The sequence below is a fragment of the Scardinius erythrophthalmus genome (genome assembly GCF_964197995.2).
Source record: "Scardinius erythrophthalmus genome assembly, chromosome: 11".
NCBI classification, from domain to species: Eukaryota; Metazoa; Chordata; class Actinopteri; order Cypriniformes; family Leuciscidae; genus Scardinius; species Scardinius erythrophthalmus.
In genome coordinates this window covers 32,470,157-32,614,335 of record NC_138231.1, presented here as the reverse complement: position 1 = coordinate 32,614,335, position 144,179 = coordinate 32,470,157, and the positions used below count along the sequence as shown (strand labels likewise).

The 144,179-nt window shown below is 39.0% G+C and overlaps 7 protein-coding genes across 10 annotated transcripts in view; 3 read left to right on the top strand and 4 right to left on the bottom strand.

Annotated features, from left to right (window-relative positions):
• The window catches only part of vipas39 (VPS33B interacting protein, apical-basolateral polarity regulator, spe-39 homolog), a 12,789-nt gene extending 4,053 nt beyond the window's left edge, over positions 1-8,736 (top strand). For both annotated transcript variants that reach the window (XM_081378543.1, XM_081378544.1), the window contains exons 11-19: positions 95-122; positions 2,118-2,191; positions 2,298-2,373; positions 5,334-5,456; positions 6,896-6,937; positions 7,186-7,362; positions 7,448-7,537; positions 7,615-7,719; positions 7,901-8,736. In XM_081378543.1, the coding sequence (XP_081234669.1) occupies positions 95-122; positions 2,118-2,191; positions 2,298-2,373; positions 5,334-5,456; positions 6,896-6,937; positions 7,186-7,362; positions 7,448-7,537; positions 7,615-7,719; positions 7,901-7,921 (736 nt within the window). In that variant the 3' untranslated portion in view covers positions 7,922-8,736. The remainder of the gene's footprint in view (positions 1-94; positions 123-2,117; positions 2,192-2,297; positions 2,374-5,333; positions 5,457-6,895; positions 6,938-7,185; positions 7,363-7,447; positions 7,538-7,614; positions 7,720-7,900) is intronic.
• Positions 8,737-11,362: 2,626 nt separating this feature from the next.
• On the top strand, positions 11,363-17,869 carry gpr132b (G protein-coupled receptor 132b). The gene is made up of 2 exons (XM_081377721.1): positions 11,363-11,493; positions 14,500-17,869. The coding sequence occupies exon 2, from the start codon at positions 14,502-14,504 to the stop codon at positions 15,585-15,587; it is 1,086 nt and encodes a 361-aa protein (XP_081233847.1). The 5' UTR covers positions 11,363-11,493; positions 14,500-14,501; the 3' UTR covers positions 15,588-17,869.
• Positions 17,870-23,789: 5,920 nt separating this feature from the next.
• LOC308698473 (zinc finger protein 521) lies at positions 23,790-29,926 on the bottom strand. Its single transcript, XM_081378570.1, has 3 exons — positions 29,668-29,926; positions 28,385-28,582; positions 23,790-27,305 (listed from the first exon to the last, which is right to left on the bottom strand). The coding sequence occupies exons 1-3, from the start codon at positions 29,705-29,707 to the stop codon at positions 24,682-24,684; spliced, it is 2,862 nt and encodes a 953-aa protein (XP_081234696.1). The 5' UTR covers positions 29,708-29,926; the 3' UTR covers positions 23,790-24,681.
• Positions 29,927-35,252: 5,326 nt separating this feature from the next.
• Positions 35,253-39,981, top strand: psma8 (proteasome 20S subunit alpha 8). Its single transcript, XM_081378231.1, has 7 exons — positions 35,253-35,496; positions 36,256-36,382; positions 36,649-36,773; positions 38,882-39,004; positions 39,091-39,210; positions 39,322-39,384; positions 39,543-39,981. Exons 1-7 carry the CDS (start codon positions 35,395-35,397, stop codon positions 39,636-39,638), a joined length of 756 nt encoding a protein of 251 aa, XP_081234357.1. The 5' UTR covers positions 35,253-35,394; the 3' UTR covers positions 39,639-39,981.
• A 5,398-nt stretch (positions 39,982-45,379) lies between these two features.
• Positions 45,380-61,125, bottom strand: taf4b (TAF4B RNA polymerase II, TATA box binding protein (TBP)-associated factor). 2 transcript variants are annotated; one of them, XM_081377909.1, is made up of 15 exons: positions 60,326-61,125; positions 60,046-60,185; positions 59,031-59,366; positions 58,721-58,828; positions 57,554-57,676; positions 57,378-57,467; positions 56,978-57,148; positions 55,955-56,078; positions 54,019-54,127; positions 53,651-53,820; positions 51,023-51,153; positions 50,214-50,339; positions 50,078-50,134; positions 49,390-49,506; positions 45,380-45,708 (listed from the first exon to the last, which is right to left on the bottom strand). In XM_081377909.1, exons 1-15 carry the CDS (start codon positions 60,927-60,929, stop codon positions 45,577-45,579), a joined length of 2,538 nt encoding a protein of 845 aa, XP_081234035.1. In that variant the 5' UTR covers positions 60,930-61,125; the 3' UTR covers positions 45,380-45,576. The 2 variants fall into 2 exon arrangements, with proteins under 2 accessions (XP_081234035.1, XP_081234036.1); XM_081377910.1 differs by having other exon boundaries at positions 55,955-56,069; positions 60,326-61,047.
• A 3,734-nt stretch (positions 61,126-64,859) lies between these two features.
• Positions 64,860-89,083, bottom strand: kctd1 (potassium channel tetramerization domain containing 1). Its single transcript, XM_081378585.1, has 5 exons — positions 88,589-89,083; positions 72,677-72,867; positions 69,996-70,140; positions 69,412-69,717; positions 64,860-65,846 (listed from the first exon to the last, which is right to left on the bottom strand). The coding sequence occupies exons 1-5, from the start codon at positions 88,595-88,597 to the stop codon at positions 65,682-65,684; spliced, it is 816 nt and encodes a 271-aa protein (XP_081234711.1). The 5' UTR covers positions 88,598-89,083; the 3' UTR covers positions 64,860-65,681.
• A 9,080-nt stretch (positions 89,084-98,163) lies between these two features.
• aqp4 (aquaporin 4) lies at positions 98,164-116,554 on the bottom strand. Of its 2 annotated transcripts, XM_081378602.1 has the most exons (6): positions 116,450-116,554; positions 115,256-115,369; positions 106,208-106,628; positions 105,576-105,740; positions 103,537-103,617; positions 98,164-99,784 (listed from the first exon to the last, which is right to left on the bottom strand). In XM_081378602.1, exons 2-6 carry the CDS (start codon positions 115,309-115,311, stop codon positions 99,512-99,514), a joined length of 996 nt encoding a protein of 331 aa, XP_081234728.1. In that variant the 5' UTR covers positions 115,312-115,369; positions 116,450-116,554; the 3' UTR covers positions 98,164-99,511. The 2 variants fall into 2 exon arrangements, with proteins under 2 accessions (XP_081234728.1, XP_081234729.1); XM_081378603.1 differs by lacking the exon at positions 115,256-115,369 and having other exon boundaries at positions 116,450-116,541.
• Between the last annotated feature and the right edge of the window lie 27,625 nt (positions 116,555-144,179).

The following is a 144,179-nucleotide window of genomic DNA, read 5'->3' as shown; positions in this document are numbered from 1 at the left end:
TTGCATTGGTAATTTGATTTGAAGGGTTGTTTTGTTGTGTGCATTTTATTTGAGTTACTGCCTTCATGACATTGCTCATCTGACTGTGTTTTAGGGCTCTTGGCAGGACAGAAGATATGGCGGTAGGTACAGCACTTAAAGGTGGTATCAGTGATTTCAGGCCCAAAAATATTTTTATCACATTCATCTAATCTTTCCTAACGATCCGCTAGCTGCCCGCCCCATAAGCATGCAGTCAAAAAAACGCGTCTCTGTAGGCAGCCTAGGCTCTGAGATCTGCACACAAAAACAAATGGTTTAGCCAAACACTCAAAACCAAAACAAATAGTGTTCCAACCAATCACCGACAGGGGGAGGGTGTTGTGAGGTTTTGAGCCAGCTTTTTCTTCAGCTCTGACTTCGCGTGCAGCCGTGCACAAGCACAAAACCTCACAACACCCTCCCCCTGTCGGTGATTGGTTGGAACACTATTTGTTTTGGTTTTGAGTGTTTGGCTAAACCATTTGTTTTTGTGTGCAGATCTCAGAGCCTAGGCTGCCTACAGAGACGCGTTTTTTTGACGGCATGCTTATGGGGCGGGCAGCTAGCGGATCGTTAGGAAAGATTAGATGAATGTGATAAAAATATTTTTGGGCCTGAAATCACTGATACCACCTTTAAATTCTCATTGAACACCTGTCATTATACTCATAGCTTGTACACATGTCAGTTTACACATGACCAATGCTTTATTTAAACCTTCTATTGTACAGTGTCGCCTCCAGGAGGTATGGCTTGCTCCAAAAAAATGCAAATCCCAATTTCTGAGTAATTTCTTCATCAGAAGGGGAGAGCCCAGTATTAAGTAATGGAAATGCAAATACTTCCTCTTTCATGTGGAAGTACCATATTTTCCCTTGTGTTACATATACAGTACAGGTCAAAAGTTTAGAAACATTACTATTTTTAATGTTTTTGAAAGAAGTTTCTTCTGCTCATCAAGCCTGCATTTGTTTTATCAAAAATACAGAAAAAAAAATGTAATATTGTGATATATTATTACAATTTAAAATAATTGGTTTTCAATTTATTATTTGATTACGATCACTTTAAATGATCATTTATTTCTGTGATGCAAAGCTGAATTTTCAGGATCATTACTCCAGTCTATCACATGATCCTTTAGAAATCATTCTAATATGATGATTCATTATCAAAGTTGGAAACCGTTCTGCTGCTTAATATTTTTTCATAACCTGTGATACTTTTTTAGGATACTTTGATGAATAAAAAGTAAAAAAAAAAGCAATTTTTTTAAAAATAGAAATTTTTTGTAACAACAATATACACTACTGGTCAGTAATTTTTTTCTTTCTTTTTTTTATTATAAATCAATACTTTCATTCAGCAAGGATGTGTTAAATTGATAAAAAGTGATAGTAAAGAAGATTTATATTATTACAAAATATTTTTTTTATTTTGAATAAATGCAGTTCTTTTTAACCTTTTATTCATCAAATATATTAGGCAGCAGAACTGTTTCCAACACTCATAATAAATCAGAATATGAGAATGATTTCTAAAGGATCATGTGATAGACTGGATGTCACGTGACAATGAAGACTGGAGTAATGATTCTGAAAATTCAGCTTTGCATGTATATTCAAATAGAAAACTATTATTTTAAGTTGTAATAATATTTCACAATATTACTGTTTTTTTCTGTATTTTTGATCAAATAAACGCAGCCTTGATAAGCATTAGAGACTTCTTTCAAAAATATAAAAAAAAGTAATGTTTCCAAACTTTTGACCTGTACTGTATATAATTCTAATTATATTAAATATTAAAATATTTAATTAAATGTTGATTATATTTGTGTTTCGCTTAGAAAAAAACAAGTAGAAAAGAAACTGTAAAATCTTGTACCCTATGTTATTAAGGGTTAATGACAGCTGAAATTAGTTTATGACTTTATAGAAGCGAAAAGAGGAAGAATTCCGCTTTGTCTCATCACTCCTCTTTGTTTTAATATAAAGTGAAAGGAGAGGAAGTTGGACTTTCTAATGAAATTTTTTGCAGTGACGTTTCTGTTCGATCACACATTCATTAAAAAGTCCTCTTTGTATTTCAAACAGTTGATCCAATACAAGGAACACTTGAATATTAAGGATGAAGGGCGAAGAAGAGACTTCCTCAAAAGTTGCCTCAGGTAGCGATCTTTCAGAGTGATTCAGTCGAGAGTTCAGAATCATCATCCACTCTTCTTTGATGATAAACTGATCCATGTGATCTTGCTGTTTTTTTTTTTCCCTCAGCCTTCCTTTTTCTCATGACGACGCCACTCTCGTTCAAGACCACTATACACTCCTCGAGAGGCAAATAATCATAGAGGTGAGGGAACGAGTCCAACCACTCATACACAACTTGTCAAAAGTTAGGACACACCTACCTATTTATTACATTGCTTATACACGTTTTAAAATAATATTAAAGTCTGCGTGAACCGGAAGTTGCAAACGACTTTTCTCCAGTGTTGTGACGTACTTCCAAGTGAAACGGAATATTGAACAGAGGGCAGGGTTTTACTCTAGCGCTCCTCCTCTCCATCTCTCGCTCATAGCAGACTAACGGTTTGAGGGGAGTGGTTAAGCGTTTCCCAACCCAAGCCGTCAAACCTACATCATCAGAGAAGGAACGCCATTCCAGACCGGAAGTAACTTTTCAGACTTTGATTAAAGATTACCACGGCAAACAATTGAAAAAAATTTTTTTTTTTTGTGTATTAACTTGCACGGATTAATTTTTCACCACAAGACTAGTAATATGCGCTAACAAAGTAAATAGGGTCAATTTGGATTTCAGTTGGACTTTAAAGTCATTAAAACTGGAACTATGGAAATGATGTAGCGACCAATAAATAATTTAAACTCATCCATTTAAAACAAATTATACAATTTAGTTTGTTTTTTTAAAGAATTTCAGATCAGAATCAGTCAAATGTGTCCAAATCTTTGACTGCAAATGTAAGTATAAATTACTGAACCAATGTACTGGTTATTTTAATTATGTAATATAATATAATTAGTGCTGTCAAATCGCATTACATAATATGTGTGTCAGTGTGTGTGTATATATATATATATATATTATTATATTTATACATATTATTTACAGTGAGGAAAATAAGTATTTGAACACCCTGCTATTTTGCAAGTTCTCCCACTTAGAAATCATGGAGTGGTCTGAAATTGTCATCGTAGGTGCATGTCCACTGTGAGAGACATAATCTAAAAAACAAATCCAGAAATCACAATGTATGATTTTTTTAACTATTTATTTGTATGATACAGCTGCAAATAAGTATTTGAACACCTGAGAAAATCAATGTTAATATTTGGTACAGTAGCTTTTGTTTGCAATTACAGAGGTCAAACGTTTCCTGTAGTTTTTCACCAGGTTTGCACACACTGCAGGAGGGATTTTGGCCCACTCCTCCACATAGATCTTCTCTAGATCAGTCAGGTTTCTTGGCTGTCGCTGAGAAACACGGAGTTTGAGCTCCCTCCATAGATTCTCTATTGGGTTTAGGTCTGGAGACTGGCTAGGACACGCCAGAACCTTGATATGCTTCTTACAGAGCCACTCCTTGGTTATCCTGGCTGTGTGCTTCGGGTCATTAAGACCCAGCCTCGACCCATCTTCAATGCTCTAACTGAGGGAAGGAGGTTGTTCCCCAAAATCTCGCAATACATGGCCCCGGTCATCCTCTCCTTAATACAGTGCAGTCGCCCTGTCCCATGTGTAGAAAAACACCCCCAAAGCATGATGCTACCACCCCCATGCTTCACAGTAGGGATGGTGTTCTTGGGATGGTACTCATCATTCTTCTTCCTCCAAACACGTTTAGTGGAATTATGACCAAAAAGTTCTATTTTGGTCTCATCTGACCACATGACTTTCTCTCATGACTCCTCTGGATCATCCAAATGGTCATTGGCATACTTAAGACGGGCCTTGACATGTGCTGGTTTAAGCAGGGGAACCTTCCGTGCCATGCATGATTTCAAACCATGACCATGACGTCTTAGTGTATTACTAATGATTATGCTAATGATTGCTCCAACAGTGGACCTTTTTTCACCAAGCTGCTTGGCAATTTCCCCGTAGCCCTTTCCAGCCTTGTGGAGGTGTACAATTTTGTCTCTAGTGTCTTTGGACAGCTCTTTGGTCTTGGCCATGTTAGTAGTTGGATTCTTACTGATTGTATGGGGTGGACAGGTGTCTTTTTTGCAGCTAACGACCTCAAACAGGTGCATCTAATTTAGGATAATAAATGGAGTGGAGGTGGACATTTTAAAGGCAGACTAACAGGTCTTTGAGGGTCAGAATTCTAGCTGATAGACAGGTGTTCAAATACTTATTTGCAGCTGTATCATACAAATAAATAGTTAAAAAATCATATATTGTGATTTCTGGATTTTTTTTTTTTAGATTATGTCTCTCACAGTGGACATGCACCTACGATGACAATTTCAGACCCCTCCATGATTTCCAAGTGGGAGAGCTTGTAAAATAGCAGGGTGTTCAAATACTTATTTTCCTCACTGTATATGTATGTGTGAGTGTGTGCAAGTCAATGTGTGACTTGTGCGAGTGTGTGCAAGTCATATACATACACACGTGTCAATAAAATGACACAGGTTTTCTGCTTTTCTATTTCTGCCTCACCTTACTGTGCTGTTAAAGAAATATTTCCTATTCACCTCCTCACTCTTCCTCTTTACTGAGGGTGGTGTGATAGGTGACGGATCGCTCTGTACAGAGGGAAGTGTAAGGGATGGGCTTCTCTCAAATTGGGTTACACGGCAGATGTTTCCTTAGATTGCATAATAGCACCTATGAACAAGTGTGATTCGGTTTGCTTCAAACTGAAACATTGTGCATTTTCTGTTTCACACATCCTGTGTCTGCTACTCACTATGGCTATGCATGAGGACCATGATATTTTCTGCATAACTGCATTGATTTTAGAAATTGCATTTGTAACATGCATCAAGCCCTAGACATTTTCTAACAATGGGGGAGAAGTTATTGTTATAGGTTTCTTCATATACATATGTTCACCGTGTTTTATGCTACGTTCATAATGTAACATTTTGCTAAGATAATAAGCTCTTTCTAAGCTGAGCTTCTGGGTCAAAGTGCAGCACTGATCACACTTTCGGTGTGAGTTTCATAATCTCTTAATATGACACTTAAGTGAATTTATGCTACTGCCACATGATTTGTGAAGCAGGGTCTATCACAGCATGTTTCATAGAAATTCATTTAATTCTTGTTTGTCTTTTCAGGCTAGTGACAAGAAGGCAGATGCAGATATCTTTAAAAAGTTCCCTAGAAAAGCATCTATCCTTAATATGCCAATCATCACCACACTGTACTACTCCTGCTTTTACCATTACGGAGAGTCAGAGGTACGAGCTCCTGCTTTATATTGTATTATATTATGTAGACAAACTGAATATACAGTATTTCAATATATATAAATAATGTAATATACATTATATATAATATAGTCTTACAATACACACTATCTTATGTTTCTAATGTTTCTCTAAGGCAAGGGTAAAAATTGCAGTAAAACATTAAGTAATATTGTAAAACGTTATTGCAATTTAAAATAATTGTTTAATATTGTAATATATTTAAAAATGTAATTATTCATGTGATGGTAAAGCTGAATTTTCAGCATCATTACTCCAGTCTTCAGTGTCACATGATCCTTCAGAAATCATTCTAATATGATGATTTACTGCTCAAGTAATATTTCTTATTATTATCAATTATTATCAATTATTTAAATTATTTAAAACAGTTGTGCTGCTTAACATTTCTGGAAACCTTGATATTGTTTTTTTAGGATTCTTGGATTAATAGAAATTTCAAAAGAACATAAAGTAGAAATCTTTCGTAACATAATAAATGTCTTTTCTGTTACTTTTGATCAATTTATTGTGTCCATGGTGAATAAAAGTATTAATTTCCTTCAGAAAACATTTGAACAGTAGTGTATACATTGTATTCCATTCAGTTTGTCTTATTCGTTGACTAATTCAAGCAAGCAGGCTAGCTTTTAAATATGAATTTTCCATGACTTTTTGTTTTTAGTCAAATAATTAAAAAATAAATAAATAAATAAAATTATATATATATATATATATATATATATATATATATATATATATATATATATATATATATATATATATATGAAGAGTTCAGATGCAAAAGCCTCTAAGTGCCATCTGAAATTTTCTTCTAGAATGATCATTTTTATCAAGCTCGTATATTAAAGTTCAGTAATTTCACTTAAATGGCAATGAAAATTACTTATTACTTGTCATTTAAGTGAAATTACTGAACTTAAATATACAAGCTTGATAAAAATGATCATTCTAGAAGAAATTTTCAGATGTCACTTAGAGGCTTTTGCATCTGAACTCTTCATATATATATATATATATATATATATATATATATATATATATATATATATATATAATGATTTAGTGTTATTGGTTTGTCTCAAGATGCACATCAGTTTTTTCTAAGGCACGTTACTTTTTTTTTTTTGCTTTTTTTTTAACTACTTAAATGTCCTAATTTAACTAAGGCCTAATCTTGGCTTAATCTTAACCATGTCTGTGGAAAACAGGCTTACGTCTATTATTTTAAAATCTGAAACCTAACAAGCCTCAATTTCTGATGTGATTTTTCCAAGAAAAGTGCTTTATTTTTTTAATACTGTACATGATACCTTGTTTGATATTGAAACATTGTAGTGTTGTTTAAATCCAGGTACTTTTGGGGCCCACTGTAGACTGTATTTAAAAAAAAATGTCTTCTTCTACAGGGAACTTTCAGCAGCCCATCAAACATAAGAAAAACCTTTCGGGTAAGATAAACAGTCATGTGTTCATATATTTTAGATTCTTCAAAGTCACGCCGAGTATAGTTTTTTCAGTGTAGTTTTTATATTTGTCTACAAACACCTAAACCTTAAGATAAATGTTTCCACAGTCATTAGAAATACAAAAAATGTGTCTAAACTTTTGACTAGTAATGTATAAATAAGCATATGTGTAAGTTTTGAGTTTCCTTCCCTTTTTTTATTAACCTGTTCTGTCACGTTTGCCGTGGCAGATTTCAGAAAAGCAGTACATTCTCACAGCTCTTGGCGCAAGAGCGAAGTTGAAATCATGGTTTGATGTGGATAGTCTGTTCAACACCAAGAACTGGCTGGGGTACACCAAGAAAAGGTCTCCCATTGGCTTTCACAGGGTGGTGGACATCCTGCAGAAGAACAGCGCCCCTGTACAGGTACATCAGTCTCCATGTTGTGATAAAACTGCTCAGTTGCCTCTCTGCCAGCATGCACTTCAACGCAGCTTCCCATGATCTGCAGGTGCTGCAGGAGTATGTGAGTCTCATCGACGACCCAGAGCTCAAGCTCAGTGTGGCTCTGAAATATAAGTGCCATGACATCATCATCAACGTGAGTCGATTCTTGAGTCGGTATGGCTGTTTGTGGCTTTCTCAGTGTGACTCACTGCGTTTGCTGTGTCCATTCAGACATACAGAGACCTGAAGGACCGACAGCAGCTTACTGTTTACGGAGAGAAGCTGGAACGAGGCTCGGTCGAGCACAGGAAGATTCAGGAACTCCTCAGTAGCGGGGTAAGAGGAAGTGAGCAGCCATTGCTGAATCATTTTCTGATTCACCATTTCAAAACAGATGAGGAGTAACATTTTACAGTAATTTGTCAGTGTCCACCACAGGTCACTTCACACGTTTCAGTGCAGTGTTGTGCTCCTATGAACTGAAATGTCTGATTTTTGTTCCTTTTTGTTCCTCAAGCAAATCCGATGGAAAAACTGACACATGGATCCTCACACAAGGCAGAGACAATATTGCACACTATGATGCTGCTTAAAATGGAGCCTTTTTGAGGTTAAACCTGGACAAACAGGACTGAAATCCTCACATATATCGAACGTTTCAAAGAACCAGTCATTCTGGAGTGATTCTTTTGCAAATGCATCTGTTTAAGTGTCAAGTTTAAACTGCCAAGTGTCCTTCTGCCAACTCTACAGGTGAACATTTATAAAGAAATAAGGGAGGTTGCTGACGTGAACAGCATTTTCTTAAAGCCCTCACACCTATTTGTTTGCCTGTGTATGGATTTCTGAACATTCCTCATTATTCGCTGCTTTTTATATTAAAGAGAACATGACACTGACACAAATGCTTTCTGGTAAATACCCGACTGAAAATGTGAGTCTTGGTAAGATAAAAGCTGTTAATGAGGTTTTTGACTGTCGTGACAGGAAAGATCTGTCACAGTTTCTTCAGTGTTTGTTCACAGTCAATTTATGACAGTAAGAGTGAGGAAGTTCCCCCACTGTTTCATTTTGGGGACTTGTAACCATACAGTGGTTGTGTCATATAAGCTTTTTCATAAGATTCCCATAAGTCTCAGTTCTTTCAACTCTGGAAGATATATATATACACAGTTGTGGTCAGAATTAATGGCATCCCTTGTAAATATGATCAAAAATGGCTGTAAAAAATAAATCTGCATTGTTTATCCTTTTGATCTTTCATTCAAAGAAATCGCAAAAATCGAACCCTTCATTGAAGTAAAAGAATTGAAAGTGAGGGGAAATCACATTATGAAATAAATGTTTTTCTCCAAAACAAGTTGGCCACAATTATTAGCACCTCTAGAATTTTTTATGAGTAAAATATCATACAAGTATGTTCCCATTAATATTTACCTTTTTTTTAGCACACCATGTTGACTAGGAACATGAAATTGTCCAGCAATGACTTCTTGTTTCACATGAGTTAAAATTTGAGGAAACACAAAGGCCAAATTCCCTTAATCATCCATAACAATGAGTAAAACCAAAGAATATAGTTCTGATGTGCATCAAAAGATTGTTGAGCTTCACAAAATAGAAAGTGGCTGTAAGAAAATAGCTAAAGAATTGAAAATCCTCATTTTGACCATTAGGGCAATAATTAAGAAGTTTCAATCAACTAAAGATGTTATGAATCTGCCAGGAAGAGAACGAGTGTCTATATTGTCTTAATGGACGGTGAGGAGGAGAGTCTGAGTGGCCAAAGACTCTCCAAGGATCACAGCTGGACAATTGCAGAGATTACTTGAGTCTTGGGTTCAAAAAAAATCAAACAACCCCTATATCACCGTTTGGGAGAACTCCAGCATATTCAGTTGTCAGACATGACTGGAATTTCAAACGACACAGGGTTCTGAGGTCAGATGGAACTAAAAAAAAAATAGCTTTTTGGCAGCAAACACGCTAGATGGGTTTGGTGCACACAAGGATAAAAAGTACCCCATGTGTACAATTTAATATACTGCTGGATCTTTAATGTTGTGGGCATATTTTTCTGCTGGAGGTCCTGGACATCTTGTTCAGATACATGGCATCGTGGATTCTATCAAATATCAATAGATGAAAAAACAAAACCTGACGGCTTCTGCTAGAAATCTTATAATGGGCCGTGGTTGGATCTTCCATCAGGACAATGATCCAAAACAAACATCAAAATCATCATAAAAATGTGTTACAGAGCACAAACTGAAGCTTCTGCCATGACCGTCCCAGTTCCCTGACCTGATGAGTGGAGTGAACTGAAGAGAAGAAGCACCAACATGGATCTGGGAATCTGAAGGATCTGGAGAGATTCTGTATGGAGGAATGGTCTCTGATCTCTGGTCAGGTGTTCTCCAAACTCATCAGGCATTATAGGAGAAAACTCAGATGGATTTGACGCTCCTTGCAGCTGAGAGAAGCCAGCTTCCATTGAAAATGAATGACTTCCGGTAACTTTGGAAGCTCAAGTCGGCGGCGGTGTGAACGTACAGTTAGGACCCGTATAAGGAAATTCCGCCGTATCTGACGTCACACAGGCCCATACTCGAAAAAAACTTTCCGAAACTTGTGACAAACCGGAAGGAGGATTTTTGGTACAGAAATACTCCATCAAACGTACAATTTAATATTTGATACTTTGTCCATCTTTAGCATGGGAATCCAACTCTTTAACAGTGTTAAGAACTCAGTATGCATGAAATAGCATTTCACCCCCCCTTTAATAAAGGGTGCCAATAATTGTGTAATATTTTTTTTTTAAAGAAATTAATCCTTTTATTAAAACAAGGATAATTACAAGGATGCATTAAATTGACATTTATAATATTACAAAAGATTTCACCATATTTTCAATGTTTCCAATTTTTCAGATACAAATTATATTCTGTATAATTGTAAAAATAACCATCAAACCCAAAACTATCACTGATGATAAGAATGTAATCTGTAAGAATGTAATCATTTTTGATAATGAAAGCTTTTTACATGTTTAAAGATACTACAAGTTTCCTGTATGGTGAGGTCATAATTTGGGCTCATAAAATACCAAATGGTTGAAGTAATTATTACCTTTAGTTCACTGGAAATTGTTACACAACTAGACTAATGTTTTGAGACCCATGCCAATGCAATACTTTGATTTTGATATCACTCATCTTATAGACCACATAAAAGTTTCATAGAAGACCTTTCTTCCATATTTCCATTTTAGGACATTACATTAGTTGTTTTGTCTTTGCCAATGAGTAATATCACACCGTGTATTGTTACCGTCTATATAAAATATTTGCTGTTACTTCGCTTTTTCTTTCAGTCTTTGTCAGTTGATTCGTCAGACTGGTATTGGGCATTCCCGTTACCTTTCGAGCGATGTAGGTTAATAATAAAAAAGGGGTTTAGTTTCAGAAAGGTTTAATTTCAGAAATATGCTGCTGTCATAAGCTCTGGGACTTAGACTTGATTAAAAAATAAATAATTATGTTATATGTTAACAATAAGATCAAGTTTATTTCGATTTTTTAACCATCTTGAGATTAATTTTTTTTTCCGCCGACACTGTTTTTTGGGGGGCTTTTTTGTAGGCCTGTTTAAAATAATCAAGTGTAGGTTCCCTTTATTGGTAATGTGATAAAAGAAAATCCCCGGCGACATCAAAACCTGTAGGCTGTTTCAAAACCTGTAGGCTAATGAGCTACTCTGATCTAACATCACTTTTAGAGCATCATGCGCGGGCCGACTGAGTCACACAAAACGCGCCACTGATGCCAAAAATTGTTTTAGAAATGCAGTTCTCGCCGTGTTTTGAGGCATAGTTTTTTTTTATATCTTCTCTTATTCATTCTAAGTGTCTTATTTGAGCCCGCTGTCGAAGAAAGCAGAAGTGCGACGATCACGTGGTCGTAGTCGGCTGTGGTGTAGAGATGTGCCCGTGCCTCACCATTACACGCGCTGCTCTGAGGGGCCTGTCAAGAGCTCTGCTGCGCTGGTCCTTCTTATAGATAGATGCTTATAGATGAAGAGAGGACACATCCTTAACTGCATTTGGAGGTAAGAGCCACGCAATTTTATACGTTACATTTATAGAAAATGTCATATTTGCTTTTATATATAGGCTATTGAGAATTAAAGGATTTTTTTTTGTGCGGCACGCCACAATCTGAAAACAGGATGTGTGCAGTGTTTTCACGTGTAATTTGCGACCTGGTCGGCTGTTTTTAACCTTTTCAATTCATACTTTCACTCAACCCAGTTAACCCTCTGTATAAAAAAGCTAGGTTTTCCCTGAAACACTTTTATTATCTTTCATTAATAACTTCATTAATGCACATAACTACACTGGGAAAAAAGAGTTACTTATAGAAACAATTTTCCCTGAGAAATTACTTGTAAATTTACTACATAATTACAAAGAAACAGAATATAACATTGAATTAAATTACTGAAATAGAAATTTCTTATAAAACTATACTCCATTAGGCTACTCTTTGTTTTATTTACAACAGCATTACTAAAGTAGAGAATCCTTAGCAGATCATTAGTTATAAAGTTATATAATAGTGGAAATTACATGACATTTTCAGTTGGTTTATTCTCTGTGGCCCCCCTGGAAAATCTTTAGGGACCCTTAGGTTTAAAAAAAGATCTAAAGTGTTAAATGTCATAATTTCAAGCAGACAAAAAAAAAAAAAATCATCAAATTAACTTGAGAGATATGGGTCGATTTTGTTGTCAGCATTAAACAAAGGAATCATGAATATTTAATGAAGACGCCAGCTTAATTTAGACTTGCATTAATGATACATAAAATACATTTCAGATAATACATGTTGTCTGGTATCTTCATATTGTATAGTAGAGAGCATCTTCTCTAAGGTTGAGCTCGTTTCCAAGAATCTGCCTGCAGCGTCTAAAAATGGTCACATACACTAGACTGAGCATCGCCAGTGTTTTGACATAATGATATGAGACAAGGGAATAAAAGGTTTCATCTGATCCAAAAGTCACAGTGTCTGTCTTAACACCCGTACAGTGATTTAATGACTATAAGTAGGTCACAGAACACAATGAAGACTAATGCAGAACTTAATGTATGCGTTCTTCTCTCTCCACTGACTTTGATTCCGTGTTTTTCTTGACACTGACTGACCATCAATGGCTTTATTGCCAATCCAGCAATAGGCCAAGTGAAATACTTGCACTGTTTACTTTCCCAATCCTCAGTAGAGTTCTTGTGCAAGGTCGTGTTTTTTTCCCAACGTGAAAAGCGAGAAATGAGTACAAAGAAAAGGAGGGACTCTTAGTCAGCGTGTATTTCACATGAACCTATACGTGGGTGGTTTAACTATAGTCATTTCTGTTTGAACTTTAAAAACGTCTTGCTCAATAACTTCCTATTGCTTTTTAGTCTCATTTACCATTCATTATAACAACCTCAAATGTCTAAGGTAAGAACGATACATGACGATTCATATACCATTCATGTACAGAACCATTCACGTACCACAATGTACCAACACACACGTGGTTTCCGTTCTGATGCACTTCTACCCCTTGTGGATGATGGGGTCGTGATAAATATTTCAGTGGCTGTCTTGTCTAGCTGGGGCAAAACTAGGGAGTGGTGCGTTGTGCTTTGCTGGAGATGAAGGGGAAAGGGGGTGTTTTACTCTGGATGAGACATGACAACACTGAAACACTGGAATGGTCAATGGTCACGTCGAAGCAAAACCGATTTGATATGTGCCAAAGTGCCACCTTAGTGGTGTAATTCAATGTATGTTGTGTGCCTCAAAATGTACTTTTGAATCAAAGTAAGAGAGAAATATTGATTGTAGGTTCAAAACTCAATTATTGCAGAATTATTGCTTCACTAATGTAAAAACAAGTCTAAAAAAGATTTGTGTCAACACATTATTTTTTTATTCGATTTTTTCACGTTCACCACAATGGAAGCCACGACTGAAACATAAAAAAATCCTCATATTTTACCTACGCTAGTTTAAACATACAGGATGTGATCTAGCAGTGAAGATTTTTGAAAAGAACACACACTGTACTGTAACAATGAACAATGATACAAGAATGTAGAAAAAAGGTAAGATGATAAGGTGAAGTCCCATCAAGGAAAAAAAAAAACCCTTGAAATGGGTAAATCTGAATCAAGCTTTGAAAGGTACCACATTTTTGGCAAATACCATATGTGAAATACTATTTTATAGGTTCAATGTAGTATAAAAAACCCCTATCTGTTCTGTTTAATATATTTAGTTAAGACAGACATTTACCTTTTTGTCTCTGTTGTTATTTTTTAAACTTCTTTGCCATTTTAATTTTGTAAAACTTTTCATTATTTTATTCGTTTTTAAATGTATTTTATTTTAAAATGAGTTAAATATATACTTTTTTTTACAGTTTTTGTTAAATTTTTTTTTAACAATTTGTTAATAATAATTGTTAATTTTTATTTATTTTTTTCAATTCTGCGGAAAATTAAAAAAAAATATTGTGTACACATATTAAGAATTGGTTCCCATGACTTAACAATTGAACTTAATTCCAATCATTAATTAGTGCAATGTGGCAACAATTAAAATAAACAACAACAAGGGAATTAATTAGTACAACAAAGTAGTACAATGATTTAATAAAACGTGGCTATCAATTAATAAATTGTGTGATTGGATTCTTTACCCTTACAAAAAAGAAGTAACTTCAAGTTCATTTTAAGTATACATAAGTAAAGTAAAGTAAAGTGCAATATTTCACTACTACTTTGGCCCTCTTTTTAGTGTATACTTTTAAGTGTAACAGTAGTACATTTTGAGTACACAACTAGTTTGCAACAACATTTTTCGTTTGTACTGCAACTATACTACAAGTGAACTTATAGGTACTGATAGTTCCCTTTCGAGAGGTCTCTCGTATTGTAAAATGAGTGAATTTTTGAGATAGAATGAATTTTTTTCTTCCAAGTCATGTTCGGCAGTACTCCTACAGCTGTTTAACCGCTTACTCTCATTTCTCCCCTTCTCTCCCCCCCCCCCCCCACCTCAGATATGATGCATGAATCCACTGTGGCACAGAGCATCATGACGACCATGAACCAAACTGAGAAGATGTCCTGTCAGATATCATATGAGCAGGACCGCATTCCTCTGATGGTGTTCTACATTGTGGTTTTTATCATCGGCCTGCCGGCCAACTTGGTCACGGTCTACCTCACCTTCCAACAGGTGCGTCATAAGAACGTCCTCGGCATCTACCTGTTCAGCCTGTCCTTGTGCGATCTCACTTACCTCTTCACGCTGCCTTTGTGGACAGTGTACGTCAGTAGAAACCACGAGTGGCCCTGGAGCTCGATGGCCTGCAAAGTGACTGGCTTTGTGTTCTTCAACAACATGTACATCAGCATCTTCCTGCTCTGCTGCGTGTCCATCGACCGCTATGTGGCGGTGGTCTATGCAATTGAATCTCGCGGCCTTCGCCAGAAACGGATTGCAGCTCTCATAGCGTTTTCGATCTTTGTGGTAGTGGGCTTGGTTCACGCGCCCGTCTTCATCATGCGCGAAGGGGATGCTGCCCAAGGGAGTCACCGCTGTTTCGAGCCAGGCCAGACCTCAAAGATGGTTACGGCATTCAACTACGCTCGGTTTTGCATAGGCTTTTGTATCCCCCTGGCCATCCTGATCTTCACCAACAGGGCCATTCTTGCAAACGTGCAGGCCAGCACGGGCCTCCAGCCCCATCAGAAAGAAAAGGTGCGCTACCTGGCTGTGGCGGTGGTGGCGTTGTTTTTGATCTGTTTCGCTCCGTACCACCTTATTTTACTCATGCGCGCCGTCACCTTCCACTTCCCCAAGCTGCAGGATTGTCACTTTGAAAATCACATCTACACGCCCTACAAAATCTCTTTGGGACTGTCGACTTTCAACAGTGCCATCAACCCCATTCTTTACGTGCTCTCCAGCAACAATATCCGTCAAGAGATCAGAAGAGGCATGGCGTCGCTTTGTAGCAAAGTCATCTGGAGTCAGCGCTCGACACACAGTAGCCAGCACAACATGCACAGCACCAAAAGCAATTCAGACCCCGTCTCAGAAAAGGGCAATGCAACGAGAACGACCAGTCCCACATCATGCTGAAATTGCAGAAGCATTGGACATTTGTATTTTTTTTTGCTTGACGTGCCATAACTTGAACCTGAAAGGGACGGAAAAATCAAGGACACCTGAAGGTGTGTTACATCTTGCAAAAAATCAAAAGTGAATTTCCTGTTGTTTTGTTGGGCTACAGACTGAAAGGATCTCAAGATAAGATCATCTCTGTGTGTTTCACACCTTCTAATCTGCTTCCTTCTCAAAGCATTTGAAGCATCTGAATAGCTTGCATTGAACTCATCTTAAGCATATTCTACAGATTGTTGAGAAGCTCAAAATAGTTTTGCAGATAGACAGGAAAGGGCCTATCTCACATTTAAAGTGACTCACTTTACTTTATATGAAATCAGCGATACTACAATAGTAACTGTTACTTTACATAAACCATTGTTCACAAAACAAAATTGCAGGAAATGTGTATAAAATTGGGAGAATTTATGCACATCCAAAAGGTATAAATACCAATGAATTTACAGACATAATCTGGGATATATATTTAATTTATTTGCAACAAAGTGCCTCAAATCTCTGAATATCTTTCAAAGATTTGATGGCACAAACGGAGCAAACGGGCAAATCCAGTTCAATGCGGCAGCTCAGTACCTTGACTAAACATGACTTCTGATTCTAAGTGAGTTGTATCAAGCCAGCCAATCAGATTATTGTTTTTACTTTTTTGTGTGCAATAAAGCATCAAATGGTCGGTGGATGGTCTATAGGCTAATGTCCGAGACAGACTGTTTCAAACAACATACAGTATCAGTGTTTTCATTCTGAAATAATTACTGTAACACTGTAAATGTTAATGTGTCAACGTTAAAGTGCATGCCTTTTAGCGATAACAGTGTTGTTTGTCCAGTTTAACTTTAACATGTATATTTCTTAAATTATTGTTTTTTTATACAAGATTTTATAATAGATGTGTTTTGCGTTATGATGAAGTTTTCATGTTATTTTAAAGAATATCAATTTCAGGACTCTATCGTTTTTCAAGCTTTGTTAGGTGCAGCACTCATTTTGCTTGATTTTCTCACTTGTCTTATTTTCCCAAGTCTTGTTTATAATTAAGACTTTAACAATTTGCAGTCAAGCTTTTCTCAAACAGTCACCAGTAAATTATGATGGACAATTTGCACATAATGCAAACTTTTAAGAAGCTGTAAATAAACTAAAGATTACAAGAGAGTAACATAATTCCTCATATATCAACTCGGCATAAACTAGCTATACTGAAAAGGCTGTTATTAAAGATTCTCAGGACTCAATGAAAAGTAATTTAAATGAGTTAACATGATAATTTGTCAATTCAGGATTACATATTGAGAACGGGCTGGTTTCGGTCTGATGATTAAAAGTTGTGTCGCTGAAAAAAGTCTCTGATGTGTTGAGCTATTTGTGTGCTTACTGATTTTTTTAAAATGTGACAGGTGTGCATACATCAGCAAACAAGAAAAAATGCTGACCACACTGTAAATCCGCCGATTAAATGTTAAGCCAGTGCAGTCGCGCTGCATTCCTTCCTCGGTCACACTTTTGAGTGTTAAAAATACATGTGGTATTCTTGGTGTCTTTTTTTATGCAAAAGCTAGAAGCAAACCACACAAACATCATCTGGAATGTCTGCCCTCTCCTTCCTCCGTAAACTTCCTGAATAATTAACTCCGTGACCAAGATAAGTTCCTAATTGGCCCTTCCCTCAATGAATAATTAAGTAGCCAGCAGCTGTCCTCAGCCAATAGCAAACAATAAGGCCAGTGGTACCCGCCCCTGTTGTGAAGCCCTAGGCTTCTGGCGGAGACAGACTGACTGACTGACTAACTGTATTGGTAAATAGCTATAGGCTGGCTGTCCTCCTGCCTCAGTCTGCGGTCATGTGTTCATAGATTCCACGTAACTCATTACTCATACTTTACAAGACTTTTCACGCCAAATGTGTGAAACAAAAGTCGTCTATAAACGTGAATGTGGTTGACAACGGAAATTCAGAAAGTAAGGTTTAGTGTTTATCCAAGACTGTAGTAGACTATGTAGGCTATAGTATTTGTAATACCATTGTTTGGCCTAAAACAGAGGCGTTACATTGATTTAGGCCTAGTTCTTTTCAAATCTGACAGATCCCCAGCTTGAGTGTTTTTCTTTAAAGCCATTTCTTTTTTTTCTGTTGGCTCTAGTTCTCTGTCTCTTTCTTTCTTTGAGTATCCCTCTTGATATGTTTCATGAAATGTGTAAATTATTAATGCATTAAAGGAACACTCCACCGTTTTTTGAAAAAGGGCTTATTCACCTTCTTTCCTACATTTAGATAGGTGGGCAAATGCATTTTTATCTCAGTACATGCATTGTTTTAATTTGACAGGGTCGGCGCTAGCTTAGCTTAGCATAATGAATGGAATCCTTTGTTGCAAGCTAGCATGTCCTGAGTAAAAGTGATATAAAAAAACCCCACCTAATTACTTTTTGTAGCCTGCGTATTCACAACGAGTACAAATAGCGATGCAGATTAACACTAGGCGATTTCCTAGGCAGATATTGACTTATATATTAAGGACTATATTAGGGGGAAGCACAGGCGAAGCACTGCTACTTCGGCGTGATATCTCTGCGCCCAAGTAGCAGTGCTTCGCCTGTGCTTCCCCCTAATATAGTCCCAAGTCAATATCTGCCTAGGGGCTTCATGCCCTCCAAAACCGTCATTAGCCTATGTAATATCTATATATGCGTGCAATTAATGTCTTATTATATTTTATTACTTTAATACAGGGTTTAACTTTGAATGCAGTCAATGTAGGCTATGTAACATTTTTTTACCTTAAAATAATGTTTCCAAAATAGTTTCAGTGGTTCATCAAGCCGTAACAGTAGGCACTTATGCCTCCCCAGATAGCTTTGCGGTCCTTTACCTGCTACAACCACAGATTAAGTAAGTCACCACAGTAAGATTACCAGATCGGGTCGCGTTTCTGTAGTTCTAATGAGACATAAGAAAACTACAAATTTGACTTGTTTACAGCGTTACAATAGTCATTATTTAGTTTTTCTTCGTTTCTGATGTCGCAATACATACTTTCATGAAATCGTGCAACATATCTTGTCTGTGGACATCGTTAATTCCAAAGCCGGTGCTAGATAAACAGCGAGCGTGCGTGCGACAGTAGGCTGCGGGAGGCGAAATTATATAGGCTAATAAAAAATAACAATTGGGCAACATTTTATATTTATATTTATATATTCATTCATTTTATTTAAATCAGCACTGGTTAAAATTTATAAAGCAGGAACAAGATATGTAACAATATTTAATAATAGGCTATACAGTTAAAATATTACAATTTATTTTCATTTGCGTGCTGGCTAATTACGACGTTTAACCTGTTATCTTATTGGTGCGTTCAAGTCATCTCGTATAGATCGTATTTACGAGTTGAACGCACTTGAACGCCACCACAATGTCGTAAATACCAGTGGGGAGCTCGGGATTTTCTCTAAGCTCCGATCTTTACGAGTTGGGGGCGTGTCAGTGATTAACATGGCGGAATACACAATACGTAGGGTGAAGTCAGGTAAAGTGGGACACTTTTTGGTAAATTGCATTTTAAACAACCTAAATCAGTTAGAATGTATTAAAACTGTATGTGTTTTGTTTAAATAGATTGTAATGAAGGCCACTATGGTGAAATTTTTCCAATTTATGTATTTATTAACAAACTGTTCATCTTTAAACACCATCTGACACCCTCTTCAGCAAACTGGAAGCAATCAGGTTGAGTGGGACACTTTGTTAGGGAAAGTGGGACACTATTTTATGGTTAAAATGAACATGAGAAATACAACCCCAATTCCAATGAAGTTGGGACGTTGTGTAAAACGTAAATAAAACCAGAATACATAAATGTGTGGTGCATTATGAAGCGCAAAATACAACAACGGAGACCTTCAAATGAATTAATACTTGGAAGGATTTTTTAAAAATGCATTTGTGGAACTAATGCAAAAATTGTAACATTGTAAACTTCACTATACATTCAATGAATGGAACTGTCATTAAGCCTACATCTTCTTACCACCTTTTAACAACTTCAGTGAACATATCCGAGAAAGATGAAGTCATCTGGAGGTGAGGGTGGCGCAGTTGTGAGTGTGGAGGCATGGGGGGGCTGAATTCAGGATAATAAGGTTGAAAATTCTGTCACTTATGATGTAACAATAAAACTTTTGCTTTTACATACATTTATACTGTCTGTGTATTAGAGATTAATAACAATGAGCATCTAACTGTTTAAAATATTTGTGAAAATTAGATTCACAGCACTGTCCCACTCAACCTGAAATGCACTGTCCCACTCAACCTAACACTGTCAGGTTGAGTGGGACAGTGCTGTGAATCTAATTTTCACAAATATTTTAAACAGTTAGATGCTCATTGTTATTAATCTCTAATACACAGACAGTGTAAATGTATGTAAAAGCAAAAGTTTTATTGTTACATAATAAGTGACAGAATTATCAACCTTATTATTCTAAATAGATTTACACTTGCCGGGTGGCTTACCATGAGGTACCAGGAGTCAAGCAATTTGAAAAATAACAACTGGACCACATCTGTGATGTCACACCAATCACAACCTTTATTTCATATCCAATAGACATTCAGCTACAACCCAATAACAATTGTTGTGATTGGCTTACAAAATTAACCCAGTACAGTACCCAAAAGCTTAAGTGTCCCACTCAACCTGATGTCCCACTCTACCTGAATTCACCCTAAAGGTATTTAGCTGTGATATTTTCAGGCTTTTCTATTAACAGCTCAGTTAGCTATTCGCCAACACAGAATATGATAGTATTATAATATAACAATGCAACATGTAACGATGTGTTGGCAGTGGCTTCATAAATTAATTAAAAACATAAAAATACAAAGTACACCTGATGCACATTTTTTGTTCTTCATTTTCTAGAACAAGAGTTTAAGAACCTTACTTTATTTTTGTGTAATTAATTAAGAGAAAGTAGCCTACTCCGCCATTTTGCTCCGACGAAAGTGACTTGAACGCACATGCCGTTATAAGCACGACTTCCTTCCCACCTCGTAGCCTACGAACTTCCCAGGAGGACTTGAACGCACCATAAACACTGTGTGACCTAATAGAACTCTTATCGGGGTATAGGCTACAGTTGATACATGTGGGTCTCATCTATCCCCCGGCCCGCTGGCCACCTCGCACAAAATAGATTTTGCAATTACCTTGCATGACACAATACCTTGAAATATGCCAGTTTTTAGGGCACAGAATAACGTTTGTGGTGATACCAGTTACGTTTAACAGTCACATATGTATAATAAGCTATTCATCGTGGAGAGTGCATGGTGAAGTGAACGTCATGTCTATATAAAAAAAACTTTTCCCGATATCTTCGGATCGGAGATGCGTCCGTTGTTCAAATTTCCCACGATCAAAGAGTAGCCTACACCAATGCGCATGTGCACAGCAAAACTTGTGCTTGCTGCGAACGCAAGTTATTTAAGGTGTCTCGACTGTACACATGTCTCAACTGTAGGCTACACAGTCTAGACTCTAGCCTATGTAAAATAATACGTGTATACTAAAAGACACACATTCGGTATTTACACACAATCTCGCACCTCCACCTGCTGGTCATGATGTGAACATGCGAAACTATAGCCTTGCTTTTTCATTTGATTTGAATGCGTTGCTTCTCTTTCCACTAAACCTGTAGATGTTCTTTGATAATGCTGCAACATTTCATATGACCCAATTGCAAATCAAATGAAAATATATTATAATGTATTGTGACATCATAGTGTAAACAACATTACACCATATAATCAAAATTAGGATGTACAACAGTGCCAATAGCATACAGTTTATGCATTATTATAATATTTATAACGAATGGCCATCACTACTGTTACAGTATTTGACTAAACAGTTTAAGATCTTAATATTTTAAGAGGAAAAAATTAAACTCCAATTAAAAACAAGCTATTTGTGAGATGGTTGCTGTACTGTCACACATTCAGCCATTAGGGGGGAGTGCTGTCCTACATTCACCTTGCAGTCATGCATTTAAATGTGGAAACGTTTTCTGCCAATTTTAAATAAATCAATTAAATGATAAAAATGAAAACTAAAACCATATTAACCATTATAGAAAACTCAACGCAAAATATGTGATTTTTGAAGAATGTTGGTAACCAGACAGCTGACGTCAGCATAGTCAATGGGTTCTGTCAACTGTTTGGTGACGGACATTCTGCAAAATATCTTCTTTTGTGTTCAGTAGAAGAAATAAACTCATACAGGTTTGGAACAATTTGAGGGTAAGTAATAACACAATTTTCATTTTGGTGTCTGTGAACTATCCCTTAAATGTCTTTTGAAAAACAGAATTTTGGCTGACAAGTATTCAATTTACCAACAGAAAATGGTGTCGCTTGCAGAAGAACACTCAGATGAGGCGGGATATGGGATTGTTGGATATGTGAGACGTGAAGAGAAGGGAGAGCACAGAGGAATGATTGGTGACGCGATGTGAAAAAAATGTGATGATGTTGGACATCGGTAGGAAGAGTAACCTTTCACCCCAGTTTCCATCCCGGGAGGATGTTGACATGACACAGACCTAACATTTCTTGGGAGTGCACCTGGACGGCAAGGCCTGACTGAGCATAAAGGATCTTAGTCAGCTCTATTTTTTGAAATGGCAGTTCATTTCTAGATTTACCATGCCTCGATTTAGGCCTGTATTCACTCTTATCCCTGTAAGAAAAAAACTAATGTGTAGGCTATTTGCACTACTGTCACTTCACTGTGTCACTGTGTTGTACTTAATACACCTTTAAACTGAGAATCGTTTTATTAAATTTGTTTCCAATTCTGTTTTATGGAATTAAAAATGTTAAATACAATCAAACTCAACATTTGCCAGCTCTGTGCCAGTAACACTCCATAACCCTGCAACCTTAAAAACTCTTTACAGCACTGTCTTTTTTGCCATTTCTCCTCTCACTCGACCCACTCGAGAGACGCTTATTGACAGATGGTCCGGGCATTACCCGGCATCATGTTTTCACAGCCGACTTTATCTTGGCCTAAAGCCTGGACACACAAAAGGAAAACCAAGTTCATGATGTTTTAATTCCAACTCATATTTATTTTCTGGTATGATCATCTGTCTCTATAGCATGAAAACAAATAATATATAATATAAAATAATAACGTAACAGCATTTGTATTATGATTATAAAAAAATCTGACTGGAGAAGACAGTTCATTAACCCTGTCAAGTTTCTAAAACAGACTTTTTATAGTATTTACAGTATTGTTTTTTTAAACACCCTGCACTCATAGTTACATTTATGACTGGGTGTAATTATAATATTGTAATATTTATGACAAATGCATTTTTACAGCACAGCCGTGCCCAAAATTTTGTCGCTTTTCCTTCCCGTGTCTATGGTCAAAGCCCAGCTGCTGTCATGGTGATTGAGGGGTATTTCCAAATGAGGTAGCAGTTTGTCCTGGTGGCTTCCAGCTTCAGGGCACTAATACCCAATTTCCATTCTCAAAAACATGCACAAACATAACTCTGTGCTGCACTGCAGATATTTAGTTGAATTTTTAAAGATAAAATCATTTGTTGATTAAATGGAAAGTTGTACTGCTTATAAATAGATACGCACATGCACAAACACTGTAGTATGAATGAAGTAAAATCCTGACATTCAGTTTCACTTCCAGTAAAGCCCAGAAGTCATTATTCTCTACCCAGATGTATTATTGTCAAGTATGATATCAAGGTTCAGAATCAAGTGAAACATTGCCAATCTAAAAAAAAAAAAAAATTATATATATATATATATATATATATATATATATAGGCTATATATATTTATTTATATATTAAGGAGCTAAAAAATGTTAAAACCTTTTTTTTTTTCAACCAGAACAACTTATTTCAGTTTATTAATATCATAATCACTATATTATTCTTATTTCTGATTTATGATTTTTTAGATGTTCTACCGAAGACTAAATACACAATCTTAAACTGCATTGGTCCAGAAATATGATAGAGTTTTTTGTTGCTGTTGTTGCTGTTTTTAACTTTATCAACAATGGAGAACTGAAAATGTAAACACACCACTTACACACGTACACATTTACCCATAAACACAATTTATTTTTATTTTTTATTTTTTTTGCAATAGAACATCATGTACAGATATACAACTAACAAGACACATAAGTGAAATTGTGAGTCAAAATTATAAAAAAATGTAGAGATTAAGGTATTTTACTAAAAAGACATAGTAAAAAATACATATCATTATAGTTTTGTGATTATCAGATGTCATAGTCCAAAAGCCCTACATCTAATCCATAAAGTTTACCAAGAGGCCAGCTCAGATTTCAATTAGATTAAACACTGCTAATGACTCTCTCCCTCAGAACATCAAGTCCCACTGCCCGCATCTCATCCTCTTTTGTGCCCCTCTGCGCATCTGCAGTTTCAGTCATCAGCAACTCATTACTGTCTAGATCCACAAAGATCCAGTTCCATTTCTTAACACAAGGCTTTATCTTAAAATGCAACAAAGAGAGAGGAAATGCTCCAAATATAGCAGTAAATCTGAGTTCAGAGCCTCAGAAGTGTCCAATGAAGATAAGCCTTGCACTTGGGAGAATTAGTCATTTGCTAAGCATCTCAAACAAGGAAACTGATTTTAAGGGAGAAAACAGCCTCTCCAAAACATGTCTTCACACATTTAGGGCCTAAATACATAATACAATGTACAAGTGAAAACATACTCCAGTACACAAGCAATCAGAAGAGTACATATAACGTCAGAGCCGGCGTCAGGGCACTAAAAAGGTTGCATTTGAAGAGGAAAGCATTTGTAATCGCTTTCAAATGCATGCTCGCTCTGCACTTTCGCTCGCATTCTGCGGGAAGGGGAGGGAGGGACGGGGGGCACAGTAACTCTTAACCCCCATCCTGGGCGCCGACCCTGTATATTGTCCTTTACAAATGACGTCCTTTATTCAGGGTTAACTCAAACTGTTGTGGTCTGTGTGAGAGTGTTCTTATTGCTTCTCTCCTCTGGTATGAGTGCCGTAGCCGAACAACAATTGACTACGGAAATGCTAGTCTTATTGTCTCGGAGTCTATGCTCAAATGTACTGACATTCATAGTGACCGTTTCCTGCTGAGCAACACTTGAGGAGATTTTAAGGTCAGGATTAAGGATGGAGGGATCCACGCAGCTGTTGATCAGATCATCACCCTGGACCTTCTGCATGTGGAAAGTTCCATGAATTTTCAGCTCAAGAGTGGAGGTGACAGTCTGCATGCACACAACACAGCGGAAGCCTGTCAGTGAGTTGTGCAGGTCGGGGTGCCTCTGACAGTGTTCCAGGAAGTCCTCCTCACTGTGAAGAGGAAGCTTGCAGATGCGGCAGTTGCCTGTGTCCAAGCTCCTGCTGTGGGTGACCTTGTGTTCAGTCAGAGTTAGCAGTGAAGGGAAGCGCTCTCCACAGATGGGGCATTGGCAGTGCTTGGTGGGGCCTAGATGAGTCTGGACGTGCTCCCACAGTGCCATCTCAGTGAAGAAGGTCTTGGAACAGTCTTTGCATTTGTGGCTCCCTTGGATTGCCTCCACTTTGCGCTTGAGAGTGCCACTCTCCCCGGGCTGGATGTGGTGATCTCGCAGCTGGTGGTTGGCGAGCAAAGACTGCATGGTGTAAGAAGCACCACAGATTTCACAGGCAAACATAGAATCGTTCAGATTTGCCTTCCCTTTACTTTCAGTGGTAGGGCTAAACAGCGATTCCACCTTACCGACTCTTATTTCACTATTCACTGGCAGCATTCCAGCGCTGTCTTTGGCAACTGGTTTGGAGACAGGTGGAGGGGTCACGTTGTTACCTTCAGCACTCTTGGCACAGAGTTTCTCGTGTAAGGGCACCTCGAGGGGAGATCTGGTATTGGTGCAGACGCAGGGACTGCATTTGTCGCTATGTGTTGTGATATGACACTGCAACTCAATGTCTGTGGTAAAGGACTCTGCACAGAAAATGCAACAGTACATCTTGCATTGTTTGTCAAGATGTTTCTGTTTGACATGTAGGTGCAAATCATGCTCTTGCTTGAAGTCCCATTCGCACGACGTACAGTGGAATGTGGTTTTCTTGTTACTGTGCTCGGAGGCCAGGTGAACCTGAATAGACACCTTGGAGTCGAACACCTGCTGGCAGAGGGAGCATCGGTAAAACACGACAGTGTGCATCTCAAGTAGGTGCCCATGTAAGTCTTTGACACTGGTAAAGGACTTACTGCAGCTCTCACAGATGTAGAGCGTAGATGAATTGCTAAAATGAGACACTGTGTGTTCCTTAAAAGATTCCTGGTTTGGGAAATCCATGAAACACTCTGGACACGTAAGTTTTGGAAGCATACTCTTCAGGTGGGAACTCAAGTGAGTTTGAAACAGATCCAGATTGGTGTATTTAGCCCCACAGTGGTCACACATGAAGTCGGTTGAAGGTAATGCACCATAGCTAGTTTTTTTGGCCACACTCTTGATTGATTGGGGTGATGTTGAACCCATTGTCCTCCTTCCCTGTTTAAGGTTCATCAAATTAATATTTTTGTGTGTCTTTTTGATATGCTGCATCAGTTTTATCTTACTGCTAAATGTAGGCAAATGGGTGCAGTATGGACAGAATTGCAAAGACTTTCTTTCTGCAGTTTCTTCTGCATCTGGTTCAAGTTTCAGACTCTGGTTTTTACAGTGTGTCTGCCGCACGTGATTATCTAGCGTGTCCTTTGTCAGGAATCCTCGGAAGCACTGTGAGCAGAAAAAGACGTTGCTCTCGATTAAAGCGGAGTTGTGTGATTGGCGAACATGCTCTTGAAGGGCTTTCAGGTCTTTTAATGATGTGGGACAGAAGCTACACTGAAGAACTGTCTGAACGGCCGCTGTAATTGCAGCTTCAAGCAACACGGAGTGGTCGGGCATCACATTAGCCTCTTTCTGGTGCTCCTTTAGTTCAGATGGAAAAGTCAGGATCTCAGAACTTGAGTGGATTTCATTGTCCTTGAGTTGGGTCTGTGGACAAGCTCTATGGTCCATGTAGTTGTGACAATGAACAAAATCATTTAAAACCTTGAGCTTTTTGGAGATTCCTAAACAATTTTTGGAGACAAACTGAGACTTTCTCTTTTCTGCACAAGGAGACACTGCAGCATTTGGAGTTGCTGGACTGGAGATGTGTGGGGTGGCACAAGTGCATTCTGCCATTGAGAAACACGACTGATCTTGTGCAGCAAAATCTGGAGGTTGTCTTTTCTCAGATTCCCCCATGTTATTCTGTGGATTATTTACAAGAGAGAGAAGTCGGGAGGACATAGCACTTCCCTGTTCATATTGATTACTCAAGCCCTGTTTGCTTCTTGTGGAGCTCTCACTGCTGATATCCGTTTGAAATAATTCGAGAGGTACTGAACTGTTGCCAGGCAAAGGGCTGTTTTCCCTCCTGCACTGATTAAGTCTCTGATGATCTCTATATGTGTCTCTGTTGAATCCAAGGTCACATCCATCTTCATGGTCAGTGGAGGAGTGAGCAGAGGAATGAGAAGCTAAACAACATATTTCATCTTCCTCAACATTATGATTTGCTATGGACAGAGAAGAAAGGAAAATGTATTTACAACTTTCATAAAAAAGTTTTTGCCAAAAACACACCACTACTGTAAATACGCCATTAGTGTTGGGGAGTAACTAACTAAAAGTAATTAAGCAATGTTACTAAATTAAGTACATTGTCAGTAATGTGACGGTAACTCAAAATTTTGTCAAAGTAGCGTAGCTTTTACAGTAACAAGATACTTTCTCCAACAAGGAAAACGGAAATGTGACACTGCTGTTTTTTTGCTGTCACCCTAATTCATACCCTAACTGTTTTTTTGCAAGACAAATACTGTTTTTAGGGGAATTATATTGCTACGTTTTGTTAAATTGTGGTGTAGCTAACTACTTTTTTAAAACAATAGCTGCAGTTGAACTACTTTAAATTATATGGGATTTGTATCTTCCTCAACACTACTCTCTTTGACCACAACTATAAGAATTCAACTCTTCTATTTCAAGAGGTCTGTCCTGCTGAAGTCTGGCAGGTTAAAATAGAACTCAGGCTCATAACAGCAGACTAAACAGCAAAAATATGAATTGGATGCTCTTTTTCACACTTTTTTAGATGTAATTAGCTCGGTATGTGGCCACATAATGAGCAGTCCCACTGTGACTAAAATTGCTGTCAGTGTGAGAGGACCAGATTCACAGTTTGAGAAAATGGAGTGCTGCTACTTTAAAGTACTAAACATGTACAAGAGAAAAAAACAGAACCCAAATTATGCTACCAAATTGTACACTAAATCAAAGGATTAGTGTATCTGCTTAAAAGGATAAAACATATTAAAAACATAAAAACTTGTCTTCACATGATTAGCAATTCCAATATCATAAATCCAAAATCATTTGTGAAGGCATGATTCATTCTGTTATTGTGCAAATAGGGAATTGCAAATATACCTAATTCAAAGGTCACACAAACATGCAGAAACACTAAACCCTGAATATAAAACCCCAGAGGTCTCTCTTCTTTTTAATCTGCCTGTGTAAGGGATGCAGAAAGAGATGGATAAAATATTCACCGTAAAGGATACTAAGGATAGTGCAGGAATGTATTTGCGTGTACCTGAACCATGGCAGTACATCTGTTGGGTGAATGATTCTGATTGCTTTAGGCTTGCACTCTTGTGTTCTTTAGCAACTTCATCCTTCTCTTCCCCACATTGTTCCCTCTCCTCATCCCTCTCTTTTCTTCTTTCCCAGGAGCAACGTTTCTTCCCCACAACCACACCATCTTCCTTTGTATTTAACCTGTCAGCTTGACCTGTTGAGAAAAGATTGATAGCAAGAAAAGGTCATGGCCATAGCAGCCAAATACAATATCACAATTCAAAGAAATCAAGCACTTTTTCCCATCTCTGGTGGACCATTCGGTACACTATGGCACCCCTGTGTCATGAAAAAAAGCAAAGAGTAAACAAATATCAACTTTTTTTAGTCTGTTTTTCATCCAGCATTGTGTGCATGTTTGATCTTTAAACAGTCCATATAACAAATTTTGTATTCTGTGATTTCAAGGTGACATAACAGAGCCACACGGCATTATGACAAGACATAAAAAACGAATAGATTTCATTTACAAACATAGAAACCTCAGGGAACTTTCAAACACGCATACTGTACACACACATTTGTTTTCTGTCATTTTTGGGACTCTATTGTTTTTATACTGAGCTAATATTTTATGTTCCCTACAAAATCTAATCCTCACATAAACATTACGGATCCTTACAGCTTACTGTTGTTTTCATGTTTTATTGGGACTTTCCATAGACATAATGATTTTTATACTGTACAAGCTGTATATTCTATCCCCTTACACTAACCCTACCCTAAACCTTAACGTTCTGCATTTTTACAATAATAATAAAAAAAAACATCACGTAGTATGATTTAAAAAGCTGTTTTCCTCATGGAGACAATACGTCCCCACAAGGACAACGATTTCAAATATTTTGTCCTCATAATGTAGGGTTTACCAGGACACACACACACTCACACACATTCAGTTTTGAGTACAGCTGAGCTTAGATAACTTTGTTGTCCAAGAAAAGCCAATAAAACTATAATATTACATTGATTATCATAATACATCTGAATATTGTGCATCACGTCCAAGAGTGATGACAAACCCCTCTCAATGAAATTAGATTACTCGAAAATGCAATGAAAGTTAAATTAAAGTTCTGGTCCAAAACAATTCCAGTTTTCTGTTTTGATCTTTGCGCAACATTAATCTGAAGCCTAATGATCTGTAACTAATTGTGGTCATTCATTCGATTTGTCCCGCGGTCGTGTTTCACTCAAGACAAGAAGGAAGCAAGTGATTAAATAAAAAACCTTTCGTACCTTTCAAAGATCTGGGCTTCGACTGTTTTCGACGAGTCATTGTAAAGGACTTCAGCAGCTGTCAACACAAACGCGTTAAGTTCCTGTCCACTGTTTGCATACGAAGGACAACACAAGGGGCAAGCAATAGCCAATACTTGCGTGCTGTTTCATAGACTGGAATAGCGGGAAAGCACATTAATATCACGGGCAAAGGGGCTCGCCCCCGCCTACAGCAGCGGGATGACTCCATACACGTTCTGCGCCACCGGGGACGCGCGCGCGCGAGAGAGATGCGTAATCACTCAACTCACGGACACACACACACACACACACCGGCACTCCAAAAGACAGTTTTATTGCTCAGAGATTGCTGGTTTATAGCTCAAGAGTTCTCAGTTATGTTTCGCACGTCAATATTAACTTTGTCTTTTTTTGTTTCCACTAGAATTCCGTAAAATAATTGCAAGTAAACACTGAGAACATTGTTTACACACAGACTACAGTAGACTAACGTTAAGTGTATTTTTGCTGTAGCCTATATGTGGTTTAGAAAAGCTAAAAAAAATTGATTTAGGAAGAATTTGATGTTAGATGTTTGAGTTTGTATTATCTTGATAAATCTGAGCACAATTTGAGACGTTGAAATCTCGCCTTAAAGAGACAGCTGTAGCCTACAGAGGTGATTTCCTCAGGAGCCAAAGACTTTAATGAGTCTATTTGATCTACATTTAAACTCATTGATATGTAAAATCTTTTTGCCTTATTGTTTTTTTTTTTTTTTTACTTTTAAAACTGATAAAAAAAAAAAAAAAAAAAAAAAAAACAGTGAACCTGGTCCACATGGCATTTGACACATTTTTCCTTTTGTTTCTTTAAAGCTGCAGTCCGTAACTTTTTTGGGTTAAAAATTATCCAAAATATATTTTTGAGCAAGTACATAACCAGCCAGTGTTCAAAACTATCTGATTGCCTTAGCTCGATTTTAAAACGGTAAGCCTGTAATAATGTTTTTAACTTCAGTGGTACTGGTGGATTTCCTCCGGACGTAAACGTCATTAGCCTACGTTATACATAAAGAAGGTGTCCCGGCTAGTTGGCTATATTGCGTGTGAGATGTTGGGGATGGAGATTGATAGCCTTTTCTCACAGCACTATAATTATACTTATCAATTTGATGGCGATCCAGAAAGGTTCAAACGACAATCACCAGTGACAACTGGAGATTCACCCGTTGTAAAATGCAAAAGACTTCGGACTTTGGAGTGGCTACAGAAAAAAAAGAGACTGCAACCGGGCCCATGCGAAAACAAGGATAAATATCGGAAGGGCTTTTGACAGGTGGCGTGAAATCCGTGTTTTGAAGGGGTTCAAAACAGATGCAGAGAAGGCTTTTTTCTGCTGGTAAGTGATCGTTAGATTTAATCCGCGCGATTTACTGCAATGCTATTTTCCCCTTATTGGTCAGAACAAAAGTGGATGTTGCACATTCTCCTCAAAACACTGGATTCATCCGCGCTGTGCCGTGCCGAGGCACAACCCACTTAAAGTTGATAATTCCGCTAATAACTGCAACTGCAGATTTCGAACAGAGATGGCGACAAAGAGGAAAAACTACGGACTGCAGCTTTAAAATCAGAAGAAATTACACAACTTATCAAAGAAAAAAATGCTCCTATAACATTATCAATATCTATAATATACCATCAAACATATGGTACTGTGGTAATGAAATCATCAGAGGAGCATCTCCTTTCATAATGACGCCTCGGTTTAATTTCTCTGTGGAAACGTTAGTTATGAGCCGGCCCGTTGGATGGGCTTTGCAGTATAGGGAACGTTGATTAGAAAGCTCCATCCCTTTGGGAGTCCGCTCTGCAATTGCTTGTTTCTAATGAGTTTTGAATTAGCTGCTGAGACACTTGTCTGTGACTGTTTTGTGAATAAAGGACAGAATGTTGCAATGAAGACACAACAACATAACACGTCTGTGAGGTTCAGCATGAACACTTTGGGTTGTTTCGAGTTGACTTTACCATCAAGGATCCAACTAATGATTTCTTGGGTATGAATCTGCGGTAGGCTACACTCTACCTAAATAAATTGTATAAAGAGCTAGGCTATTTGTGAATATGTGTATAGCCCTATAGTGTTGCTGTAAATAGACAGTATTGACATGCAAAGGCAACCTTTGCGCAGTGGAGATCCTGAAGGAAATAATGTATCAGCCAATCAGAGCATCTCAAGGGATGAGAGCTTTTATAGTTCTGATTCAAGCATCCAGCTGGTTTTATTATACTGTTCTAAAACAAATAGTTTGCCATGAATCTGCTATGATAAAAAAAGCCAATTGCCCTAGATTGCTCTTTTGATTTAATAACTTTTGAAAAACCCTGAGCAGAGAGCTTGAGCTTTTGAGAAACCCTGAGCTTGTGTCGTGGTTTTTCTGTGACCAACAATTAAAAATACTTTTTCATCCTAATAATTCTTCCACAGAACTACAGAAACAAATTCAGTCAGTTTTCCAGTATATCATAAAATCCCATAATCAAATATGTATAAAACACAAAGAGGATTAGGCTACTATTGCTCTTAAACGGATTAAGTCAAAATGAATGTTCTGTCATCATTTACTCAATCTGATGTCATTCCAAACGTACATGACTTTATTTCTTCTGTTGAACTCAAATAAGGAGCTGTTTTGAGGAATGTTCACAATGCCTCTCTTCAATAGTATAAAAATGTAGCCTAATATTAGGAAAAGCAGCTTGGACAATCTGCAATATTTTGTTCCTTCTGTGACAAATAAATGCATATGGGTGAGTAAATTACAATTTTTATGTTTTAAAGATGAACTTTCCCTTTAAATATAGTTTTCTCAAGAGAAAATGTAATGCATTCCAACAGAGGCTGCTCATGATGAGGGGCAGCATGATTATCTGCAGTGTATGAAATTCCCATGAGCCAATTATCTTTATGAACATTTTACTGCTGCCAATTCATGGAAATGAAAAAAGAGTTGGGGCATTTTTAAACCAGGACATCAAGATTAATTATTGTGTGATATTAATGAACTTTGAAGGTTAATTTTTATTAATCAGCTAATTACAGAGCCAGAGATGAAGATGATTGCTAATGATGATGATCCCAGCTCAGTCGGTGAACAAAACTGACTGATCTAGAGTGGATCGGAAATGAAAAAAAAAAAGACTTCTCTTCAGTGTTTCTGTAACTGAGGCCAAGGTCAAGCAGTTGTAAGTGGGTCTTGTGGTAGCAAGGTACTTTCTACCTGCGAAACTCAAGACGGTTTCCTTTACAACTGACCTCCTGGAATTTTGGTATACAGAGAAAATGTTGTTGTTGTTTTTTTACCTTGAAAAATGAAGGAAACAATCTGCATTAAAAAAATAATGAATATAATTTAAATTACAGACTGAACAACGTGTAAACACAGTAGCAGATTTATAACATAATACCCAGAAAACATCAGAAAAATGATTCTGAACAGACACGGGCCGGTGCACTTTTCCATATGTTTATAGCCCCCACAATCTGGTTTACTTCAGAACAGTGCTAATATGAGATTAGCTGGGTCACACTCGCTCAGAGACCTCTTGTGTCCCACACAGGTGACTCCCGTAAGAAAAGCTGAGGTTGTGAGTGTTCGCGAGCACTACAGAAGGTCCTCATTAGCTTGGTTTGAGGGAATACACGGCTAAGGAATACTGGTGGGTGGGCATTTCAGTCTCTTTGAACACTGCTCCATGGTCTCGGAACACAAACCCTGTGCACTATTCCCAGATGCATCATATTTAGTTTAATGTATTCTTATTTGTTGAATTTAATTAAAAGGACATTTTTAATAAGGTACGGGAGACTTGTGGCCTGTTCTCTGCAGGTTTACCGTGCTCTTGATGAAGCATTGATGAGAGGTTTGGTGGCACCAAAATGGCCTTTGAAGTAGAAGCATGAAAGTGTTGGTAGGTACTTGTAGAGGTGCTTGTCAAAGACGTCATGCTGTCTTCCATTTCTTCAAAACTGCTGAGGACTTTTATGATAGTGACTGAATAGCTCTGGACTGGAGTGGACATGACAGCTTCTTTTGGCAAACATTTACTGTAAATAAAAAACTAGACTTCTAAAATGTCTTTACAATTTGTTTAAGCTGCACTGCTCAAATATAGACTATTTAAAAGACCATACAATATTAATAATTTTTACATAATGAATATTGTTACAAACTTTTTTATTTGAATTAAATTAAGTAAACGCTTCATTACCTGCAGAATAGTAATTTTTATTAAGTAAAAATAAATAAATTACAAGGTAGCATTTAATTAATGGATTGTCTAATTAATAATTGTGTAATTCAATTATAAGCACTTATAATTGGATATACAGTACCAGTCAAAAGTTTGGAAACGTTACTATTTTTAATGTTTTTGAAAGAAGTCTCTTATGCTCATCAAGCCTGCAGTTAAAAAAAATATATATATAAAAAATATATATACTTTAACATATAATATATACTTTAATATACTTTAAAATGTAATTTATTTTTGTAATGCAAAGCTGAATTTTCATCAGCAAGTACTCCAGTCTTTGGTGTCTTATGATCCTTCAGAAATCATGATGATTTATGATCAATGTTGGAAACAGTTGTGCTGCTTAATATTTTTTTTATAACCTGAGATACTTTTTTCAGGATTATTTGATGAATAAAAAGTTAAAAAGAACTGTATTTATTTAGAAGAGAAATCTTTTGTAACAATATACACTACCGTTCAAAAGTTTGGGAACAATAACTATATATTTTTTTAAAGAAATTAGTACTTTAATTCAACAAGGATACGTTAAATTGATAAAAGGTGATGGTAACGATTTATATTGTTAGAAATGTTTTTATTTTGAATAAATGCTGTTTTTATGAATTAATGCTGTTAACGTTTTACTCATCAATGAATCCTGAAAAAAGTATTCCAAAAAAATATATTAAACAGCACAACTGTTTCCATCACTGATAATAACTGAGTATCAAATCATCATATTAGAATGATTTCTGAAGGATCATAAGACACCAAAGACTGGAGTACTTGCTGATGAAAATTCAGCTTTGCATCACAAAAATAAATTACATTTTAAAATATATTAAAAAAAGAGAACCATTATTTTAAATTGTAATAATATTTCATAATATTTTTTTTTTTTACTGCAGGCTTGATGAGCATAAGAGACTTCTTTCAAAAACATTAAAAATAGTAACTTTTGACTGGTACTGTACATCATGGATATATTTATATATCATTTAAACATTCAACAATAATATTACAATAATAAAATTAACAGATATTTAATCTGTTAACTTGCATCCTAATATAGAAAAATGGCTTATTTCAGCCACCACACCCTCTAAAAAAATTATATTAGAGAAAATAGAGAAATTACAGTTCATTGCTACAGTAGCCTCTAAATATGAATACATGTGTGTGGTTTTACAGAACACATAATGAGTAAATAAATAAATAAATAAACGTAAATAGAAATGTAATGAAGACGAAACGGAGAAAAACGTGATGCTATTAAAGAAAATCACATGAGTCACTTGCATTGAGGATTACAAGTCCCATCATTCAACGCGCGCTGTTGTTGCGCATGCGCAAATCAATTTCGAAACCTCCTGTGCTGCTAGTCGAAAGTCAGAGGCAACTATTTCACCCAAATTCGTGCTTTTGTGTCTAGTGTGCAGAAATGGCAGCTAGATATGACAGAGCTATAACAGTTTTCTCTCCTGACGGTCACCTGTTTCAGGTGGAATATGCTCAGGAAGCAGTAAAGAAGGGCTCCACAGCTGTGAGTGTGTTTATATGGTTATATTTGAGCCGCAGCTTTAGCTCAGTGGCTAACTGCTACACAAATATACTCTCAAAATGTGTTGATATATGATTATTGTGAACAAGTGCTTGATATAGGAATAAACAATGTGATTGATTAAGACTGTTTTGAAGCAGCTGGGGTGTTCGCTTATTTGGTAGCAGTTGTATTGACACGTTAGCTAAGCGTGACTTGCATGTTGCGGCTAATATTAGCATGGGCTATCCTGATTTTAAACTAGATATATTATTTGATTCGCTTTATTTTGATCCTATATGTATATAAATGCATTTCAAATGCTGCACTAGTACACTACTACTGAAAGATAAACAATTAACTTAAGTAATATGGATTTTAAACATTTTTGCTAATTAAATGATCAATGATGTTACAGCTCCAGCAACTGGCTTTAATAGATGCATTTCAAACGTCACGACTGTTGAAATATCCTTAAATAATTTAATGCCATTTTAATAGTTTATGTTTGGTATTACGTTTTATTGCGCTTCTGCTGTAACTGTATGATTCATGTAGTTTCATTTTTAAGACCGTGTTGGGTAATGACCAACATTTCCGGTAGAGGGCGATGTGCCCATAGTTAAGGTTTAGATATAGTGAAAATAAAAGTTGTGCATTTATACTGAATTAGTTTCTTGTCTGTAAAAGTTACCAGTATTCAGATATTACATTTTTTTTTTTTTTTTTTTACTAACTGTGAACTATTTTTGCACATCTAAGGTTGGAATCAGGGGGAAGGATATTGTTGTCCTGGGTGTTGAGAAGAAGTCAGTGGCAAAGCTTCAGGAGGAGAGGACAGTCAGGAAGATATGTGCTCTGGATGAGCATGTGTGCATGGCCTTTGCAGGTAAGATTCATTCTTCTGTGTGTATAATCAATGCAATGAAGGGATAGTTCTGTCATTATAATGTTTATCAGTAACCATTCACTTTAATTGTATGGAAAAAGATGCCCTGAAATATTTAACTTTTTGTGATTTAACCCTTTCAACTGGTGCCACTAGATAACCACTGACTTGACAGAATAGGTGGTGTTTAAATGTTTATAATATGGACTCTACAATGCATATAGGTGATCTTAGCATGATTTTACATTTGAATGTGTGCTGTCCAGGTCTGACTGCAGATGCCAGGATTGTCATCAACAGAGCTAGAGTAGAGTGCCAGAGCCACAGACTCACAGTGGAGGACCCAGTTACTGTGGAGTACATCACCCGCTATATCGCCACACTCAAACAGGTAGCCTAACATCCCCTCACTCCAGTTGACACACAGGCCATTTAAAGGGATGGTTCTCTCACAGTCTAGACCTGTATGACTAAAGGTGATGATACACAGGGCAACTTTTTGAGCAATGTTGCTGGGCAATCTTGCTGAGCGATTGTTGCTTGGGCACTTTCCCATTGAAAATGAGCAATACATATATATCTGGATAATTTAGATCGGTCGTGGGCCCTGTGTCTCATCTGGTTGCCCATTGACGGCAACATTGCTCAAAAAGTTGCCCTGTGTATCATCACCTTTACTCTCTTCTGTGGAACACAATAAAAGATTGAAAAATGCCTTGGTGTTTTTATCTGTACAGTGAAAGTCAGTGGGGTCCAATTTTGTTTGGACACCAGTTTTCTTAAGAATACTTTATTTTGTGTTCAGAAGTAAATCATACAGGTTTTAGAATGACATGATGAGGGAGAGTTATGGCTACATTACTCTCACGTAGCCAAGGACTGCCCAAGAGGACCGAAATGCAAAGCAGCCAATCACAGTTAATTTAGTTCCATGTTTAGTTTAGGGGGCGTGAAAATATAAAGTCAATGTCCCTACGCTAACAGACCGGCATGCGTCTAATAAATTATTAATTCAAGATCAATTGTTTCCCATTTTGTGTGCCTTAGCCTCAGACGTCATGCCCTCAGATCGTTGGCTGAATGTCTGATGCATGATTTAGGAAGTCTAATTGTAATTTTTTTCCTGATAAAAATTGTCTTTGAGATATAGAGTTAAAATATTGAACAAAATAGTAAATATTACTATTGTAATATTTGACTGTAAAATAAAAAGTATTAAAATATATATATATATATATATATATATATATATATATATATATATATATATATATATATATTTATTTTATTTTACAGTACACCTGTAAAATCACAATACTAACATTCATGAATGTCTTAATTTATTAATTTTCATACGTTAAACCATCAAGCTTTTGTTCTGGCGCAAAACAGTAGGATGTCCTTAAAGCTTTTCTTTTGTTGACAACAGCTGGTTTGAGGTGTTTGTGTGGAAAAGAACACAGTGCCACGCTTCTCTCTGAAGCACGCCGCGCATATATTTAAAGGGATAGTTCACTTTGAAATAAAATTTTGGTATGTTTTAGCTTACCTCAAGGGCATCCAAGATGTAGGTGTCTTTTTTTTCTGCAGTAGTTTCAATTTTGATATTTTTAGGTCAAACCGTTCTTGTCTGTCAGTCATTTCATGCAGGTCTATGGTCACTGTCTCAAAGAGCATGCACAGAGTCCAAATTAAAACAATTCCACATCGTCCAAATTAAACAATTCCCCATCGTAAGTACACATTGATGGCCTAAGACACGAAACGAGCGGTTTGTGTGAGAAAACGAACAGTATTTATATTGTTTTGACCTCTTATACACAGCCACGTCCAAGTGATCTGAGGGCGCGCACGCATCCTGGTATGTGACGTGTGCGCAGACTGGTGCATAGATATATACACTAGATGTCGCCTTGTCTACAGCAGTTCATTGGAACAAATGTCTTTAAGGTGACATCTAGTGTATATATATCTATACTGCGCCCTCAGATCAGATCACTTGGACGTGGCTGTGTATAAGAGGTAAAAACGATATAAATACTGTTTGTTTTCTCACGCAAACCGCTCGTTTCGTGTCTTAGGCCATCAGTGTGTACTTACGATGGGGAATTGTTTAATTTGGACGATGGGGAATTGTTTTAATTTGGACTCTGTGCATGCTCTTTGAGACAGTGACCATAGACCTGCATTATATGACTGACAGACAAGAACGGTTTGACCTAAAAATATCAAAATTGAAACTACTGCGGAAAAAAAGACACCTACATCTTGGATGCCCTTGAGGTAAGCTAAAACATACCAAAATTTAATTTCAAAGTGAACTATCCCTTTAAATCGCAGCCTTTTGTATTCAATCACAGTAAGCCATATCACGATTTCAGTTTTATTTCGATTAATCATGCAGCCCTAGGGTAAGAAAAGAATGGATTTACAGAGTTTAATGACACTGTTACAATATTTTGCCATCTGTATTCATTGTGCTTTCTTATTGTGCAACAGCGCTACACTCAAAGCAATGGACGCCGTCCCTTTGGTATCTCGGCTCTAATCGTTGGCTTCGACTATGATGGGACTCCACGTCTATATCAGACAGACCCCTCTGGAACATACCATGCATGGAAGGTAAAGTGGGAGTAGTTTGTTTCCACAATGTTCAGATGTTACCCATTTTGCCACCGCATTGACCCTCTTCTCACCTGTGCTATCAGGCAAACGCTATTGGGCGCAGTGCGAAGACAGTGAGGGAGTTTTTGGAGAAAAACTACACAGACGAAGCCATTGCAAGTGATAACGATGCTATCAAATTAGCCATCAAAGCCTTACTAGAGGTAAACACCATGTCGCCACAGTTACATGCATGGCAAACACTCTCATATCATAAAAGTTGACAGGATGTAACATGTTTGCTGAGGCAATTTTAAATGATCTGTGCTGCACAGGTTGTGCAATCCGGAGGCAAGAACATCGAGCTGGCTGTGATCCGGAGAAACCAGCCCCTAAAGGTAATACATTTGATTTATGATTTTTATTTTTTTTGTATATTCATTCATTTACAATCGTCTTGATGCAACGTTCTTGTCATCCATTTAACGTTGGAACTGTCTCAGTAATCCGCCACATGACACATTTGTACAAATTCCACCCCTCTCTCCTTTCACAGATTCTGGAGTCCAAAGAGATTGAGACGCTGGTCGCCGAAATAGAGAAGGAGAAAGAGGAGGAGGCAGAGAAGAAAAAGCAGAAGAAGTCATCATAAATCACTCATGTGAATGTGTAGTTTTGTTTATACGGGCAGAAGCACTTGGCTCAGGCCCTTCACTGTACCCTCTCCCTTCCTGTATCTCATCCGTTAAGAGCACAGTCTCTCAGTCTTCTGCTGAACCCACAGCATGCATGAATATGCTTTTGTTCCAGGAAATATTTTTTCAAAATCTAAGTAATAAAAGCATGTTTAGGGTTGGGAGTTACAAACTGGCCACAGTATGTCCTGGTCAGTTTTCACTCTTCTGTAAAGCTGCTCTCTAACACCACTGAGAATTCTGGGGGAATGTGCTCTGACTGATGCTTCCTAATAAACTCTTTTGGTTTGTACCAATGGACTGTTGTCTTTCTATTGTCATATCACAAAAACATTAAAATAAGACTTGTGAGACAGCATTAGGTCTGTGATTAGACACTATGGATGGAGGTCATTTTTATTTGACAGTAGTACGTGAACTACCAACCTTTACTAAAGAACCTAGCCAGTTGCCATAAGGTCTAAATCCATGATGAAAGACGTATGTATATATGTGTCTGTAGGGTTAAAAATTTAGGGCCAGTAAGTTATTATATATATTTTTTTAATACATTTTTATATAAAGTTGATCAAAAGTGACAGTAAATACTTTTTCATTATTACACACACACAAAAAGCTTTTTCAAACAGTCCATTTTAACTTTCTTCAAAGAATCCTGAAAAAGTATCACGGTTTAGACAAAAATCTAAAGCAAAACAACAGTTATTTCAAGATTGATAAATGTTTCTTGAGCAGCATATTGATGAAGACTGAAAATTCAGCTTTTCCATTAAAGGAATAAATTGCATTTTAAAATATATTACAATAGAGAGAACATTTTTAATCTATTAATATTGTACTGTTAAACATACACAATATACTGTATGTATATGTGTGTGTGTGTGTGTGTGAGAGTAGTGTTTTAAACATTTAAAAGAAAGAAAACGACTCCACACAGATTGTAAATAAACCATTTGGGAAATATTCATATGCAAAATATGCTTATTTTGTGAACACCATAAGATTTTCTTTTGACAGAAAATCAGTTTGAAACCATCCTGTAATTTAGATTTATTCTCTGAGGTGAGTGCTAGATTTGTCAATATTTACAATCAGTAATTGAAATATCTGACTATTGAACCAAACTGAGTAACAGTAACAATATTTTGTCAGCAAATGAAAGGATATGCATGTAAACACCTCTGAACATACCAATCCAAATTCCTTGATTGAACTCCAGAATCATTGATGATTGAAAATTAAAATAAATGATCAGAATCACACATTGAATTGCAATATCAGAGGATTCTGAATTAACACGCACATTTTTTCATGTTGTGTGAGAATAACGGACTTGTTTAATTCGGGCAGTTCGTCTATGACCCACAGTTTTACCTCAACTAACCTCTTCAGGGACCAGTCTCGTCCGAACTGGGCTTTAGCACTCGAGTTCCAAAGCTGTTTACAATGTTCAGCTGTTCTGCCTGAGAGGAGTTCTGGAGCGGTTTGGGATGGAAAAATGATTGTGTGCCCAAGTGTATGAATGGAGACTAGGCCTGTACTATGGCAAGCCATTTTGACTTTTAATCTTTCCCAGGATATGAATTCTTGATATCAACAATTTAATTTTCACTAGTTAAAATGCTAATTCTTGATATCAGGAATTAGATTTCTACTAGTAACAATGGCAATTTTTGATATCAGGAATTACATTTCCACTAGTAAAAATGTTAATTTTTGATATCTGTAATTGTGTTTTCACTAGTTAAATGTCACCATACGTAGACAAGAATTGATTTCTTATTAGTTGAAATTCCAATTTCAGATTTCAGAAATACAAGTAAAAAAAACATTTTTTTAATATCAATAATTATGTGGTTACTAGTGCAAATGTCTGTTCTTGATATCAACAATTGAATTGCTACTAGTAAAAATGTTCATTTTTTATATAATTCATTTGATTGTCACTATAGTGACAATGTTAGTTTCTGACATCATGAATGTGATTGTAGTAAGATAGATATCTGAAATTGCTCTCCTAATTTTTGATATCAATACATTTTCAGATATCAGTTATAACAAATGTAACATGTTGAAATAAATGTACAGATATCAAGAATTAACATTTCAACTAGTGAAAACTGAATCCTTGATATCAGGAATTTATATAGTAAAGTAATTATTGATATAAAAAATGTATGGCTTTTCTAGTAAGAATTGTATTTCTGAAATGTGAACTTGGAATTTCAACTAGTAAGAAATCAATTATTGATTATCAACAATTGAATTTAAACGACAGTCTATGGTGACATTTAACTAGTGAAAAAACAAATGCAGATATCAAGAATTATATTTTTTTAGGGCTGTCAAACGATTAATCGCGATTAATCGCATCCAAAATAAAAGTTTGTGTTTACATAATTTATGTCTGTGTACAGAGTATAATTATTTTCTATATATAAATACACACACATGCATATATATATTTAAGAAAATGTGTTATTTATATATAAAATATTTATATATTATATAAATTATAATAATATAAATATATAATATAAATATAAATATATATACACAGTATATACATGCAAATATTTCTTAAATATATACATGCATGTGTGTGTATTTATATGTAGAAAATAATTATACACCGTATACACACATGTATTATGTAAAAACAAACTTTTATTTTGGATGCGATTAATCACGATTAATCGTTTGACAGCCCTATATTTTTTACTAGTTGAAGTTCAATTCTTGATATCAAGAATTCGTATTTCTGCGAGTGATGACGTCATTGTCGATAACAATAATTACATTTTTTACTAATGGAAATCTAATTCCTGATATAAAAAAAAATGGCCATTGTTACTATAGTAGAAATAGAAGTAGCATTTTAACTAGTTAAAATCGAATTGTTGATATCAAGAATAAAAGTCAAAATGGCTTGCCATACTAGACAACATTAAAAACATCTTTGTTTTCATGAGCGCACTCATGCATAATAATGACGGGTAAATTACCTCTGTCTTCCTCCATTTGATGTGCTGTCAGAGGGACGGAAACCTAGAACGCACACATACTCTGTGTGCCTTTGATCTGAGGCAGTTAGCAGCGCATGCAGATGATGATACAATCAATAATTAATTGAATTGAAGAGCTGCAGTCTAGAACAATTTCACTGGCTATTCAATAAGTCCATCGAGCACACAGTTTTCTATGCATTTAGTCAGCATACAGGACCGTGAAATACCGATGTAAACCATCCTTGACTGACGAACCTCATTCTGAGTCACTGCAAAGTATGTTTACATGCACTTTAAAAGTGTTGCACTCACAGTAAAGCAATAATTCCTAAGGTAGGCATATGTCTAAAAGTGCACCAAGTACTGCCAGATTAGGACTAGGCGACATTTGAAGACCAAACTTTTCGACCATTAAATAGCCTTAGCAAGCATAGTAGCCAAAAGTAATGTCCAGAGTGGATATTTGTTTTTAGTGACCCTACAAGGTCGATTAAACCATCAAAATGGCAAAAAGGTTACAGGTTATTTCACTATGGAAAACAAAACAGAGAAAAACAAAAAGCTCACAGGAAAAAGCATACATGGAATGAATGAAATTAATAATTGTAATCAAAATTACAATTATGATTGTGTTATCACAAATAAAACAACTGACTCAAAGCATAACTATGTCAAATGCTTACAAGATCTTACAAAAACAAAGATTTTGTTAATCTGAATAAGGGTGAAGATATCAATTTTCAACCAGGTTGTTAATCCACGGTATTTGCTTCTGTTGAAGACGTCAGCCTGCATTATTTCAGCTTTTTTTATTTATTTAAATAATCGTGTTTAACAGCGGAATACCTGGTGAAAAACTACATCACCCATTATGCTGTACAGAAAATTCTACCAATCAGAGAGTTGTACACACCAATAGATCTCGTTAGCTCCACCCACTCCCATGAAGCACTGTGAATGACGTAATCGAGTCGATTCCCTATACGCTCTCAAAATACTGAAATGTTTGTATGGATATTTTGCAATAAACAAAATATATTGTTTTATACATATAATCAACAATTGTAAATGAGTAGTTTTATATTTCTTCATTTTTTTATTTGATTGTGCTGTTCGCAATGATTCATGGGATTGTAGTTATTTTCCTTACTAAAGTCGTTAAGTAGCCTACACATACTCAGCAGTCACGGTTTGCTTTATGTATGAAAAACATACCTTGCAATAATGAGAATAATTTTCAACATTTTGAATTCAGATGTAGTTATTGGGTTTATTGGTCACAATATAGGCTAATTCATATGTTTTTAGGCTATTTCCATTTTCAACTCGGATGCGTGACGTCATAATACCGAGCGCCTGACTTGAAGGGACAAGTTTCTCAGGCAGCAAGTGTCATGTATACTTGGACAGATGAATATTGTAGCTTGATCATAACTGTGCATGTAAAAACACTTTATATTAAATTAAGCGTCCAATTTAGAACACTGGAGTCTTTTGAGATCCCTAATTGAGTCAAGACTTGATTGAGTCAATTAGACTTGACTCACAATAAGTTTAATGTTGCCGAACTACAGTAGCTAATTACTCATTCCTAACACTCAAAAAGAAAATCACTTGTCCAATGTCTTGTCACCTACAGGTGTTACGATGTAAACCGAACGATTGACTGAATTAATCTGAGCAAACATTTTTGGTTTCAGATTCAAGTCATGTAAAAAAAAAAAAAAAAAACCTGCCTTTTTATTTGAAAAAAGGCACATTCTGTGCTTAAAACGCACTCTTTGTTCCATTCACTGACATTCCTTAAGCCTGTATTGGCATGCGAGGCTGTGTACCTCTGAATAGCATGCGCTCACACTCTCTGAGGGGACTGTGAATGCTGCAGGCATATCAATATTTAGCTCCCAGCTTCTCATTCATGATTATTCAGAGGTAATGGAATATTTTAGAATCCTGTACCTCAGGCAAGCACACAGAGTATTTAAGTTTCTGAGGCTGAGGCGAAGCATACATTAAATCGACACCTTTTGAGAACTTCCATTCAACTTACTAATGCAAAGACATTCATGACAGTTGAGGAAGAATGGCAATGCTAATGAAGAGAGCTAAACCCTGGTCAATTATGTCATTGTTAGTTACCCTTTAGTTAACCTCGGTTTAAATCATTTAAGAGAGATGATCGGTCAGCAGTGGATCATGAGAGACATCCTGCCCCTGATCTGTTGATTTTGGCTCTTGTTATCTTGATCTTGTTGCAGAAAAATCCTTCAGGGTATGTATTGTCCTGTTTCTTTCAGCTTTAAACCCTCTGGGCTGTTTGTACTTCCTATTGGTCTGCTCTAGTTCTTTTGTTATGTTCTGATTGGTTGGTCAGTCTCAAGCTGATTTGGGCTCTGATGCAATATCCTGCTTTGATTGGTCAGTATTGTTGTCTCGGTCTCTCTCTCGCTATGATTGGTGGATGTTGTTGCCTAAGGCAGCATTTGTGTGATTGGTTAGTCGTGCTTTGTTCAGGGCATCCACTGCCCTGGAGCATATACACAGACCTCTGTACAATCCCCAATCGAAATGCAACAATAGTTCAGCATGATTGTAACAGCAAAATAAATAAATAAATAAATTCGGAGTAAAAATTGAAATATTGGGATTGGGAAGTTACACAAACAAATTAAAGATCCACACAAACGGTTGCTGCTAATAGTGTTTAATTAATTATTTTGTGCTTTCTTTCCAGCCAATATGTCTGTACAGTTGATTCAATATGCAAAACAAGAACAGGAACATAGAATTATAAAAAAAAAAAAAAAAAAAAAAAAAGAGAAAGTATTAAATAATTTCAAGAACTTGCTCAAACACAGAACATACCTCAAAGGCTGTGTGTGGTTATCTAGACTAGAAACGATTTATACAGCATGAGAGTGTGTCTGAATGTGGGGTCCTGCTCCATGCAGAAGGTCAGATCTCTCATAGTGACTCGAATTGGTGCTCGAGTAGCAAACTGCCCGTAAGAACCTAACAACTGAGCAGACAGACAAAAGCAATGAGTTTCTTGAGCCACATTGGCCTACATGTTTTTTCTCATGAAATCAAGTCTAGAAATGGGTAATAACAAAGTATTACCGAAAACCAGTCAGTATCTGGTGTGACCACTATTTGCCTCACGCAGTGCAACACATCTCCTTCGCATAGAGTTGATCAGGTTGTTGATTGTGGCCTGTGGAATGTTGGTCCACTCCTCTTCAATGGCTGTGCGAAGTTGCTGGATATTGGCAGGACCTGGAACACGCTGGCGTATACGCCGATCCAGAGCATCCCAAACATGCTCAATGGGTGACATGTCCGGTGAGTATGCTGGCCATGCAAGAACTGGGATGTTTTCAGCTTCCAGGAATTGTGTACAGATCCTTGCAACATGGGGCCGTGCATTATCATGCTGCAACATGAGGTGATGGTTGTGAATGAATGGCACAACAATGGGCCTCAGGATCTCGTCACGGTATCTCTGTGCATTCAAAATGCCATCGATAAAATGCACCTGTGTTTGTTGTCCATAACATACGCCTGCCAATACCATAACGAACTGCAGTCAGGTCGAGACCCCGATAAGGACAATGAGCATGCAGATGAGCTTCCCTGAGATGGTTTCTGACAGTTTGTGCAGAAATTCTTTGGTTATGCAAACCGATTGTTAGAGCAGCTGTCCGGGTGGCTGGTCTCAGACGATCTTGGAGGTGAAGATGCTGGATGTGGAGGTCCTGGGCTGGTGTGGTTACCCGTGGTCTGCGGTTGTGAGGCCGGTTGGATGTACTGCTAAATTCTCTGAAACTCCTTTGGAGACTGCTTACGGTAGAGAAATGAACATTCAATTCACAGGCAACCGCTCTGGTGGACATTCCTGCATTCAGCATGAATTAATGTGTTTGGGATGCTCTGGATCGGCGTATACGACAGCGTGTTCCAGGTCCTGCCAATATCCAGCATCTTCGCACAGCCATTGAAGAGGAGTGGACCAACATTCCACAGGCCACATTCAACAACCTTTTTTTTTTCGGGAGGATCCCCCCAATACAGTAAAACTGCACATTTTAGAGTGGCCTTTTATTGTGGCCAGCCTAAGGCACACCTGTGCAATAATCATGCTGTCTAATCAGCATCTTGATAAGCCACACCTGTGAGGTGGATGGATTATCTCGGCAAAGGAGAAGTGCTCACCAACACAGATTTAGACAGATTTGTGAACAATATTTGAGAGAAATAGTTCTCATATAAAAAGTCTTAGATCTTTGAGTTCAGCTCATGAAAAATGGGGGCAAAAACAAAAGTGTTGCGTTTATAATTTTGTTCAGTATAACTTTTGAAACACTGTTGGAGTCTTTTAACCTCCCTGTTTTCTTGCTCTTGCACTTGCTCTTTATAGAGATGCTTATTCTACTACAGAGATGAAACCTCAAAGAGGCAAATACTAAACTTCCCTAGGCACAGGGGGCTTTTGTTCTAAAAGGCCTGTGTAATTTAAACACACAAAAACTCAAAACCATCTTTTCACTTATTAGCATTCCCCCCTCTGCCTAAAGGAAAAGGAATTCACAAATGTAAAAACTAATTAAACTAAACTAACATACAATCCTCTGGTCTTTTGTTAAGTCTTTCCTTGTCCTTTTTTTCATAAATCTCATAAATCACGAACAATAACACATGGTATATTACAGATTGAATTAAGTTCTTCCCCTTTAGTCATATACAATACCATTCAAAAGTTTGGGGTGAGCAAGATTTTTTTTTATTGAAATAAGTCTCTTATGCACACCAAAGCTGCATTTATTTGATAAAAAATACAGTGAAAATAGTAATATTATGAAATGTTATTGAAATCAAATATTTTATTAAAATAAATAAAATATTCTCTATTGAAATATATTTTAAAATGTAATTTATTCCTGTGATGGAGCTGAATTTTCAGTATCATTTCTCCAGTCTTCAGTGTCACATAATCATGATTCATGCTGATTTGCTCTTATTATTATTATCAATATTGAAAACAGTTGTGCTGCTTAAAATATTATTTTTTTGACAATTGTGATTATTTTTTCCATGATTTCTTTTGATGAATAGAAAGTAAAAAAAAAAAAAAAAAAAAGGTAATTTATCACTTTTGTAACACTGTAAAAGCATTTACTTCACTTTTGATAAATTTAATGCATGTGGAGAATTAATTGCCCAGTCAGAGGTCATGTGCAGGTTCAAAGTTCAAACTCAAACATGGAGCATTTAAGAAGACACATAATACACCAATTCCCTTCCTAAAGGAGTTTTCTAATATTTAAGAGACAAAAGCAAATGTGCAATTTCATATGGACACACAGGAAGACTTACATGTGTATCAGAGTTTCCGCTAGAAAAAAATGGTGCCCGTCAAAGTGACCGGCAGAGGTTTCGTTTTCCGGACATTTTGATGATATGCCGGTCAAATATCGCCTCTTAATTAGTCAAGTTGAGGAAAACTGGAGGCAGGCTATGTAACTTAAAAAATGACATAATCAGGCCATATAGAATGCAACATGTTTATTAGCCTAACTTTCAAATAGACGGAAAAAAACATGAACGTCCGATTGGCGTCAATCAACGGCAATTATTTTTACTACAGAATCGCTGTGGCAATAAATGCCATCAGTGGTGACAAAATCTGGAGCCTCGAGAGCTTGCAGTAGCTCAGTCTGTGCTACAAAATGGTTAGATGGGAGATCATGTTTTGCCATGTGGAATACAATTTTGAGCTGAGAGCATAGTTTTTTCTTAGAAGTTTCCGTGGCCTTGTCACAGTGGCCTTTCATCGCAACCTGCTGTGGCGTTAAATTGAGCGCCGCAACATGGTCATTGCTCTGACTATGTTCAATGAGAGCAGACATTCTCAAATTATTCGAACCTCTTGTGAATCCGTTGCGTCGTCCTGCCTTTTCGCAGTGCGAACAGAAATTTTTTTCGTTACCATCAACTACCTCACATCTTCGCCATGGGAACTTGTCACTCCATTCCGACCGATACGCCCTACACTTCGGCTTTTTCTCCTGTGGTGGTGGAGCTGTCGGGACATCTGAGGCTTCAGGCGTTCCTGATTCACCATCGTCCGTCGCGTCTGGCCTCTGAAAAAAGCTTTTAAGGCTAGTCTGCCTGGGCCTGACCATATTTGAAACGTCTCACTCATTCGTTCGTTGTTTAGGTCTATATTACAGCCGTTTTAGGCGTGCGCCTAATTTGAAATGCAGCATGCGATGTTGTTTAATAACTTTCAAACGGTAGAGCCTGTTCCTTTATAACATAGCCAAAGGTCGGTGTATTTTTGCTTGATACATTTTAGGCTTATTCTCAAATTCAGATTGTGTTAGGGGGGCGGGATTATTAGGCAATTTTAATCTGACAATTTGACTGGAGAGATTTAATTTTGTCGGACATTTAATTTTTTTTTCTGGCCAATGTCCAGCAATTACCAGACAACGGAAACCCTGATGTGTACTTGATAAATGCCACAGCTTGTCTCAATCCAGACAGAAATTCAAAAATGACTAGACTGTTTATGCATGCGAGTGATGCATGCGAGTGATTTTGAACACGTATGTAAACATTTCCTCCACATCTGCACAGAGTGAAGTATGAAGAAAAGTCACAAACACAGAGGGGTGGTTGTATGGACACGTGCAGGTACCTGGTTGGCCCCTGAGCCAGGAGCCTCCAGAGGTTTCCTCTTACGGGGCCCTAGGGCTGCCAGCGCTGCCAAATTTGCATCTCTGTGCTCCATCTGTGCCAACTCCAACTGCTGCATCTAAAAAAAGAGAAAAAAAAAGAGAGAATGTGCGTTTGACAGGCACTCAAAAATAAAATCAATATTTCCATTGGCTCACCCAAATCCACATGGAACGTAAAAAAAACAAAAGCGGAAAGCTGTTATTGGTGATGAATCTTTCATTTTAGCACTATTGATTTTACCGATAGCCTATGACAAAGAACCCAAGTGAAAGGCCTGAGCCTGAGAAAACACACAAATATGTTACGTGCTCTCTAACACATGAGTAGATGAGCGTTACCTTGTAAACAGACACACAACTCATCCAGAGGGCTTTCATTACATTCTGTTCCCTGTTTAGCCCCAAGCTTCAATTCCAGACCCAATATTAGACTCAATTAAAATGAGCCCCCAATTAGAGAGCCTTGTCTCCAGGGTATGTGTATGTATGTGTGTGTGTGGATTTGTCTATGTGGGGCACAAATGGGACTTTATGAAGAGTATTGATCGTCCTCATTGCTATACAAGGGAGCAGAAGGAATGAAAAACAGGTTGTGGAGGAGGGACATATCTATTTTTATTAAAAACAAACACACAGAAATCCATCTACCTCTTTGGCTCGCTGTTTGAGACGCTGTTGCTCTGGGTCTTCGCTGTTTGAGCGACTCTACACACAAAAAAACAGTACATTTCAAATGGAGACAGATTACTGGTGTTTTTCCTCTTTTGTTGAGTTTGCTAGTTACTCTGGCAATGCGGAGCAGTGCTTCTCGCTCCTCTTCCTCCCTCCTCTGTTTCTCCAGTCTTTCCAGTTGCTCCAGGAACTTCAGCTGAGAGCGCGCGTCATTGGTCTGACTGTAGCGCCAATCATCCTCAACATAGACAACACACACCACAATATCACATTAGCATCCAATCAGACACAATTCGAGACTATGGTACACATCAGTTTAGTCAACATGAAATAGCATTAACAACCTATTTTACTTCCATACTGCGATGCAATTCAGGGAAAAAACAGGATGCACAATAGTTGCCTAAAACAATGGCTGAATCCGAAATCGTGTATTTTTTGAATAGGTACTTCTTTTGAATAATTACTTGACAATGTTAAAAAAGTATGTTCTATATAGTATGAATGTGTGTAGTGAATGTAATCTGAACGTACTGCATCTGTCATGGTCATGACGTGACCTACGGCGTCAGTTGCATCGCTTCACTGCCATTCAAAAAATCTCTCCTGTGGCCTCATGGGAAAGTAAAGTGTTCATGGTATGCACACTTCAGAATCTTGCCGGAAGCAGTAAGTCATATGGGTACTTGTCGCCTACAGTTTTATGAATACTACGAATTCTGACATAGTATTTTCATACACTTTTTTCCATAAAAATGTTCCCGTGGGACAGAGCACCAATCAATGTTGAACAAAAAGGATCAGTTTTGATTTCATTTTGACATCTCTGAACCAAAATCTTTATTATGAAACAAGCTTTACTTTAAATTCTGAAAGTGTTTATTTTATTTTGTCTACTGTGTCTTATAGGCATGTTTATACCTTATAAGAGATCTGTCGATGTTGTGCCACAACGGTTAGCTTCTCCAGCAGGTCTCGAAGTCTCTCTTGTGTTGCCAGAGAGAGCAATTCAAGTACATCAGGAGAGACCTCTGTGATACTCAAAGAACTACCTATGCACAAACACAATCACACACATTTTAGCATGGGAGAAGCACTCACCCTATTAACTTACTTTATCTGAATGTTTTCAACCTAGATTTGTTTCATCAAGATGAAGCAGTATTTTCACCCACCCAATTTGAGTCAGTTATACATTTCAGGACTGCATCTAAACATTCCTAAAACTCATTAAAAAATTTCAGTCAATAAATCTTACTCCAGTAATTACCAGGCCCAGACGGAATCTGCCAAAAAAAAGGAAAAAAAAAGTGCTGTGGAATGATTTAAAACAAGTTGTGGGCATGATTAACCACAGTTCCTCAAGGAATCAGTTCTGTTAAAATGCTGAATTGAAGTAAGATTCCTATTTACTGCCTGACAGAAATGGAAATTGTGTAGAATTCGTCGCCTTGTCTTCATCGAGCTGGAATCCAGTGATTTTGTTGTTTTCCTCTGCTGTTTATATTGTATTCACATTTCCATAATGTCAGACATGCTTTGTTCCTGTTGTTCTGTTAGACTTGCCGAGTAGACAGACATCTGCAAACACTCCAATTCCATCTAATTTTTGCCCTTTCTGCTGATGCGGACTGAGTTCCTGCGAGGCCAAGCCTGTCTCTTTCATTTCCACATTCTCTCTTTTCGTCTCCTCCTCCTCCGCACGACTCCCCCTACCTCCTGGCTATCTCCCTCTCTCCCTCCCTCCGCCTCTGTCGTCCTTTCTCTCCCTTGTTCCGATGCTTTTTTGATCAGTGCAGCAGAGTGGATTCCTGCCACTCTGGCAACTTTGCGCGGCTCGGCAGTCATTAGCATACTGATTAAGCAGAACAGGCTCGTCAGAGATACCACTGATCAAAGACAGAGACTGCACTCGTGTGTCACAACACAGCACAACATATGCCCAAAAAAAACACAGACAGGATGCATGCCGTAGAGGCAGAGCTGAGGGAGGTGAACAGACTTTGACAAACAGAGATGGGGGGAAATGCAATATCACTTTGAGTAAAGATACACTCATGTACAATAAAAACAGTGATCGCTAATAGCTGAGTGAGGTCAGTGGAACATGGAGGAGTTCAGGAATGTTACTTTTAAGACATATTGCAATATTTGCAAAATTACTCATTTGAAAAGTAACTAAGTATGCTATATGAAAAGTAATGTGTTAAGAATCTTTCGTGTTTCTTTTTTCTCACTGTTCGACTCTCTTTTCTCCAGACTGGAAGTGCTCTGCCTAGCTTGCAGGGTTGGTTTTACATTCAGAGTCCTAAAAACACCTTAAACTAGCTGGTTTATAGTCTTAGCAGGTTTAAGCTGGTCAAAGCTGATTTAAGATGGTCTTCAGCTACTCTTCCAGTTTTGAAATTGGTTTAACTGGTCTGCAAGTTTTACCCCCAGCCTGAACAGCTGAAAAGTGCTGAAAAGTGACACCGCCCCCGCCCCCGCCCCCGATATATTATATATTATGAGTAGGACCGGTTACATTTGGTGTGATAGAGGTTTAGGGGGGTGAGTGTAACTGTCGTAGGCAAGTAAGAGCTGTGCGTGTAAACATCACTCCCTTGATCTCAAGAGGGGTGCAAGAGGATGCGGTCCTACTCGCTAGAGAATGTCGAGCAGGACCGGTAACATTTGGTGCCGTGACCCAGAAAGGGGTAGGATGAGGCGTATGAGGTGAGTGTAAGGAACGTAGGCCCGTAAGAGCTGTGCATGTAAACATCACTCCCCTGGCCTAAAGAGGCACGCTAGCGACTGATGCTAGTAGCTGCAGTCTTTAGAGCCCTTGTTAGCGCGCCCGCCTCCCAGTTAGAATCCTGCCTGGAGTGGGTCGAGTAGGACTGATTAAACCAACGCATTCTCATCCTTGGGCGTCGTAATACTGACGCTTTTGACATTTCGTATACATCGAACGCACATGGCACCCTTTAGCGTCAATATGAGACGCGCAGAGCTTTGTTCGGTTATGGGTAGGTTTAGGTCTAGTGTAGGGTTACGGTTAGACCGCTAGGAGGCGCCTTCTGGCCCATTTCTATCTGCGTCTCATATTGACGCTAAAGGGTGCCATGTGCGTTCGATGTAGACGAAATGTCAAGAGCGTCAATATATGACGCCCTAGGATGAGAACGGGCTGGTTAAACTCAACTGAAAGCTAATTTACATCGCACCAACAGACACTTCGTCTAGTTTTGCCGGATCAGTGTTACCCCTGTCGGAGTCTGTTGGCTTCTGTCGGAGCTTTGTTTTCGAATTAGAATGTCTAATAAGTGACGTGCTTTAATCTGGTGATTGTCGCCGTTGGTCTGTGTCTGTCAGTGCAGTGTGAATTGGCCTTAACAGACAACAAGACTCTAGTTGTCACGACAACAGCTAACCGCAAATGAATTTGGTTATTCTGTCTTCTATAAGTATAGTAAAACTTACAGTTAAACTGTACAAGGGCATACATTAAGTATTTTATATAAAAAATGTGTGTGTGCGGGTGTAATTGAATGGGTTTAGTGAAGTTACCAATGTGCAGCACTCTTGTCTGGAGGGCTGATGGGAATAAAAAGGGCTCCTCTTGACAGGAGCGGATCACTGATCCCACGAGCTCAGAGCCAGAGGCCAAAATACGAGCGCTCTCCTCACTCAGGTTCACTCCGGCCATGGAGGCCACATCATTTATGTCATCGTCATCTCTGAATGAAGGTCACACAATAAATGAAAGAATAGGACTTCACTGTTTGTCTTAAAATGAATATGCTAACAGTGTAGCTCATCTGGAAATCTTAATCTGCAGCGAAGTGACTGCCTTCTTTCACATTTATCCTATAAAGAACCAATATGCACATTCACCCACTGTGCAGCAGGGAATGGCCGCAAGTCAGAGCTATTACCGGAAAGAGCCCGAGGTGCTGTCCTTGAAGCCGTGTGCCTGTGCTGGAAGGGGCGGCTGGGAAAAGTGAGTTTTAGACGCCTGAAGGATGGACTGCCGCACAACAGCACCTGTGGGGACAGAATAAAAATACAGATATTTTTATCAGCTCAAAATGAATTGGGACACTTGGAGGTGAAAGAAGCATAAAAGTAATAAAAGCTCGCCTAGTCTTTCAGGGTATTTTAATCAATAAAACTTTAATGTAAGCCCTTATACTGTATACAGTACTGTGCAAAAGTCTTAGGCATGTTAATATCCCCCTGTTAATATTGCTGTAGTGTGTCAGTAGGAAATATCAGTTTACATTTCCAAACATTTTTTTTTGCCATTAATTGTAATAATTCAGTGAGATTTCTGTACGCACAAGGAGTCTGACAACAGCCGGTATAATCTGATCTCCCCATCATCGAGTCCGTCTGTGATTACATGAAGAAACAGAAAAAACTGAGACAAACTAAATCCAGAAGAACGGCGGGAACGTCTCCGAGATGCTTGAAGAAACCTTCCTGCAAAGCTACCTGAAAAACTATTGCCAAGTGTACCTAGACAAAAGCCGTTTTAAACGCAAAGGGTCGCTACACCAAATATTGATTTGAATTCGTTAATAGAAGTTAAATCGTAAATAAATTCAATTTATGATTTTATTTTTGAAAGCATTCTCACTTTACAGCATTTTAACACAAGTGTAGTCAACAAACCTGGTTGACTACAGCAGCAGAAGACATACCGGGTGCCTCTCTGTCAGCTAAGAACATGAAAGGCTTCAATTTGCAAGGGCTCATCAAAATTGGACAACAGAAGATTGAAAAAACGTTGCCTGGTCTGATAAGTCTCAATTTCTGCAGCAACATTCAGATGGTAGGGTCAGAATTTGGTGTAAACAACATGAAAGCATGGATCCATCCCTCCTTGTATCAACAGTTCAGGCTGCTGCTGGTGTAATGGGGAGGGATATTTTCTTGGCACACTTTGGGCCCCTTAATACCAATTACCAATCGTTTAAATGTCACAGGCACAGCCTTCCTGAGTATTGTTGCTGAACATGTCCATCCCTTTATGACCACAGAGTACCCATCTTCTGATGGCTAATTGTAGCAGGATAATGCACCATGTCACAAAACTCAAATTATCTATTTCTGGTTTCTAGAACATGACAATGAGTTCACTTTACTCAAATGGCCTCCACAGTCACCAGATCTCAGTCCAATAGAGCACCTTTGGGATGTGGTGGAACAGGAGATTCACGTCATGGATGTGCAGCCGACAAATCTGCAGCAACTACGACGCAATGCTATCATGTTATGGACCAAAATCTCTGAGGAATGTTTCCAGCACCTCTATACCATGAAGAATTAATTCAGTTTTTTCCAGTACTAGCAAGGTGTAGGTATATAAATACACACACCACCGTTCGAAATATTTAAATAATTACTTTGATTCATAATGATGCATTAATTTCATCAAATGTGACTGTAAAGACTTTTACATTATTACAATTTCTATTTCAAATAAATTATTTTCTTTTGAACATTCTATTCAAAGAATTCTGAAATAAAAGTATCACAGTTTCCAGAAAAATATTAAGCAGCACAACCGTTTTCAACATTGATAATAAAAAGAAATGTTTCTTGAGCAGCAAATCAGCATATTAGAATGATTAGAGGGATCATGTGACACTGAAGTCTGGAGTAATGATGTTGAAAATTCAGCTTTGATCAAAGGAATAAATGACACTTAAATATATTAATACAGAAAACCGTTATTTTGACGCAATATGACACAATATTACTGTTTTACTGTATTTTTGATCAAATACATGCAGCCTTGGCGAGCATAAGAGATGTCTTTCAAAAACATTAAAAGAAAAAATAAATCAGTAAAAGCATAGTTTCTACCTGTTGGATAAGTTTTGGTTTGAAGGACCATCTGTTTGGGTTGAGTTTGCTTCTGTGCAGGTAAGCCCACCTGAGCTGATGTCAAAGAATGTTTGACGATTAGTCCTTTAGGCTGCTGGATCACCTCACAAAGTAAAAACAAAGGCATTAGGAAGTCAGCATGCAAATAATATTCCAAAATAAATACAGCAAAGATGCAAAAATGATGCATATGAAAATATTCAAAGAAGGTATGCTGGGTTTGGTCCAGCTTGAGGACGTTGCGCAAGCCATTTTTAGACAGGAAGCACTTCCTGCAAACCCTCAGAGCACTTTCTGATTGTGAAGTAATCAAAACCTCTAAAGTCTATTCAGGTATATGGGAAATGAGCTTCTGTATTTCAGTGGAAATCCATCAAGACGTCCAATAAAATGCTGATATTAGATTACAGGAAAACAAATCATGACATTATTTGAATATGATAACATGACATTCCTGGTACGAAATGGGGTAAGACTCATGCATCTTTGTCTCTGGTGTAAAACTAATTTGCCTCTGCTTGGGCTTGTGGGGTACTGGTGGTTTTAAGTGAATTAGCCTGTACACCGTGGGCGGTGGTGAGTTAACCAGGAAATGAAGACAAAGTGAAGAGAGGCTGTCATAAAAATGAACCAGTGCGCTGGGAAGGAGGCAGTGTGAAATTAGAGTGTTTCTCTCTCACACAAACACACACACACATACACACAGTCTACTGAGTCTACTATTACATAAAACATCAAAACGGTGTATTCAGGATCCCCAAACACACATACCTGAATTCCAGACACCATATGGTACTCTAACTATTGATAGAGAAATCATATCTGCATATTAACATTACAATTATGCACATCCAGGTTTGTTTCCGTGGTGAAAACACCAACGGTGAATGATCATTTGTTTTCTTTATTATCGAATTACTCTTCCGTTGTTTCATATAGGCAAATCCCTGAAATCATCATGATAAATGACATTGCTGGGACTAAAAATGGGCTGGGGTTTACCAGATGAGCAGTTCTGGTTGGCTGGTTGGGTTTGAGGGTGGAGCTGATGGACGCAGTGGGCTTCTGGTTTGTGGCCTTGGTCGATGCTGAATCAGAGGGCTTGAGTTGTGCGCACTGCTGAATGAAGAGCTGCGAGTTTGGGGTGAGCTGACGGACAGCTGGCAGGCTCCTCTGAAAAAATGAACGCATCAGCATTTCTAGTTATACTAAGTGCCTCTAATTTAGCTTAAACCAAAGAGGTTGTGCCTCATTCATACATGAGCTGTGAAGGTCTGATAATAGACTTCATCTTAAAATCAGGTCAAAAATGAGGTCAGCACCCTCATATGTACCCATCTGATTTTGTTGAAGTTGCTGATGACATCTAAATGGGTTTTATAAGTGAAGAAGTGGCAATCACCTTCAGGAAAGGCACTAGATATGGCTGAGGGGACGATTTGAGCTCCATGTAGAGTTTTTCAGTGAACTCCTCTGCCTCTAGTTTCCCATCCTACATGCAGAGAAGAAAACAAAAGCCTTTTTAAACAAATACTGTATTGAGATATATTTGTGATATACCAGCGATAAGTGACATACCAGCAGGCCTTTGACAAGAGCTCGGACGTTTTGGGCCATGTCGGCCGAGCGAGTGCCGCTTGATGCTAGCTTCATAAGAGTGACCAGGAAGTTCTTACACTTCTTCACATTCTCCAAGGTCTCCTGATGATAGAGATTCAAATTAAATATTCAATTCAATATTCAAGGGGTATATTCATATGTAATATAAGACAATATTCATATCGATACCATATACTGTGTGTGTGTGTGTGTGTGTGTATATATATATATATATATATATATATATATATAATTACTATGTTTTTTAAATAAATACAATATTTTAAAATAGTTAATAATTATAATTAAAAAATAATAATTTGTGCACGCTCATTTCCTCTAATTTTATTTTCTAATTTCTAATATAACTAATAATAATTAAAATAATTTCAGAACATTATAATGCTGTGATATAAAGATATACTTGTAACTTGCAGTTTTATTTTTAGATTATTAATAAAAAAAATTGGTAGCACTTTATAATAAGGTCCCATTAGTTAATGCATTAACTAAAATTAACTAACAATGAGCAATATATTCGTTACAGTATTTATTAATCTTTGTTAACCTTAGTTAATATTAACAGATACAACTTTTTCAATAACATATATATATAACGTTGGGGTCCTGATCAGCCTGTCGGGGTTGTGTTCGCTATAACAACCGCCTCGCTCTACATTATCCCGCTTATTACATGGCTACGTACCAAATAAATCAATAATTTGACACAAAATATTGATTTAAAAAGGAGTTTATTGATTTAAAAACGATTGTATTGCTTCCGCTAAAGAAAATAGTCTGTTCCGTCTCTACGGTTAGAATCATCCTGCATCCATAGCAACGTTTTTCATGGCAACGGTGTGTTATACTTAGCAGCGGTTTGTTATCAAGAAATAACAGACCGCATTCTACATTAGAATTCAACCAAGCCATGTAATAAATATATATAATATTTATATAATAAATGTTGAAATTAATATGAACTAAGATTAATAAATGCTTTAGAATAATTTTCATTGTTAGTTTGTAAAGTGTTACCAAAATTATAATTTCAGCCATTTATTGAACATTACATGAAAATAATTATCGGCTTTTCTGTATCGGGCAAATTTAAATATCAATGCATCCCTACACACATGAACTTACAGCTGTAACAGTGACTGGGGTTGACGATGTGTTGGATCTGGTTGGTACATTAGGAGACACCATACGTGGGGCATTACCCTGGGTTGAGAGAGCACCTTTACCCACAGACTGCAGAAAAATGAAGCAGAGACATGATTAGGTAGATGAATGCGACACAGAATGACCTACATTTCTATTTAAATCACTGAGGGAAAGCTAACAATGCATTTCAGTCAACATCTTGCCCTGAAGTAAGAGTATTAATCATTTTTTTTTGTTTTTTTGTTTTGTTGTTTGGATCAATAATTGATGTAGCCAACGTGAGTAATACCTTTACAGCAGTGGTATTAATTATGGTAGTTGCAGTGACAGAATTAGTCCTCTGGTTAAAGCTCCCTGATGTGCTGCTGTTTGGAGTCATTTGACCGGCTTTGATAACAGGCCCCATGGTAGAACTGGGCTTTCTGACGGCTGTCCCAATAACACTGGCTGGTTTAATGATGGTAGTTCCTGTTGTACATGATGGTGTGAAAATAGCAGTCCCTGTAGCAGTGGGTGGTTTCTGAACGGCAGTCCCGGGAGTGGGGTTAGGTTTAATATTGGTAGTAGCTGATGCACTTGCAGGTGGGAGAGAAACTCTGATGACTGGTGTAGTGGTTACAGTTGCCTGTGAAAAGAGATATATTAAATAAATGGGTGCATTTCTGTAATTTCGTAAAAAAAGAAAATAAAAAAAAGATTCACAATTCAAAACATATGCTTTATGGTGGCTTTTCACTATTTTAATGCCAGAGATGGCCAAATATGATTAACCCTCTTGCAAGGGACCCTATTTCTAATATATAAAGTCTGCTTCGGGTTTTCCTATATGCAGACCCATGTGTACTGTGCTGTGAAAAATAGTGAGCATGAGTGAGCTTTTATTTGTAATTTAATTAGAGCTAAAATACATTATTTAAAAATATTTAATTTGTATCAAATGTTTATATTATTATACACAATTTAAGATATATTCTAATATTAAACATATTAATACATTATAAATTAATATATAACATTTTAATAAATACTAATTTATTAGTATTATGCTTTTCATAAATAAAATAAGCATACATCAAATCAGAAAATTTTAAGTTTTCAGATTTATTTTTACACAACTGCATACAAGATTTTTTTTTTTTTTTTTTAATTGCTGTTAAAACATATTTTACCTTATTTATTTTTTTGATTGTCTATGGACCCCCTTACCTAATGATCTGTAGACCCCAGTTGGAAAACCACATCCTAAATCATCTCACTTTTGTTTCTATACCCAGCAGTCAAAAAGAGAGACCAAAATAACACACCTGTGAGGATGGGGGTCTAACCATAGCAGAGGCATTAGCACTGGCTGGTTTTGGCAGCATTCCCTGAGCCTGTGCCTGGGCCAGAGCCTGCTGAGATACCAACATCAACTGCCCACTGTCACTGCGGATTAACACCATTCCTTCACGGGCAGAGAGAGAGAGAGAGAGAAAGACATTGCCAAGAAGACTGATAAGGCTTGATGGTTAAGTATAGTATTACAGCTAGAGTGCACCAGATAGACCAAGACATGAAATAACATTAGATCCTGAAACAACACACCTTGTGGGACCTGGAAGTTGGCAGGCAGCTGCAGTGGCACAGTCTGAGGGGTGCGACTCATTGGTACACTTTGTGATGGGGTGGAAATCCTTGGCAATGTCACGACCGCCCCTTTGGCAGTAGTCAGTGTGGTGATGACCCTGGGCTGGCTTATGGTCACAGAGCTCACAGACACCCTTCCAGGCTGAGGAACCAGTGCCAAACTGGTGGCCCCTGGTCCCTGAACGCTGGATGTCACCCTGGCCCCTACGACCACTGGCGTGGTGGATCTGATGTGTGTAGGGCCTGCTATGATCTTTGGAGCAGGTACAGCACTGGCATTCACAGCAACTGTTACAGGACATTGAGATGCAGAGTTTGATGAATCTGTCTTTGTTTTTAGCTGATCTCCTTCCTCATTTAGGGAAGCTGAATCTGGGTTGTTGTTTTCAGAGGAGTTAACATTAGCATTTGAGTCTAAGTCTTTGAGTCTTTTATTGTCTAATGCGGTTTCTAAAGACTCTTCAGTGTTGCTCGTTTGACCGTCGCTGTTGTTTTCTCTTTTCTCTGTTGGCGCACGAGACTGATCATTGTTTAATTTATCTGAGCCCGATGTTTCCGACATTATTAAGCCTACGTTTACGATATATTAAACACAAATTGAATAAATTGGTAGAAAAGATCAACCTGAAACGATTTTTCCATCTACGTGCTCGGAAAATCGATTTTAAATGTACATACGCGCTGAAGACTCGATGGATTTTCAGCTTTGGCCATCTCAAAAGTTCGTGACGGAATTGTGATTCATCCCAAGGATTCGAATCTTTTGAATTCATCAAAACTATTCATGGTTCAGTGACTCTTTCTGCACGTTAGGCCTACACAGTGTGGCAACGCCAACAAGTGATATGTTTTTGATTGTGAGTGATTCATTGATTGTGTGAGTCGTTAATGAAGTAAAACTTTTGCGCACTTATTCAACCATAAATTACAAAACTGTCACAGCAACAAAATAAAATAAACAAACAAATAAAAAATGTGTTTAATTGTGTAGCATTCTTCTGCCGCCCTTTTCTTTTTGTGAACAACTCACTGAACGAACATCATCAGATTCACATTTATGAATGAGATGCTTAATTTGTTAATTGCCGTTTAGATTCAAAAGCCATTCATAACTTAAGACTTGTTCGGCTCGAACCGGCGCTGCACCTGCACAGACCGACATCAAAGTACCGCGAGAGCGATTCAAAAGCATAAGGAGCCGTTTGCTTTCTCGTCGCTCTCGCGGTACTTTGATGTCATTCACCGATTGGTCTGTGAGGCGCCGGTTCAAGTCGAACAAGCCTCGTCGTCACTAGCCATGTTTCCATCAACTTGTCAATCGAATTATCTGAAGTTCGGTAAAAAATATCATGCGAATAAAGCTGCTGAAAGTGTGTTTCCATCAAACGGCTTTAAAGCGAATAAAAACCTGTGCGTAATGACGTCACATGCTGTTTTGCGATCAAATTGGTATATCGAATTGATTTGAGACATTTTAAGGTGTTTCCATTCATTTTCGCACTGAATCGCACAACATTCAAGCAAACATTTGCGAACAAAGTTTTGCTAGACAAAATGGATCGCGCCATCTACCAACAAATGATCAATTGCACAAGTTGTAGTGCATGGTGCAGAGTCCTGCACGGGTCCATTTTTTGAGACCGCCCCCGCCCGTACCCGCAAAGTTCAGCAGATCTGACCCGTGCCGCGATAAATCGCACACAAGCTAAAATCATTCAATTTAAAGTGCTTTATTTTTTATCTCGCACCTCTCTCAACATCACCATATCCTCATGAATGGGCTAATGAGCGCTAAAGTGCGCTTTGTTTTGGGCCATTCAAGTAGCCTAGGCTATACCTCCAGTTCACGCGCGGGCGTTTCTCCTTGTCCTGATTATATTGCCTGAGATTTAGCTCTTATATATTAAATCCAGGAAAATGGTTGATTAAACATTGATTAAAATTAAGATACAATTAATACGAAACGAAATTCACTTTAAAGAAAGTCTTTCTACAAAAACAAACTTAATAAAGTGGTCAAATCATGTCTGCCCACTCCATTTGTCTCCCGATATTCGGGATCATCTTATCTTATTCATGCTTTTTTCACTTTTCATATAATTAACATAAAAAAAATACATAAAAACTAAATCGTTTTTTAATGACAGGGCTACAACACAGGCTTATTAGCCTGCCCTACAATCATTGAATATTATTTTGCTTGATTGACGGGTTTTTATTTAAAAGAAAGAGCGTAGCCTACGTTTGTAGGCCTATAATAGGCTATGGGCAATTTACTTAGGTCTACTAAAATATAATTAATATTATTTTATTGCATTTGTATTAGTTGTTTGAAGAGTAAAAAAAAAAAAAAAAAAAAAATCGGTCGATCTTAACGCAAGTTTACAACCGGCCATTCGGTCGGACTAAAAGGGGGGAAAAAATTATTGGGTCGGTCCTAAATTGACAGGATCGGTCAGGTAACGGCAAATAATATTTTTAAGGATGCCCAAAACACAATATTTGCGAGTGTGTAATGGCAATTTAGACAAACAAATATTACACATATTTTTCATCCGCTACCCGCCCGCAAGGAGTTCATTTTCCGCCCGCATCCCCGCCTGTGAATTTTAGGAATCATGTCACAATCCATCCGTTTTAGCCACTTTTATGCGGGTACCCAACCCATTGCAGGACTCTAGGTGCTTATGTGACAGCTGATAGTGACATTATTTGACTGTTATGGCATTTCTTAGATTTTTGCTATAATAGCCGTTTTATTTTTCTGTTAAATTCAATTCAAAAAGTATCTCGTCTCCTCGTTTGTCCACGTTGTTGACACCGGCCATGTGTGCAAACCAGACAGTATAATGGGTGCAAACTGGGCGGAAATTAACTAAAACTTTTTCTTTTGTGGTGGGTTGTACCCAAAATTACCTAAAACTTAATCGCAATCTATTATTTATTCGGCAAATAACGTTTCCATCAGCGTTTATCGCATAAACCGTATATCGATCAAGATAAAATCCGATCAGACCGACCGTATTTCATTTTAGTCGATATTCAAGAAATTCAATCGAATTTTACTGTTTCCATAAGGCATTATTACGGTGGCCCAGTAGTGCACAACACAACGACATTTAAAAAGCAAACATAAGTTCACAACACAACGAAATAAAGCCACAACACAACGGAAATAAGCCACAACACAACGGAAATAAGCCACAACACAACGGAAAATCTACAACACAACGAAATAAAGCCACAACACAACGGAAATAAGCCACAAAACAACGGAAAATCTACAACACAACGAAATAAAGCCACAACAAAACGGAAATGCTCCCGACCACTAGACGGCTCTCGGAGCGCGATAAAGTTAGTTTGACGCGCTACCACAGCGCTTGATCCCAGAGGAAACGTCTGCCAATTCCTCCAAGTTGTTAAAACGTATAATTTGTATTAATTAAAATTACTTTTAACATTCAAAAACAGACATGTTCAAAATCCAAAGCTTGATTGTATTTGATAGTAGACTGACTTAATACAGGTGACTTTTTTCCAATACCCTTCATGTATTTACAGTAAACATTTTTTTTAGGAAATTTCTGTAAAAGTTTTTTTTTTCTTTTATCATGTCACAAAGCTTGTGGTTCTAGTGACCAGACTGACTTATTATAGGTGGAATTGTGCCAATACCTTCCTATTTCAACAAATGTTTTTTATTTTTATTTATCAAATTATATTATAATAAATTATACGTTTTAACCACTTGATGGAATTGCCAGACGTTCCCTTATGGATCATGCGCTGTGGTAGCGCGTCCAAGCGTTCTCGAGTATAAATCAAATACGCAGCTATAATTCATGTAGGTTATTTTGAAGTAATATTTTATGTCTTTATACACTGTTAAAACTAATCGTGGTATTGATATATTAAGACTGCTGACTCTATAGAACAATGGCTAGGAAAACTAACTTTACCGGGCTCCGAGAGCCCTCTAGTGGTCGGGAGCATTTCCGTTGTGTTGTGGCTTTATTTCGTTGTGTTGTAGATTTTCCGTTGTGTTGTGGCTTTATTTCGTTGTGTTGTGGCTTATTTCCGTTGTGTTGTGGCTTTATTTCGTTGTGTTGTGGCTTGTTTCCGTTGTGTTGTGAACTTATGTTTGCTTTTTACATTTCGATGTGTTGTGCACTACTGGGCCACCGTACATTTTTCATTCGATATCACATAATTCGGATAAAAACGTGGTGATGGAAACATGGCTACTCATTCCGTAGGCTATTCGTTAAGATCTATCATCTAACCAATGAAACGCTGACTCGAACGCCATTGGAATGATTCACGAACGAACCATCAATCAAGACGAAATCATGCCAGTAGCCTACTAGGCTAATTATACCTGTGCATTTACCTCTGCATTTACATGTAACTGAAAAGACATACCTTTGAATCTTGTAGGCCTACTTTATGTTTTAGACATATTTTCCAGATGTTAATAAACAAGTCTTGGTGATTTTTAAAAACTTTTATTAACAATATCACATTACATTCTTCTCAAACTTTAATCTCATGGATTATCAACCAGTTTTAAGTGTAGCCAGACACTGTAAATTTATGGACAAACTAAAAAAGAAAATCTTTGTGTGTGTGTGTGTGTGTGTGTGTGTGTGTGTGTGTAAGATTAAAAGATAAATTCTTCTGACTGGCTTACAGTTTTTCTATTTTAACCTGTCTGCTAAAATGTTAAGAATGAAGAACAGTGGTGGAAAGAAATATACTTTTTAATGAAATCTTTCAGATCATTCAGTTTCATTACTGTTTTTGACAAAATGAGAATTTGTCTAGTCATTTGATCCTCCAGAAATCCACAGCTGTGTTAACCTTTATGTGTGCTCTGGTGTGATATGCTATTTATGAGAGAAACACTTGAAGATCAGCAACATAAACCATTGATAATAAAAAAAACGTATTACATAAGTATGGCAGATGAAAATTCTTTACAAGATGTCGTATATAGAGTCTAACATTAGTTAAGCCTCTTCCACTCATCTGTCATGGTGAAGACAAATCCAGCAAAAGTGCAATCTGGCAGTCTTGAAGTTTTAAAACAAACCCTCATAAAGAGAATCAAATATATCACTCAGTATGGCCAGAGAAGTTCAGAAACCATTCTTATGTGATTTTTAAGCAATATTTTTTCCTTATTTGAAAGTGTTTATTTAGGGATAGTACCAATGAAAAAATGTCTCTTAGGATTACAACATAAATCAAAACATCCCTTATATTCAGTTAAAAATACCATATCCAGTTTATTGTTTGTCAGAGCGGGCAGCTAATCCAGCGGTTCCTGTTTGATTCGAATGACGGAGGTCGTGACCCCACGGTGACTTCGTTTGAGCTCTCTCCTCAGAACGTACTCACTGAACTGGGTTGAGTCCACACCACCTCCACAAGAAGCAACAATCTCAAAGCCTCGTTGCTGCAGTCGCTCCAGAACCTGATGAGCACAAAAATGACCAAACACACACCAAATTGTTATCTTTTCATAGTCAATATATCATATACCAATCATATATCAACAGTCCAAAGAATTAATATACACTACCGTTCAAAAGTTTGGGGCGGTACAATTTATAATGGTTTTGAAAGTCTCTTAAACTCACTAAGGCTGCATTTATTTGATCAAAATGAACCAGTTTTTACTGTAGTTATGTAGTTCAAAACTGAATTTTCAGCTGCATTACTCACATGATCTTCCAGAAATCATTCCAATATGCTGATGTGCTGCTCAAAATTATTATCAGTGTTGAAGACAGTCGGTTGTGCTAATATGTTTGTAAAAAATGTTATTCATGATTAATTTACGAATATAAAATTCAAAAGAACAGCATTTATTTGATATAGAAATATTTTGTACCATTATAATTGTCTTTACTATCACTTCACACGATCAATTTAATGTGCCCTAAAACTGGATGAGATTAAGCCTTGTTTTCAGAGAATATCTTGAATTAATCTCTAAATAATATTCAAATAAATGAACCCCTGTATGAGCTACTTAGATGTTTTTAATCCTTTTGAAGCTTTAAAATGATCATTGTATGAAAAAAAAAAAAAAAAAAAAATAAATAAAACTGTGAAGATTCTGCTTTTGTGTTCCACAGAGAGAAAAACAACAGCATAGAGGTTTGGAACGACATGAGTAAATAGTGACAGCGTTTTCATGTTTGTGTGAACTATCCCTTTAATTGAACACCCCTGGCACAGAATCACTGCCGTCTTCAGTTAGAAACACAACACAGCAAAAGTGTTATAAACCATCTGTCCAGCAGCTCTCTCAACTGAATCAAATGAGATACTTAAACCACTTTCTTATTCCGTCTTTCTTTCTGTCTGTCTGTTTCTCCCTCTCGCGCCGTTTCTTCCAGTCCTGCAGATCTTCGCTCCACAGAACTGTGAGATCACATTCCATTAGTGTGCCCTCAGGATGTGCCTTCCTCTTTTGCTCTCCAGCACTGCGTCACTAAATTTTCCTTCACTCTCTCCCTCCATCTACAGTTTTCCACCATCCTTCTCTTTCTTGGTCTCTCCCCCCCCACAACCTCTCATTTACAGGTCAAAGTTACTGTCTGTCTGTTCTCAGTGACTTTCCATCATGCTTTTGTCCTTCAACTCTCTTTTTCTCTCATTTTTCTTTCCTGTCTTCAGCCTCTGCTTTTCTCAATCTCCTGCTTCCATTAGTGTGACGGCAAGTGCCAGGGGCCAAAAGATTTAATAAGCAAACAGGATTAGACAGCCTCTAGACACACACACACACACACACACACACACACACACACACACACACACACACACACACACACACACACACACACACACACACACACACACACACACACACACACACACACACACACACAGTATGAAATGGTTACAGAGAACAGTATAGGAAAAATTTAGTTCATATTATACATTCATACCTGACATGAATTACTGGCCAGTGTTTGTAGTTTCTAATGCTATCAGCTAAAGCTCCTGGATGGAGCCGTTTGCAGATTGCAGATTTAATTTAAAAGTGGTTACATGTGGTGTAAACAAGTAAAAAATAAAATTTTCTGTACTGTAGATAAATGTGAGTATACACATCTTAATCATTATATAAAAGAAAAAAGTATACTGAAAGTATGAATGTATGTGTATATGTGGCATTCATGATATATATATATATATATAAATTACATACACATACATATATATATATATATATAAATAAACAAATAAAATAAATATATATATATATATTTTTTTTTTATAAATAATTATTATTAAATATCAATTACATATCAAATTAATATAATTATTTTTAAAATATTTTGGGCAGTCATACCACATGACAACCTGAACTAACTTTGCCTAGCCATAAAAAGTGTAAATGATCAGATATTTTAAGAGACTTATTTGCAGTCTTATAAGGGTCCTCCCTTGATATGTAATTTGTATATTATGTATATATAATAGTTTTATATTTTTTTTCCTGCATGTTAGTTGCACTACACAGGGGCGCAGATAGAATTTTTTAACTGGGGGGGACCAAGCTGTCAGCAAATGATTTAAACTCAATTCGTTATTTTCGTAATTTGGGCTTTAACTAGTGCTCAAGTAGTAACTTTGCATAATTTGGGCTAATGATTTGCATTAAAAAGCCATTGGGGGATTGTTATTTGAAATCATGGATAAACAACAATGACCAAAGGTAAACAAAAGCCTACCTGATCACCACTAGCAATGCATGATCAGACTGTTATTTGACTAGTATGCCAATCACCCACCAAAACTTCATGTTTTTAGCAAAGTATGTTTTTTTTTAACATTTGCTTATCTCAGCATACAAAGTCTATCATTATGAACAAAAAAGAAAAGAACCTATGTGCAAATAATAATAATACTAATTGTTTGGTTTTTGAAAAAACGAGGTGATTGTTTTTTGTCACTTCATCGCCTTTATATGACATTTATACAGTCAATTTTTTTCAGTTCAGAAAATCACCGGTTCAGATCAGAAATAGGGGCTGTTTACACCTGGCCAGTGGCCACTTCATGCGTTTTCTGTGATGGGATAGCTATCCGATCGTGAAAAGACCAGGTGTAAATGCCCTCCGAAACGCATTCGAGACAGATTTGAATCCGATCGCTCAAACCACTTCAGGAGGAGGTCTGGTCCGCATCCCAGACGAAACTGAACAAGTGTAAATGCATCTGGTTGTTGAAACCATATATGTAAATTTTACTCCTCCCAAAAATGCTAAAAAATAAACGTGTGAGAGCGTGTTATAGGCTATATGTAATGTTATAGCCAGATATGGCGACGCTACTGGAACAGCATCGCCGCAGACGAGAAGCTGAACATATTCATTAAGCAAACTATCGCAAATCAAAGTGAAAGTAAGTCACAGACGCGGGACCAAGCGCGGGAATTGAAGATCGGATTTAAATCCGTTTTGCAAAAACACGTTTATGTAGGCTATAGTGTATACACATAATGTATAGCGAAAACAGTGATTAATCCCCTGTTTTACCGATTTTTGTCGCGTTTCGTAGGGATAGTGAGGGCGGGGGACGGATCGGGTCACTATGAATCTGGGGGGGTCATGTCCCCCCCCGTCCCCAGTGCAATCTGCGCGCCTGCCACTACATGACTTTGATTGGCGGACAAAAGTTTAACATTTATTATTAAGCAGTGAAGCATGTTAGTTCTTTTTTAAAGAAATAATAAAAGATTATGCCAAACAACTTAAAGTTTATAAAGGGTTAATTCACCCCAAAATTAAAATTGATAGGGCAGAAAGCTCTCAGATTTCAACAAAAATATCTTCATTTGTGTTCCGAAAATGAACGAAAGTCTTACGGGTTTGGAACGACATGAGGGTGAGTAATTAATGACAGAATTTTCATTTTTGAGTGAACTATCTCCTAAAAGTAAAAAAAAAACAATAAATAAATAAATGTACGAACAAACAAATAAATAAATGCTGTTGCCAGGCGTGTATAAGGTTGTTCCGCACCTGTACGGAGTTGAGGTGGCAGTATCCGTTTAGAGGGAAGCGTATGACGTGATTGGAATCGTGGTTCCAGCCTGCGTTGACAGAGTTGCACATGACGTCTCCTATCTCTGGGAAGATGTCCTCGATGAGGGCTTTATCGCCGCTGAGCGTTATCCTCTCTCCCAGCTCGGGGGCCACACGCACTACCACACACTCACACATGCGTGATGTGTACCTAGAGTCCTTCTCAGAACGCCAGCGCTCCAGCTCGGCCTGCAGAGGCTGCAGCTGGAAGTATCGGGCCTCCTCGTACAGCAGAGAGTAGTCCTACACACACAGATGCACAGAGACACTGATATTTAAGGAACGGTTCACCTAAACATGAAAATTCAATCTGTATTTATGGCTGTTACGATACTTTTATTGTGTAGTGATTCTATTGTGTAGTGAAAAAGTCTATCTTTTTCCTACCGTTTCATGAGCAAAACAGCATATTGGTTCAGAACACGATGGTGATTATTAACTTTTGGATGAGCTATTCCTTTATTCTTTAAAAACCTCTATATAGCAATAATATTGATGCATCATCAGATTTAAAGTCCTACCTTAAATTCATCTGGGATGAGCAATTTTGAGGTCCTGAGGAAGTTTAATATGTAGCGGAACATGTGTCCATCCCGATCTATAAAATAATGCTGCTTCAGGCTGTCCAAAACGATCGGCTCTGTGCCATCAAACAAACGGCCAATCCTGAGAGAGGAACAGATATTGGAATATTTAGATGTAACCAAAACAACAACTTGCTTTCCTAGGTTTTTCTCTTGTGAAAACGCCCATAAACCACTACTTTTCAAAAGATTGGAAATCTCTTATACTCACCAAGGCTGCATTTATGTTATCAAAATATTGTAAAAACGGTTATAATGTGAAATATTATTACAATTTAAAATAAATGTGATGGCAAAGCTGAATTTTCAGCATCATTACTTCAGTCTTCAGAATCACATGATCCTTCAGAAATCATTGTAATATGCTGAATTGCTGCTCAAGAAACATTTCTTATTATAGTTGAAAACAGCTGCTAAATATTTTTGTGGAAAATGTGAATTCGAATTTTTCTTCAGGATTCTTTGATTAATAGAAGAATCAAAAGAACAGCATTTATTTTAAATCTAAATCTTTTATAACATTGTAAATGTATTTACGGTCACTTTTGATCAACTTAATGCATCTTTGCTGAATAAATGTACACTGTTAAAAAAGTTGCTTACTTACATTTTTAAGTGCAATCAACTTGGAGGTTTTAAGTCATTTCAACTTAAATTACCTTAAATTTAACTTCAAAAATGAGTTGAATCTTGTATAACTTTTAAAAGTTACATTTGTTTGAAATGCACTACAAATGTTGTCATGTGAAATTAATATATAATGTTTTTTATAAAGACCAGTCAATGGACTGATTTCTCATACCTACAGTAATATTGGAATCATTAATATAGTGCATTTTTCATGCATCTAAAGAGATGTCAACTTTGCAGAATACCTGACAGAAACAATCTGAGGGAACATTGTTGTGACTAGCTGGTACTTGGAAGATTGAGAAGTACTTTGCTAAAGTGTTCATTAAAAACCATCTAACATCATCCGCGTGTGCGCTCGTGTAAATACACGACAGTGGATTGACAGCTCTTTCGGTCAGCACAGTCTGGTTAAACCGTAGCCTGCATCAGCATCATGGAGGGGCATGGCTGGAGGCGGCGGCCATCATTGCTCCTGACGACGCAAATGTCATCATCCAGCGCCCTGTTCCTTTCTCTTTGATGAGTGCGTTGTCATATTGATGTTGCTTGTGATGAAGTAGCCAAGGGGCGAATGGATCTGTCACTTATGCCAATGCCTTTCTCTGAAACATCTATATGACAATTACAAAGGCTTTTCAAAGCCTATAGATTATACCAGACTGTGTGGACCCTATATGAGACAATGTGTGTGAGACATATTTCTGTGCCACTGTAAAGGACAGTGGGAGGCGGAAACCGTGTGAGACATGTGAGCAGTTATGAGATTGGATGCTAGTCTGGCTCAAAGCGCTTCAGGCTCCTTTTGGCCTGTGCTCTGATGTTTGACTCAGTCAGCAGCTACAAGACAATAATGCTCTTTGGCATTGCAGAAATATACCGATCAGTGAGCTAATGAGCACAGACAAGACACATACACACAAAACACGCATATGGAGCAAACACACATCATGAAGGACTTGTGTGTGAACAGACGTGTTCAGAGGATGATGTGATTTTAGAAATTTTAGGCTGACTGCCATTAGATGACAGTGGAATACATGTTATTCAAATGGGTAAAAAAATAAATAAATAAATAAAAATCACACCTTTTAATTTGACCACCTCCCTGCATCTATTACACTGTCCATCTCTCTTTGTTTGTCGGATTTTTTAACTACTTTAAAATGGATTTTTTTGGTCACTTATAAACCTGAATATTTATAGAAAATGACAGACATCAAGACAATATAAATATAAGTTCACTCACCTAGCCCTAGCCTATCACTTGAAGCAAAAAATCCATCCTTCTGTCCTTTTAAATGTCCGCGTTAAAAGAGCATGTACGTTCATTTAGTGAAGCTGATTGCTGTAGCCTATATCTAAATAGGCATGGGGTCTTCCTTCAATTTTAATTTGTAGCAGTTGTTTAAATGGTAGTTTAGTAAATTTGTTTGCGATCAAATATTCAATATCTCTACTCTCCATCAGCTGTAGCAGTTCAAACTAATATCAAGTAATTTACGCTCGATGGTGTTTTTAGCCCCCAATGGCTTCTTCCAGGCAGCTAATCCTAACCTCAACCTTAAACCTACCCATCCCCTTGCAGCCTGAAAGGTGCCGTTGGGGGATAAAAACACCAAACACCGTAATTTACGTCTTATCGGTGATTGGTTGATATACCAAGCGAAGCTAGCCTCTTCTGCCATGTTACTTTTCTCAATACTCCTAATCGCTGAAAGTGAAATACACAATGGTGATTGGCAAATTTTTTTTACCAACGGAGGCACAAGTCTCTGGCTATGGATTTGCCTCCCCCTCCCTTTCTCCATCCCCTCAGACTCGCGTTTCGCAGATTCGGCACATTCGGGGAAGACGCGCGCGCAGTGGTTTCACTTACAGTTGTGAAATTACAAACAAGAAATACACATTCTGAGGCATACAATTTTGGGTAGGCTGTGCCTCCCTTGCCTCCCCTGACAAGCTGCCACTGTGTGTGTGTAATTTACCTGGACTCTGGGTATTTGGTTAATGTGGCCAGGCTGCTGGTATACATGTGACCCCCCACGTCAATGTGCACCGGCGCGTTGGCCTTTGTGAGCTGTGCAGGTGTGGGGATGCCAGCTGTGCCCAGCGGGGAGACCGGCGAATGTGCCAAGATAGGCCGGGTCGACATGCCCACACTGTTGCTGCGATTTTCCTGAGAATAAAAAAAAAGATAGGTAAGATTGCAGCAATTTCACGATTAATATACATAGAGTAGCAGAAGGTTACTTCTTTTCTTTAAAAAAAGAAAACAAAAAGGATTTATGCATTCGGGATCATGAAAAGTGGACATTAACATACCAGAAGTAGGAGAGTATAACTATGGAGCTATATTTTCTTAGGAAATTGTATGAACTTTCTATGATACTTTCATAGAGACTGAATTTATCCATCAAGATTTGATTGGATCATGAAAAGTGCCCGTTGAATGGACCAAGATGGAGGTGGTTGAAAGGGAGGGGTTGCAAAAGTAACAGGGATTGTAACGTCAATTGAAAAGGAAAGACATTTAAGAGGCAACACAAGTTGTTACTGCCTGTTTAAAGCAGATATGCCAAAATAAGGGCTCACGGGCCAAAGTTGGCTTGTGCAGATCTTTTATTTGGCCCGCTGTGTCATATCACAAGAGGGCAAAAAAAGGAAATTAAAACATCAAATAATGAAACATTAAATAATATTTTTGTTTGAAAGGGATCGTTCAGCTAAAAATGAAAATTCTGTCATTAATTGCTCACCCTCATGTCGCTCCACACCCAACATTCAGAACACAAATTAATACCGTTTTAATGAAATCTGACAACTTTCTGACCCTCCATTGACAGCTACGCAACTACCATTTCCAAGGCCCAAAAACCAGGTTGTTGCTGGAAGAAGTGTTAGTGAGGCCAGTAGGGGGCGCTCACCCTGTGGTCTGTGTGGGTCTTAACGCCCCAGTATAGTGATGGGGACACTATACTGTAACAAGCGCCATCCTTCGGATGAGACATTAAACCGAGGTCCTGACTATCTGTGGCTATTACAAATCCCAAATTTGCCCATTGGCCACCTAATCATCCCCATATATACTGATAGGCTTCATCACTCTGTCTCCTCTCCACCAATAAGCTGGTGTGTGGTGGATGTTCTGGCGTAATATGGCTGCCGTCGCATCATCCAGGTGGATGCTGCACATTGGTGGTGGTTGAGGAGATTCCCCCCCTACCATATGTAAAGTGCTTTGAGTACCCATAAAAGCACTATATAAATGTAATGAATTTTACAAAGGTAGTAAAGACATCAGTAAAGTAATCCATGTCACTCACTCAATTTTATAAAGCGACGTGAGTGATTTACAAATTTACCATGCTTTTTTTGTTTTGTTTTGCACAAACAGAGCACTCGCATCACTTCATAAAATTGAACGAGTCACATGGATTACTTTAATGATGTCTTTACTACCTTTTTGGGCCTTGAAAGTGGTAGTTGCGGAGGCTGTCAATGGAGGGACAGAAAGCTCTCAGATTTCATTAAAAAGATCTTCATTTGTGTTCCCAAGATGAACGGGTTTGGAACGACATGAGTGTGAGTAATAATTGACAGTTTTCATTTTTGCGTTTGTATTCTTGCATTGAAATGTAGAGAAAAAATACATTAATATAACAATGCATTTTCACATTTTTCAGTCCATGACCCTTAATCAAGTTTGATTTTTGGCTCTTTGAAGTAAAAGGATTGTGGACCACTGTTTTTTTGTAAATATATTTTTTGGAATACAATGCGTAATGTACACAAAAGGAGTCTGAGTAAGTAAACAGGTGTCAATTTTGCATTTCAGTGTCACTAGCAGAAACCAAAGAGAACCAACACCTACAGCCTCTTGCCTCAAACTCCCGTTGTCTATTGTCAGAAAACAGGCAGCCTAGTTTGGACACTCAGAGTCACATTTTAAAAATAGTTTTTACACACTTTTGGGAATCAACCTTTCAATGGCTTGCTTATAGCAGTCTCTGCACACTAAACTGGAATAACAGAAACAATTTCAAACAGCCTCTTCATTTTGGTTAATGTGTGTGTCATGAGCGTGGAATGGGAGCGCAGTGCTAAATGGTTCACAACATAAACACAGATAATCACTTCTACCTTGACAACTGTTACAACAAATTAAATTGACCCATTATGACATTAATGAAGATTTCGCTGTCAGCACTAAACATCATTACAGTAGCCACAATCCAATTAGCCTCAGTAGGGCCTCGTTTCATGGGCTTCGTCTGACATAATATCTGCTTGCGCTTGGAAATAAGTGTTTGCTAAATCTCAATGGTCACTCTCTACCGAGGCACAATGAAACAGCCATGGGCAGAATTTCCTTTAAAGATGAAAAACAGAAAAAAAGTAAACGGTAACATAAGTATACTTGTGTACTTAGTGCAATATCAATGCATTTTTCGCCCAGAGTGGAGTAATGCTATCCGAGTCGACTGTCTTACGGAATGAAACATGCGGAGAGAGTGAGTTCAACAGACTGGCTTTATACAGCGACCTGAAAAACAAGCATTAACCCTTGGTAATACACAGAACGTGCAAGTAAACATGTATCCAGGCCAGCACGTTAAAGCACTAATGATAAACATCTCTGGCACAACTGGGCGTTTTAGCTGGTGCAGTTTTCTGATGGTGGCTGAATGGAGTGTTATGCCTACGGGGAGAATAAGTTGGGTCAAAGAGGCATTTTCTCATGCAACATTTTTTTTAAGCCTTTTTATTTTCTGGGTAATTTTATATACACAGTGTAAACAATGAGGAAATGAGAGGATGGGTTGGAAAATGTTTGCCTTTATTTATTTGGCAGAGACTTTTGACAAAAATAAAGTCAACTTATACACACACACACATTACAAAAGTAATATGTGCCTTAAAGAACAAAGCTAGTCTGGTGAACTGTGCAGTAAATAAATGCAACCCATTAATTAAAAATAAGTATTACATGAATAAAAACAACTTATTCCACAGTCATGGATGGTGCTGGAAGCCTGAGAAGTTTGAGCTATTGGCTCTCCCATTAGCTAACTGGAAAGACATTGACACCAACTTAAGAAAAATCTACTCTGGAATTTTGGTTGCTCCAAATAAACAAGCAGGGAAGATGAATTATTAGTACTGATGTGAGTTTAAACAGAGCTGAGCTCTCTATAGTGTTTACGGTGACCAGTAAATGCCCATTTTGGAATATTTCTGTAGATTAATTGTAATTTGAGAGTGTGAGGCAGAAAGAGGGTTGTTAATATATATAGAGGTCTAGAAAACAGAAACAGTCAGTGTTATAATGCAGTACCATGTGTCAGGATCTACCATTATAATATTGGTTTAATTAGTCTACATACAAGCTTTCTAAATTTCTCATGACAGTTGAAACAAAGACAAAGACAGCTGAGACAGTCTCATGACAAAAAATAGGCACAACCATTCAAAAGTTCGGGGTCTTTTTTAAAGAAATTAATACTTTTATTCAGCAAGGGTGCATTAAATTGAACAAAAGTGACAAAGACATTTATAATGTTAAATTTTATTTAAATAATCCTATAATAAAATATATTGTATCAGAGTTTCCATAAAAAATATTAAGCTGCACAATGATAAGAGATGTGTCTTTAGCATCAAATCAGCATATTTGACTGATTTCTGAAGGATCATGTAACACTGAAGACTGGAGTAGTGATGCTGAAAATTCAGCTTTGCAATCACATCATATAAAATATATTCAAATAGACAAGTTATTTTAAATTATAACATTACAGTATTTTTGATCAAATAAATGCAGCTTTGTTGATAAGGGAAGTGTACGTAAATGTAATGGTGGAGCTAAATAATGCATATGACTCAATGGATGCATGAGGTAAAAAGTCTCCCAAAGTTTCTGACCCAAACGCTTTACTGTTAACTCATCTCACCCACATCTCAGCACGTACAGCAAGTGTTAAGAAAGATAAAGAAAACAGCAAAGACTCACTTTACATCAGTTAATTAGCAAGGAGGGAACAGTATATAATTGGATGTGAATGTGAAATTACAAAGTGTCATAATTGAAAAGGCTTTTTTTTTTTCCAGGATGCTTTTTTCCAGCAATCTCTTCCCCCTCTAGGGGTCGCTAATAAATATTTACCCCAACCTATTTTTAAAGACAAATAGGCTACATGCTGTGATTTTAGTGCATGGCAACTTCAAACAGAAAAGAACAGCAGCAAATACTTGAACATTCATAATGACAATGTAGCTGAGGTTGTACTAAAAAAAAAGCACAGGTATAAACTCCTGATGATGAATATTTTAGTGCCGTACAGGTAGTGTGGCTGTTTAATTCTGATCATTAATATATGTAATGCAGCTGAAGAACACACTACAAACAACTCATCACAGGTATTATATTTAGGAGTCATTGTTTTTTGCTGGAGCCCTGCACAGATGCGTTATTAGCACATTCCTCTGCAGGCAACAAATGCTTTTATTTTTCACACTCACTTTCATGCTGAAGGCTGAAGAAAGCATGTGCCTGTTTTAGTGCAGCCTACTTACAAAGCATAATAATAAATATTCACCAACATATAACGAAATCAATCTTAATCACATTCCCAAATGGACCGCCACTGGCAGATGTGCTGCTGCCCCCCCCCCCCAGCAAAAATGGAGATGGACTGGTTTATAAAGACAGGGAGTTACAAAAAAAGAACAAATGCATATCTAATAACTAACTTAAAGGTGTATTTAGGCTATCTTAGTCTAGAAACACTAGACCTCAAAAGAGTTTTTTTTTTTTTTTAAATGCATATACTTAGTGTATTATTGGGGAGCAGTGGCAAAATTCAAAGTAAAGGGATCTAGTTCACCCAAAAATTTAAATTCTGTCATCATTTACTCACCCTCAAGCTGTCCCAAACCTGTATATTTGTTCTGCTGAACAATATATTGTTATTGTTTTCTCTCCATACTATGGAAGTCAATGGTGCCCCACAACTACAAACATTCTTCAAAACATCTGCTTTTGTGTTCAGCAGAACAAAGAAACTCATACAGGTTTGGGACAACTTGAGGGTGAGTAAAAGTTTCTGACTTGTATAGCACTCTTTCACAAGATAGCCCTGGTTATACAGTACAACATCATACGAAAACTGACATTATAATGAAGAAGTAAATCTGGGATTTGCAGACAAATGTTCCATGCAAAATGACACACACAGATGAGTCAAATTGAACATCCCACGGTTGTTGCTTTAATGCGTTCATTTGCATAAATACACTTGGTGTGAAAAAAACAATTGTCCTCTGACTGATGTGATTGACAGACAGCAGGGCCGCTAGTAAAACTGGTCCTAAATTGTTAAGCGCTATTCTAAGGCCGTGTCACGCGGCAAAAGCGTTTTGTCTTTATGTTATACCGACGTGCTAAAGACATGAAATCGCTGTTACCTGTGAGGGGAGCATATGAGGGCTCTCTCCGTTGAGTTCGCAATGAGAGGAGACTAGCGCGGTGACCGTTGGAGTGTCCGCGCGCTCCACGGCGGCGCGCGCGCAGAGTCTTTTCGGCGATGCCCCCGGTCCCGGAACGCTAACCGGATAGACGAGCGTCCGCGGGCGTTTGATCACCTTCTGCGGTTTGAGCTCGGCCTCGTCCTCGCAGTGCAGCGCGTGCTGCAGGTGCGCTCCGTTGTTGACCGTTTCCGGGGACACGTGGAGAGGCGCTAACTTTGACCCGATGCCCGCAATGCCGTTAAGCGTTGCTATGGAGACGGCGCCGATGCAGTGGTTGGTGTAGGTCTTTGACAGTTTGGCGGCCCGCGACAGCATCTGCATTCTCGTGCCCAGCAGGTTCTTGCCGATAGCTTTATTCTCGTACCAGGTCGTGTCGGTCTCGCTGCAGTGATCCCGTGGGCGCTGGAAAAAAGCCTTGCAGAGAGGATTGCGCTTCGTGAGGTACTTTACGAAGCTCGCGTAGGGACAAAACTCCGTGGCGGTCTCGTACATGCGGGGAAGATTGTCATCGTCCGTGTCGGATCTTTTTTTCGTCCAGGAGGCGGAACGAGACTTGTGGTACGGCCCGAGCGCTTTGAAGTACACAAACTTCCGTCCGTCCTCGTCCACTGCCAGCCCGAAAGAGTCCTCTTCGAGCTCGCGCTGGTTCTCCCGCCCCCTCGTGCAGAAGTACATGCAAGTCTCGAACCACACTTTGTTGAGCAGCCCGAACGGCGAGCTGGCGCTGAACACGGCCGACGTGTAGAGTTTCCTCAGGTCGGAGCGCGTGATGGCTTGCTTCTGCACCACGGGACCGGCGCCCTGCTCTTCCAGCTTGCGTATGACCGCAGCGAGCGCGAGGTTGGCGCTGCGCAGCTCGGGGTCCTTGGTGAGGTCCAGCGTGCGGCAAAAGGGGGGCTCGTTCAGGTACCGGTTGAGGGAGCTCCGGATGCTGATGAGGGAAGACTTGCTGTACAGCTGTCCGCTTTTGGAGCGCGCCTCCGCGTAGAACGAGCGCAGCACTTTGCATAGCGCGTGTTTGTCCATGCTCTCAAAGTCCGTACTTTGCGCCTTCTCCGTCAGGTATTCCCGGAAGATTCGCACCGCGTACCGGGTGGCCAGGCGCGTGTTCTCGCTGAGCCTGGAGCGGTGCATGTCTCCCTCGGGTCCCGAGTCCAAAGCGGCGAAAAGCGGGTCCCCAGCCCCCGACTCGAGCTGGTCCGTATTCCGCATAAGGACCGCTTCCCCCGTTTCCACGGCAGCAGCGCAGCTGTCAGGCTCCCCGCACTCCTCCCACTCTAACTCGGCTTCTTCTTCTGACACTTCTCCCTCTTCCCCTGTGATCTGGATCTCCTGAATCTCTTCCTCTTCTTCCTCGCCCGAGCCTCCGTCTCTCTCCCGATCCCCCGACATCGGGTCCGGTTCATCATCTCTACAGCACTGGTCCCCGCTGCCAGGCATTCTCGCCATATTGCAGTCTGACAGTGTATGAGTCCCGAGGCACTGCGCATGCGCTATATTGGACCGCAGAGCTGAGAGCTTTTTGTGCGTTTTAGTGACCTTCAGCTACCAGAACAGGCACGCGCTCTTAAAGGTGCAGGGAAAGGGAGCTATAGATTGCCTAATAATTAAAACACACTCTCTCATTCACACACTTTCAAACTTGGATGGAGAGATAAAGCGAGAGAAAGAAGCAAACGGTCAGCTATACTCCGTATTGGACTGCAGCTGAATTAAGCAGTAAATTATGTCTTTAATACACCCACACAGACACACACCTGCTAATTATTAAAGGGCTATGTAGCTCAGGCAGGCTGACTTGATTTGGGAGTTTCCAGAAGCAGCTGTGATCATGTCTAACCCTGAGGCCATCCATATACTTTCGAGTGTGTGTGTATACAGCCTTTTGTGTATGTGTGAGAGGAAGAGAGAATGTGACAGATGGGAGGGAGAGAGAGAGATGAAGGTGTGGTGAGCTAATTGATATTTCTGTGTATGGTAAGAATAATTTCGACACAACATAAAGCAAGCCACTGGTCTGTGTATGCAATGATAGCCAGTAGGCAGAAAACCCTACTCTAAACAGGTGAAACTGCATGTAAAAGGAACAGTTCACCTAAAAATGAATATTGTGTCATAACGTATTTCTCACTCCAACCCAATATTATCTCAAATAATATCCTCCTGCACACTTTTTGCAATATAATGAAAGTGAACGAGGACTGAGACTGTCAAGCTACACATAATTTAGCACCATAAATGTATCAAAAGTGGTCATAAAACAGACGTAGAGCTGTGCATGTAAACCTCACTCTCCTGGCCTCAACAGGCGCGCTACAGGCTACAGTCTTGTTGACATTCCCAGCTCCCACGCCGGACACCCCGGTTCAAATCCCGCTCCGAGCATGTCGAGTAGGGCCGGTTACACATAGACATCTTTAAAGTCTTTAGAAGTAATAAAATACCAAAAAAAACAATCTAAGTTTACTGAAAATCTTGAGATCCATTTTGAGAGAATGAATAATGTCTGGTTTGTGAACGAATCATTCGTTTAAGGCGACATTTCAGTGAACCAGTCGATGCCGTTTACAAAACAGAGTCAATTCTGATTTTGATCAACTCGCCGAATCAATGATCCAGTCAACGTGCATGCTACCAGCTGAGCTCATCTTGCAATATAGCACTTATATCATTAAATGGTCCATTTGACGCTTATGATTTTTTTGCATCCTTTTTGAAGCTTCAAATTTACAGTCCCCATTCATTGTCACTGCATGGAAAAGAGTGAATATTATTCGAAATGTTGCCTTTTGTGTTCCACAGAATCAAGAAACGGATTAGGGCGAATGAATGATGACAATTTTCAATTTTTGCTGAACTCGCCTTCAGTTTTTCATATGATTTGCTACTGATGTGACTGTCTGAGTGGACGGTATTGAACTTATGCTGTTCTGATATACATGAATGTGTGATTTGCAAATAGAGCTCAGCTGGAACTCACTGCAGACTTTCTCAGGTTGGAGCAGATTTTCATTTTCCTCTTATAGTCTGTATAGCAATAGAGGCAATTGTAAACAGAGCCCCTCTGAAATGCATCATAGCTTATATCAGGGCTCACTCGATTATACATTGATATTTTTATGTATGAATGATTCTAGAGTACTCCGGATGAAATTGCTTTTGGCCCTGTTAATCTCTAAATACAATTTATATGGCAAAATATGCCAGTTTTCATTTGAGTCATTAGACTAATACAAGATCATCCAATATGAGTGACCTTGATCAAGAACACATTTCTAAGTGCTTCTACATTCACGCCTCTCTCCTCTCCCCTGTGTTAGTGTGTGTGTCGTGAGAACCCCGAGGCAACCGCTGTCTGAGTATGAACAGCACAGAGCTGAGGTTTGGCTCTGGAGAATAAGGCAGATGTTTGTCTCCGGCGCTGTGCCTCCGAGAGAGGCAACGCATGAGGAAGCGGATTTTAGAGCTCAGTAGGGCTCAAAGCTAGAGGAGGGATGAAAAAAAAGCTCTATTCATCCATCAGCAAATCAACAGCGATCATCTGACTCATTAACTTTATACGGTCAGAGTCTTTCCATAGTCTTGTGAACATTTCTTTAAGGAAAAGATATGGGTCCGTAGCAAATAAGATGGTGATGGTTTTGAAAAGGTTCATGCTATTTTAAAAGAAAGTTTAAATAATGACTCTATAACGTGTCATGTGGCGTAACAAAGTAAAACAATAAAAGTAAAACTAATTCAATTTTCCTTAGACCTTGAATACAATATATTTATATAATAAAATATAATATATAAATATGTAAAACTACTTTTTAAATATTTTATGAAGTAAAAAGTATATATATATATATATATAATTTTTTTATTATTATTTTGATTTTATTTTTTACAAATATCATGAATTAATTCATAAATATATAGTTTGGAGAAGTCACACGACTCACACCACATGACATTTACGACTTGACCTTGCCTTGTCATAAAAAGAGATGATATGATATAATTTCCTGTTTTATTTTTCTCTGCTAGTTTGCACCATGTGATTATACTCAAAAATGAGCCTTATGAGGCGTTTCCTTTTCTTTTTTGACTTTATGCCTTATATTTTAATACAGTAGTCTACATACTCAAGTCATGATTTTAAGTCTGAATTACATTTTCTTCTTTTTAAAATAAATAAAATTAATTAATAGATTTCAGAGGGGGGGGGGGGGGGGAGGAAAAAAAATCAGTCTTGCAAAATCAGAATTCAGTTTTGTAGTTAGTTTTAATCACTTGCTATAAGCAGCACAGATTTTTGGGCTTTTCGCACTTTTAGCAGTGTTCTGCTCCTGGAACCCTCCAGCATGAAAAATGTAGACGTCTACCTCATCTAACACACCAGATTCAAATCTCTGCTCATTATTAGAGAGCTCCATGACCTGAAAGAGGTGTGTCGAATGAGAAAGACCTCAAATATGCAGCGCCGAGGTTCCCAGTTCCTTGGGAGAAACCCGGCATAAAGTCTCTCGCCCGAGGCCATAATGCCAATATAACAGGACGGTGATCTCTGTAACTCGAGTCCTCGGGTTTATCCTCCGCTAGAACTCAACCAACAGCCTTTGTTAGAAGCCCGAATCCTTAATCATTAAACTACCGGCCTTCTTTTCGCACGGCCGAGGTAACGTTGGACCCGTATCTCATTTCTCTCTTCCACACAGCACACATATATCCCTATGTGAGGATGAGCCTCCATTTTGAAATGAGAGACCTCTCTTCTTTTGTCTCATTCTGTCATTCCTGCCCACAGGCATGTCACCAGAAACAGCTCTGACATCTCTCAAAGGAAAGAGAAGGAGAGAGAGAAAGACAGAGCGAGAGAGAGAGTGAGAGCAGAACAGGAAAAAAAGAGAGAAAACCTCCTTTCCACATTTTAAATTCTCGTTAGCAGAGCCCATTTCACACCTAGATACCCAATTAGCAATTAGCAAAGCTTTAAAGTGCAGTCCTGAGCCGGGGCCCTGATCCCGGCCTGATTTGTATGCGCTTTGTGCAGATAGCGATAAGAGAGAGGCTGAATACATGTATAGTTTTAAATTTAATTTCATAATCATTTGCATGGCAGGGTAGCCTGCAGGCGAGAGGGAAAATAACATGCCCACTCTTCAAAAGGGAGATCAGGCTCGTTACATGGCTGTGCGGAGGATTGGAGAGGGGCTTTTTATGTGCAGGCAGGTAATTTGTTCCCTGACTAATCTGAAGAGATAGAGAAGTTCACAGGAAGCACTTTTTAAAAAACAGTGTGAGCGCAGCATCACAAATCGCCTCTACCTCCGAGGCTTGGGAGAGAATGAAAGCGAGCGAGAGAGAGGAACACCAAGGTGCGATATAGCTGAACTTACTGCCAGAGCCCGAGGCTGACAAAAAAAAGAGTAACTACTGAATGTGCGAGTGTGTCTCTGGGTATGTACGGCTCGGAGAGAGAGAGAGAGACCATCTTTGAGCACACCAATGTGGCGAGCCATCCGGTGTGGGAGAGATGGAAATCAAATCGAGCACCTGTAGTACATGACGGTCCTCTCTGACCACTGCTTCAATATTGCACTGATATATATGTATATATATATAGGTTTATGTTTTGCATGATTAAAGCAGTGATAGGCTACTCTGGCCCTCAGCGTCCACTCCACTGTCCTGCAGATTTAGCTCCGACCTCAAACCCACCTGCCTATTGTCTATAAGTAAACCTGAAGACTTTGGTTAAAATTTTCAGGTGTGCTCAATTAGGGTTGGAGATAAACTCTCCACCTCAAAAAAGGAGAACGCAAAAGAGCCGGAGTTGCCTGTTCCTGATTTAAATTTACAAAGCAGCAGTCAATACATTATATAATATACACATTGCAGTATTATATATACACTCACCTAAAGGATTATTAGGAACACCTGTTCAATTTCTCATTAATGCAATTATCTAATCAACCAATCACATGGCAGTTGCTTCAATGCATTTAGGGGTGTGGTCCTGGTCAAGACAATCTCCTGAACTCCAAACTGAATGTCAGAATGGGAAAGAAAGGTGATTTAAGCAATTTTGAGCGTGGCATGGTTGTTGGTGCCAGACGGGCCGGTCTGAGTATTTCACAATCTGCTCAGTTACTGGGATTTTCACGCACAACCATTTCTAGGGTTTACAAAGAATGGTGTGAAAAGGGTAAAACATCCAGTATGCGGCAGTCCTGTGGGCGAAAATGCCTTGTTGATGCTAGAGGTCAGAGGAGAATGGGCCGACTGATTCAAGCTGATAAAAGAGCAACTTTGACTGAAATAACCACTCGTTACAACCGAGGTATGCAGCAAAGCATTTGTGAAGCCACAACACGCACAAACCTTGAGGCGGATGGGCTACAACAGCAGGAGACCCCACCGGGTACCACTCATCTCCACTACAAATAGGAAAAAGAGGCTACAATTTGCACAAGCTCACCAAAATTGGACAGTTGAAGACTGGAAAAATGTTGCCTGGTCTGATGAGTCTCGATTTCTGTTGAGACATTCAGATGGTAGAGTCAGAATTTGGCGTAAACAGAATGAGAACATGGATCCATCATGCCTTGTTACCACTGTGCAGGGTGGTGGTGGTGGTGTAATGGTGTGGGGGATGTTTTCTTGGCACACTTTAGGCCCCTTAGTGCCAATTGGGCATTGTTTAAATGCCACGGCCTACCTAAGCATTGTTTCTGACCATGTCCATCCCTTTATGACCACCATGTACCCATCCTCTGATGGCTACTTCCAGCAGGATAATGCACCATGTCACAAAGCTAGAATCATTTCAAATTGGTTTCTTGAACATGACAATGAGTTCACTGTACTAAAATGGCCCCCACAGTAACCAGATCTCAACCCAATAGAGCATCTTTGGGATGTGGTGGAACGGGAGCTTCGTGCCCTGGATGTGCATCCCACAAATCTCCATCAACTGCAAGATGCTATCCTATCAATATGGGCCAACATTTCTAAAGAATGCTTTCAGCACCTTGTTGAATCAATGCCACGTAGAATTAAGGCAGTTCTGAAGGCGAAAGGGGGTCAAACAGTATTAGTATGGTGTTCCTAATAATCCTTTAGGTGAGTGTATATATATATATATATATATATATTCAACAGTCTGTGTGCTAGACAATGTTATTATCATTTATATACTATTATAGTTTTTTAATGGTTTGAATTTATTTTATATATTTCCTTTTTCATTTTGAGTAATTTTGTTGTTTGTTTTTGTCCTCTTAAATATGTCTATATAGTTTTTTTATTCATTTTATTTCAGTTTTAGTCATTTTACTTCAAGTTAAAAGTATATGAGAAATGTTGCTTTGGCAACTAGCTGAACTAAAATAAGTTTAAATGTTTTTTTATATATACTATAGATTTATTTTTCAGTTGACGTTTATTTCAAATAAAAAATTGTTTGTTATGGTTATAGTTAATGATAACCCTGGTGCTGTCTGGTTCCCGTTCAAGTCTGACCATTAGGCTACAGTTGATTTCACATGTTTGTGGCGCAGGGGACTCAGAGAGAGACGGAAAGATGGAAAGACTTGCATGACATCCTACTCTTAATCTTATCCATATTCATGGGTGCATATGCAAAGTATGGATGTGTCGGAAAAGCGTTGAAGACAGACTGAGGATTAGTAACCTGTGTTTGAGGTGATTCCAAGATCACATTAACATGTTGAATATTCTATACAAGAATGAGTCAGAAAACTCAGCAACTCTGCCCTGTCCGTGGGCAGCAATTCAGCTCGCTGCGTGCGATCTATTGTGTGCGTTTTTAGTGGGTGATGGTGTTCTGTACAGGAATGCTTGTGTTCTCTATGAGACCAATTACATTTGTACTTTTATGATCCCCTACAGTTATACAAGATTCCTATACCAGATTTAACAGATGAGGCTGTGTCGTCCACATGCCGATTCTGTTTGTGCAAAGCTTTCTCAGGAAACCTTAATTTCTACAGGTCAAATCTGGCTATATGCGCAATTTCACCAGACAAGGGCCTGGTTTCACAAACTGGGCTTAGATTAAGCCAGGATTAGGCCTTAGTTTACTTAGGACAAGTAGCTTTTATAAACTTGCCTTTGGGAAAAAAATATTACTGGTGGGCATCGAGAAAAAAACAATGGCACTGACAAATTTAAAGATATGTCAGTGCAAGTTACTTTCAATTAAAACAGCTCAAAGATGCGTTTTAGTCTGAGACTAGGATAAGCCTTGTCTGTGAAACCAGCGGAAAGTTCCAAAAGGCATGTTTTGCAGTGATACCACATAACAGTTCTTAAAATAACTGCTTTTTTTTCTCTACTGTGAAAAACATTTTTAATAATCTAAGGGTGTGTTCACACTTGGCATGTTTGGTTCGATTAAGACCAACCCTGGTGCAAGTACTCTGTTAGTGCGATTCATTTGAATAAGTGTGAACGCTGCCATCTATGTCCTGGTAGACATCAAACAAGCGGATCAAGACGCTGAAAAGATGGATCTTGGTTCACTTCCAAACAAACTCTGGTGCGGTTCGAATGAAATATGAACGCAAAACACACCAAAGATATGTAAACGAACCAAAAACGGGACAAGATGTCACAAGATGCGACCCTAAAAAGGACAGAATGCTCAAGCATACTTGTTTTTTACTGTCATAGTCACAATGTTGCTCATCACAGCTCAGTACAGGCATCAGATGCGTGTCTCCTCGCAGCAGATCTTCGTTTGTGTGCGTGTTTTGACTCCTTTACACATTTAATAAGCTCTTCACAGGTTTTCAGCTGGTCAAAATACCATCATATGTAGGAAGTTCAGAGAGAAAGTGCATTTAGCCCAGCACACATTGTTTTGCATGTTCGATAAATTAAATATACATAATAAAAGCAAACCAATCTGGTTGTGAATATATCCCTATATGCCCTTAGGTTTGGTATCTTTAGGTTTGGCGTTAAAATGCCTAATGTGAAATTGTAAACGCTAAGCGAACCATGACTATTTTTTTTTTTTTTTTGTCCGGACCAAACAAACCAAGCGAACCGAACTACAAGTGTGAACACACCCTAAACTAAACTACAGTTTTTCCATTATAAAGAACCTTTTGCGCAATGGAATGGAATTCTTTTTAAGAGCATGACCAGTATTCACTAGCATGATAATTTCTGAAAATAATGTTGAATTCTGTTTTGTTAATCACGTTTCATGACACAGTATAGGTGAACAATCCCAGGATGATGTACCAATGGACACTTTGCTATCCCACAAGGCAACATGAGCTGAAGAGCCCTGAGATAAAAAAATAAATTAAAAAAAAGTTGAAAAAATAAATTCAATCTCAGGGTTATTTTGTCTTCATCGGCATGTATATTGTTGCACTGACAGACAGTTAGACAGAAGGATAGATAGATGGATGGATGGGTAGATGAATAGATAGATACCCCCTCTAGTGAACACTATGCCCGTTTTGATGACAACCCTTGGCCAGGTAACCTAATTAGACCGTCTATCTAGACTGAAATGTCAGGTGACAGTACCACACACATCCACTTGGACAACAATGCCAATTCCACGAGCTGGTAGCATGTGGCATCACAGCTGTAAGCCAACAGAACATAACTTACAAGATACGATACACCGGTCAGAGAATACATTTAAAGTGAATCATGCGTCAATCAATGCACTTAAAAGGCGATTCCATTGTAACATGCGCACGTGCGTCTTGTTCCTCTCGCTCGCGCTGTGAGCGTGCAGCAGCTGCATGGTATTCGGCTACAAGATGAGAATGAAGGAATGCTCGACTTTAAACATCGCGGTTAAAAATAGCAATCGCCGCTAAACACACACAAAAAAACAAACAAAAACAAACAAACAAGAAAACATCCTCAGCCACATTCAAAAGTGTAGCAAATGCGTGAAAACGCACTGTAGTTGCGATCAAGCCAGCCGTTTGACAACCACAAACCCTTATAAGTGGGAAGATCAAAGCAGCCGCTGTGTTACAGAAAGACTTTCAAAATCGCTTTCCACAATCGCCTCTCATTTGGAGCTTGCGACTTCACATCGTATCACATCGCGAAACCTAATCGAGGACGCCATTACAATATCAGTCAATTATTCGAGGCTACGCTACAGAACAGTTTTACATGTGCCAACGTAAACTGCTTCAGGTGTCTTTTTGCGCTGCCATTACACATATCGGGAAGCGACAGGATGTAAACTGGGAGAAGATAAATATTTGTTTTGTCCCAAACGCGCTCATCCTCTGGCACATGCGTACATGCAGCTGCGCTCTGAAGACCCACTGCCTCTCTCTGTAGAAAAAACCCACAAAGCCCAATCTGGCGCTACTCACCTGGAACATGGGACATCCAGCGACGTGTCACCTCTCCGTGTTTGGGCTCCTGTCCGCGCCCCTTGCTCAAGCGCTGAGGAATGGAGCCCAGCTGAAGCTGAAATCACAGAGAGTCGCTCCAGGGGTTTCACAACCCCTCTGGGCCAGACCCGGATAGAGAAAAAGAGAGAGAGCGCCGCGCTCTCAAACAAACGCCCCTGCAGATCTCTGCTCACTTCAGAACAACTAGTGAAATAACCGATCACAAGAAGCTAGTTGTAATACACATAAATGTGCAGTTTCTCTTATTCTATGATGTAAAAGGGGGGTCTGGTGATTTTTCTGCGTAAAACAGTCGTCCTCCTTCCTACATCTTGCAGCGGGGAGGCAGATTTGAATGGTTATGATTAGTTTTGATGGAACGCTGCCGCAGGCGCTTCCTGCAAATGGATGGTGAGTGCGCGCACGGGCGCGCTCACAGAGGGGGAGAGGGCCATTACACAGATTGAAACCTATATCACGACTATGCAAGACCTGTTAAAATTGTGATATTGAAACGTAGTGGAAATTAGCCAAATCTTTAAAAAAATATTTTTTTAAACGTATTATAGTATTTTTTTATTTTTATTTATTTTCACCTCATTTTGCTTAGCTCTATTTGAGGGCCATTTTGAGTGCAGTTTCTATCAAATTATTTCTAAAAATCCTTATCCGTTTAATGTTACTGGAAAGGTAATGGAGATTTTGTTTAAAATATGTGGGAACTCTGCATGTCATTTTTGTGCAAAATATAACTGTGAACCAAAGTGTTTTGGTGTGACTCGCTAAATATATTTATTGCATTGGAAACATCACTCTAAATAAAATGGCGTATGAATTCAATATAGGCCTATTCACTCACACACTGAATAGGCTGTGCCATTCAAAACATTTATAAAATCCACAACTGATGTTGAGATTCTAGGCTATTACGCATGCTACTAAGAAAAAAGGATAAGGGACTGGAAAAGATGGTAGGATAGTGAATGGCAACAGGACATTTCAAATCGTTGCACACACACACACACACACACACACACACACACACACACACACACACTCACACACACTCAGCCCTGAGGCAGGAGCATGCTGACTCCACTGTTCCAGTCTTTCTCTATGGAGACAGACTTTACCATCAGCATCATATCTTTTAGTTAAACAAATGCAGCCTTCTTTCTTTCTTTTTTTCTTTCTTTCTTTCTGACAGAAGAAGCTATGACAGAAGGTATTAATCTCAGTCCATTCTCATCTAAAGTGCTGCCACTCGCGCATCGCCTGTAATGAGACGCATCATTTATCTGCCTGTTCTCTGGGTGTTCTCTTCTTTGAGTGTTTGAGAGAGATTTTAGCACGTGTCAGTCAGGAACTCATGGCAAAGAGAGAGAAGGTATGAGGGAGTAGGTGTGCTGCCTGCGAACTGCGCGAAAAAGTGTGTTTGCATATGTTTATGTGCGTGTGGCACCTTCTCAGTTCACTCCAGGCACTGTGAGAATCAAACAATTTCATGCAGCGAGCAGAAGGGGAAATGAACTGAGCCGTGAGCCATAATAAAATTATCCAAATGTTATTATGGCGCCGGCTGCCTCTGTCCTACTTTAATACACATTTCAGATCCTCCGGGTCTCCTGCTGGCACTAGCCCTGCTGAATAAATCAACATTAGCTTATGTCTAAATTATTAAGGAAGTGACTTAGGCTCCTGTTTATTGTATAAATTATTAGGAGGGTGAAAGTGTTAAATGCTAGATTTGCCATTTAAAATTCAAAAATTCCCCAAGTAACAGCTATTTCTCGGAGTTTCCGCATGATGTGCTTGATGCATGTGCACGTGCGCATCCCTGCGAGAGAAGAACTGCAGACAACGATTGTTTGTGCGAATCCCTGGTGTTAACATGGTAAGGTGATAATGAAAATGTCATTGTTTTTCGTTTTAAAGCCTTAATTATAAAACGGATTGCTACTTCCGCATTTACATTTTGGGGTTCACTTTATTTGATGGTCCCTTAACACATTCTGGTAACGTTATAGTTAGAGTGTTAAAAGAGTAGGGTTAGATTAGTTGACATATAGGCTAGTTGCAAAGTTACCATCAAAAGGAGTAATACTCTAATACTCTATTGAGAATTAGTTGACATGTAGTTCCAAAGTTAGGCTACAGTCAACATTGTTGACTGTAACATGTTCAAAAGGGACCATCAATAATAAAGTTTTACCAAATTCTGATTGGATGAGCTGTATTCCAAGCCATTTTAAATGCTTAAGCACACACATAATAACACACATAAACTATCTGACAGTTAGGCTTATCAGTGAAACGAGCTATATTGTTACACCTGTTTATTAGTTCTAGGCTAAAAAAAAGAATCAGCGACCTGTGCTTTTTTTAACCAATCAGAAACGTTAACCAATCAGAAACGTTTTTTTGGAGCGAGGTGACGGTCTGATTCAGTTTAGGCAGCCTATTAGGCTTACGTAGTTATTTTATAATTAACTTTGTTTTTAAGAATAAACTATGCTATTTGCTGCCTATATATCTTTATATATACTGTATAATATATATAAGTTATATAAGTTTCTAGAATATTTCAATCAGTATTTACTCTCCTGAATCGTATGGTAAATTAACTTATTTATAACTGTCTTAATTGATATGTTTCAAGAACAATAGTAATCTGCTTGTTTTACAGCAGAGAAGGAAGACCAGTCCTTATATCAACGCAAGCTATTCGAATAAGTCCTTTGTTTAGGGTGAGGAAGGAACATCTGGTGCCCAAAGAAGACAGAAAGGTGCGCGAGTCAATTGGTATGTCTAGTATTGAAACGATGCTGTAATATGTAGTACATAATTTGATGTTGATCTCTCAAAGCACTATTAAGTTCTTAAAAAGTTCTTAAAAATGGCACCTTCTATTTTTCTAGACAAGCGTGATAAAAAGCATTTAGTTTAATATAAACAGGTTACATTTTTCCATTGTTTTGTAAATGCTGGTGTTCTGGGTAGCTTTGGAAGATAATGAGTTGTGGCATATATTAGGAATCAAATAGTAAATGTTCTTTGAATTATGTGTAATATCTGGTTAGTTCTTTGGCATAACAAGGCCTTATACTGCACAGAACAAAAATATTGCATTTGTGCTTTAAGATGGATGGCAAGAGAAGGCACAAACTTCAGAAGATTATAGAGGGAAAAGACTAATGCGTAATCTCCAGTCTCTAGTCTCTGAGAAGTGTGGCTATGGGTGCTTTATGAGCATGGTACGTCCTGTGACTCTGTACCCATTTCTTAATTCTTGCCATGAAATTTTTACTGCAGTATTTTAACAATTTTACATTGTACAGATTATCACTTGGTTTTTGACCAAGTGAAGCTCTTGAAACAAGTAACAGAAGAGTATGTTGTCTTGAAAGAAATCAAGCATCACTGGTGAAGGCTCAAAGAGACCATGCCTTTCTAAAAGATCTTTTAAAACAGGTTGTTGTTGATATGGGTAAAACAGTTTTTGTTTAGTTCTTAGCTTATATGTGACCCTGGATTTATACATCATCAGAAAGCTGAATAAATAAGGTGTTAGGATAGGACAATATTTGGCCGAAATACAACTATTTGAAAATCTGGAATCTGAGGGTGCAAAAAAATGGAAACATTGAGAAAATCACCTTTAAAGTTCCATTTATGTTCACGATTGTGCTGCATTCACTCACAAAGATAAATGTTTTATATATTTACTATAGGAAATTTACAAAATATCTTAATGGAACATGATCTTTACTTAATATCCTAATGATTTTTGGCATAAAAAGAAAAATCGATCATTTTGACCCATATTTATTGTTGGCTATTGCCACAAATATACCTGTGCGACTTGTGACTGGTTTTGCGATCCAGGGTCACATATTATGTGCTTCTATTATACACTCACCTAAAGGATTATTAGGAACACCATACTAATACTGTGTTTGACCCCCTTTCGCCTTCAGAACTGCCTTAATTCTACATGATGGATCCATGTTCTCATTCTGTTTACGCCAAATTCTGACTCTACCATCTGAATGTCTCAACAGAAATCGAGACTCATCAGACCAGGCAACATTTTTCCAGTCTTCAACTGTCCAATTTTGGTGAGCTTGTGCAAATTGTAGCCTCTTTTTCCTATTTGTAGTGGAGATGAGTGGTACCCGGTGGGGTCTCCTGCTGTTGTAGCCCATCCGCCTCAAGGTTGTGCGTGTTGTGGCTTCACAAATGCTTTGCTGCATACCTCGGTTGTAACGAGTGGTTATTTCAGTCAAAGTTGCTCTTCTATCAGCTTGAATCAGTCGGCCCATTCTCCTCTGACCTCTAGCATCAAAAAGGCATTTTCGCCCACAGGACTGCCGCATACTGGATGTTTTTCCCTTTTCACACCATTCTTTGTAAACCCTAGAAATGGTTGTGCGTGAAGATACCAGTAACTGAGCAGATTGTGAAATACTCAGACCGGCCCGTCTGGCACCAACAACCATGCCACGCTCAAAATTGCTTAAATCACCTTTCTTTCCCATTCTGACATTCAGTTTGGAGTTCAGGTGATTGTCTTGACCAGGACCACACCCCTAAATGCATTGAAGCAACTGCCATGTGATTGGTTGATTAGATAATTGCATTAATGAGAAATTGAACAGGTGTTCCTAATAATCCTTTAGATCAGTGGTTCTCAAACCTGTCCTGAAGGCCCCCCAGCACTGCACGTTTTCTTTGTCTCCCTACTCAAACACACCTGATTCAACTCATCAGCTCATTATCACATGGGTTAATTGAGCTGATGAGTTGAATCAGGTGTGTTTGATTAGGGAGACAAAGAAAATGTGTAGTGTTGGGGGGCCTTCAGGACAGGTTTGGGAACCACTGCTTTAGATGAGTGTATATATAATACTGCAATGTGTATATTATATAATGTATTGACTGCTGCTTTGTAAATTTAAATCAGGAACGGGCAACTCCGGCTCTTTTGCGTTCTCCTTTTTTGAGGTGGAGAGTTTATCTCCAACCCTAATTGAGCACACCTGAAAATTTTAACCAAAGTCTTCAGGTTTACTTATAGACAATAGGCAGGTGGGTTTGAGGTCGGAGCTAAATCTGCAGGACAGTGGAGTGCACGCTGAGGGCCAGAGTAGCCTATCACTGCTTTAATCATGCAAAACATAAACTGACCTGACTGTCCATTAAACAACTTAATTTGAATTGTTTGTGTTTTTTGTTTTACTTTAAGACCAGGACTGGAGAACGCCTGACAATGGGATGTTGAGACTTCTTCCTCTGGTTGAGAAAAAGCTACACCACATCAGTGATCACATCTTCTGTTCATCAGTTGTATTGTAGGGTACAACTGAACAAACTGTTTAGATGAGGAAGAAGAAGGAAGAGGAAATTTTGGCACTTTTCTTTGTTGGACTTTTGGATTCTTTGTTGTTTTACTGAATGGTGCATTATATCCTTATGTAATAGTAATTGTTACGAACTGCTCCGAGACACGAAGGTTGAGGATCCAAATGCAGTTTATTAAAGTAAATCAAAATCGTAATCAGAATCCAGGCAAAGGTCATACACAGGCAGGCAATCCAATTAAACAGACAAATCAAGAGGGTGAGGCAGGAATGGGAAAACCAGGACACAGGCAGAGATCAAGAACCAGGAACAATGACAACAAAGGGAACGCTCAAATGCAGTGGAATAACGTATAAGACTTCGCCGGGAAGGATGAGGTGAACCAGGCTTATATGGGGTGAACTAAACAATATAATGAGACACAGGTGAATGTGATAATCAGAGATGATGAGTCCGGGCAGTGAATTATGGGAAACGTAGTTGTGAGTGAATAATGATAGTCTGATGTGGAGTGCCCTCAGGTGGCTCTCAAGGGCACTCCAGCTGATGACCGTTACATAGCCCCCCCTCAAAGGAGCAGCTTCCATATGCTCCTAAAATTCTTTAGGAGGGAGGTGGAGCGGAGGCGGACCCGGGGGTGGGATGGAGGGCCAGAACCGTGGATCAGAAGAGGACCTGTAGACTGCGGCAGGACGGAATGCCAGGGCGGAGCAGGCTGTGCAGGCGACCAGGGCAGACCAGGCAGTTCAGGTGGCCAGGGCAGACCAGGCAGTTCAGGTGGCCAGGGCAGAACAGACAGTTCAGGTGGCCAGGGCGGAACAGACAGTTCAGGTGGCCAGGGCGGACCAGGCAGTTCCGATGACCAGGGTGGACCAGGCAGCGGCCTCCATGGTCCTATCAAGGGAAACACTGCCCCCCCCCCAAATTTTTTCTTGAGGGCAGCTATGGGGTTATGCTCAGGAACAGGCACTGGCTCAAGAACAGGAACAGACACCGGCTCAGGAACAGGAACAGACACAGGCTCAGGGACTGGAGCAGACACCTGCTCAGGGACAGGAACAAACACTGGCTCAGGGACAGGTGTGGCGGCGGCCATCTCTGCTGAGGGCTCAGGCGACGTGGTGGCGGCCATCTTGTCCGGAGACAATAGCTTGGCGGCGGCCATCTTGTCCGGAGACACTGGCTCGGCCAAATAACCGCTTATTGCGCCTTCAGCCCAATTCGCAGTGCAGTTTCTCTACCGCCTCAGAGGCTGCGTTAAAGTGGACATAAGCCCATTATAGTAGAGCTGCTCCTCTAATTAAATCCAAATTTTAAGCATTTTTTACTGTGGAATTATGTATTTATGAAGCTTTGAACTTGACACATTACACAATGCAAAATGATCTGCCAATGGCATTTTCTGCACAATTCGCGGCGCTGTTTCTCGGCAGCCTCAGAGCATTTTTCAAAATTCTCAAAAATGTTCAAAATATAAAGTGGACATTATCCCATTATAGTAGAGCTGCTCCTCTAATTAAATACAAATTTTAAGCAGTTTTTACTGTGGAATTATGTATTTATGAAGCTTTGAACTTGACAACACACAATGCAAAATGATCCACCTATGGTATTTTTTGCCCAATTCGCGGTGCTGTTTCTCAGCCGTTATAAATGTTAAAAAATGTTAAATGCAAGTATGTCTTTAATAGCAAGCAATAATCATATGAACTCGCTTAAAAATAACATGATTTAAATGCAAACAGGACAGTTATCAGCAGTGTAACTGATCTCATTATGACAAAATAATCGAATATCTGATGTCATGTGACAAGCTTTTCCACTCTTGCAAACAGAGGAAGGTTATAAGGTGTGGAGAGACATCATGTATCAATGGAACATGAACAGACAGGGCCCAATTTGTAATAATTTTAAAGAATACAATGCAATTAATATAAACTTTCTGACAGTGTGTGAGACATCCGACTACTTTCCAAGAAGGAGCGCAACTGATTTACAAATATCGCAAATAAATAGGCTATGTACAGGAATTGAGGCAGTAGCCAATGACAGCACTAGGAGTAAAAGCTGCAGGATTATGTACTAGTATACAAATGTACTAGTATCGTACGAATTTGACAACTTGTTAAATCTTGTGAATTATTAAGACTTTGAGACTATGTTCGTACTGATTGGGCTATGGGTTTTGTAAGAAATTTTTTTAAGAAACAACAAATGCTTGATAAAATGTTTGATTAAGGGTTAAAACCAACACATAGCCTACATACCATTGTGAACATTTGCCTTTGTAGCTTTCCATCTCCTCCGTTTAATTCTCCTCAAACAATAATGGGCTGACTGAGTCTGAAAGGCCCTTTTGTTCTTTTCAGCTGAAAAAAAGAGAAAAGAAAATATCATTATGTATAATATAGGCCCCTATAGGATTATTTAAAGGAAAAAGTACTGATTTACCAAACAAATATTGGATTTTACATTATTAGGCTTTAAAAACATAGTAAGTGTTGTGGTTACTATCCTTTTACAACAAATATAACTTTTAAACTACCAACACTGAGGTAAAAGCATGGCACGTTTTGTGGTTACTATCCTTTTACTACACCTATCACAGTACAACTAAGGTTACTGTGGTAAAAGCATGGTAAGTGTTGTGGTTGCTGTGCGTTTACAACAAATGTCACATTAAAACTACCAATAATGTGGTAAAAGCATGGTAAGTTTTGTGATTACTGTCCTTTACTACACCCATCACAGTAAAACTAAGGCTACTGAGGTTAAAAGCATGGTGAGTGTTGTTTTTACTGTGCTTCTACTACAAATACCACTTTGGAACTAATTGTACTACTTTGAACCTAATATGAGTATGATTAACTGATTGAAGGTCTATAGCACGTCACGTGACAGGCATTGTTTAATCACCCTAGTTTAGTAAGGTGCTGAAAGAAAGCAATGAAACGCAAAGCCTCCGTGGAATGACAGATATAATGCAGTGACTGAACATGAGGGAGTTAATCTGATTAATATCGACAAACAGAAAAGACATTATATCAAACATTATTGGGACAGCATATTTACACTACTTACCAACATCTGGCACATGTGAACTGATGCCAAATATCGCGATGTGTTCAATATGAGACTTCTTCGGCGCGATTTCCTATTGATAAAATTCACGCGTGTTGTTGACGCCACAGGCTTCCCATTGAAAGCAATGGAGTTCCCAATTCGTCCATAGAGTGACGCTTGACCATGCTTTAGCTTTTGACGCCTTGGGAGTGAGAATAGGTTGTGATTTGTGCTTTCAGTCACTCATACAGTTCAATAGGCTTTGCAAAAGAAGGCCTCTTAAGTCCTCAGGCTGTTTAACACTCAAACCATATGTGTGTCACACTCAGGAAGATCTGAATGGCATTCTTGAAGATGTATAGGCTACACAACCTTCCACACACAGCCCATCACTTTAATTTGTCTCCAGGAATATTCATTGGGCTGCTTAATATTACACAAAACCCCAGTGTGAGCTTGCATGAATATTCATAGTCAGATTGTTTATTGTTTTTAGCCTCTGGCTTCAACTGTCACATAAAACTTTTGTGCATGTGCATAAATGTATGTTTTTGTATGTTTCCTATGTGTGCATTGGCCTAAATGACTTACTGTGCTTTTGCAATTTTCATCACTTGTTTTGGGGTTTAAATAATGTCTATAATGACACACACACACACACACACACACACACACACACACACACACACACACACACACACACACACACACACACACACACACACACACACACACACACACACACGCGCTTTGATGCTGGTATAGTTTGGACAGCTTTATGTGCGTTGTGATGGAGAATCTCCTTTAGTCACATGGGAAAATAAATATTTTAACAGACTAACTGCTGAGTTTTTTCTTTCTCCAATTAATTTAAATGGAGCAATTAAGATTTAAATTTCCATAAATAGCTGAGGGAGGGATTGAAGAGTGGAGGGCTGCCTCTGTTACAGTCAAAAGCCTTGGGATTAACCACCTTCTTAATTATAAATAAAAATATAAAAAAATGCACTTCCTCACTCCCTCCCATTCTGATTTATACACATACACACCATGATTGCTGCAGCTTTTAACCAATGAATTTACAGGATCTTTCCATTATTTTCTCAGTTGTATGGGATAAGGACATTAAAAAAGAAATCACACAAATTTATTGCAAATGTAAAGAACAAATTATTGCAAACTACTTTTTTTCCCAACTGAGCATAATTAGAACATCATTATATTCAACAGTAACTCACACAACTTTTTACATTTTTATGAATTTACCTGTTTTTAAGCCATGAAATCAAACAATATTAAAATGATTTAAACAATATAGGCCCATCCAGCCTAAGTGAAAGAAGGGAGTGGTATAAAAGTGAAACTGAAAATGAGAATGACTTATGTAAGAGGAAAGAGAAGCTAAACCGTCCCTGAAACAATATTTCATAAGAAAAAAAATTAAAAATCTGGTACTTATCGCCAACAGATAAATAAATCAGCTCACCATTACTTTCAGGTTTACGACGCAGTTTAAGGATGTGCTGCCCTCTGCTGGTAAAGAGATGTAAATGCCTGTTGTAAAAGGAATGATTATGGAAGCCTATTATTATTATTTTTTTAACTCTGTGGGTAAAATGGGCTTCCATAAGAAATTCCAGTTATTTTTCTTTAATATAATATAATACTCCAGTTTTCAAATTATTATTAAACAGTTAATATACATCACTTGATTACATAAATAATTGTATGCATCCAACACATGGCTAGATAATAAATCAGCCTAAAATAACGCAATTACAAGTTGGACATGAAAGAACTGACACGATGCGACACAATCTGTTCGGGTTTTGTGTGCATGTGTCGGGAAAGTCATGCATTTTAGGCTCAAAAATAAAATAAAAGTCATGCAGGGTTGCAATTATACAGATTTCTGACAGTTCAAAGACATAACATCCATAACCTTAAGGAAAAAATGAAATATAAAAATACTCCATACAACGTTCAATTTAAAAGGGAGAAGGTGAGGACAGAAGTAAAGGGCAGAAGGGGTTAATATTCTACAGAGTGCACTGAGAAGGAAAATGGTCTGCATTACTATGGTGATGATCTAATCTCAACCCCTGATTGCCAGGTAATAACCCGTAAACCAAAGAAAACCGTTACAGTTGCTTAGATGTGAGAATCCCATTTGGTTATTGATTCTGTAGTTGATGAGGTGCATCTGCTAAAGGATGTTCAGTGACTGGCTAAAATCTTCAAAGTGGATTCTATTGGATATGAGATCTATGGGCTGTGACTGGCATCCAGGGAAGAGCGTTTTAAGCGAGTTTAAAGACAGACCATTAGGTGGTTTAGCTCATTCTTAATGATTAAAGTCAAGTGTTCGGAGTCGTTCGGTAGAAGATTTCTACACAAAGGCACGCTGTGACTCTAGATCAGATCTGTTTCTTTGAGCTCATTAATGTTGTGCTGTTCCTCCTCAGTGGCTCTCACTAGTCATACAGACGACAGCACTTCTCCAGCAGACTCCCTCCGCTTCTTCTCTGCCCTCTCCAGGTCCAGCACTCGGATCGCGGCCTGCTTGGCCATGAGCTGGGCTTGATCGCTGGGGTACGTCTCTGTGTCCACAACCCGATACGGGTCGATTTGGAAGGGGCTCTTGGAGAGGACGTCGGCATAGCGCCGCTTCAGGTCAGGGTCGGGACAGAATAGATATTCGTACACAGCGGCAGCCAGGATGCCCCCTATTAAAGGGCCCACCCAGTATACCTGAGAGAGAGAGAGAGAGAGAGAGAGAGAGAGAGAGAGAGAGAGAGAGAGAGAGAGAGAGAGAGAGAGAGAGAGAGAGAGAGAGAGAGAGAGAGAGAGAGAGAGAGAGAGAGAGAGAGAGAGAGAGAGAGAGAGAGAGAGAGAGAGAGAGAGAGAATAAATCTTGTTCAAAAATATACTGTGGTAATTTATTTGAATTGAATGTAATTAAATAATTAAACTTTTAACACAAATTGTGAGTTTTATGATTTAGAAAGAATTAAAGAAATGTTATTCTGTAAAATTAAGATATAAAATTATATTAAAAAAATAAAGATACTGCACCAGTGTATAATATTTAAGATTTCTTCTAATACATTTGTTTTAAATTAAATTAATTAATTTAACTTCTCACTCAAATTGTGAGTTTTAGGATTTTGAAAAAAAAAATGAAATGTTAATATGTAAAATTAATAGGAAATATTTAAGATTCTGCGCCAATATGTAAAATTTTACGTTCCTTTTCATCAATTTACTTTAATTAAATGTATTAATTAAATAATGAAAACAATTAAGACATTTTATTATGTAAAAATAATAAGAAATATTTAATATAGATATATCTGCATTTATATGCAGGAGTGGTCAGAATTAAAGGCACCCCTTGTAAATATGATCAAAGATGACTGTAAAAATTAATGTACATTGTTTATCCTTTTGATCTTTCATTCCAAAAAATGTGCAAAAATCTAACCTTTCATTGAAATAAATAATTGAATGTGGGGGGAAAATCACGTTGGCCATAATTATTGGCACCCTTTTATTAAATACTTTTTGCAACCTCCTTTTTCCAAGATAACAGCTCTGAGTCTTCTCCTATGAGTTTGGAGAACACCTGACAAGAGATCAGAGACCATTCCTCCATACAGAATCTCTCCAGACCCTTCACATTCCCAGATCCATGTTGGTGCTTCTTCTCTTCAGTTCAGCCCACTCATTTCTATAGGATTCAGTTTAGTGGACTGGGACGGTCATGGTAGAAGCTTATTTTTGTGCTCAGTGACACATTTTTGTTGATTTTGATGTTGTTTTGGACTGTTGTCCTGATGGAAGATCCAACCACGGCCCATTATAAGATTTCTAGCAGAAGCAGTCAGGTTTTGATTTTTTTTTTTTCTGTTGGTATTTGCTAGAATCCATGATGCCATGTATCTGAACAAGATGTCCAGGACCTCCAGCAGAAAAATAGGCCCACAACATTAAAGATCCAGCGGTATATTTAACCGTAGGCATCCCTGTTTGCACCAAACACATCTGGTGGGTTTGCTGCCAAAAATCTATTTCTTTAGTTCCATCTGACCATAGAATCCAGTCCCTTTTGAAGTGACAGTTTGACAACTAAATATACTGGAGTTTGTTTTTGGATGAGAGCAGAGGATTTTTCTTGAAGCCCTCGCAAACAATGTGTGGTGATGTAGAGGTTGTTTGATTTTTGTTTTGTTTTAGGCTTTCTGAACCCAAGACTCAAGTAATCTCTGCAGTTCTCCATCTGTGATCCCTGGAGAGTCTTTAGCCACTCAAACTCTCCTCCTCACTGAGCATTAAGACAATATAGACACTCGTTCTCTTCCTGGCAGATTCATAACATCTTTAGTTGATTGGAACCTTGGTGGAAATGGGAATTTGCAATTCTTTAGCTATTTTCTTACAGCCACTTTCTATGTAGTAAAGCTCAACAATGTTTTGGTGCTATATTCTTTGGTTTTACTCATTGTTATGGATGATTAAGGAAATTTGGCCTTTGAGTTTCCTGTGAAACAAAAAATCATAGCCAGACAATTTCATGTTCCTAGTCACCCTGGTGTGCTGAGTCAATATTAATGGGAATATACTTCAGAGATATTTTACTCATAAAGGGTGCCAATAATTGTGGCCAACGTGTTTTGGAGAAAAATATTTATTTCATAATGTGATTTTCCCCCCACTTTCAATTATTTTACTTCAATGAAAGGTTAGATCTTTGCACATTTTTTGAATGAAAGATCAAAAGGATAAAAAAATGCAGATTTATTTTTACAGCCATCTTTGATCGTATACCAGGGGTGTCAATAATTCTGACCACAACTGATAAATAACATAATATATATATGCGCATTAATATACAATATTATATTTAATATTTATTTTAATTCATTTAAAATAAATAAGCTCAATTAATATAATGAATATTAAACTTTTCACACAAATTGATATTATGCTAATATTATAATTTGCAATGAAAAGAGAAATCTATTAAACTGAATTAAATTTAATGTGAAATAGCATATTCACTGATGGTCTCGGATGTTTGGACCCCACTGTATTAATCATGTTTTGCATTTTGTGTATATGATTATACACAAAAATTAAGAAAAAGTATGCCCTTTCTTTTCCTTCATTATATTTTCAGCCCAGTAAATAATCTGTCCTGCTCTTATATCCGTGTCTGATATATGCATTTTATCAGTGTGACAAGGATACTGACTCCAAAAGTGTGCCAAAACTGGATTACTAACTGCTGTGATGACAGAAATAGAAGTGGGTGCGACTGACTGCATAGCACAGGCCAGATACATTTACCCTGCAAAACTCCGGACAGTATCCAAAAATGCAGTTCATTTTGTTTATCTCATTATTTCCAAACGATTATATATACAGTATAATGATCACCAGCAGCTCTCATTGGTGTAACAGTACCAGAGTGGCCTTCATGTGGCTTCACGCCTGCTGCATTGCTTTCATTCATAATCTCTAAAATCTTTCATTGATGAAACTAACACCAACAACTTGAAAAGGGTACTGTGTGTAGCATGCTGCAAGTGCGGTAAACACTCCATGAAAGAAATGTTTTGACCTTTCTAATGTTACAGCACCACAGGGGAGACCCTATATCAACCCTGATGACAGCAGCAGTCACTCAGACGCGCCACTCATGAAGATGCATAACACTCATATGTGCATGTAGGGAGCACACCAACCAGTGTCATGTACCGGTGTTATTTTGAATGCCACATCTGTCTGCTTTTTTGATTGCTCTGTAATGTTTCAAGGAGAATGACATTCGAAAATCGCACAAGCAAGAGAGCCGCAGTATGTCTTGCAGCCGTTTGATATTCAGTACAACAGCAGGATTGAGAGTATGGTGCTTTTATACAACAGTTCTACACTGAGATATTCAAAATGAATCAATCTAGTATATCAAGATTCATGCCAAAGGTCTGTGGTAGGTCAGAGATAAATGTCTTCATGCGCCAGATATAGCTCAGGCTCCTTTGTAGGAGTGAAACAAAGCCAAAATTCTCTTCTTAAAAAAGTTTTGGCATTGAATCAAATTCTCGTCAGCTTCACTTTTATCAATCACAGTTCCAAAGGCCTTGCTGACCTTGAATCTGTATGCACATAAATATCAATGTAGGGTTTAGAAAGAACTTAAAGAGATAGTTTACCCAAAAATTAAAATGATGGCATCATTTACGCACCCTCAAGTTGTAATGTCGGTAACCAAAAAGTTGATGGACCATAGTATTTTTTTTTCCATACTATGGGCCTTTTTGGTTACAGACATTCTTCAAAATATCTTCTTTTGTGTTCAGCAGAAGAAAGAAATTCATACAGGTTTGGAACAACTTGAGGGTGAGTAAATGATGACAGAATTTTAATTTTTGGGCGAACTATCCCTTTAATGAGTCTTCGTATAGTTTCTCCACACACAGAATATATTGCGTGAATCTTACCCAATGGTCCTGCCATTTTCCCATGATGACCACAGGACCAAAAGAGCGAGCTGGATTCATACTGGCTCCAGTGTACGGGATCTGAAACACACAGACAAAACGTGTTACACTTATGAATTTTGCAACAAATGTTTATTGGAAATTTTGTGCGATTTCTTGCACAGCACTATGTTATGACCTCAAAACACTTTTACCATAGAGCGTGATTTGTATACTAATACATTTTGACATTTACATCACATAACCAGCTCCATACGTATGGATTTTCTGACGTAGTAAACTGGCTTTGCAACTTACCTGATACATCACTCCTCAACACTCAATAAGTAGGCTAAAATGCATTGTTCCTTCAGATCAGCTTTTGTTAACACTATCATTTAGGTTTAGTGTGGTACGTTAATTTCAAACACAATTGAGCACTGACCTTTTATCTCCATTCAACATAATAAACCAAAATAATAAAACTTTGCCAGAATCATGTTCATATGTTAAAACCAACACACTTTTAGCACCACTCACTGGACATTTCACTCTGAGGGCCCTATTTTAACGATCTGAAACGCAAGTGTCAAAGCGCAAAGCGCAAGTAACTTTGTGGGCGGGTCTTGGTGCTGTTGCTATTTTCCCGGCGGGATAAATGACTCTTGTGCCCGGCGCAAATCTAAAAGGGGTTGGCCTGAAGCAGCTTCATTACTCATAGGTGTGGTTTGGGCGTAACGTGAAATAAACCAATCAGAGCGTCATCTCACATTCCCTTTAAGAGCAGGCGCGCCTTTTCTAAAGCGGATTCCTATTATAACGGCGGATTTGCCAGGCGCGCGTCAGGAGCGGTTCACAGCCGAGGAGAGCAACGCTTTCGTCAGGGACGTTGGGGATGGAGAAACCCACCCAAATTAACTTCGGTTAAAAAGGCGTATGATAATTTGGGTAAATGTGTAAGCTAGATGTATGCTTTTATAATAAATTGTCTATCTATGTATCTATCTATCTAACTATCTATCTATCTATCTATCGTAATAATGTATGATTTGCAAAAATGAAAACTGCTGCTTCTGTGTAGATGAGAGAATCAAAGTGTATGCGTGTTGTGCACACGCTACATTGATTATGGCCAAGCATGCGCCCTTAAAATAGCATATGAATAACATGCGCAACGCGCCACTGACTTTAAACTATTTTTTCCTGGTTAGTGGCGCAATTGTTTTCTAAACCTGCAAAATAGCATGAAGGAACGTTTGCGCCGGAACACGCCTCCGTTTTTGCGCTGAACCGCCCAGGGAGCGCAAGTTCATTCCCTAGTTTAGCGACGTGCTTCTGTGGAGGGAAAAGCGCGCTTTGCGCGGGTGCAAAATAGGAATGATACATGCATCGGTGTACAAAGTCAATTGCGCTGGGTGCAAGATAGGGCCCTGAGAGTGTTGTGAAATAGGCAAGAAGCAACATAATATTATATTATATTGCAGAAATGTCGCCAAAGGCACATTTCAAATGAGCCTGACATGAAATTTTGAGAAGTGACTATAAAAGGAAGAGCAGAAGAAATGCAAAGAAACAATGTGAGAGATGGGAGGAATGAGTGAGCTGAGTGACAGTGGTTTGGCTCTTTAAATCATAAATCTGCTCTAACGGGTCTTAAGCAGAGTTTGTCTCAGTGCCAGACCTAAATACATGAGGGCTTGTAGAGGGCATCCCGCTCTCATGCCAACTTTCTTAGCAACACAAATGAGCTTTCATATAAACACCTCATCTGCAGATTCTGCTGGGATTATTGGCATGGAAATAACTCTATCACTTGGGATTGTAGCTAGGCTACAAATTCTCCAAAGGAGAACTAAGCAGATACACCTCAAGAGACTAATCTTTATAGGATAAAGATCTTCAAGCACTGCTTAAAAATGTGCTTGACAGTGCAGGATTGAAAATTTCAGTTAAGTTAAAGCGCTCCTAAGAAACATGCTTCGGAAAGCGCATGAAATGTATAGCAATGCAATTTTACACAATTTAATGTTTTCTAGTGGTGCAAATCAGGAAATACTCACAGCAAACAGATGGCCGATGCACACCGACAGACCAATAGCCAGCGCTGCCGAACCTTTAAGATCACTGCGCTTGGGGTCACAGGTGGCAAAGACAGTGAAGACAAGCTCAAAAGTGATTATGAGCTCTATCACAATGGCATGACCAGTGGAGATTTCAGTATTGACCTGCAAGGGGCGATAGTGAGACATTTGTATAGCGTGAGCTTTATCGAATACTTGCTCGACACCAGTGTTTTTCAATCATTCTCCTGGAGGCCCCTACCACATACAAATTTTAGGGATCACATCACACTAATGAGACATGCCTAATTTAGTTTATTGAGTACTCTACTAATGACTGATGAGTTTAACCAGGTGTAAAACTTCTAATCAACTGCCTTTAAGCGATTGCCCAAAGCCAAAAACGCTGTCATCATTTACTCACCCTCATGTTGTTCTGTATGACTTTTTCTTCTGCCGAACACATTTGTGGAAGATATTTTAAAGAATGACTCGAGTGCTTTTTGCTCATACAATGAAAGTCAATGGGGTCCAAAACAAAACAGGACCCTATTGACTTTCATTGCATGGACAAAAAAAAAAGACGAGTAATTTTTGGGTGAACTATATCCCTCTAATTAAAAAATACTCACAGAAGTCACTCCCAATCCTCCTCTCACTGATGCTGGTGTCACTCCATACAAGATGGCCGCCCCCACTATTGCCCCCAGGCATTGTGCCAACAAATAAAAAACACCTTTTGCCAGGCTCAGCTTCCGCGTGGCAACCATCGCCGCTGTAACGGCCGGGTTGATGTGGGCACCGCTGATGTGCCCGAAACACTGGACGAGGGTTGCGATGGATAAGCCAAAGCAGAGAGAGATGAGGACGAGGTCAGCAGGTGGAGGGTTCTCCTGTTTTGCTGTCCAGTTGATTGTGGATCCAAGACTAAGCAGCACGAATATTATCATGGCTAAAAACTCCCCCGAAACCGCTCGCCAGAATTCCTGAGTCCACACACCCTTGAAGGCTGCCATGACACGGTTATTGCATGAGCAAGACGACACACACCTCCTTAAAGGAATAAAATAAGAGAGAGAAAAAATGTTGGTGATAAGTATTTGTGATTCAGACCCATTCATACCATAAGATCACGAGTACACTTCTGGTGTGCATTTTTTCTGAATTTGGAATGTCACACTTTTGCTTTAAAGGGGTCCATATAAAACCATCATTTACAGACAAACCATTATGAAATCATTTACTCTGCTGTCAGATCCAATACAGTTCGCTGCTTTATCTTTCAACAAAAGTTTCTTTGCGAACTCTCCATTACACTGTGCCTCACTGACAAAACCATGGGCTCCGAACAAACAATATAATACTCTGAAGAGATCCAGGACGGCATTAAAATAAACCAATAAAACCATCCACTTGTTTCCAACGCTGGGATCTTTCTGAAGCCTGTACAAAGACGCGCACAAGCTGTTTAAACTGGAAGCGTCAAATCGAATGTTCTTTCACTCTTCCATTTGTCCTGTTGTCGGGAGACTAAAGTGTGTGGAGTATGCCAGAAACTCTGTATACTGTATATTGTATCATGCTATTTGTTGATATTTTGCTCTGGAGACAGTCATTTGCAACATATAGCCCGTGAGATGTCACAGATCCCTCAATATCAAAACGAGTCGTTTTTGGAGCTTGATTAAAAAAACGCTTTTTTTTATAATGAGGAGGACGTTTCAAGTTACAACACTTGCAAGATGTTAAATGGTACAAAGACCTCTTATGTGTCAAAAGATCAAGTCAAATTTGATTTATCATGTCATGCCTGCTTTAATGAAAGCATTTAAGCCACATAAACTCCACAAGTTCGTATAAATCTGATGATCATGTGATCCAATTTGATGATTTGAGATGATCCAAAGTGCATCTTTGTTTTTTTGTCAGATATCAGATTTGTGAACATTTGGACCCTAGGCTACTGTAATTGTTATACTGTGGAGGAAAGAAGATCATTGCATTTATTGACAACAAAACAATGAGTGAGAATAGTGAGAGAATATACAGAAAAACTAATTTCAAGCATCCTAGTATAAAAGACTGTTATAGTGTTTTGATCTATTTCTGCATGGTTTTGTTTGTCTCTTCATGCAGTTAATCTGTGCGCTCATTCCAAGCGGAAATTCATCTAATTAGATTGGCCTCAGTTTCCTTTCAAAAAATCCACTGAAAAATTCCAATAACAAAATGGATCTATTATTGACTGAACTGTTCAGTAGCCTATACATCAGCAAAATGCATATAGAATGCACATCATTAGCAACACTAATTACAAGGACACTGAAAACATCACAAGGAAAGAAAAACTAGGCCTTTGTTGTGGAATATACAAAATACATAAAAAAAGACCATAGTTTCTAACAAGATATCTACAGTTATCACTGTAAACTTTTATAACTTTGTATTGTTTACTGTCAGCAACATCAATTTAAAGGGATAGTTCACTTAAAATTTTAAATTCTGTCATCATTTACTCACCCTCAAGTTGTTTCAAACCTTTATGAGTTTCTTTCTTCTGCTGAACACAAAGGAAGATATTTTGAATAATGTCAGAAACCAAACAGTTGATTTACTATGGAAGTCAGTGGGGTCCATCAACTGTCTGGTTACCAACATTCTTCAAAATATCTTCCTTTGTGTTCAGCAGAAGAAAGAAACTCATACAGGTTTGAAACAACTTGAGGGTGAGTAAATGATGACAAATGTTTTATTTTTAAGTGAACTAACGTTCTCTTACGAGAGGTTCTCTCGTATTGCGTAAGTAGCTTACGCATCGGGAAAGTCTTCTTTCTTCGAGATCTGAAGCCAAAAAATTATCCTTAATTTTGTATTCATTGTCAACGCAGTGCAGCAGCTGACAGACCTAGGCAGGCTAAATAAGCGTGCTCATTGGCTGCTCGGCTGCAACTGCTTAAGCCTATCGGTGAGCGCTCTGAACGCGGCAACCAATGAGGGCGCTTCGTGCCCTCCACACCCTTCTAACCGTCAGAATGGGCGTGGCCAGCGTGTATATATTCAGCGCTCACAGGCTAAAATTCTGATTTTCTTGTCTTCAGCGACGCTCTTCGCATCGCTGGATCTTGAGAGCCGCCGCCGTTGAAACCAGCGACCAGCAAGCTTAGGACAGCGCCTGAGGAAGCCGGCCGTCTTCGCCGCCTTCAGCCATCCGTGCCTGCTACGCTATCCGGCGACATATCCTTTACATTATTACTGTTTCTGTGTGTACTCTAAAAGAGCACGAGGCGTTTTTGTAAAAACGCCTCGTTTTTGCGGCTCGTGCCGCGCCCCGCTCAGCAACGGAGACCGCCACCTCTCTGCGCTCTCCGCCTGGGCCGCGGGCACGCCGCCACCGCACTCTCCGGGTGCGAAGAGCTTTCAATGTCGACCCTGCGGGCTCGACTTGAAGCTTTCGACCAAGCTGTCGCTCCGCCTGTCCCTGCCGGGCCGCGCAATAAGAAGCGCCGCTCGCAGCGACCACCGGAGACTGTTGTGACTGAGGAGCTCGCCGGAACCTCTCCCTCGAGCTCTCTCTCGCCCTCTCCCTCCCGGCCGCTCAACCGCCGGCTCTGCCCGCGCCGCCGCCGCGTCAGGAGATGAGGTGAATGTGATAGATACCCGTACTCTCCCTCTGTTCGAGCCGTGCAATACGCCGCTCACAAGGGATGGCAGAAGCGGACGGTCTCGGAGCGAGTTTCCTCTCCCTCTGTTCGAGCCGCGCAAACTGAGCCGCTCACGAGGGATGGCAGAAGCGGACGGTCTCGGAGCGAGTTTCCTCTCCCTCTGTTCGAGCCGTGCAATACGCCGCTCACGAGGGATGGCAGGAGCGGACGGTCTCGGAGCGAGTTTCCTCTCCCTCTGTTCGAGCCGCGCAAACTGCGCCGCTCACAAGGGATGGCAGGAGCGGACGGTCTGAGCTCTCTTTACGTTACAAGAAAGCTACTCCGTCCTCGCGCGTCACTGGTGAAAGGGGAACAGAGTGTTTTCGTCCCGCCGTGGCATGGACTATAACCTCCATTCTCACACATTTCTCAGTCCCCTCTTAAGTTCAGGCGACTGGAATTGTTACTATTGCAGTATACGAGCCTGTTATAAATACACGCTCGCCTGCAAGCAAACGCTGTCACAAGACATGATGACGCTAACCGCGTACTAATGTATTCTCCCCTGTGGCTCCGTGGCGGAATCCTAGACTGTCAAGCTAGAGACCCGGGTTCGGTCCCCGCTCTCGCGGCAGTTAAAGTTTATGCTGTTCGCTTCTCCGAGCTCGCGGCCAGTTTTTCTTACATACAGAAAACAAGCCCGCTCTCTCCCTCGTTGGGCCGTGCAGATTGCGCCGTTCAAGGGATGACAAAGCGGACGGTCACGAGCAGCGTTCAGCGTGCGCGCCTCACTCACCGGCGAAAAGAGAAGAGAGTGTGTTAGTCTCGCTACGGCTGGACAACCGCCAATCCTCACACATTTCTCAGTCCCCTCTTAAGTTCAGGCGACTGGAAATATTACTATTGCAGTAAACGAGCCTGTTTTAAACACACGCTCACCTGCAAACGAACGCCGACGCGACACATGAGGTCGCTTTTTATATGCTCGCGCTAACTGAAAGCCTATGTGATTCCCCTGTGGCTCAGTGGCAGAATCATACGCTTTCATGCGAGAGACCCGCGTTCGATCCCAGCTCTCGGGGAAAATAAAATTTATGCTGCTTGCTTCTCCGAGCTCGCGGCCAGTCTTTCTTACTTACAGAAAGCGAACCCGCCCCTCGCACCACACCTTCTCAGGGTGCTCGAGTATTTTTTGAGCGTCTAAACACGAGAGAAGAAAAGACGGTTAAATCCCGCAGCCCTGCGGCTGGACCACCGTCGAAGCTTAACGCTCTGTCAGTCCCCGTTGCCACGGCTACTGCAGCTGTTTACCCCGCAGTCAACGAGCCGGTATCTACTCGCTCGCCTGCGCGCATCCGCCGTTCTCACGGCAACCCAGAAAATGTCAAAAGAGCATAATGTCTGGTTGCACGGCTGACGCCGTATGTGTTTCTAGTACAGTGAATGTGCCCACGTTCTGTGCTCACCCCTGTACACAAGCACTATACATCCCGTGTCTCTCACAGAGCCCACTCTCATGAAGCAGGCAAAAGCCGCTTTAGTGTTAAAAGTAGGTCACGTGTCCACTTCTCCGTGCCCACACCTACTCACTGCCCGCTCTGTCACACGGCCTTGCACGACCGGTCATGTTTTAAATGTGAGTCCTGTGCCCGCCCTCGAGCGCTCACACATACATTTTCGCGCCTCACACTATATGTTCCCCGTCCAAAGCCACCGGGACACTGTGTGTAAAACGGCCAGCTATCGCTACGTGCGATCCGCCGTATCTAACCACCAAGAGCGCGCGCGCCGCGCCCGCCCCTGAATGTAACTCCTGTGCCCGCCCTCGAGCGCTCACACATACTAACGAACATTTTCGCCCCGACGCCGCCATCGCGCGTCGCGCCTCACACTTTATGTTCCCCGTCTAAAGCCACCGGGACACTGTGTGTAAAACGGCCAGCTATCGCTGCGTGCGATCTGCCGTATCTAAGCACCAAGAGCGCGCGCGCCGCGCCCGCCCCTCCGTTTCGAGCTCTCGAGCCCGCGATGCGCGGCGATCGGAGCCCGGAGGCCATTCTGCCCCTGGCTGCACACGCAAAAGCGTGGGAAACTATTCCAGGCGCATCAGAACGGGTGCTAAGCACAGTAAAACAGGGCTATACTCTGCAGTTCGCTCGCCGCCCTCCGCGCTTTCAAGCGCGTATCGAGACCAGAGTGAATGGGGAAGTAGCACATCTACTTCGAGCAGAAATAGCTACACTTCTGTGCAAAAGGGCTATGGAACCGGTTTCCCCTTCCATGAGCGAGTCGGGCTTTTACAGCCGTTATTTCCTCGTTCCCAAGAAGGACGGAGCACTCAGACCAATTTTGGATCTGAGACGTTTGAACAAGGCTCTTATGAGAAGACCGTTCAAAATGCTCACAACCAGACAAATTCTCGCGCAAATTCGCCCGAGGGACTGGTTTATATCTCTCGATCTAAAAGACGCGTGCTTTTCAGATCCTGATAATACCCCGTCACAGGCCATTCTTGAGATTCGCCTTCGACGGTCAGGTATATCAGTACACGGCCCGCCTGTCGACACAGCGCGCACGCTGCATTCGACGCCTGGCCGCGTCTCTCCGGCCGGGCAGCACCGTACCTCTCAAAACATTTCAGAGGCTACTGGGTTGTATGGCCTCAGCCGCAGCAGTGCTTCGGCTGGGTCTTTTACGAATGCGCCCGCTACAATGCTGGCTGAATGCCCGAGTGCCTCACAGAGCATGGGCTTCCGGCGGTATTCGCATCAGAGTGACTCAGAGCTGCGTTTCAGCTCTGAAGCCCTGGTTAGCGGCCGACTGGTACCAGCGGGGAGTGACAATGGGAGCTATCTCACACCGCAAAATTATCTCGACGGACGCTTCCACCTCAGGCTGGGGCGCTCTGTTCGAGGGCAAACCGGCTTTTGGCCTATGGTCAGACCGGGAAAAATGCCTCCACATAAACTGTTTGGAGATAATAGCGGTCGAGAACGCGCTCAGGCGCTTCCTCCCATTCATACGGGATCACCATGTGCTAGTCCGCTCGGACAACATGTCCGTGGTATCCTATGTGAACCGACAGGGCGGTGTCAGATCCAGGAATCTGTGCAGGCTGACAGAACGCCTTCTCGTGTGGGCTTACCGCTCGCTGCGCTCGCTGAAAGCCGCGCACGTACCGGGCCACCTGAATGTCGGTCCAGACAGACTGTCCAGGGACAACTTTCCCCCGGGAGAATGGTCTCTGCACCTCCAGACAGTCCAGTTTCTCTGGCGCCTATTCGGCAGAGCGGAAATCGACCTCTTTGCGTCGAAAGACTATGCTCAATGCCTGAAGTTTTATTTGAAGAGCGAAGACGCGCTGTCCCAGACATGGCCCAGCCTCCCGCTGTATGCTTTTCCTCCGATCTCCCTGTTGCCACAGGTCATTTAGAGGATCAGAGAAACGCACCACTCAGTGCTGCTTATAGCCCCGCGATGGGAAAACCAAACTTGGTACCCAGAGCTAGTGAGGCTGTCGCACTCACCCCCGTGGCCGATCCCGGTGAGAAAGGATCCTCTCCCAAGCCGCTGGATCGATCTGGCATCCCCATCCAGAGCGCTGGTCGCTGCATGCATGGGTGATCAACGGATACCCGTTGACCTGTCAGAAGGGGTCGTGAACACGATCACACAGTCGAGAGCCCCCTCCACGAGACGGCTCTATGCGTCTAAATGGTCGGTGTTTTCTAAATGGTGCGCTACTCAAAACCTGGATCCGCGCGCATGCGGGGTCCCGCGGGTGCTCTCCTTCTTACAAGAGCTGTTGGAAAAGGGCAGATCCCCTTCCACGCTCAAAGTATATGTGGCCGCTATTACAGCGTTCGCTGAGACGACGCGCGGCCGGGCAATGGGAAGGAATGAGCTCATTATCCGCTTCCTCAGAGGAGCTAGACGGATGAATCCCCCGCGGCCCCCCTCGGTTCCCTCGTGGGATCTGTCCTTGGTCCTGGCGGCCCTAAAGGCTTTTCCCTTTGAACCGCTTGAATCCGCGGATCTAAAGTATCTGTCGCTTAAAACCGTTTTTCTGATAGCTCTGTCTTCAGTCAACCGAGTGGGTGATTTGCACGCGCCATCTGTTAGCCCTGCATGTCTCGAGTTCGGGCCGAATGACTCGAAAGTCATTCTCAGACCGAGGCACGGTTACATCCCCAAAGCGATTGGAACCCTGTTTAGGGCACAAGTTATTTCCCTCTCGGCTCTGCCAGCATCCGATAGTGGGGACAGTGATAACCTCCTATGCCCTGTCCGGGCGCTGAGAGTTTACATCACGCGCTCCGCCGCTTTCAGGCGTTCAAAGCAGCTCTTTGTTTCCTTCGGCGGACGCACCAAAGGTCTTGCCGCCTCGAAGCAGAGCTTGTCCAGGTGGATAGTGGACGCGATAGCAGCAGCTTATGCCTCCAAACACCTGCAGTGCCCTCTGGGCATCAGAGCCCATTCCACTAGAGGCATGGCCTCGTCGTGGGCCTGGTCCAGCGGAATTTCTATCCACGACATTTGTATGGCGGCGAGCTGGGCCTCCCCGTCAACATTTGTGAGGTTTTATAACCTGGAAGTTCCTGCCCTACAGGCAAAAATATTGTCAGTATAAGTGACATGTATGCTCTGCCCAGCTCCCGTGTGCAGACTACGTTCATATGCTGGCGCTATTCTGGTAACTACTCAGGGTGAAGTGTTTGACTCAGACCGGCTGATCCGTTCTGTTTCCTATTTCCCGTTACGCGCTGTTATCGGTGCTGGCCCGCGCTGCTGGCCGCCCGCATTATTCTCTGCCGCGTGGGAATTTTTCTCTTCATGTGAGACCGACTATGTCGTTTTCTCCTACCCTTATGAGTGCTTATGTGCTGTATGGGCTCGCTCCGCCGGCCCTACTGTTTGTACTGTTATGTTTATAGACCGGCCGCGCCGCTCTATTTCATATGCTGCATGAAGTGCATGTACTGCGCTGGCCCGTCTCTCCGACCGGCCACATTTCCCAGCAGAGTGTTTTCCCCGGTTCCCCTGGGATTCATGGGCTGGATGCTCGGCGCACACGGCGTTGACAAAGGGTTCCCGATGCGTAAGCTACTTACGCAATACGAGAGAACCTCTCGTAAGAGAACGTACTCGGTTACTAATGTAACCTCGGTTCTCTCTAGAAGAGGGAACGAGTATTGCGTAACCTGCCGTGTCGCGCCACGAGCTTTTGCGCTTCAGACTGCGAAAACCAGAATTTTAGCCTGTGAGCGCTGAATATATACACGCTGGCCACGCCCATTCTGACGGTTAGAAGGGTGTGGAGGGCACGAAGCGCCCTCATTGGTTGCCGCGTTCAGAGCGCTCACCGATAGGCTTAAGCAGTTGCAGCCGAGCAGCCAATGAGCACGCTTATTTAGCCTGCCTAGGTCTGTCGGCTGCTGCACTGCGTTGACAATGAATACAAAATTAAGGATAATTTTTTGGCTTCAGATCTCGAAGAAAGAAGACTTTCCCGATGCGTAAGCTACTTACGCAATACTCGTTCCCTCTTCTAGAGAGAACCGAGGTTACATTAGTAACCGAGTACGTTATTCCTTTAACCATATGCAGAAGATTCAGATGCTTCTTAGTTTTTTTTTGAAGAATATCCAGTATTAATTGATTATGCTTTTACATCCCTACTCGAAAAACAACAACTAGCTAAGACCAACAAAACATCTTAGATTGGTTCAAAATATAGTAGCCTAGGCTATGCAATAATGTAGAACAGCAAGTGAAAATATAATGACTATGGAATTTTGGGGGAAACTGATAAACACTTCTGTCGCAGTTTACATTAAACGGTTCTCTATGAAATTAAATGACGATGATTGGATGATTTTAAACGTTCATTTCGGGGATCAGGGATGTGTTGCCTTGCCTGGCAGGTGAAGCCAACTAAACATCATGTGAACATTTAACCCCGTGGGACCAAATAACAAAAACATCACTTTACAACCCAAAACTTCTTACTATGGAGACAAAATCAACAAGCTAACTTACCGAAGAAAGCCACGACTTCTGTTAGGAACCGAGACCCGCGAAAACGCCTCTCTCATCCCTGAACAAGCATCCTCTCAGTGGGAGTCTGGGAGAAGTCTACCTCAAACAAGACATCTACCACAGGATAGGTGTGATGATCAGTTACAGCGCGTGCTCATTTAATGATCAATATGTGTGTGAGTCTGCGTGCTGCTCATCTCCTCCCTCTGATACACACACACACACACGCGCGCGTTTCCCCGGTACACCGATCAAAACTATTAAGTTCAATTAAACACGACCACATGAAACTACTCGATGTTATGTGCCTTCGCGTCGTGCTTTTTTCATAATGACAGTAAGCTTTCACTCCTTCCTCCATGAGCGGTGCATTAGACTCTAAATAAACACTGTAACAAATTATATGATCAATAAGTTATGACAACAAATGTTTTTACATTGCTTTAACTCAATGTTAGGTTAAACAATGTTTTAGCAATAAGTTAAATACGTTTAAGTTAATACAAGATTCAACTATTTTTTTAAGTCAGTTTAATGTAATATAAATTGAAATGACTTAAACATCCAAGTTGGTTGTACTTAAAAATTCAAGGCAGCAGCTTTTTTATAATGTAACTAACTAACTAACTAACTAACTAATGCAACAAATCTTAAATATTTGTAATAATTCATAAATAAAACTCTAGTAGGCCTATATAAATACTACTACAACAACAACAACAGCAGCAATATAAATAAGTAGGCCTAATAAGTAGCCTAAATAAGCAAATAAATAAACAAACAAACAAGCACATCAGGACTTTAAAAAGTGGTTGAAAATGAACGGATGGGCCTCATGAATGCCAGATTATAATTAGGGTGCACTTGTCTGCCTAATTCATATTATGCCATTACATTTTTACACTCCTTAGGTATATTTATATATATGTCCTTGTTTATCTTGATTTATGGAGGGATAGTGATAGTGAGCTCATATAGAAACATTTTCTATTTTCAATAAACTATTATTTTAAATTAAGAGATCAGTACACATTTTATTTATTTACTGTGCATTTGAACATATATTTTTTTAAAGCATCAAGGCACCTAAACATGTAGGTGTTCATAATACAGAATACAAATGATCCGACGAGACAAATAAAAATATACAGTTATAGCATGCTAGTGATCTAGCACTTTTGCTCTTGAACTCACCTGAATCTGTCCAGGGCTCCACAGCTTGTCATGCCTTCCTCAGACTGTCTGGCAGCTCAGTGTGCTCCTCTCTCAGTGTTATGTTACCGGCTCTTCATGGTCAAATCAGAGCGGAGAGACCAAAGCACAGAGAGATGAAGCTTTCGGCACAATTGATCTGACAGCACTGACTAGACCAGTGACACACACCACTCACACATGCACGCATCTATCTATCTATCTATCTATCTATCTATCTATCTATCTATCTATCTATCTATCTATCTATCTATCTATCTATCTATCTATCTATCTATCTATCTATCTATCTATCTATCTATCTATCTATCTATCTATCTATCTATCTATCTATCTATCACAGATATATTTAACATCATAACATTATAAATTTGTAATTTTTTTGATCAATTGAAATGAATTTAAGTATTCAATTCTAAAAAAACAACAACTTTACCAACCCCAAACCCCAAATTTTGACTCGGCCTCATCCAAAACACCCAGTCTCGTTGATGCAAATATTTTACAACAGTCCATTTCCAAGCACAACACCTCAGAGTGCTGTAACCTCACAGAGCCACAGTCTGGACGGGGCGTGAAAGTGAAGAATTCCTCCCACCTGAGTGTTATCAAATGAATATGTTTGTTTCGTCGCATATTGACCAGGGTTTGAACTGAACGTGTGACACTAAAGGAGTGCTGTTTGTGTGTATGCCTGTCTGTCAGGATCCAACAGATTTCCTGGTTGAGGTCGAATGCATTTGTTTAAATAGTTTGTGAAAAGCCATTGAAGAGAATCATATCCGATGGAGAAAATGCTGAAGGATTCGAGGTGTTGGAGGGCTGCCAGAAGAACTGTCACTGTAGTTTGGAAAGCAGCTGTTTAATTCTCTCTCTCTCTCTCTTTTTTGTGATTGGCAGGGTTATATGAAAGGTGTGAACATTCACTGGGACGTCTGTTAAATAAATCATGGAATATACTGCTGAATATTACGGGCAGTGTGTGAATGTGCTATATCCTCTCAGAACTTGATGTGCTCATTAGTAGGAGACTCGGAAACAATTCCTCATTGTGTATTTGTGTGTCACACACAAGTGTAAACAGAATTTCCATACAGTTTCTGCCAGGATCCATGTTTGTCCTGCAGTAACTGCTGTAATGATGAACAATTAACTAACTGTGCTGTCAGTGTTCCACATTTCATTTTCTCATTCCCTCTCTGAGCTGTTCAAGCATATGTTCTCTTACATTATGGCAGATGGATTATAAAATCATTAAAAGTCATCCCTGATAATATTCAGACTCAATCCAAGTCACAAGAAAACAAATGCACATAAATACACACTGGTAATAATTGCAGTGCGCTGATCTAAACTAAAGCCAACAACGCAAGCCAGATTATAAAGTCATAATTGCATAAAGATTTCTCTCTTTGTTATGTTGGAATTTGCAATGGCTTTGGAGGAGTAAAAGCGGCGGGAGATGTGTGTTTTTCTATATGAATGTGAAAATCCTCATTATTATACACATGAATGAACGGCTTTCCATTCTTACATAATGATGTAATTCAGAGCTCCAGAAAATGGAGGGAAAAACACAAAAGAGCCTGGGTGTGGAAATATTGATTTTCTGATGGTCAGATTTGCCTTCATCTGCCACTGTTGATTCTGGGATTTATGATCAATATGAAAGAATCAATTCAGAAATTCAAATCAGATTTACTGGAATAGTGGAAACATTTGTGCTTTGGAAAGTGTTGGGATTTTCTTTTTTTTTTCTTGGTGCCAGTACTCTATTTTATAACATTTTGGTTCTTCATAATTTGATTTATTTTCATAAAAGAGGAACTGTATACATTAAAAATGAAAGTATTAAGGTAAAAACTTATATATAAAGAGGGAAAATATACATTAATAGCATTAACTAAAAAATAAAACCATGAAATTATTTAGTTTAATACAGTACAGGACATTCTTGGCAATTGCTTAGGGAAATTGTGGTCTGTTCATGATATCATATCTTTTTAAAAATATTCAAATAATGTTTTGGGGGTAGCCGACCGTCTGCTAATTGTAACAAGGTATTGAATTCTGCGGAATACTCATTTTGTTACATTCTTTTCCACTGCATTAGTATCCCTTCACAACGGATCTGACCGTGTGTTTGTGGAACATCACGCTCTATTCACAGACATGTAGCATTGTGGGAACAGCATGTGGGCAAGCGTATATGTTTACTCACTCACTGTCCCAGAGCAGAGACAGAACAATCAGCCACGCGGGGGACATCGTGAACGCTGCGAACACAAACATCAAATCTGCCACAGAACTTTACCCACATAGTAATGGACACTTGGCTGGAGCATTACAGTGCAATGCATTATGATATTAGAATCCCAGAGACAGAAATACTCTTGCCTTAAGGGAAATGGAGGAAAATGCCTTTGATTCTGTGGCAGTGGGCTGATGATGAATTGCAAACTTATTAGAAGGAAATAACATGGGCCTTCAAAACATAAAAATGTTCTGTTTGTGAGAATTAAATGCCTGTTTAGGTTTTTAAATGCCTGAGATGGTATCATTTGTTATTTTGACATATTGCATTCTACAATGATCCCTCCCCCCTCTTCCTTCTCTCTCTCTATATAAAACAACAGCCTGGCAAGAATATACTGTCCTCTTGACGGAGAGAAAATAAATAACTATAGGCCTAATAAACAAACAATCAATATAGTTGTCACATCCAGTTGTTATAGTTGTCAGTGCCTTTGATCTCCACCAGAGGGCACTCCTCCCTAGTCACTTGCTTTCCCATCATGAACTTCAATTCCCATAACCCATTGCCTAGACTCATTATTGGTTGATCCCTTCCACCTGTGTGCCGTTAGCTGGTTAGCTATGCCTATTTAAGCCCGGTTCTTTCTGTCGATCGTTGCAAAGTCTTGTTTGTGTCACGTTGCAATTTGGAGCGTGTGCTCTTTGATCATCTACCTGGTTTCTTGGATTTTCCTGTTTGCCTGTGATTTGGACTCAGTCGTGGTTTGGATTGTTTGCCCAGTGTTTGTGATCTCTTGCATGTTATTTGAATTATGATTTTGGATTACCCAAATAAAATTGCACTTGGATCCTCAATGTGTTTCAGAGCAGTTCATGACAATAGTTACCAGTGTTATAGAAAGTTACAATACTGTGTTACTTCATAAAAAAATAAAAAAATTGCATTACTAATTACTTAATTTGGTCAGTTTGCGTTACTTATTTAACAACAACAACAAAAAGTTCTATTTTTGGCTAATTTAAAAGGCCCCTTCACACCAAAAGTGAAATGAATAAGCCTCAGGCTGAAGGAAATGCAAATTCAAGTCTGTACTGTAGAGTACAGCTCAAACAAACCGTTCTGGATTGCAGAGGAATAAGACGCAGCAAAAATGTTTAACACTTACTTCAAAAAAAAAAAAAAAAAAAAAAAATGAAACAAATGTGATGTTTCTCTAAAGTCATTTTTTAAAAGTTGGTATGGTTGAATTGGGTCATTGAATGTCAGCAGCAAAGATATTGGTTAATAAAGTGAGATTAAATACATAAAAGTATATTTGTGTAATTTAACCAATTCTAAAGAGCAAAACATTGGTTAAGAACTCTTGTTAATGCATCCTCTGCAAATAACCGAAGGTATTTTAAAGAACTAAGCCTTTAAAAGTGGCTGAAGAGCACTTTGAACTCTTCACCTTTGCCATGGATTATTTTTAACGTGATGTCCAGATCTGATTTACATCTTCAGCAACATTATTTTTAGAAACGGAGCCGGTAGGCTGGCACTTTGTAGGGGGTTTCATATCCACTAGAAGACCACCTGCCTGGAGGTAGCCATCTATAACTCATGTAGCTCATCTGATCCACTCAATCAACTGTTTCATTGGCTTTGTGTTCAAGCTCACAGATTTCAAAACAAGATGTCTGAGCAGATTGCAGAGTTGGGATGCATTCCATATCAGTTCAGTTGATGCACTGAAACTAAATTCACCAATTAAATCACTTTTATATTTCAGCACCACTGTGTCGCGGATATAACAGAAGATCCCAAGTGTTCAAACAAAGCAATGAAACACAAATAACTTCATTTTTGTGTTGAGTCAGAAACTGCTTAAAATGGCATCTTAAATCCAGCTTACATTTCAGCATAATTATTATAGAAATAATATGCTTTAAATAATATCCTCCTGAGACCCAGAAAAAAAAAGTTTTTTGAATTTAGTTTTTTTTTTCTATGTCATCACACTGTTTAGAGCACAATAAACAAATGGTAAAAAAAACATTTTTGAAAAATAATATTTTATTCATAAGTTATGCTATGTCCTCTGTAGTGGACACCAGGACTAAGTTGTTTAAAAAAATAAAATGACTTGAAATTATATGTATAGGCAAAAACAATGGGATTTTTTTTCAATCACCAATACATTTTGGGGTTTCAGGATTTTTTCAACCAAAATTTGTATAAAGATTATTCTCAACTATGTTATGAAAGAAATAACGGAATGAATTGATACACCATTTTACTTTATGCAATATGTGGGTAAAATGGCCATAAATTAATATTCCCATTCAATGCAATGTATCTATACACTTATCTAATTTGCACATTAATGTGTTCTTGGAGCAACATTTAATGAAAAAAGAAGTGTAATAATTGGAGTAATAATTGGCAACATTTTAATAATAATATCTAATATTTCATAGGAATATTGATGTATAGTTTATTTCCATATTCACTTGTTGTGTCTCACAAAATGCCTGATAAACATGATTTGAGTCCTTATGTCCTCTACAGTGGACATGTATGAAATCAATGCCCTGTTCTGTAACAGAAAATATTTTTTTTATTTGAAACCCCTTAACATTTTCCTGAGACGTTGTTTTATGAAATACAATTTGAAAAGTAGTCCAATTTAAATTATAATTACAATATAGTATCATATTTCCATAAGAATGCTACATTTGATCACTAAATTAATGTCAGACATTTTTAAAGACCAAGGAGTAGTTGTTTTCATGGTGAAACCTCCAAACATTTGGTATCTCTGAAAAGTCCTGAATGTGCTCTTTACAGGACACCCAGGTTGTGTCATGTGACACGTATGATGTCAGAGAAATTCACTAAAATATAATGTCCACTACAGTGGACAAAAGTCTATTCTTGGGTCCCAGGAGGATATAGTTAAAGCTGCAGTCTGTAGTTTTTCCTCTTTGTTGCCATCTCTGTTCGAAATCTGCAATTGCAGTTATTCGCAGAATTATCAACTTTACGTGGGTTGTGCCTCGGCACGGCACAGCGCGGATGAATCCAATGTTTTGAGGAGAATTGCGGCTGTCAGTCACCGCGCCGGTGTGGATATACTGTCATTCAGAATCACAGATTCTACTTTTTGGAAGTATGACCAACATAAGAATTTTCACCAGAAAATGTCATCTGAAGAAGTAAGTAACTTTTGTTCTGACCAACTAAGGGAAAAAAGCATTGCAGTAAATCGTGCTGATTAAATCTAACGATCGCTTATCATGTCAAACCGTGCAAATTATACTTTGTTCTCAAATTGTTCATGTTAACAACATCAGCATTGAGTTTTTAAGATTTGAAGTACATTACAAGTGCACATTAAACAAGCCAAACAGACCAGCAAACCAGCTTTGGCTAGTTTAAGATGTATTTTTCAGCAGGGTTCCTGACATGAAATGTGTTTGCTGTGCATTTGTGCGTTCATGCATGCACAGAAAGTGAAGGATGACAACGCTCTGATTTGTTGAGAATGCCACACAATGAGCCACAGCAGGGGACGCAGAGACAATAAGCAGTAGCGTCTCTCAATTGGGACAATAAGCAGTAGCGCCTTTCTCCTCAGGGTTTAAATGTGAAGTAGGACAGAAGACTGAAAAAAAAAAGGAAGAGATAGAAGACTAATAAATGTGAGATAAAATCCTTTCTTTCTGTGTTTTGAAAAGGCTGTTCTAATGATTTGGCACACTGACATGTTTTCCTGCAAAAAAGCCCACAAACAAAGCAAGAAATGATGCTCTACAGCGGCCCCTAGTGACTAAAGAGTATAAAGCACTCTTCGGATAAAGACTTCAGTCAGAAGTGCTCACAGCAACCTCCAGAGAGCAGCAGCACACTTTAACACTGACACAGAAACCTGCAGACGAACACACACACACACACACACACACGCACACGCACAATCCTACACGAACACACTGACAGGCAGAGATACACATAAAGCTCACAATGTACACATTCTTCAAACGTTCCAGGGACCTTTCGACAAGGTTTCCGCGGGGCATTAAAAAGCATTAAAAGTCATTAAATGGATTTTGCGAAAATTATAATGCCTTAAATGGCATTAAAAAGCATTATATTTTAATCCTACAGGCATTAAACATTTAGATAGTTTTGAAGAAAATTTTATATTATCAATTTATTTGAATATAGCCTTCAAAATTAATAATTTTTATTTGCTGTATGTAGTGTGATAAACACGCGGAACCAGTTTGGTAATTGATTCCGGCCGGAGCAAAATTGCCGTGATGCGGAGGTGACGTTGGTCATTTTGAGCAGCATGAACAACAGGAATATAAAGAAGGATTTTGCAGCGTTTGTAAAAAGGTATTTAAGTTGGGTAGCTACAATGGGAATCAATGCTGTAAAATCTCACATTATGCAGTCTGACAGTCACAAATCCATGGTAAAAGGCAAACAGCAATTAACTATGTGTAGTTACTTTCCCTCATCATCTTGACATCCGCTGTTAAAACTCACTTTGCGTTTTTGTGCAGATGATTTGTTGACATGCAATGTTTTCTCTTTTGACTGACTTGAGTGGTATAATTGTTGATTACTGTCTGTGTACGTGGCTTAAAAAACAATATTAGGGCTGTAAACATTAACGTTAAAATATTTAACGCGAAACGCAGCATCCGTTAATTTTTGTCATTTTTTAAATATACGTGGTTAGTTTATTTTTTTTTTTTTTTTTTTTTTTTATATATAGCGCTTTTAACAATGTAGATTGTCTCAAAGCAGCTTTACAGAGATAAGCGTATAATTTAAGGTAACAGAGATTGTTTCGGCTTTACAGCAGAGTTAAGTTATTTCCATCTAAAGTTAGTTTTAATTGATTTGGTTCCGTTGCAATGATCATTTGTTATTAAATTAGGGGCCGCTAAGACGACACCATTCTCTCTACACAGACTTTAAACGCGAACCTGTGAGAAACGCTGATGGCGGTCACATGCGCATTTAGAATGGGTTCTATAGTTATGTGCGTTAGAATATACGCAGGTTTGGAATTCCCTACAAGCCAAGCCTAAACAAAATACTTGTCTTTCCTTATAAATTTGATAAGGAATTTTATTTTATTTGTTGCTTTGGGGTAGGACCGCAAGACGAATTTTCCCGACAACGCCTTATCTGTAGAGTGGTAGTGGGATCCTCCATAGGGAGAGACTAGTTGGCACTTCAGCACTGCGTTGTCATCGGTCCAGGTGAAGGTCCTTCGTCAGATCTGGATACGGCCTGGATCCGGCAGGCTGCAGGAAAAACCTTGGGATAAACACAGACACTAAAATTAGCGTAGATGCCATTCTTCTCGTGATGTAACGAGTACATCAGGATTTTTGGGAAGTGTTCCCGGTTCCGGCTGACCTAATCTATGCAGCATAGCATTAAATTATAGAAGTCTATAATGTATTATGTGAAAGCTAGGTCAAAGAGATGTGTCTTTAATCTGGCTTTGAACTGACAGAGTGTGTCTGCTTCCCGGACAATGGTAGGAAGACTGTTCCAGAGTTTTGGTGCTAAATAGGAGAAGGATCTACCGCCAGCAGTCGATTTTGATATTCTAGGTATAATCAACTGGCCGGAATTTTGAGATCGTAATAGACGTGACGGACTATAATGCGTTAAGAGCTCGCTCAAGTACTGCGGAGCTAAACCATTCAGTGCTTTGTAAGTAATCAGCAATATTTTAAAATTTATGCGATGTTTAATAGGGAGCCAGTGCAGTTTTGACAGAACCGGGCTAATATGGTCATACTTCCTGGTTCTGGTAAGAACTCGAGCTGCTGCGTTTTGGACCAGCTGTAGTTTGTTTATTAAGCGTGCAGGGCAACCACCCAGTAGAGCATTACAATAATCTAGCCTTGAGGTCATGAACGCATGAACTAATTGTTCCGCATTTGTCAATGAGAGCATATGACGTAATTTAGATATATTTTTAAGATGGAAAAATGCAGTTTTACAGATACTAGACACGTGACTTTCAAATGAAAGATTGGTATCAAAGAGCACACCCAGGTTCCTAACCGACGACGAAGACTTAACAGAGCAGCCATCGAGTGTTAGACAGTATTCTAGATTATTACGTGAGGAAGTTTTTTGTCCAATAATTAGAAACTCTGTTTTTTCAGAATTTAGAAGTAGGAAATTACAAGTCATCCAATTTTTTATATCCGCTATGCATTCCGTTAATTTTGTGAATTGATAAGTTTCGTTAGGTTTTGAAGAAATATAGAGCTGAGTATCGTCAGCATAACAGTGAAAGCTAATTCCATGTTTCCTAATGATATCTCCTAAGGGTAGCATGTACAGAGTGAACAGCAGCGGTCCTAATACTGAGCCTTGTGGTACGCCATACTTAACCTGTGATCGATGAGACATCTCATCATTTACTGCTACAAACTGATAACGGTCAGATAAGTATGATTTAAACCATGCTAATGCATTTCCTGTAATGCCAACATAATGTTCTAATCTATTTAAAAGAACGTTGTGGTCGATGGTGTCAAATGCAGCGCTAAGATCGAGTAACACTAATAGAGAGATACAACCACGATCGGATGATAAGAGCAAATCATTTGTGACTCTAACGAGAGCTGTTTCGGTACTATGGTACGGTCTAAATCCGGACTGGAAATCCTCGCAGATATCATTTCTTTCAAGAAAGGAACACAGTTGTGAGGATACTGCCTTTTCTAATATCTTTGACAGAAAAGGTAGATTCGAGATCGGCCTGTAATTGACTAATTCTGAAGGATCAAGTTGCGTTTTTTTAACAAGCGGTTTAATCAAAGCCAGCTTAAAGTTTTTTGGTACGTATCCTAGAGACAAAGACGAATTAATGATATTAAGAAGAGGATCTATGACCTCTGGAAGTATTTCTTTCAGTAGCTTAGTCGGTATAGGGTCTAACATACATGTTGTAGATTTAGATGATTTAATGAGTTTAGTAAATTCTTCCTCTCCTATAGCAACGAATGAATCAAATTTTTCCTCAGGGAGACTACAATGCACTGCCTGATGCGATACTGTAGTAGACGGTTGCATAGTTATAATTTTGTCCCTCATATTATCAATCTTATAAGTGAAGAAGTTCATAAAGTCATTACTGCTGTGTTGCTTGGAAACTTCGGTGCTTGAAGCTTTATTTTTCGTTAGTTTAGCCACCGTTTCAAATAAATTCCTAGGATTATGTTTATTTTCTTCTAATAGGGTTGAAAAATAAGCAGATCTAGCAGCTTTTAAAGCCTCTCTGTAAGTAATTGAGCTCTCTTTCCATGAAATGCGAAATACCTCTAGTTTTGTTTTCTTCCAGTTGCGCTCCATTTTTCTGGCTGCTCTCTTAAGGGCCCGAGTGTGCTCGTTGTACCACGGCGTTGGACTATTTTCTTTAATCTTCTTTAAGCGCAACGGAGCAGCTGTGTCTAAAGTGCTGGAAAAGAGAGAGTTAAACGTTTCTGTTGTAATATCTAGTTCTTCTAAGCTATCTGAGATGCTGAGATGATGAAACTGATTAGGAAGATTATTAATAAAGCAATCTTTAGTAGCAGAAGTGATAGGTCTCACATATTTGAAACACGGAGTCGGCTTTGCAGCCTTGGCTAAATGCAAATTACACGAGACTAGATAATGATCTGAGATGTCATCGCTCTGCTGCAGAATTTCAACGGCATCAACATCTATTCCGTGTGATAATATTAGATCTAGAGTATGATTACGACGATGAGTAGGTCCTGACACGTGTTGTCTAACTCCAATTGAATTTACAATGTCTTTAAATGCCAATCCCAATGCATCTTTTTCATTATCGATGTGTATATTAAAATCACCAACAATTAGTACTTTATCTGCAGTCAATATTAATTCTGATAGAAAGTCCGCAAATTCTTTGATAAAGTCTGTATGGTGCCCTGGTGGCCTGTATACAGTAGCCAGCACAAATCTCAAACGTGATTTATCGTTTACACTATATATTTTTACATTAAGCACCAATGCTTCAAAAGAATTATATTTAAAACTTGATTTCTTAGTGGTTTTGAAACTATTACTATAGATTACAGCAACACCACCCCCTTTGCGTTTCAGACGAGGCTCATGTTTATAACAGTAATCTTGCGGGGTTGATTCATTTAAAGTAATGTAATCGTTTGGTTTTAGCCAGGTTTCTGTCAAACACAGCACATCTAGGTTATTATCTGAAATCATATCATTAACAATGAGTGCTTTTGAAGTAAGCGATCGAATATTCAGCAACCCAAGCTTTAGCATTTGCTCATCTGTATTATAGCTGTTTTTTATTTGTTAAACATCAATTAAATTTTTAACCTTAGTTGGGTTTAAACGTTTTTTGGATTTCCAAATTCGGGGAACAGACACAGTCTCTATATGATGATAGCTAGGTGAGAGAGGCTCTATGTGATGGGATTTATCTGACCTTGGTGACGCGAGGCCGCTAGCAGACAGTCGGTTAAGCCAGTCTGTCTGCTTCCTGACCTGAGCCCCAGATTGTCATGTTTGAGCTCTAAGACTATGAGCCATATTACTAGAGAGAAGAGCAGCACCATCCCAGGAGGGATGAATACCATCTCTTTTCAACAGGTCAGGTTTGCCCCAAAAACTTTTCCAATTGTCTATGAATTCTATATTATTAAGCGGACACCACTTAGACAGCCAACCGTTAAGCGAACACAATCTACTAACTATCTCATCACTCCTGCGAACAGGAAGGGGGCCAGAGCAAATTACAGTCCTTGACATCGTACTTGCAAGTTCACACACCTCTTTAATATTAATTTTGGTGATCTCCGACTGGCGGAGTCGAACATCATTAGTGCCGACATGAATAATGATCTTAGAGAATTTACGATTAGCATTAGCCAGCACTTTTAAATTTGCTTTGATGTCAGGCGCTCTGGCTCCCGGCAAACATGTGACTATGGTGGTTGGTGTCTCTATTTTCACGTTCCGTGTAATAGAATCGCCAATAACTAGGGCACAATCATTCTCAGTGGGTGTTTCACTGAGCGGGGCAAATCGATTTGTTATGGTAATCGGAACGGAAGAGTGGTTTTTAGATCCGCGACTAGAGCGATCCCTCACTGTCACCCATTTGCCCGGCTGCACAGGCTCTACTTCAGCCAGAACCGACTCATGTAAAGTGTGCACTATTCTATGCGCATCCAAAACATCTAAAGCACTAGCACTCTTACTATCCTCAATTAAAGTTTGGATGCGTGTTTCTAATTCTGAAATCTTCTCTGTCAACCTAACTGTCTCCTTACATTTATCACATATAAATCCTATATTGTCGACAGAGAAGCCTATACTAAACATGTGACATGAAGTGCAAGTGACAATAACAGGACAAGACATTACTCACCGTGTTTGTTGAGTGATTCTTACTCACCTGAGCTTTTTATGAACTCAAAGGCGCGGACGCGCGAGAGAAAAATAAATAAATAAAATAGCTGAGCGCACGGGTGGCGCGTTAACAGGCTAGCGAATTACTAGCGTTTTGTGCTAGTAGTACTAATAACAAAAGCTAGCGATGTCAGGTTAATCTGAGATGTTGGGTAAAATGTAGTAGTATAAACAACTAGAAATGGTAGTAAAATGATGGTTCAAAACAAAGAAATATATGGCTAAGACGGAGCTTATCGCACCGAATCAAACAAACACACTCACAGCAGGCAGCGAGGCAGACAGGAGCAATCGATCAGACAGTCATGGGTCATATATGGCATTAAAAATGTAAAAAATGGCATTTAAAAAAAGGCATTAAAAAAGGCATTAAAAAGGCATTAAATTATTTAATTTGAAGATACCTGGAGAAACCCTGTTCGAGATAAGTGCTAAAACATTTCGGAGTCAAGACCGAACTCTGAATAATAAACAAATGGTACAATACATTATAGAAAAGGCCTGTGTGTCTGTGCGTTTGCATTTCTGTGTGTGTATTCTTCAGAGTTAGTGGGTGAAAAAGCTATACAAGATCTGCGTCCTCTGGGTTGTAGAGAAATGTTTTTGTGTGTGTTAAATGTAGACACAAAGCAGCTCCACTGTGAAGCATTCACATTTAATAACCTTCATAATAATAAAAATCTATCTTGGTAAAAAATAAATAAATAAACAGCTCAGTCTGAACCCACAAGCAGGATGGCAGTGAATATGGCCAGAGCTTTAAGAATGTTCTCCATTCATATATTAGTGATGCGCTGATATACACTGCACGGCCAAAAAAACAGTCGCTGTTTGGATTTAAAGGTCCCATGGCATGGATTATTTTATTATTTTATAATGTTTCCTGGGGTGCCCTTATAATGTTAGTATGTTTTTAGATAATTTTTTTTCATAATTTAGAAATAAAAGGCATTTTTCCAAGCCTGATTTTAGCCTCTGATTTGAACGCTCTGTTTGAAGGGGCGTGTCTGCTGTGGGACTTCAGTGTAAGTGCCCACTGCTGTGATTGGCTGACATGCTTGCATATGAAATAGGTAGCATTTAGGGATGTCAACGATTAATCGACGATCGATTAATTGTCGATAATACATTTAATCGATAGAACTTATCGATCATCGATTAAGCAGGTCTTCATGCGTGTGCGAGGCGCGCTGCTCAACCGCGAAACATGTAAAGCGAGCGCGCCGGAGTTATGTTTGGGACCATTTTACACCTTTATCATCATGTAAGTTTGCGTGTGCATTCGCAGCCTTTTGTTTTGTTCAAATGTAAGTTGTAATACTGTTTATTTTGTGTATGCCTATCTATATCTGATTTATCTCATATTGGATGCATTTGGTTAAGAACTCTAGTAAAGCGTCAGCTTCAGCGCGCACAGCTCAAACGGCAGTGCACGACTAATAATGATTATTGGGACTGTAATATTACATAAGATTATAAAGAGAACAATATTGTAATAAAACATTGTGAATAATTTGGGTTTAGTTGCCGTGTCGCATTGCTCCAGGACGAGCGCGTCCACAACATGAGCAGTTCTGAATGAATGGCACGTAACTTAGTTCAAGTTCACTTGTGCATGAATTTGCGTCATTTTGTGCAGATATAATTTGTAATATTATGTTTATTTTAAATATATCTGATTAATCTCATATAGGATGCGTTTCTTTTAAATAAATAACGTGCTAGCAAAGTGCTCCAGTTTAACGGTAGCAGATTCATTCAGTGCGTGCAGTTATTCCAGGAAGAGCGCGTCCACAACAGTCACACATTCTAGCGCATATGAGGCGGCGTTGGGGACGCGTTGTATTAGTAGTTATATTTGATTATTAAATAATTAATTTAATTATCAATCACATCGAAACATTTTACAATCCTACTAGCCCTTTATTTATATTTAAAACCATTCTAATTGATTTGGTGAGGAACATTAGCATTTGCAGACCCTGTCATGCTGTTGGCCATATGCCACTGCAGTTGACGCATATCGCAGTATTAAGGCTAACGATTAATCGATTAATTGATCGTTAATTTAAACGACGATCGATCATGGGAATTTGTGAAAATTGACATCCCTAGTAGCATTACATGTGGAACTCTCTCGAAAACTTTTACTATTAGACGGGCGAATCTGGAATCTTCCCCTTATGTCGTCATAAGGGGAAAGGTTACCTCCCCTTTCTCTGCTTTGCCCGCAAAGACAATTTGGCCGGCCCATGAGAAAATGAGCTGTGCGAGCGCGATATTGGTTTTTCCTCGAGAGACATCATGGCTTGCAAACGAGCGAAGCATGGCAGTTGCTCAGTGTTTGGATGTACAAATGAACACAAAAGTAATTTTTAGTTCCTTCATCCGAGCCTCTGAAGAACCAGTGGGTTATGTGAATTTCTGATGTGTAATTGTTCCAAGTTCAGACAGATAATCTTTTCTCAAAATCGTTCAATACTGTTTATGCATCAGTAAATCAAGCCAGTGACTAAACGATCAGCTTCACGTCATTTCTCTTAGTAGGATGAAAATAATCTTGCTTAAACTGTGATTAATATATATATAGAAAGCGATCAAAGAACAATCCCTTTCCAATCGCCCAAGCTGTCAATCACACAGCGCGAGTTTATCTGGACACTTGCCAAAACTCGTTATGAAATCAATGACGCTGTTACGCTGCACAACGAAGCTCTTACTGTACTTACCTCATGTTTGCATTGGTGAAATCATTAGTGAGAGTGCAGAAACTGCGTTGCAATAATAAGATCTTCATTCACGCGATCAACAGGCTGTCATCTGCTCAATGCTCATCACTGCAACCTTTTATGTGATGGGAATAGATCTAAATACTTAAAAAAACTTCTCACGATTCGTTCATCCCGATAGCTGTAATAGTAAAAACGTATAATAGTTGTAATAGTAAAAGTATTCGAGAGAGTTCCACATGTAGTGCTAGTTCATATGCAAGCATGTCAGCCAATCACAGCAGTGGGCGTTTACACTGAAGTTTCACAGCAGTGTTCAAATCAGAGGCTAAAATCAGGATTGGAAAAATGCCTTTTATTTCTAAATTATTACAATTTTTTATCTTAAAAACATACTAACATTATAAGGGCACCCCAAGAAACATTATAAAATAATAAAATAATCTATGTCATGGGACCTATAAACTTTTTAGCCCAAAACTCTTCTTGCTAGCATAAATGCTAAGATCATATGCATGGCACCAATGAAATCGTGATTAAAAGACTTTTAAACAACCCACTTTGTGATCAGAGATAAATTCTGTTTTCATTTTGATATTGTGGTAACTATTTTGACGTTTTACAAAATAAATCTTGGTGTAAGTACTTTTTAGATTAAAATATTTTCTCAGAGAGTGCACACACCTTTCAATGCTTCAGATCTTATCAGTGAGGGAAAGTGACATCATTTCCTGTATCGGGAGATAATCCCAAAATTGAAATGCAAAATATAGTACGGTAACAGAATTGACGCAAAATTTATGGACACACGTTTGTTATAAGATTTTTTTGTTGTAGAAGTAAGAAAATTACTATTAGGGCTTTTATAAATAAAATAAATGAAATAATACCAAAAGTAAAATAAAATAGTTTGATTACACAATGATACATGATGTAAAAAAAATATTCTAATTCGGACAAGAAATCATGATTTTCAGCTATGTAAGACACTTTTTACAGAAAATATTATATTGTTATGACCCGTCACATCTTGTGATCCATGACAATGAGTAACAAATTACTGATTAAAAATATAACCATTTGAAAAAAGCAGAAAAAAATAATGACTTTGGACACCAAATGTATGCAATTATAGAATCACCCATACATAATTCATAATTTATTAAAATTACATTTCAATTATTGTGATAAAATATGATAAAATCTATATCTCCTTAAGGTATTGTGATTTTACAGGTAATGTGCAGATCTGCTGAAAAAAGAGGTCTTTAAACTCTGTATTTTACCCAACCGCACCTATGCGTGTGTCAGGCCAAGACTGATGTTGTTCCTCTAGTCTAGCCTGATTTGTTGCAGTCAAGCTCACAGAGGACAGAAAGAGCGATAGAGAGGTGGAGAGAGGAGGGAAAATAAAGAGAAACAGCCTCAATTAAATGATAACCATTTGCTCTTGAGCTTTCCTTTACAGAGAGCGAGCGAGAGTGAGCGAGATTGTTCATGGAGGTGAAACGGAAAACAGGCAGTTAAGGTTAAATCTCATTCAAAGAAAATGCGCGCAGAGGTTTATTTTCGGGAACAACATAAATTGCTGCTCAGAAATAACGGCACTACCTCTCCGAAAAACACAAGCTAGTCTATGTGTGACTGTAGCACAATCACAAACGGCTCATGTGTTTGATTTTTCCTACAGTAATTTATATGACAAAAAAAAAAAAATCACACAAAAAGTGCAACGTTTATGATGTACCGTTTCTTTGCTTATTACGCTGTCCTCTCTCTGCTCGTATGGCACTCACAGCACATATAAATGTTTAACTAGGGCAAAAAAAAAAGTGCGCTCATATCTGTTTAGAGACAGAGAGACATTTTGACGGAGCCTGTCCTATTTTAGAGTTTCATCATCATTGAATCTGTCTGTTGATTAAACAGTCTGTCCGTTGCTAGGTTACAGAGCGACACTAATAGGAAAGGAAGAGGAAGTCTGTAGGAGGGCCAGAGATAACGAGAGCGAGAGAGAGACAGAGGGAGAAAGAGAGATTTTGACTGAACTATAATGACTTTAAGTAAAAGAGACAGGCATCTAAAGAGAAAGGATCGGGAGAGTGGGAGGATGGAGATAAAACATAAGGAAGGAGAGGATGAACAGGAAGCTGGAGCTGAAGTGAAGGCTCCCTGCATGGAAATGAAAGATGTCTAATGTAAACGGCAGCTAAATGAAATATGGGGAGACATATTCAGATCTAATGAGAGACCACAACTCTCACCGGTACATGTAATCGGCGAGGGAGCTTAATGAGTCACCGTTACCCAGCATGCCTCACGGGTGGCATAATTCAAAATGATCATTTACAAAAGTACAATATATTTTTTTTTTATACATTTATGGGTTTTCTTCAACACTAGTTTACTTAATTTGTCCACTAACAATGTCAAGCAGGGGACAAACACGCATCACATGAGAATTGTCTTTTTTTTTTTTTTGAAAGTCATGAACTTTCCACCATATAAAATATCAAGTATTGTATTGTATTTAATTGTAATTTAAACCTTCTGTGAAGAAATGACTCATCTGTCTAATTTCATACCACTTATAAATACACAGTTAATTTAATTGATAAATGGTCTATAAAAAAATTCTGTTCACAAGTGATAATTACATCTATATTACTTTGTTTTCTGCACACATCACACTTCGACATATTTTAAGATCTTCAGTGACTTTAGTAACTTTACAAAACTTTATGTTGGTAAAATTGTTGAAATGACAGGCAAAAAATAGACCTACATAAGGCATGGTAAAAAAGGTTTTTTACTTTTAATATAACCTTCAATAAGAAAAAAAGTTTTAATCTAAAACAATAAACACATTTGCTCTCGCATTCCAATTTTTCTTGTTTTGCCTTCTTGTTCATCTATCATTATACCACCATCTGCAGATAGGACGTCTTCTTCCACACAGGTTATATTATCCTGCCATTTGATGAGTGCTTGATGACTGCAAAAATAGTTTTAAATTTATTTATGTTTAAAAACATGCGTTTAGACCATGTCATGGGTTTTAGCATACAACAATAACCCATGGTGTTAACAGCTATGAAGCAGAAATGAACAGTCTCTTTTTGTTTGTTCTCAATATCTTCGTCGTTTGCTATTTTGGCCTCTTTTCTGTTGTATTGTTTTGTTCTTTCTTTCATCCGCATCCTCTAAAACTCTCGGTCTCCTAGTTTTGATCTTTTCCTCTTCAATCCAATCACTTTCCCTCCAAAATCAACACACACACACATGCACACACGGCTCCTGCCAACAGTGCAGCCCATGTCCAGAATGATTTCATATTTCAGCTCAATCTGTCAATGTAAAATAAATTGTGTGTGCGCGTGTGTAAATCTGCCAGCAGCTCTGAGAGTGAGCTCAGTCCTAAAGCAGAGACAACTCCAAGCATAACAATACCCATCTCCTCTGATTTATGCCACTCTCTATCCCTTAACAAACCTGCAAACGTCTGCACACTCTCCAGCAACATTCATCTACACTTAAAATCACCATGAAATCAAAATTGACAATTCTTCCTTTTTTTATGGAATATTGCAGTTAGGCCTATTTTCTTAGAAATGATTTGTCCGTGCATATCATTTTTTAAAATTCATAAGCCCTCATAATATTTAATCAAAATAATTTCCTCTTGCAGCAACTTCTCTTCTCTGATGACGCGTTCACTGGTGCGAGGGCGGGACAACCTGTCACTCACATGAGATCGACCAATAGCAAACCACAACCATCCAATTAATTCCCAATGGACAAAATCAAATTCTTTTCTTGCTCGAGAAGCTGTTTCCCTCTGATATACTGTATGTCACAATAGAGAAGAAAACAACTTCTGTTTCATTCCGACTTTAAGCTCAAACATACTAAAAAATGCCATCATTCAAAATGGTCAGCTTCCATTTGAAAAAATATTCTTGCTTCAGTACAAACTAAGCTCAATCGACAGCATTTGTGGTATAATTTAGACAATCTAAATTATTACACATGGACGCAGAGGCTCTTTGCTCTTTGTTTTTTTTTTTTATATTTGTTTTCGTATTTGTTTATCAACACATGCAATGCAAATATTGCCTACGAACATCAGGACTTAGGGCCTATTCACATATCGCGTCTTTTGCGCACGCAAGTTGGTTATTTGAAATGTAGGCGCGCATACCATAATGGAAGCGACGCGGTTGCGGTGCGACGCGCTCGTTTTTTCCAAGCGCGTCCGCGCCGCATCAATATAAAAACATCTTCAGAATGCCGCAAGCGCACCGCAGGTCACGTGACAAGAACCAAGCTTAGCAACGACAGACGCCTCCGGAGCGCAACCACCCGAGCGCTTTGGAAAAAGGAGAACGTGGCGCGCCTAGCGTTTTCTATGCGTTTTTAGGCGCGATATGTGAACGCCGCCTTAATCGAGTATGGATTGCAGTGTAAACAAACTGTCAAATGTGACTTTTAGCGGACAATATCCCGGAGGACATAGCGAGAACACCGGAATCTCCAGATTGTTTTCGGATCCAGCAGACGACGCAGGCGGCGGAAAGAGAGGAAACAGAAACGAGGATGCCGGGCAGGCCTACTGATTCGACTACGCAAACAACCGTTTAAACCATCACTTCCGAGCATCTTTCTCACCAACGCCAGATCAATAACTCACAAAATGAATGAGTTGGAGCTGCAAATTGCAACAAATTGTCCTGTTCGGGATTGTTGTGTAATGATAATAACCGAAACCTGGCTGCACACGCAAATTCTTGATATTTGGTGCGGTTCAACTAACGGGACGTACAATCCACCGACAGGATAGAAACAAAGACTCGGTTAAGAGCAGAGGAGGGGGACTTTGCATATTTGTGCACAATGATTGGTGTAACAACAGTAATATAGATGCATACTGCTCGCCTGATTTAGAAGCGCTGTCTGTTATATGTAGACCATTTTATTTACCAAGAGAGCTTACAGCTGTAATAGTGACTGCTGTGTACATTCCACCATGTGTATTCCAACATAACAAATCCGTACCCCTTCCTCACCTGGAACAATCAGATCACTGTTCACTGCTGCTTCTCCCAGCATACACCCCACTTAGGAGGAAAACAAAGCCAGCCACAAAGATCACAACTTGACCTGAGGGAGCCCTTGCACAACTGCAGGACTGCTTTGAACAAACAGATTGGGAGATATTTGAACATCAGGATCTGGAGCAATACACAGAAATTGTTCTGTTCTACATTAAAATCTGCATGGAAAACGTCACTGTCAACAAAAAGATTCAGGTGTTTCCCAACCAGAAACCTTGGATGACGTGAAGTTCAGGCATTACTTAAAGAACGCGACTCCACCTACAGATCAGGTAACAAGGCTTTATACAGCACTGCTAGAGCCAACTTGAGGAGAGGTATCAAACGCACCAAAAAGTCTTATAAAAAGAAAATTGAGGACCATCTCACAGACAAAAATCAGAGAAGAGTGTAGCAGGGAATTAAAAACATCACCAATTACAAGAACAATAACCACAGCACCGTCTACACTGATGCTTCACTGGCTGAGGAACTGAACCATTTTTTACCCGCTTTGAGGTTAAGCAACCCACCACATTTCCAGCACTTCCACCAACCTCTGGCACCTGCCATCTCACCCTACAGGAATACGAGGTGAGACGAGTGCTCAAAACAGTAAATATAAGGAAAACTGCTGGCCCGGAGGGTATCTGGCAAAGTACTCCAAGCCTGTGCCAACCAGTTCGTTGGGGTCTTTACAAAGATCTGCAACCTCTCACTGACATCAGCCATCATCCCACCCTGTTTAAAATCTGCTACCATCATCCCTGTTCCTAAAAAAGCATCCACCAACAATTTGAACAACTATAGACCGGCTGCACTAACACCAATAATCATGAAGTGCTTTGAGAGATCACAGTACATCAAATTCAGCCTTCCCCCCAACTTTGACACATACCAATCTGCATATAGAGCAAATAGGTCTGTAGAGGATGATATCACCATAGCCCTCCACACGGCACTTAACCATCTTGAGCAGAAGGGAACCTATGTAAGTTCAGCTTTCAATACAATTATCCCAGACATTCTAGTCAGCAAATTGACTGAACTGGGCCTCTCTTCTTCCATCTGCACCTGGATAAAGGACTTCCTCACAAACCGCCCACAAACTGTTAAGCTTGGCCCTCACCTCTCTTCCACCATCACCCTCGGCACCGGCTCTCCACAAAGCTGTGTACTGAGCCCTCTACTCTACTCCTTGTACACATATGACTGCACTCCCATTCTACCAACAAAATAATCAAATTCGCAGACGATACTACAGTGATTGGACTCATCTCGGGAGATGATGAATAAGTCTTCAGAGATGAAGTTCAGAAACTAGTGGTGTGGTGCTCTGCTAACAACTTGTCTTTGAACACCTCAAAAACAAAAGAGCACATTCTTGACTTCAGGAGGCGTAGCGCGAAACCAGCCCCACTCTATATCAACGGGGACTGTGTGGAGGGGACTGGGAGTCCACATATCCAACAACCTCTCTTGGTCTGCAAACACCACAGAAATAATCAAAAAGGGGCAGCAACTGTTACACTTCCTTAGAGAATGAAAAACAATGTAAATTGCTGGTGTCCTTTTAACGCTCAACCATCGAAAGCATGTTAGTGTACGGTATCTCAGTATGGTACTCCAGTTGCAATGCAGCAGATAAGACAACCCTTCAAAGGATAATACAGCCCAAAAAATCAGTGACTGCTCACTACCCTCCCTGGAAATTATTGCTTGCTCCCACTATTTATTAAGGGCCAAAAACATTATCAAGGACACATCACATCCAGGACATGACCTGTTTAATCTTTTGTCATCAGGCAGACGGTACAGGTCCTTAAGAACAAGGACCAAACGCTTACAGGACAGTTTCTTTCCAGTTGCCATCCAAACTCTAAATTCAAAAATACACTAAAGGCAAAGTATGTCAATGTGAAATATCATCATGTGAATTCTGTATACTTGTACAATTATAAGTGTCTTATTTATTGTTGGTGGTTATATGTTTGTCTTGTAAACGTGAGTCAGGAGTAGTGTTCCTAATTTCATTGTATGCAAATACAATGACAATAAAGGCTTCAGTTCAATTCAGTTTATACAGAAAGGCACACACATGTTAAAATACTCACTGTTTCAACAATAAAGCCACTAGACAAACAATATGCTTTAATATACAATAGACATGAATTAAGATACTTAGTTGCCATGACAACAAAACAGCTAAAGCCCTAAAACGACCATAAAATTATGATTTTACAGCTCAGATAATTGACAGAATTGTATCATTAATGTAATGCAAGTGATTTTATCAAATTATAAGCTTCACATTTTAGCTTTTAAATGCTCCTAAATTGCCCCCATTTACTTCCATTGTAAGTGCCTCACCATAGCCTCCAACTCTCCTTCCCTCCTGTTTCTCGTCTTAAGCGGTGGAGGGAAATGTTCCTTGAGCAACTCAGCTTTGCCATCACAGGAATAAATGACATTTTAAAATGTATTCAAATAGAAAACATTTGATTGAATATATGCAGCCTTGGTGAGCATATGAGAGACTTCTCAAAAACATTAAAAAATCTTACAGACCCCAAACTGTACATACACAGGCCTATAGACTATATCTTTACCAACCAAACCATCTTAAAAACATCTTTAGAATTAGAAACTGAAGTTGGCTCTGATTGTTGGTGTTATGATATCAATTTCTTTAGATGGGCCACACTGCCACATACATACAGACTTGACCCATCACTCACACCTCCACACACACATGTATAGGCTACATACACACTTCGCATGCAAGCCTTTCCGGCTCTGGCAGCCAAGACAAGCTGTTGACAGGTAACAGGCACAGCCGTCACTAACTTCATTGCACCCTCACCTCAAATTCTCTCGCTTTCTCACTTTCCCTTTTTTCTCGCTCTGCGTCTCTGTTCTCCACCCTCATTCCTCCTCCTTTTCGCCCCTTTCCCCTCAATCTTCCCAAGTATAAAATGATAGGTAGACAGGTCCTGTGTTGTTGTAAACACTAGCCAATCTGCCAGCATTCTGTGAAGAATCTTTTCTGACTGACACACAAAAACATGCTCGGACAACAGCTGTCAATTTACACCCACATATAGGACATATGGCTAAGATAGATGAATCACGATATATCAATCAGCAGAGATGTTTCAGATAGTTGAGTGACATGTGGGTTTATAAATATCTATTGAGATTTAATATAATTCATTCTAGTTAGACCGCCTCTTATATGATATGATGATAATACTTCAAAAGTATACTACTTTTTGTTTTCCCATTGTGATATCTTAAGTGTCGATTTATGTGATTAATATTTTTATTTGCAATTAATGTTGTAATATTTGACTGTTTAATTAAGGTATCACCTCTATTGATAAAAAAATTAAACAAAGTTATTATACAAATTTGATATTATTGTTAACTGCAATAATATATATGATTTCATGGTGCAAGTTTAGGAAAACTGTCATTATCGTCTGTGTAAACTACAAAAACGTGAATTTGTGAAAACGGTGACCTTATGCACATGTGCATTATTGTTCAGTCTATATGCGCTTTCTGTTTCTTTCAAGAGACATCGCAAACTACTGGCCTGGCAGAACAATACAGCATTTTTAGTCATTTTCGTGGATCCATGTGAACAGGGATCATTTTGACAACGTTGTCATGTGTACTGGTAAGGAAAAACTTTTACGCTTTTAGTACATTGTTGTTTTTTAAACGTACTCTAAGATTCAAAACATTTTGCCATGTGTGTCTATTATCTGTACTGTACTGTGCAGCATTATTTGAGGTAGTTACTTTAGTACTCAACACATAATGACTATTGATTAGACCGCAAGTTCACTATTGTAATTTCTTGAGTCTTGGTTAAAGTATTGAACCAATGCCTGCTGGAACTTTATTGAAGTTACTCTTTTAGAAAAATAAAGAGCCTAAGCCGTTACATCACAAAGAGGCAGAACAACAACTGCCACAACTTCGATCAATCAATCCGAGACCGAATCAAAACTGTCAAACAAGCTTCTCGCTACTAAGACTTGTGTGAATTTCTTAATTTACTCAGACTTGGACACATTTCAAAACTCACATGATTTTAAGCCTTAATCTGCACGACGACCGAGGATTTTGGGTTTGGTCTACTGAGAGATGTTTTGTTGGTTTTACTGATGAGAATTTTGGAGAGAGCACACGTCTGCCTGGCGGGCTTTTGCTTGAATCTTATTCAACTCGCAATTTTTACACAAGCCGTCTGCCCCTGAGCGACGGAAAGTGCTGATGCAAATATAAACGAGATAAAATAATGACAAAAGGAACAATTAACTCATAATGAATACAAATAACTTCCATGTGCATTCACTCAAAGTGTGTGATTAGAACTTCACTCCATAAAGATTCACACTGAATAGTTTTTATCACAATTTACTGCATCAGTTATTAATCGGCATATAGAGAATCCAGCCTTATCGAATGTTGGCTATAAATGTTTCATCAATATTAGCCTATTTTATGCAGCATTTGCTTTTTCCATTACTCTTTGAATGAAACCTTTGGAATCAGATGACAGATAAAAAGTAAAATAATCTAGAACAGTTCTCAGATTCTATACGGTCGGTCAGTCTGGAAGCTGCTGGAATGCACAGCTCATTAATTCAGCCTGGATGACTCCTCATTGGCTCACTATTCATGAATTAAATAATTTAGAATGTTTGGGCACAATTAGATAATCCAATTAGAAAATTAGAATCCAGATCATCAGGATTAAGTGATTATTCTTGATGAATGGCAGATTAATGGGAATAATTAAATTTTCATAATCTATGCACTGTTGTATGATTAGACATTTTGTTTGTACACACACACTACAAAAGTGTTTCAGTTTCCAGTCAGCAATATATTTGGCAGTAAGTCCCACTCGTAACTGCACTGAAATTTCACTTGCATCCTTGTACTTTCTACAGGATTTTCTATCTATCTTTCCATCCGTCCATCCATCCATTCCTCTATGTCTGTCCATGCATTAACTAGCAACAGAAAAATCAGGGACTTTGAATAGATTAAATGGTCCTAAAAATAGTCACACCTGTACTCCTCGCGGTCAAAAATGACCGCTTTGGAAATGAATGGGAGACGAATTTCATCTAGTGGAAACATTTGGTTATTTGCAAAAACAACTTGTTTAGATTTATGGCTTTGATTTTCTCACAGTTTAAGAGTAAAACATGTTTTGGAAATAGTATTTTTGTGTATTTTTTTATTTTAGTTTTTCGGAAATCTTTGGAATTCACTGATTATTCTTTATGAATGGCAGATTAACTGATTAAATACATTTTCATCACCTACAGTATATGCAATTTATATTCAAGCCATTTTTTTAGTGTTTGAGCAATCAGTCAGCTATATATTTGACAGTTTGCTTTAAAGATGAAAGTACCATTCACAAACTTGCTTTTAACTATCTTCTGCTCTCACACCCATATATCCTTGGACTCTGCATGATTTTCCCCGAACTGTCCCTCTGTCTGTACACTGTTGAGAGAAAAAGAGAGATTCATTCGTTTATCACAGCCACATTCTCTTATGTGATATCTCACTCTCTTCCTTTTATCCACCTCTCCAGGCAATCACAAAGCCATGTGTGTGTGTGTGTGTGTGTGTGTTTCAGCACAGGGAGCTGCTTGTCTCTGGTGTTATCTCTCAGTGTGTGTGTGTGTGTGTTTGTGTTTGTGACAAAATTAGTCCCGTAAACACACTGGACCAAATGACACGTCCTCACACACTTTTATCTAGGACTCATTATCTGTCACACACACACATAGGACCCTGTCCAGCCTTCCCTCGGCTCAGCACCCCCCACCCTCATTGATCAGGGTGTTTGTTGATGTTTCTGATGTTTTATTCATCTTAGATTTACAGTGTGTTTGCAGAGCTGTGGAAAGGGAACTGATTTTATGCTGATGGCTTTTGATGAGACAGAGCCCCTGCGTGCAGGAGGAGGCATGAATACATTCTCTTCGGTAAGGGTTGACTGGGCTAAACCTGTTAATACCGTGTGACTGTATGTTAGATTAGACCTGGCCGGCGCTGTATCAAAGTTCAATACTCCATTAGTTTTGTTTATAAGCAATGGCCTGCACCATTATTGAGGTCAGATCGTAGGTTGCAGAAGTCACTCAAACCAATCAGAAAGCAGAGTGATTTATACTGAACTTCTCACCCGCGGGGACGGAGGTAAATATTCCACCCACAGGACGGCATTGTGCTCACATGCAAACACCTGCGAGGGCAATGGCACGTATACAGTACGCCGTAAACACGGCCGGTCCTATAATCTCTATTACGTATCTTAGACGCACAAACAGGAGCCACACAAACACACAGACATTTGAAATGTCAGTCCCTTCAGGGAGCGCTTTTGTGTTGGAGAAAAAAATACGGAAAGATTTTTTATAATGCCACACTGTAAACACCCTTGACACAACCTCTGAAAATCCAGAGCGGCTAATTAAAACCTTTATTCTGAAACATAAATAAATCAAAACATATGGATTACTCCTGCAAGCTAGATAGAGTCAGTCAGTCATTGTTGTACAATATCATAAAGGGGTTTGTTTGCGATAAAGGGCGTCTGGCTGCTCTGTACATATGTCTGCTTAGTACAGGGCTACTCGCCAAATAAATAAATACATGAAAGATTGATTAGAATTATCGGTATCACTTTTGTTTAGGGTCCAATTCTCACTATTAACTAGTTGCTTATTAGCATACTAGGATATTGACTGTTTATTAGGTCTTATAAAGCACATATTAATGCCTTGTTCTCCATGACCATATTCTACATCCCTTAATCGTATACCCAACATCTAAACGTAAAAACTACCTTCTGACAACTAATAAGCAGTAAATGGGAGTTTATTGACAAATAATAGTGAGAATTGGACCCTATACTAAAGTGTGACTGAATTATCTTACCTGTATCTTAAAGCTTACACTAAGAAAAAAATATCCATGACAATATACAAAACAATCGGCCTAGCAATGAACACCGCCAACAAGCCTTGTTTTTATGGAATAGTGGACTATTTATTATAGTCAGGCCACCTTTATTTATATAGCGCTTTATACAATACAAATGATTTCAAAGCAGCTTTAATTATAAATAATAAGTATAAATAATTATAAATTATGAACATCAAAATAACTTCCCCTCCCTCTTGCAATGACATCTCTTCTCTGATGATGCGTTTACTGGCACGAGGGCGGGGCAACCTGTCACTCACATGACATCACAGCAATAGCAATCCATAACCATCCAATCAATTCCCGACTGACAAAATCAAGTCCCGCCCTACATTTTTTCTTGTTCGAGAAGCTGTTTATAAATTACATAGGGAAGAAAAGACATTTCACGCCAAATGTTTGATTTTTCCGGTGTAAATTACACATACAATTTAGCAATAAATAACAGTTAGTTATGCTGCTTGATATTGCAAACTGCTATTTTGTGTTTTTTGCTGCTATTTTCTGCTGGTTTGTGCGAAATAGTTTTACAATTTAAGCTACTGCAGAATTCTGTGATTGACCAATAAAAATCCAGATAGCAGTGTAAGAATTCTTTTAACATGATTTAATTCGGTTTCTGTAACTGGAGAAAATCTACGATTTAATGATTTATCAGAAAATGATTCATGCACCAAATGTACTTCAAATGTAGTCTCATTCAAACAGAACGTGAACTTAATTATCACATATGTACTTTATTCAAAAAGACTAATAGTGGAGCCCATACTGAGAAACTGTCATCATCCATTGAGCATATTTCAACAAAAAACATTCTGTGACACATCCGTCAGTGGACTGGAGGAGCAGAGGAAAATAATCATGGAGAATTGGCACTAGAGGGCAGCAGGATTGTGGGATTGTGTCAAAAGGACTAGCCGTTAAAATTGAGATAAAAGAAGAAACAAGAACTTTTCCTTCTTTCACAGCTCACTGCTTGAACAACTTAATTACCATGACTTCTCTTCACCAGAGGGGCTTTGTGTGAAGAACGCGTGTGTGTGTGTGCGCTTTGATGCACCCGTCGAAACAAGCACATCACACCTACACAGCTCACTTAACTTATTTGCTTATGAATTTTTGTCATATTACCTATT

Coding starts and splice junctions, on each gene's coding strand:
- gpr132b (XM_081377721.1), top strand. CDS start 14,502: ATGATGCATGAATCCACTGTGGCACAGAGCATCATGACGACCATGAAC.
- LOC308698473 (XM_081378570.1), bottom strand. CDS start 29,707: ATGACTCGTCGAAAACAGTCGAAGCCCAGATCTTTGAAAG. Junction 28,583..29,667: donor GAAGCCCAGATCTTTGAAAG/GTACGAAAGGTT, acceptor TTTTCTCAACAG/GTCAAGCTGACAGGTTAAAT. Junction 27,306..28,384: donor GATGTACTGCCATGGTTCAG/GTACACGCAAAT, acceptor CTCTGTCCATAG/CAAATCATAATGTTGAGGAA.
- kctd1 (XM_081378585.1), bottom strand. Junction 70,141..72,676: donor ACCAAATACCCAGAGTCCAG/GTAAATTACACA, acceptor TTCCTCTCTCAG/GATTGGCCGTTTGTTTGATG. Junction 65,847..69,411: donor GCCACCTCAACTCCGTACAG/GTGCGGAACAAC, acceptor TGTGCTCATCAG/GTTCTGGAGCGACTGCAGCA.
- psma8 (XM_081378231.1), top strand. CDS start 35,395: ATGGCAGCTAGATATGACAGAGCTATAACAGTTTTCTCTCCTGACGGT. Junction 35,497..36,255: donor TAAAGAAGGGCTCCACAGCT/GTGAGTGTGTTT, acceptor TGCACATCTAAG/GTTGGAATCAGGGGGAAGGA. Junction 39,211..39,321: donor CCATCAAAGCCTTACTAGAG/GTAAACACCATG, acceptor TGTGCTGCACAG/GTTGTGCAATCCGGAGGCAA.
- aqp4 (XM_081378602.1), bottom strand. CDS start 115,311: ATGAGAGAGGCGTTTTCGCGGGTCTCGGTTCCTAACAGAAGTCGTGGC. Junction 106,629..115,255: donor AGAAGTCGTGGCTTTCTTCG/GTAAGTTAGCTT, acceptor TATTCCTTTAAG/GAGGTGTGTGTCGTCTTGCT. Junction 103,618..105,575: donor GCATCGGCCATCTGTTTGCT/GTGAGTATTTCC, acceptor TGTGTGTTTCAG/ATCCCGTACACTGGAGCCAG.
- taf4b (XM_081377909.1), bottom strand. CDS start 60,929: ATGTCGGAAACATCGGGCTCAGATAAATTAAACAATGATCAGTCTCGT. Junction 53,821..54,018: donor AGCACCTCGGGCTCTTTCCG/GTAATAGCTCTG, acceptor ACCTTCATTCAG/AGATGACGATGACATAAATG. Junction 51,154..53,650: donor GACAAGAGTGCTGCACATTG/GTAACTTCACTA, acceptor GTTTGTGCATAG/GTAGTTCTTTGAGTATCACA.